Source organism: Alligator mississippiensis, chromosome 5 (assembly GCF_030867095.1).
Source record: "Alligator mississippiensis isolate rAllMis1 chromosome 5, rAllMis1, whole genome shotgun sequence".
In the NCBI taxonomy this organism is placed as follows: Eukaryota; Metazoa; Chordata; order Crocodylia; family Alligatoridae; genus Alligator; species Alligator mississippiensis.
In genome coordinates this window covers 29,884,387-30,015,000 of record NC_081828.1, presented here as the reverse complement: position 1 = coordinate 30,015,000, position 130,614 = coordinate 29,884,387, and the positions used below count along the sequence as shown (strand labels likewise).

General features: G+C 42.4%; 1 protein-coding gene and 1 long non-coding RNA gene across 3 annotated transcripts in view; both read right to left on the bottom strand.

Annotated features, from left to right (window-relative positions):
- Positions 1–5,559, bottom strand: part of LMO4 (LIM domain only 4) — a 14,227-nt gene extending 8,668 nt beyond the window's left edge. The window contains exons 1-2 of the mRNA XM_059728030.1: positions 5,477–5,559; positions 3,363–3,601 (exon numbers count right to left, since the gene is read on the bottom strand). Coding sequence (XP_059584013.1) covers positions 3,363–3,598 — 236 coding nt within the window. The 5' untranslated portion in view covers positions 3,599–3,601; positions 5,477–5,559. The remainder of the gene's footprint in view (positions 1–3,362; positions 3,602–5,476) is intronic.
- Positions 5,560–52,570: 47,011 nt separating this feature from the next.
- LOC132250760 (uncharacterized) lies at positions 52,571–117,475 on the bottom strand. 2 transcript variants are annotated; one of them, XR_009462369.1, is made up of 3 exons: positions 117,306–117,475; positions 54,711–54,843; positions 52,571–53,600 (listed from the first exon to the last, which is right to left on the bottom strand). It is a non-coding gene; the product is annotated as an uncharacterized LOC132250760 (long non-coding RNA). The 2 variants fall into 2 exon arrangements; XR_009462370.1 differs by lacking the exon at positions 117,306–117,475 and adding an exon at positions 107,570–107,688.
- Positions 117,476–130,614: the final 13,139 nt, after the last annotated feature.

Below are 130,614 nucleotides of genomic sequence, written 5' to 3'. Positions count from 1 at the left end.
GCCCACAAACACATATCCAAGCCATGAGTCAGAAATCCACATCCAAAGCTGCAGATTCAGAAGCAATTAGTTTTCCAGTAGATTCCCTTTAATTTAAATTCTGCAGCGTCTATATTAAATGTAACAAAGAAAGGCAACACAGAAATTATGCCCGAAGCCAAGTCCATTAAAGGTACTTCAGCATAACTAGAGACCAAGCACCTTAAAAGCACCAGAAGCTATTGATACTTAAAAAGGGGACTGTGCATAATGGCAAGTGCTGCATTAGAGAAGGGGAAGAGGGAAAAAAAAAAATCAGCCAAATTACGCTTGGTTAATTCAGAGTAACAGATCTGCCCCCAAGTGAATTGGAGGCCTTGAATTAATTCTGTTATGACAAATCAAGATAAACGTTCCCCCTAAATTGCATGCGATTTAATTAATTTTTGAGATCCTGGGTTTTTTTTTTCCTAGCTAATAGTTCACATGCTCCTGTGCTGTCATTGTGCTTGAGTGGGCAGACTTCAAAGTGATATTAAATAACCAACTATTAGATTTACCTAGCACGTCCTATTGGAAAAGTGCCATTTAATTACCTAGCCTGTTCAATTAAAGGGACAGCATTCCCTGCATATAGCAGCTTGCTGTTGATTACCAGGGAAATGAACTCGTTGCCTGGCGGCTCCCTCCCGCCCGCCCGCCTCTCCATTCCCCTCCCCTCCCCTCCCCGCCGCCACTGCGCGGCGCAGACTGCGGCTGCGGGCGGCCAAGTGAATGGCAATGAGGAGCGCTCGGCCCGGCCCGGCCCGGCCCGGCCCCGGGGAGCCGCTGCCTGCCCCTGCGTGTCGGAGCGCGGCGGGGCTGGTGGCAGCTTTCCTCCAACTCGCTTTTCATAACACGGCCCGGTTAACTTGTCTGAACCGATTAGCAACGACTGCTCGTGCAGGGGGGCTGCGAGCGCCCCGCTCAGGTGCCTCCTGTGCCGCGGGGCGGGGGAGCACCCCCCTCCGCCGAGCCCCAGGCCTGGGGGCGGGGGAGACTTGCAGACGCTGCCCCTTTAAGAGCTTAATCCCCCCCCCCTCCCCCCTTAGAGGCCAATTTTGTTAATTAAATGTTTTGTTTGCGGCGCGGCTCATTCATTTCGGACACGTCACTGCAGCGGATCTAAGCCAGGGAAGAGATCTCATTAGATAAACCCTATCGCAACTCCGAGAAAATGGAGGAGACACTAATTAAAGCTTTTAATTGCGCGCAGCCGCTGCCACGCGGCTGCTCTCCCTATCTGCCATCCCCGGGCTGGGAGGCCGCCCCCCGCCCCCCCAGCGGCTGCAGCGCGCACATCTGGAAGGGGCTGGGGGAGGGGGACCCACAGAGCGCTGCAGCGGCCCCAGCCCCTTCCCCCGGCCTCCCCGCATCGGCCCCGCGGGACCCGGCCTGCAGCAGGGGACTCCTTCCGCCGCCCCGGGCAGGCACCCAGGGCCCACGCAGCCGTGCCCGCGGGTGAGCGCAGGCCCACGCCGGGGCCAGGTGGAGCAGGACCCAGCCCCAGGCCGAGCGGTCCCAGCAGCGAAGGTCAGACTCTGGGCCTGCTCCAGGGGTGCAGGCTGGGTTTGTTTTCAAGTCAAATGAGCCAGATCCAGAGAGGAGTCAGTGATGGCACAAGAAGGCCAGTTCAAAACGCTCATCTGATAAACAGCCTATTCATGATCGCCTACACGCGAATAAATGAGTATTAATTTTTGGCAACACAGAACCAGATAAGCCTGCTTGAACTTGCCTTGGGGATCCGGTGGGCTCGCCCTCTCTTTTTAATTAGCCGTGATCAGAAAGGAAAGTTTGTTTGATGGCTTAGTGGAGCGCGGAATCTGCGCCATTCAGTGCATCTGAACAGTAGTGTCAAATGTTTCCACTTCAAATAAACCTCTTCCCCTTAACCCCGTTCTGCTCTATTTAATTAGAATTCTACGCAGCTTATGTCGTGCTTGGGATGGGGACCAGGAAACATCATTATAAGCCTCCATGTTGCTGATTTTCTAACATTTACTTCTAAAATCACTTAGTGAAATTAAATGTTGCAATCCCCTGCGATGTCTCTGGAGCTGCATTTCTTCTATTTAGCTGATTGAACATGCCTGCGCATAGCAGGACAGAGGTTGCATTATCAGAATAACTAAAAGTCCTTTTACTCCATCATTTTAAACTAATGATGTCTCCAAGATAAGTGTTCTACAAATTCAGGGCAGCAGTGCTCTTTCGCAATCTCCAGTACAAGACAAGCATTTCAACAGAAACCAACTTGCAAGATGGACAAACAAGTGATTTATGAGGGAGAAAGTAGAACTTTGCAACCATCCGCCAAAAAAACCTGGGGTAACTCTTGACGCTTACCGTAAATGAAAGAGAGTCAAGAGCCTTTCAAAGAAAAACACAACTGGTCTCAACTATGCATACCTTCTAGCCAGCAAGATAAGGATTTCTGGGTTTGGGTTTTTTTTTTTTCATTGCTGAATGTTGAAATAGAATACTTCCTTGAAGCATTCATTCACATGCATCAGCCTATCAAGCCATTTACTCAAATTAAATGTGTAATCCTTCAAACTGCCTCCTTTTAAATTAATGAGTTGAAGGAGCCTGAGCTCACCTGAAAAGATCCTACAGGCATCTGACCTCCCGAATCCCTTCTATTAATTGGGACCAAAGCTTGTTGGAAGCGATACTCCCGCCTTGGCTTACTGTACACCTCAATAGGGGAACTAAACCCTACTTAGTCTTGCATCTAATCTGAGGCATTTCAATGAACTGCTTAAGCAAAAGAGGAAAAAAAAAACAAAAAAAAAAACCAGTCTCTCTTCCTCCTTGGAGTCTCCCAGCTCTGTGTACTGGAAGCTGAAGCACTGCCGGGTTCAAAGCCTCCCCCTAACAATGTGAAGACAAACATGACCAGGGTTTTTGGCTACAAGTAGAATGGCTGGCCCTCCAACTGCCGGTTAATCAGCTCCTTTACAAGGGGAACAGAGAATGAGTCATTCTGTTTCCACTCAAAGGAGTTTAAAGGTGCTTATGTAAATATCATAATTAATCAGATACTAAAGGCAGGCATTTCATTATTTAGCACCTCCAGCACAGCCTTCGTTAAGCCTACCCTCGTTTACCATCTCAGAGGCGCACACTTCTCCAGCACTGCAACAAAGCAGATGCATTCAGCCTCCCTGATTGCCGTTTATTTTTAGTTGGGGCTTGTTTTCTGCTGCCGACCACTTCAAAGTCACAGGGGCCTGGATGGACTCCCTGGCCCCGGCCTGGCTCAGGGAGGGGCACCAGGCCGCACCCTGGCAGCCAAGGGGGGCGATCCTGCACCCCTGCCCCCGGCCGCCCGCCCTCACCTGATGTAGTCGTTTCTGCACAGGATCATGCCGCTCTTGGTGTAGCAGGACGTGCCGATGTCGCCCAGCTGCGCCTGGCAGCAGGAGCACTTCAGGCACCGGCTGTGCCAGTAGCTGTCCATGGCATAGAGCAAGAAGCGGTCGGCGATCTTCCCCCCGCAGCCTGCGCATCTCTTCCACGAGAGGGAGCCCGCGGTGACCGGGGGAGGCTGCGAGCTGCTGCCGGGGTTCACCATGGCCTGCGCAAGGAGAAGCAGAGGGAGGGAGGGAGAGGGGAGAGAAAGCTGTTCAAGTGCAGGCCCGGAGTCCCGGCCCAGCCCCGGTGCGGGGCGCGGACAACGCCGCTGTCAAACTCCGAGCGCGAGGTCCGCGGAGCCCGGGACCACCCCGCCCCGCCCCCGCCCGGGGAAGGGCAGCTGCGCCCGGGCTGGGGGCGGCGTCCCGGGACCCCGCAGGCCGCACCGCAGCCGCCCGCTCACTTCCTCCGCTCCGCCCTGCCCGCGAGTCTGCCCCGGCGGCGGCTCCAGCGCTCCCGCTTTGTTCCTCGGGGGTAAAAAAGTTTCCCGCTCGGGCTCGAGGCCCCGCCGCGGCCAAGCGCCTCTTCCCGCAGGCGGAGCAATCCGGTCGGAGCCTCCTCCGGCCCCAGCCGCCGGGGCCTTCGAGCCGGAGCCCGAGAAACTCCGAGTGCTGCTCGAGTCACTCGTGCTAGAGAGCAAGCAAGTTACTGCCTGCCAATTAAGCGGCACGTTTCGTCTTTGTCCTTTGGAAGCCGAACGTGCTCGTCCCGAGGCATCGGGCGGGCTCAGGCTCGTGCCTCCAGGGAGGAGAGGGCGAACTTTTTCCCTGCCACTGGCCCGAGCGGGGAACAAGAAGTTGAGAGTCCTGGAAGAGGCCGGGTTGCACTCACGCCCCGACCCCTGCACGTCTGTCCACTGACCGCGCAATAAAGCAGAACGGCACCAATTAAGCTGTAACAAAAACCCCGAGACTTTGCACAGAGAGCCACTCTAAAAGCCATTAGCCTCGCATTTCTCCCAACGCATCATATACCTTTATGTAAATTGATTTCTGATGCATTTGCTCAAGGAACTGCCTTTTGTTCCAGTTTCCAGCCAGACCCCCTAATGAAGCTGCATTTCCTGCTTCCCCTCTTTAAACCGTTCCCCAACGTTTTCAAATCACTTCGGGTTTCTTTCCAACAAGAAAGAAAACACGAGCCGCCTCCCTGCTGCCTTAGCCCAGGCTTTGTTGAACGGTAAATATATAGGTATAAAAAAGGAAACGTTACACTGAGAAAACCATCCAGTAACCCCATTAAGCTAAAGCTCTTAAGGACAAGCAATACCTTAATGCTGATTAAATCTAAAAGAGATGAATCAAGAAGACTGACCAGAAAGTGACTCCCCTGATAACTAAGGACGGGCCCTCATCAAGTTTCATTTAGAGTTGGGGGGAAAAAAAGCTTTTAAGTTAAATAGGCTCCCTCTAGTAATTACAGAGCCAAGCAATTTCGGTCCTGGGATAGGAGGCAGTGAAACAGAAAGCAGAGCTGGCAGCTAGAGGCAAAATAACCCCCCTTTTAACAACGTCTCTGGTGTTTTTTAATGGAGACCAAGGGAGGGACAAGCCTAGAGCTGGCAATTTGTAGCACAAAAATGGATGCTTAATTCATGTCTTGGTTTTAATTAGGTGATTCACCGGATTTCTCCTGGATTGAAACAAAAGAGCGTGCGGGGGGCAGGAAGGGAGCAGGGCAGGGGAGGAACAGGGCGCTCACTTTGATCTTTTCTGCCACTGTTTCCAAATAGTGTTTACTCCGGGCGAAGCGGGGGCCGGACCCCCACCCGCGCCTCCCCCGGCCCCTGCGTGCGCGATCCGAGCAGGCGAAGCCCTGGAGCGGCTGCAGGGAGGGAGAAGCAGCCCAGCGCCGCCGCCGCCGCCACCGCCAGCCTTTTGTACGCCGGGAGCGCTGCAACGCTCCGGCTCCCCGCACTTTTCCGCGCACCCTCCTAATGCAGGGCGCCCGATCGGGTCCGCTCGAGATCGGGACGATCGCGGGGGGCGGGCAGGAGAGCTGGGGCCGCGCAACCCCCCGGGAATCGCCCGAGCCTTACCTGCTTCCCCTCTATGGTGCAAGAGGCCGAGCAGCAGCGTCGCGCTGGATCGGAGGCTGTGGCGGGGGGGGTGGCGGGAGGTTTTCTTGCAAAGAAGCCAACACAATGCTCGCTCCCGCCCGGCTGTCGGCGGCCCCCGCCCCACGGAGCGGCGGCCCCGGCTGCAAAACCCGGGGTCTAGGCTGAGTCCTTCCTCCGGCGCCCGCTTCCCCGGCGGAGAGCTGCAGAGCTCAGCCCCTCCCGCCGCCGCCGCCGCAATCGCCGGGCAAGTTTGGCAATGGGGCTTCACTTTGTATCGCTTCCCCCCGCCCCCAGCCTCTCCACCCGCTTCTCGCGGGGCTCTGGCGGCTCCGGAGCCTCCTGCGGCCACGAGCCGGGCGGCGGCGGCCCCGAGCCCGGGGGAGCGGGGAGGGCCGGGGCTCCGGGCGGCGGCGCGGGCAGGACGCGCGAGGAGGCCCCTGTACCGCGTCCCTCTCGCTGCGCGGCGCTCGCACGTGTGTTACTGACAGAGCCGAATCCCAACTAGACTCCAGCGCTGCTCCGCGTCAGCGCCGCGCGCCCAATCCGCCCCCGGCTTGTTCAGGCGGAATAATAAAACCTGCCAATCCCGGGGAAGACAAAGGGACGAGGGAGCAGGGGGGGCCGGGGAAGGAGGCTGGGTCAGGTGGGAAGCAGCCGCCGCCTGGCTGCGGAGCAGGGGAGGCTGCTGCTGCTCCTCCAGCCCCGGGTCCCCCCAGGCGCGGATTTGCCAGGTCACGGCTCGTCCCTCGGGGCCGGGGCCAGCCCCTCGCCCCCGGGGACAGCGCCGCGCCGCGGGGGGACGAAAAGTTGCGAGCGGCGCCTCGCGAGGCGACCACGTCCCGCCCCTGCCTTTTTTTAAGTGCTCCCCACTGAAATCAATGGGGAGCTGTACTTAAACGCTAATGCGGTTCTATAATCTGGGATTATTAATACTCTATAAAGGTTTAAAGCGGGGGATACGATCTGCACTTGGCTGGCAGTTAACACGGCAGCTGCCGCTTGATCCGGGCTGCCGCACCTCTGGGAAGAAAGACGCTGTCTGAGGGCCAGTGAGAGGCACTAATGCCTCATTTGGGGGAGTGGGGGGGAAGCATAGCACCACGGAGGCAACTATAGAAGAAAGAAAAAGTCTCCCTCGAGGGGGGAAAACAATAATGAAAGAAGCTTTAAAAGTGCCACAACTCTGAGGCCTGTTGCCCTGAACAATTAGGCAGGGGCAGTAAGGTGTCTCCTATCTAGTCCTTTCTCACACAGCAGGTGCCAGAATGCTTCACAGAGTTCAGTGCAGGTAAAGAGTGGGGTGAACAACAGAAGATAGATGGAGGATTCATTTCTTTAGGGAAAACGATCGCGTCAGTCTCTTAATTTAGCATTTTTCCTGTAAATAATCCATCCAATTAGATGCCACCAGGTTTCTGCTCCTCAGAGTTGCATCCAACTCTGTAGTGAGGCGCAGTCTAACCCTGGGTGACGCACATACCCCAGACTATCCTAGCACTCTCATGAAATGAGCGGAGTCATAAATATACAGAGCTGGCTCCATCATACAGGTGGAGCAGTTAGTTGCTTTTGGCAGCAAAATGTTTAGTGGTTGCAGAGTGTTTGGCTAAAGAGGAGCTTGAGTGGTACACAGTTTCCATTGTGCTCAGAGCAATAAAATATTGTAGAGCTGTAAACGTCTAGTTAGAAGGGATATGTTCATTTTAACCATGAGCATTTGTTTAGTGATGGTGTGTTTGTATTAATATGAAGCGTACATTATCTCTTTGAAGGAGCAAAAAGTAAACCTTGTCACTGCAATCGCAATCCAGGTGTACTTTAACCACAGCGCCACCTGTGGGTGTCCTGTATTTTTGCATCCTTCCCTCAGTGGACCGAAGAGAAGTGCTGTTGATAACCCGCTGCAAGTCAGGTAGAAAAATATTTAGATGCAACAATACAGAGAGAAACATTTCTAGGTGCCATCAATGCATTTTTATATTCTGATTATATATGTACTAGTACAATGTCCTTTAAATGTCACAGAAGTACAATTTAAATGTAGGGGGAAAGGTCGTTTCTTCTTATGCATTAATCAGTCCTATGGAATATCATTGAATGGGATCTCACTGCAGGATTGGTACATTACTGGGCAGAAAACAAGAGATGTGGGTAAAAGAATGATGCATTTTTATTGCATGTTTTTGCAATTAATCACCTAAATATAATCTCCATAAATTTATTTACATATGTATTTCATTTGGGTGTATATACCAAATGAAATGCATATGTAAATAAATATCCACATACAGACTCTATACTTACAAGCTTGCCATTCAGATGCTGTGGCAATTTAAAATATACAAGTTATGCTACAAATATTAACAGTTGCTTTTAACCTATGTTCTCTGACTAGCAAAGAGCAGTACAAACAAGAGAACAACCCCTACATGAAACAAAAATCTGTTATCTAATTCTCTAACTCTGTGATGTCTGTAAATTACCAAATTCAGGGTTTGAATTCAGGAAATATCAGGAGTTTCCAACTGAGAGAGATTTCTTAACAAAAAAGCTGTGCCGTTGGCACAAAAGAGTTTACCTGTTTTACAGCTAGCTACTAGTGGTATATGATAGGAGAGATCCCTTTCCAAGAGGCAGGGTACCAGACCATTCTGGATTTTTAAAAAGCTTTCCAAATATTCACTACCATATATTGTACAAACGCATTACCGCATAATATTAATCTTTGCTTTTTCTAAACTATTATTTTCACTAATTTTGTGATTAGTGTGAAGTAGAAAATCTTAACTGAGATCATTTTGCAGAATGATATTTTTCTAATTTTTCTTTTGTGCAGCATCTGTTGTTGCTGTGCTGTCATCTTTGTTATGTTTTTCATTGTCTGTGTGCCATAATGTAATTAGTTAGTTCAACATCATCTGTGCTATTAGATGAGATGTTTCTATGGTAAGTTAACATAGTTCTGTGTAATTGGTAGATTTCAACAGTAGGCATAAATGTGTCCATCAACTTCAGGTGGGTTGAATCCACAAGATTTCAATTCGCTTGGCATATTTCTTCCTAGAAGAGACTGTTAATTGCAGCTGAATAAATAAAAACATAATACACAAGGAAAAGCTGATGGCTGGTAACACTGTAGGACTTAGAGAGAGAGAAGCTCATAAAATAGTTTATAAGGTTGAAAGCTGTTAGCTGAATGATTGAAAAGAGTTAAGTCTATCATCAAAATCATTTCACTCCTACAAATATCCATGAGACAGCATCTAGGGAGTACAGAACGCACTGTGGTTTTCCTCTCCATTCCATGAAAGGTTACCATTTTTGTCCCTAACCCCTGCAGACTCCTCTGGGCATGCAGCTGTCTCTTTCCTTCTTCCCTAGGTTCCTAAACTGCTGATGCTGCCATTTTGTGATGAGATTCCCCTTGTTATCCTCTGTCTCCCAATCTACACCTTTTGGGTAAAGGATCAGACTCTGAAAGGAAACCCTTTGATCTTGTAACTCCTTGTAGAGGCAGCAATGAAATAAAACTGCCATTTCCTATTTCAAAATAATATTACTTTCTTCTGTCCCAGGATCTCAAAGAATTTATAAATATTAGTGGATTAAGACATTATTGTCTACTGGTGGGAGAGAGTACAGATCCAAAAAAAGAAGTCTGTAACAAGCTGGGAAGAAAAGCCAGGTTTCCTGACTTTCAGCAGCCTCCTCTAATCATTAGACCACTCTATCTGCTCTGACTTATTTTTAGAAAGATACATACACATATACCTTACTCTTCAAATCCTTAGTCACATGAGTAACACTGCTTCCTACAGTTGTGCTCTGTGGAAGTCCATGAGTAAGGAACACTCACATAGATAAGGAGATAAAGGATGTGGTTCTTCCTTATCATCAAAGGATCCACACCTTAGTAAAAGCAATATAAATTGCATAATATGTAAGTAATGAATTCCCCTTAGCAAGAAGTAAAGCTAGATGTGCAATGATACTGCCATGGTTAAAATTATTGGTAGCTATTTTCCTGAGTGTATTTTTAGTTGAAAAACTGATATATCATCATTATTCTCTAGTCCTGTGAGTAGAATCTGTGGCAAAAGTCAATACAATCAAAGTCTGAAACTTTACTGTATTATACTTAAAACTGCAAACCTTTGGATGTTACCAGAATATGCATATTTATTAACAATAAGTTTGCTATATAATACAGTCCTACAACCAAAAATTTCAAACAGATCATGCTGAAGAATCTAATAAAACAAGTTAGTTTAGGTATTTTATGTAGTTTTTGTGTTCACTAATTATAATAGTGCAATTAATAAATATATTCATAAATATAAAAGCTGTTAAAAGATATTTCTACAATTCAAATGTTATCTTTAAAAAGCACGACTGAATTTTAAAAATATTTTGTAAATATACATGCCTTCTGAATTTACCTTTCTGTTGTTTTCCCCCACAGACTCCGAGGAAAATCTGGTGAAAACGTTGACTCTCCAGCAATTTCACATTATAATAAATGGTCATATTAGAGGGAAGGACAGTACAGTTCAGGGCCATCTAAAGATCTGAAAAATAACAGTAGTCTATAAAGTACTTTAAATTTACTGAACAAAAAAGAACAAACAGATATGGATTTTAAAAAATATCAACATTGGCTAACTCAATTGACTCAAATGTGTTCACTAAATGTAGAGGTACATGTTTTTAATGCCATCATTTAAGCTTCTGAACATAAATCACAGTTTATAATAAAATCATTTTTGATAAATCACTACCACTTCTTTTCAATCAGGCCTAACTTCAAAAAAATTCCAGCAGAGAAGGCAAACTTGTCGATTTCCTCACCTGTAAGATAGAAAATTACAGATAATATTTAAGATCCTCTGTTCCAATCTGACCATCTTTTTGCTGTAGTCATTTTTAAAATTACATTAGCCATGGAGCAAAGTTTTGTTTTCTGTAGTCTGTCAGTGAAATCTGGTTTGATTTAAGAAAACAGGCCCAGGGAGATGTTATTTAAAGAACAATGTCCTGGAAATGATTTGTAACAGAGGAAAAATGAATATTTAACTCAAGCTTTTATTAACATTTCTTCCAAATAAGCTTAAATGTTCGGAAGACGTTAGCACAACACAAATGAATACATACCATGTTTGCTACTTTTTTATTGTCTTTCTACAGAGAGAGTATTTAGGGCAGCTTTGAAATTCTAGTAAATCCTACAATATTATTAGAATATCTGCTTGTTATCAGTCTAGCCAAGGGATGAATTATTTACTATAACTCGTTGCTAGGGAAGAATTCATATGACACTTTAGTAAAGTTTTGATGATTTCTGGAAGACACTATAATTTATGAAGTGGTCTGTGACTGATTTTTCACTATTTTGCACTTATCCACATACAGGACACCTACTGATTGCCAGCTTAAAGTACATTAAACATATGGAGGATTTTTTTTTTCAACTGGGATTCAAGTGGTGTCCAACCCTAAAGTTCAAATGGATTTTTGTATGTTTTAATATTTGTGGGAGGGAGCAGTTCTACCTAATATATTCTCATGTTTCCAATGTCTTTCTGATGATCATTTCTGATAGAGACTTTGACTGACACTAGGCATTATTCTGAAGAGTTTAGACAAAGTCTGGTACTGAATATAAATGAAAGCATATGCAATGTGCTTTCCAGTTAAACTTAAAGTTGCTTTTTAATTTAAGGGACAGCAGCACTCATGGGAAAAGAAAGGGTTACAAAAATCAAGAGGGAAAGCAGCTTGACTGCTTGTCTGTGGGAGAAATGCCACTATCATATTTGATGTAAAATTTACATAGATCCCAGTAGTTATGACACAACTGTCACTCTAAGTTCACTTAACTGGACATGAAATAATAATGACCAACAATCAGAATGACAGTTCTCCTTTCATTCTGCAGCCATGTTCATCATATCTCAAGTTTGCAACGTTCTCCTTTTTCACTTTTTTATGGTGGATTCTATTAGACAAACATGTTTTCATTATTATGATTTCTCTATTTTATTTAGCGCAACATTGCTTTACAGAAAAATTGCACAAGTTCCTAGGCTCTCTTTCAGTCTTTAGATGTACTATATATCACAGCAGTGATTTGTTAGTAGCAAATTATGTCAAGTTAACTCTTTAATTGTTATTTTGGCAAATGTGGTTAATACGCGTCTTGTATCTGAATTTTTCTTGCATATGAATATTGCATTAATTTTATATTAAAATAGAACTCCCTATTTTCCTTAAGTTGTTTGTGAGAACTTGACTGAATACTTCATGCCGTGGCAATAACTCTTTCATATTATTATAATTCAGTCGCTTTTTTCTGTCTTATAAACAGTCTTACAATTAAGAGCTAATGTTAATGGAATAGAATGTTGTCATAGGATAATGGTTTCCTGCTGCTAGATAAATGCTGTGGCAATGCTAGGACATTTATTGAAAGTAATAGTGAAGACAAATCCAAGAGATTTATTTTTAAAGCAGGTGCCGTGGATCCTGTGACACCATTCTGTTACAATTGCTTTATTTCCATTTTATTAAATGAGCGATGAAGATGGAATCATTTTGCCTGATGTACGCTGGTGCAGTAAAGTGACAGTTGCTCATCTTATCATCACAGAATAGCACTATGCTGCTTGGCTTAAGGAACAGATTTATTTTTTTGGCCTGTCCAATTAGAAGGATGCTCGTTTAAGAACATTTAAAGTATTTTATATACATAGTATTTCTGTGAAGAAGATGAGGATTGATGTTTCTGCTCACCTAAGTAGGTAGACATAAGGGAAGAGGAGAAAACAGGACCAGTGCCTGGATTGCCCATTCCTCTCTTTCCTGCCTGTGATGCTCTGGAAGCCCACCCCTTCTGCTCTACAGAGACGGAGGATTAGGGAGCTCTCACTGCAGGGCACGTTCCCCTTCGACCCCTACAGACACCATCAGCGCTTCTTCACCTTCCAGCACGCATTCCTACTCTGCTCCTTGCTGTGCTTGAGGAGGGAGGTATTACATAAATGAGGAAAGACCAGTCAATGGCAGTGTTGCACCTAGGACAGTTGTGGTTCTGGGAAAGCAGAAAGTTCTCACCTGAGTTAGTGCTTATTTCCTCTTCGTAGTCACAGGATTTTGCAGGGTTTAGAAACCCTGGCTCCATCTCCTGTGGCAGTTGCAACATGGCTTACAGTTCAGGCTAACGGGCCTAGACTTGACAAAGTGCTTTGGATACTTGGACTTTTATTGCCTCCTCTGGAGCATGGAGTCCCATGAAGAAGGCTTCATGTGGACAAATAAGCTCTCGCAAGTGGAACCAAATGCATGACTGAGACCTTAAAATGCAATGTGTCTCTATGTTTTGAATACTAGAAAGCACCTATAATCTAACAACCATTTGACCATCTGACTACTCTGCTGCACTGTTTTAAAACACTGTAGTCAAATGGCACAATAATTGTGTATTAAAGAACTATACAGCCCTTGCTGGGATCTCCTTGACAAATGCCTTAATTCACATTCAGCATTAAGTCAAGGCAAGACTTGATATCAAACCAGCAACTCTGCTCCAAGGACCTGCTCTTAGGACAGCTCTGACTTCACTTCTAAGGGAAGAGCTCCCAGGCTGTAAACAACTTTCACCTTTACTTGACCCCAGAGCTTCCAGCAAAGAGGAGTGCAGCAAAGGCACAAATTCCACCTTAACCCATGTAAGAACTAATTAACTCTTCAGTTGCTGTGATTTTTTTTTAATCGCACAGTGCAATGCCCAAATCTTACAGTACCACTGTCAATGGCTTGGCGAAGAAGAATGATCATCTAATGAACCAGATCCAAAAGCAAATACCAAAGTTATATTCAAAGTGGAAGAAACTTTCAATCCAGACAAAACGAACATCTGCAGCTCTGAGGCCAGAGTCTCTGTGAAGGCCACTTTGGTAGCTGAGCTGTAGAAGTTACTATTCAAAGGAAATAGAAGTGGCAGCTGAATGCCAATTTAGACATCCCATTGCTAGTCCCTTCCTAAGGACAATATCCATGACTGCATTGGGGCCTATCACCCTACATGACATTAGGGATTCGCAGGGACAATATAAGTAAAATAGGTCTAGGTATAAGAGTTTGGTGCCTCAGTGCTGTCAAATGTGATTTTTATCCCATGTTGTACAGTATTTGATGTTTTATTTAAAGCCCTAGATTCTAAAGTCATGTGGTTATGTGAGGACCTCTGCTTTTTATTTCATTTATTTATTTATTATTTTATTTTTAATTAATGAACACTTTTAGACCTCATGGCTACAGAGGAAGACTTGAGAAGCTTAAACTGAAGGGTCCAAAGTCAAAAGACAAATATGGAAAACCCCACATTTATTCTTTTTGATAAAAGCAGGATTTTTTAAAAGATATTCTCACAAATATTTGGGACCTCACTTATGATTTCTGAATGCTTGGGACTGCCAGTGCAGTAACTTTATCTCCTTTATCGCTTTATTAAAATTGCCCTCACTGCAAAGAAGTATTAGATTTTTTTTGTGTGTCCAGGATGGGCCCTACCCACCTTAGCCCCAGAGTTGCCTAGCACTGTTCATGCCTTAGCAAGTACCTTTCAGTCCATATATTTCTCCCACAGAAGGCATATTTTCCCCTAAATTGGTCATCCTGCTTTCAAGTTAAAATATTTAGCTTTTTAGAGCTTGTTTGACTGGAAAGGCTATGGACAGCCTATGCTGGATCTGACCCAAATGCTTTATTTCTATTACACCAGATGATTAATGATGTGGTTTCTTATTGTTTGTCTGAGGGACATTGAGGTAGGAGAGTGATGGTTGCTCAGTGCATTATTAAAAAGCTAAATTTGATAGCCTTAAGTAGAGGCTTGTGTTACATGCTTCAACTAATCATAAAGTTGCTTACTTGGAAATGTAATGCTTTTTAATAGTATACCATACTTCTACAAGTAAACTGGTCTCTGATTGGCAGGAGTTTTACTTTAACTTTAATCAGTAATTAAGGGTCAGCCATCCAGTAAACTCATTAGTTTACACCAATTACATTTGGTATAGTAACTAATGATTCCAAGGATCAAGCCATTTATTTCTGAGCTTTCAAAGTATAATTATTGTGTAAATCAGATAGAGTGTAAATCTTTTCCATACGTTTTGGTTGGTAATTGAGAAATAAAATGGTTTCCAAATGTATTCTTTGTCCAGTTTTTGTTCTGCAGTAGATGTCTCATGGGACTCTTTAAAGTATATGGAAAAGGTGATGTCAATAGCAATGTATGCTGGGTGAACTGAGACAGGATTAATTAATGGAGATGAAAGGGAAAAGCTAGGCCCTTTCAAATTGTGGTCCAGGCCTTGACTTGGACATCACACCTTGGATGACAGTTCGCAGTCGAGAGCATGAAGAGATGTGGTTCAAAGACTGACAAGTATTTGGAGTATAAGAGAATTAAAAATCCTTTATGTTTTATGTATAAAGGCCTTTCCAATGTGCAGTATTTAAGATGGTGTAATCTCTGGAGCATTTTCCTTTGAAGTTTAATATGTAGTTCTTCACATCCACATAACATTTTCAACGCGTTAAACAAATTAGTCTCTGGTTACAAAAGTTTTTAGACATTTACAAGTTGCTGTTTAACTAAATTTAATATGTGCCAGTGAAGCTGATCATGCACTTGTTCATTTAGAAGAATGCACTTTTGGAATGATTAATAAACAAACCAGTCTCTCCTATTGCTTCAACTTTGGTGTTTATTTGAAAGCAATCTACTTTAAAAAGACATTAATATCCCTAGAATTATTATTAGAATAATTGCTTTTACTCCTCTCAGAACACACATTTTTTCTCATTTCCCTTCAGCACAGACAGCTTTCTACTCAGATATAAACTTCCTATTATTATTCCCCACCCTCCACCCCAAAAAATGAAGAATAGGAATTATACAGTTTTCACTAAGGAATAATTAATTTGTCTCAAGTATTAGAACAGAGAATTGTAGAGTGACTTTGAATGGTAGTCTCTGAGGAATAGCATTGTTTGTTCTCTTCAGTCTTTAATGAGCTTTAGTAAATGGCCAGGAAAAATTACCTTTTTCTGTAATATGAGAGAAGCAAAGAAGGAAGGAAGCTATAGAATCCGTAGGAGAAGAAGGGGAACAAGCAAACACATGCAAACCCACTCTACCACAGCACTTGCACTGGTTAGTGTTTTTCTTTAGAACTGAAGATTAGAGATCCAGTTTTTCCATTGCAATTAAAACACATAACACGCCTAATATTTTTACAAGAGAAAATGCGGCATGTCTCCTCATATACTGATGTATGTGTCTGGCTTATGCTGAGGAACAACTGCATGTGGCTGTACTCTGGAAGTCATCCTGGCACCCTTCTCAATGAAATTGTCTTTCTCTTAAAAGGCTCTTTAAAGTTTCTGGTTTTCATATTATTTCCAGCTTTAGCAGCAGCTTCCAGTATGCTTTCTCAAGCCACTGCCATTTCTCTGCAATGGACTTCTCTTTCCACTTTCACAGTCACTACCATCAAGAAAAGTGATTGAGGCCAGTCAAAGGCAGCAGTGTCAGGTATTCATTTCAGCTAGGGTCCAAGACCCACCATCAAGGGAACAAGGGCCTATACTTCTTGCTTTCTCTTTCTTCCTCCCCAGTCTCCACACCTTTCCTCACTACCTACCATTACTGCTTTCCAATGATGCTGGGACATCTGCTGCCCTAGAACAGTGGTTTTCAACCTGTGGTCTGCAGACTGTTTAAGGGGTCCATAAAAGATTACTATGATCAATCAAAAGTATGTGAATATCCACACTTATAATTCAAGGGGGTCCGCACATCCATTCAAAATTTCCAAAGGGTCTGCAAATAAAAAAAGGTTGAAAACCACTGCCCAAGAAGATGGCCTCCTTCTGCTGCATTAGCTATGGCAACTAACTCCTTACCTCAATGTAAGCTAAAGGGTATTATGGAGTAGGGCTGTCTTGATCCCTCCTGCTGAAGTCATTCTACCTTGCATTGGATAATCGAACATTCATTAGGCAGCAAGTGAGCATGACTTTAGAGCCTAGTTATTAAGACACAACTGGAAGGGGGAAACCTGGATTCTATTCTCTGCTCCAGTGAATATTTCAGCATGTTATATTAAATATTCACTGGAGCAAGGATTGGAAGCCATGTCTTTCCCTCCCACATGAGTGCCCTAACCACAGGACTAGAGATTTGCACTCACTCCCTCAACCAATGAATATTTAATTATTCAATGCAAAGTAATACAGCTTCAACCAGAAGGATGAAGAGAATTCCACCCCTGAACTCCATACAGTCTGCTGGTTGCAGCATTAACTGGGAAGATATTCAAATCCCTTCAAGCAGAGGAATTCATCTGAGTGCTTTAGCCACTAAGGTGCAGAGTGCCACCATGGGTTTTGTGAGAGAGGCTTGCATAGGTTTCTTATACAGGGTACTTGGCTTTGAGGATCCATTCTTAGGTTCATAGGCTTTCTCATGTGAAGGTCTTCCCATGTGTAGGAACCTATTGATTCCATTAGGCAGCAAAGCACCTAAGAGCTAGGCACACTAATGCATTGCAGTGCAGAACTTGCATCCTTTGTAGACACAGCCCATAGAACTAGTCCTCAGTAGAGATATTCAGTCGAGTAATCCCACAGATGAATCTACATGGAGAAGGATTATGAGGGGAAATATGCCTGGATCCATTCCTATACATTCAGGGTGAAAACAAAGGTAAAAAACTCGTGCTAGAAAAGACTTGTGCATCATTGATCTCTCTCATCCTCCACTGATGGGGAAGAGCAAATGCAGAAGAGAGTAACGAAAAAAGAGGAACCAGTGAAGAGCCTAATGGGCAGGGATGATTAGAGTCAAAACTGATGAGGAAATGTTAGAAAAGGAGACAGAAGACAGAGAGGATGAAACTCAAGAAAATGAAAAAGATTAGACAAGGGAGAAGAAAAAAACCTTGACTTTAAGCTAATCACTTCTCTGTGCCTCAGTTTCCCAAGTAAAAAGTGGAAAGAATACCATCTTACCTCAAAGGGATGCTGTGAAGATAAATCCATAAATACTTGGGAGATGGTTAGTAGCTATGTTGTTCAGGACCATGTGAGAGATGAGGTAGAATTTATTTTAGACAGTCGTGGAGGGGCTGATCTATTGCTGTCATAAAGAAAGAACGAGCCTTGAACATTGGCTAATTTCAGGTGGTGTAATTTACAAATCTAAGCATTAACCTGACTCAAACCTGCTTAAGCTTTTAAAATAGGTAGAGCTCGACCTTATTTCAAACCAATAAAAACACGTTTTAGTTCCTTAAGTAACTATCTACTGTGGCTTTTCTAATTTATTCTTCCCAAGATGCATTTGAAAATCTGCAGTATCATTATTTGAGGGTTTTTTATACTATTAGGTTTAAATTTTTAGAAGCCATGCAGTAGGATAGGTGACAAGTTGAAAAGTTAAGGGGGTTGGGGGGGGGGGCAGTAATTTAGAAGTTTTTAAGCAAAGCTATTTTTTACTTATACAAGTGCAAAAAAAATCTGATTCCAAACCTCCATGGTTACATTTGAATAACTCCAAAACTTCTGACAAGATTTTCTTCAAACTTTTCTCAAGACAAGTTCCTCTGGGCTAAGACCAAACAGGAGAATTCAATTCAAACGGTATTTTTTTTCTTGTTTGTTTGAGGGGCTTTTTGAGAAAACAAACAGCACTGAAAAACAGGGTCAAGACTGTAAGTGCTGCAGATCAACTTTACATAATTGCAAATGCTGTTTTTAAAACACATATGTATGAGACAGCTTCCTCCCTTTCATGTTTCCTTACCTCAGAAAGATCTGACTCTAAACAATCTAGCAGCCATTTTGTAATACTGTGACAGGGTGACTGATCCCGATAACGTATAAGGAAGTATTAAGCCATACTCTCCGCCTCCTCTGCAACTTTCTTGCATTGCCTCAGCAGTACAGAATAGCTACAATGCTGCCCCAAATGGGCAACTGAGAATACCTTTAAATAGGAAGCCTTCAGATAGCCTGGACTTGAGTGGTTAAGACTGAGGATGAAATGACAGTGGTCCATTCTCCTTCCTTCTCTTTCACTTTCAGCTCTCTTCCATGTTTTGTTTTTTACTAATTGGCCCAAAGCAAAGAGGTCCCTCCCTGCTCTTTCTGTCTAGACACTTCTGGAGCTCTCCTCATCCTGAGAGCTGGATGCCTCCCATAAGTTGTTCTGCAGTTTTTTCATTTACAATCTTTGTCCTCTTAGGACAGCTGGCTTGCCTGAGGAAAGTGCAGAAGCTTCCTTCATTGTAAAGTAATGAAGAAAGCATCTCTCCACCCTTTTACATTACTTAGAGGGTCAGCCCTGAGCCAGGAATCAACTCATAGTTTGAAGGTTGTGCAGTACTTTGTCCAACACGTTCTAGTCTGAGTGGTGCTCCTGAGGGCTATGGTAATACAAACAACATATATTTATGGATTCATATAGTAGGTGCACATGGTTTGCTCCAGAACTTACAAACCAAATACAAAGTCTGTGATGACTGCAGACATGGGGCAGAGGAGACTGCAACTAATGGAAAGGAGCATAGCTAGCAGCAACAGCTGTAGCTGTAGTGCTTGATACTCATTCATACTAAGGCACATTTCTGGCACTCTGGCAGTGCAGAGAGGCCTTAAATTGATTTTAAAATCCAGTAGCTTATAAAGGACCTGGAGCAACCTCTGCTGGGATACTCTGGAAGTAGGCAAAACTTGGCAAAAACTTGAGCAGGTGAATGGAGTGAAACTACAATTCTAATATTTAGGAAACCATAAGGCTTGTTGGAGGAAAAGCCTTTTTGCTCATAAATGTCCTGTCTGTCCAGCTTTTCCTGAATATCACTTTTCAGCCAATCCTTGCCACTCAGCACAATAGCATATGCAAGGAAGATATTGCTGTAGCCTTTTCATTACATGTCCATAATACCTGCTTTAAGATTTTTTTATGTCTTGTTAAAATTTAAACTACTAGCCTACTGGCAAGCTCAGCATCCAAAGCTATTTAAAGTTAATGTAAATATTACAGTTTTATGAAAGATGCTGTAGTGAAGTGTATCCATGAGGCTTTACAATCACTGTAAATAAAACAATTGCAAACAATTGCAGAGTTAAGTAATAAATGGTAGTAGGAAAAAAAGAGAAATTTACAGCTCGAGGCAATGGGCAGATTGTATTTCTTTTTCAGCTGAGGTTTTAAATGAAGGAAGAGAAGTATGAAGATTGTCCCCAACTGCAAGATCTGTAGCAAAGGCAGCTCTCATAGCAAAATGCTACAAAGGGACATAAAAGTACCAACTGTAAATATTGTAATGGGGATATTTACAAGGTGTGGAAAGAGGCATCAATCAGACCAGTTCAAGGATGTTTCCAAGCTATAATGAAGGCAAAAGGGAACAGACAGAGAAGAGAGAGAGAAGTTTAAGGAACCTGAGATGAAGATATAAGTTTAATTGATTTAGACAGGCAGAGAAAGAGCAAACATAGAGGACTCATTTATGGTATCAAAAGACATCTATAGCAACTGTCAGCACAAATGTGAGTGCTACATTACAAGTAAAGATAAAGCATATAAAATAACTTGAAACTTGTAAGGTACCCAAGATCATAGTCTGAACACAAAACTGAAGATGCCAACAAAGCGTGTAGAAGAGAAAAAAATGAGCCCCAGAGTATGGAATGATGCTCCATTCTAAGGGCTGAACAAAGGTCAAGGAAAAGTGTTCACCAACAAAAAGTATTTCAAAGGAGCATACTAAGGATTCTCCTCTTTACTCATCTCATTTTACTATGTCTAGGGACTGCACTTGAGTATTTAGCATCTATTGTCAATGGTGCAAGGATAGTCTTAGAAAAGAGTATACAAATGAGCTAGGTAGAAACACAGACAATGGATAGCAACTCTTAGGAGTCACTGCACAGGATGCAAGACTAAGAGTTAAGTTACATGTTACACTTAGACCATATTAAATCTGTGGACTATTAAGTGGTGTTAAAGTTGGAACATGCTGTAAGCAGTTGCACATTAAGGTTTAATACCATTCATTGCCTGCACAGCTCTGACTTGCTACTAGAAGGCTGGTGAGCAGGGGCATGGCTAGAGCCAGAACATTTGGGCTCTGTTTTGGGGAAGAGGAAGAGGTTGGGAGCATTGCATCCTGGGAGGCTGAAATACTGAAAATGACTTGTTTTAGCTCCACAGAGCAGTCTGAAGTTACCCTAACATGAGCTAGCTAGCACGGCTCAGGGATAACCGTCCCCTGAAGTGGCATAACTTTGAGACACTCAGAGAGCACTTAGCACAAGTTAGCAAGCTTTAACATGTGAACACTTGTGCTTTAAGTACCCTTAGTATGGTCTAAGTGTAATGTGTAACTTGACCCTAGCTTTCTCTTGTTGTCTGCAGAACTAGAAAACTGGAATCTGTCGTTTAAGCCCTTTATGCTCATCATTCATAAAGGCTAAGAAAGAGGGCACTTATCTTCAGAAATATAAACACTGGGTGAATTGAAGATAAGATGGGCATAAAGGGTCACTAGGAAGATGTATAGGGCCTTTTAATGCTAGGTGACAGCCAGGTAAGTAAGAATTACAAGTAACACCCCATGGTGATTTATGTCAAATGAAATTTCTAGCAAGAATGCCAAAGACTGAATTAGTATGGAAACTTAACTTATTTCTATCATGCTTAAGTAGTTACCCCTCCAGATCAGGGTTAAAGCACATTACAAGAAAATCTTTTTTACTGTTGCCACTGCTCTATCTGTTTGTGGGGGGAAACAGAATTTGGGGCTACATCTGGCACCTTTCACAGGTATTAAAGATGTACACAATTTAAAAGACATTGGGAAAAAAACACTTTGTAGCCCCTGCATTACCATTTTAAAGCCTTTAGCAAAGGGTCATAAATGCTTCAATAACCAGCAATAGATTTGGCAACCAGGACAAAATCCACCATAAGTTTGTATGTCTGCATTTTTGTGACTTACAGTTTAAAAATCTTTAAGGCCTTTTTTGTGTTTATTTTCTCTTCTTGCTTATAATTATAGAATCAGATTGACTAGCATTTGACATGCTGACTTCTAGATTATTCTTACACTCCAGTAATCTTTCCCTATCCTTTTGGTGCACTTTATTCATATCTCTTCAAAGTTCCCCTGAAATCAATACTGTCCAGTTTATGTTAATGGTACTTTGCAATTGCAAATATTAAGGAGTGAAATTGCAATCCAAGTCACTCACAGAATGCTCTAATATACTGCATAATTTGCCAACAAATAAATTAGTCTTGCTTCACAATGTTAGGCTGTATACAGTGCAGGCTGTTTTTGTTACAAAAAGCTTCAGTGAAATCAATGGCACAGACATAATATTAGCTCAGACTCAGCTTTTTAGGTACATGAAGCTTAGAGTCATGTGCATTCTGATTTGGAGAAACTAGAATGTAAAGCTCTCTGCTTTAAATAATTTTCCTTTGGAAAATTAGTCTTAGAAACAGAAAACAGGTAGCTGGCTTCCACTATGCCAGATCAGACTAAGAGAGTATCTGGCCATTTGCGTCTGTGGGAACCCAATAATCCTTTTCCCTTCATGTCTGGTTAACTTTGGACCTATCCTGGATAAAATCCTGAGTCTGGCACTGTATATAATGTAAGGAGGTGTTGTAGGGGGGAGGAAATAGGAAGGTGGTAGAAGGGGCTAAAGGGGGAGGGTCAAAAGAAGATTTTGTTTTCGAGGAAGGAATGGTAGTTTAGTCCACTCCAAAAATACCAAGGTTACTTCTAGGTCACTGCAATGTACTGCCCAATACCAAAATACAAAGCAAAAATGAAGCATGCCATTAAAGAAGCTGCCATGGTATGGCCATTATTAATACTGTCCACAAAATAATGCTTTTGGTTTTTTAGAAACCTTGTACCTATTCTGTATATTTACCCAAAATTATGGACTATGCTTCTGCAGAATGGTACATATGTGAGTCCTGATGGAGTCAATGCTTCTAGTGCTTTACTACACATATATTCAAAGTCAGACAATGCAGACATCAAACTGAAAAGAGCTAGCAATGTTTCCTGTAGCCCCAGCATCACTGGGTGCATCTACACATGCAATTAATTCAAAGCAATAAACTCTGGAGCAGTTTGAGCCAGAGTAAACTACTCCCGGGCACAGTGTCTATAAGTGTGTTTAATTGCAGTTAATTACCCCACCGTAAGATAGCACTGTCCCCAGTAGCACTATCTTATGGAAGTCTTAATTAGTTTACTGTGGCCTAATAGCATTGCACATGTAGATACTTGACTCTGCAGCTATTTAGTCTACTCTGCAGTTAAGCACACATGTAGATGCAGCCACTGGGATGAAATAGGGGCTCCTATTTATCAATATTTCAGGATTCACACAATTATTGACTTAATCTGTTCCCAGTACAGCTCACGTAAGCTGCTACCACTCTTCAGTGTCTTTTCCATGTGGATGCGGACGATAGTCGTTCTATGCACACCAAGGACCTGCATCATATGTTCAACTTCATGAAGCAGTGCAAACAAAAGGCTCCTCTTTGGTACAGATATTGTGGCAAGTGTGGTTTCAGACTGCTGGATTACTTTTGTTAGGCATTTCTGGACCTGTTGCAAAGGGGACTGCATGAGAGAAGGGTGAGAAACAGAGGAAAGACTGGGATGATCCAGAGGGAAAAAAGCCAAGGGAAAAGAAGCAAAAAACAGGAAATGGAGAAAATCCTGACAGAAACATCAACTCATCCCTCCCTGAAAGAACACATTGCCTTAGTACACACAATCCAAGTAGTGGTCCTGGATAGCATGATATCAGCAACCTCCTCCTTCATCAACAGAAAATGAACTCCAGGACAGACAGCTCAGGCAGCAGAGGGGAGAGGAAATGACATTCAGTGTCTCTGCAGATATGAACAACAGTGACTGATAATATTTACTGTAGGTTTGAAATTTATTTGAAAAGGGTGCTTTAGCTGGCTTCCCAGGCCATGCTCATTAAAAAGCCTGAGTGAAAATACAGCATTAAGCTTAAGGACAGTTTCCTGCAGATCAGTTTTGCTTCCACCATCTGTTTGTTGCATCCTTTAGTTCTCTTCTGTACACTGACTTTATAAGCTGTTTGAAGCACCAATCATCCTTTTGTTAAGTGTTTGTACAGAGCCTAGCACAACAAAGCCCTCGTTCCTGATTGCCATTACCATAATCCAAGCAAAAATAAAAACTGTTTATATATGTGCTTCTGTGTAACTGAGTTACCAGAGAACGCTGTAGAAAAGAGGGCCCAAATACAAGAGGACTAGCAGCCCCGTGGGACAGAGAGTAGGTTCGTCCATTAGCAAGCAAAGGAAACTGTGATGTGGTGGGGGGACATATATCATTTCCATTTTCTAAAACACACTTGAGAAGAATTCCCACAGCCCTAGACCTTGTTACAGTAATGTTTTCAAATATACCAGAGACAGGTCTCAAGAGTGAACACAACTATAGAGCCACATTTTCAGGTCCCACAAACGCATGAGAGAGTGGGTGGGCTGCACATGTTTGGGTGTGCCCCTCCCTGAACATGCCATGTTCACAGTGTAGTTCTTACCTTATCTGTGGTTCTAGTTTGTGAGAACTTTCATCCCAATCTATCAGAGGGCTACTCAGTAAAACTAACAGGCCCTCATTCTGCATTGAGATCTGTCAGTGAAGATACATGGAAGGCACAGTGAAAGAAAAAGAACTTTGCATAGATTCATAGATGTTAGGGTTGGAAGGGACCTCAACAGATCATCGAGTCCGACCCTCTGCATAGGCAGGAAAGAGTGCTGGGTCTAGATGACCCCAGCTAGATGCATAGCCAACCTCCTCTTGAAGACCCCCAGGGTAGGGGAAAGCACCACCTCCCTTGGGAGCCCGTTCCAGACCTTGGCCACTCGAACTGTGAAGAAGTTCTTCCTAATGTCCAGTCTAAATCTGCTCTCTGCTAGCTTGTGGCCATTATTTCTTGTAACCCCCGGGGGCACCTTGGTGAATAAATACTCACCAATTCCCTTCTGTGCCCCCGTGATGAACTTATAGGCAGCCACAAGGTCGCCTCTCAACCTTCTCTTGCGGAGGCTGAAAAGGTCCAGGTTCTCTATTCTCTCCTCGTAGGGCTTGGTCTGCAAGCCCTTAACCATACGAGTGGCCCTTCTCTGGACCCTCTCCAGGTTATCCGCATCCCTCTTGAAGTGCGGCGCCCAGAATTGCATGCAGTACTCCAACTGCGGTCTGACCAGCACCCGATAGAGGGGAAGTATCACCTCTTTGGATCTATTCGTCATGCATCTGCTGATGCACGATAAAGTGCCATTAGCTTTTCTGATGGCTTTGTCACACTGCTGACACATGTTCATCTTGGAGTCCACTAGGACTCCAAGATCCCTTTCCACTTCCGTGCCACCCAGCAGGTCATTCCCTAGGCTGTAGGTGTGCTGGACATTTTTCCTCCCTAGGTGCAGCACTTTGCATTTCTCCTTGTTGAACTGCATTCTGTTGTTTTTTGCCCACTTGTCCAACCTGTCCAGGTCTGCTTGCAGCTGTTCCCTGCCCTCTGGCGTGTCCACTTCTCCCCTCAGCTTTGTGTCATCCACAAACTTGGACAGAGTACACTTCACTCCCTCGTCCAAGTCGCTGATGAAGACATTAAAGAGTTTTGGTCCAAGGACCGAGCCCTGCGGGACCCCACTGCCCACACCCTTCCAGGTTGAAACTGACCCATCCACCACGACTCTCTGGGTGCGACCCTCTAGCCAATTCGCCACCCACCGGACTGTGCAGTCATCCAAGTCACAGCCTCTTAACTTGTTCACCAGTATGGGGTGGGATACCGTATCGAAGGCCTTCCTGAAGTCTAAGTATACGACATCCACCCCTCCTCCTGTGTCCAGGCGTTTCGTAACCTGGTCATAAAAAGAGACTAGATTGGTCAGGCATGATCTGCCTGCCACGAATCCGTGCTGGTTTCCCCTCAGCATAATTTGTCCTGCCAGGCTCTCACAAATGTGAGCCTTGAAAATTTTTTCAAAGATTTTGCCAAGGATGGAGGTGAGACTGACTGGCCTATAGTTGCCTGGGTCCTCCTTCCTCCCCTTGAAAATGGGGACCACACTGGCCCTTTTCCAGTCCTCTGGGACTTGGCCCGTGCGCCACGAGTGTTCAAATATTCCCGCCAGTGGCTCTGCAATGATGTCGGCCAGTGCCTTCAGCACCCTCAGATGGAGCTCATCCGGGCCTGCCGACTTAAAGGCATCCAGTTCCTCCAAGTGACTCTGCACCATCTCAGGGTCTACGCATGGAAGTCTGGCGCCTTGCTGCTGCCTCTCTACAACCCCAGTGAGAGACTTGTCGTGCCCCTCGCTTAGGAACACTGAGGCAAAGAACTCGTTGAGGAGTTCAGCCTTGTCCCCTCTGTCCGTCACCAATTGCTTCTGCCCATTTAGCAGGGGTCCTATTCCTCCCTGGGCCTTCCTTTTACTCCCTATATATCTAAAAAACAATTTCTTGTTATCCTTTACTTGGGATGCCATCCTCAGCTCCATGGTAGCTTTGACCCGTCTAACTGCCTCCCTACAAGCACAAGCAGAGGAGGTATACTCCTCTTTGGTGATCTCTTCCTGTTTCCAAATCCTTGCTAGTAGGTCTCAAAAGAGGATAAGGGCCATTTTGTATACAATAAAACTGATCTCCAAGAACTGCATGCAGAACAATGTTGTTCTAATATGCAAAAAGCCATAGGAGCAATTAGATTATATTGTTACCCTGTATTGCCGAAGGAAGGCAGTACACCATTGTGCAGTATTTTTGCATATTTTTCTTATACAAAGTCACACAGGAATCAATAGTACAAGTAACCCATTCATTTCAGTGGCATTTGGTTTCTTATTATAAATGCTATCAGAAGGTAAATACCATCAGTATGAAGGTATGCAGTGGAATAATGAGATTTTAATACTGTATGGTGTTGACAACTCAAAAATGTTTTAACAGGTTAAAACTTTTTCTGGTCATTAAAAAAAAAACTGAAAAGAAAAATGTTCCTTCAAGCTGACAGCTCAAGTTTCATACATAAAGTGCCAAGATATGAGACCATGAAAACTGCACAGACACACATTTTCAAGATGCAACCAAAACATAGAAACCTGCAGTAACATGATCACTTATTGAGCAGCCTGGTAAAAATTCTTACAGCAGAAAAATCAGATCAAAAAAGGAGAAATCAAAAAAGGTTTATTCTTGTAATAACACTCTTCCCAGGTTTCCACCAGAACACTTAGTGTATTTTCCAGATATCAGTGAATGTCTCTTTTGACTCCCCTCTATATAGAGAAATCAACACACAGAGAGATTACACAATGACTTGCCCAAGATCAAACAGCAAGTCGGTGGCAGAGTGAGACCTGATCTCCTGACTGCCAGTTCCATTCTCCAACTACAAGACATCCCGTCTACCCCTGCCTCATAAATTTTTGCAAGGCAGTTTTCTCCCTGTGAAAACATGTTTATAGAATGATCGTTATAGCTTATAGCTCCACTATTTATAGAGCAATAGAAATGACAGCATTTCTCTGCATCCACTGCAAATCCTGCTTACCTGACTAGGATCTTATTCTGTGCCCATCAGGGTGATATCCAAGTGCCTTAGAGATTTAAAAGACAAGAATGTCTCTCTAGTTTTTTCTCTCCTTCATTGCATTAGGAGTGTTTGGAAGTGTAATTTAGGGAGGCCTAGGTGAGCAAACAGGTACAGATCTAATGCAAAAGGTGCCAAGTTCATTCTGATCTCTTCCAGGAGTGAGCTCACAGCTGGAGGCCAGTTACTGAGGAAACTCCATTTCCTGAACACAGTTCCGTGGTCCCAGTGAAACAGCGGTGTCCTGGGAAATCACAGTCATACAGAAGGAGGTAGCTGGGTAAGCCCAGGAGGACACTGAAGATATGGCCTGAAACTTCCAATTAGACCCATTATTTAAGACTAAGCTTGTGCAGTGAGTGAACAGCATGCTGGGGTGAGGCAAGTTCAACAGCTCACACTGTAGAATAGATGGGCTTATGTGCTCTTAAACCCCTGCATGAACTTACAGGCAGTTCCAGTCCTATATACTGTAATGAAGTTAGGGAATGGGACATAAATGTATGAATCGCCCTCACTCTGCCCAAATTTGACAGTCTCCAGGTAGATCAGAAAGGATTTCATGGAAGCTGTTTGGGTGCCCAGAAGCAACACAGAGCCCAGGTAAATACAGAGGTGGCAGACTGCCTTAACAATCTGAAGGCAGAGCTGTCCATAGAGCTTCTGTTAGAGAGGTGGTAGGTTTTGAACAGTGATTCCCTCCCCTCACCAGAATCACTAACTAACTCCTATTGATTGAGCTGCTGATCTCAGCCAAACTTTTGGATGGCAGAGAGACAGTGCTGTTGGTATGCGATATGAAGGTGAATGATAGAGAATAGATTTTGTATATTTATGGCTGACAAAAGCTTATGCTTGCTCTGCCTCCCTCTATAAATATATTTACCCTGCCTTCTACTTTAGTCAGTGCAGGATCGGTCTCCCTAGCAGCTTCAAGTAGATATTTAACAGGCTAGATCAAGGGTAGGCAATCTCTGGCATGGGTGCCAGAGCCTGGTACACAAAAGCATTTAGCTTGGCATGTGTCCCTTGTGGCAGATGGCGGGGAAAGGGCCAGGGCTGAGCAGCTGCAACAAGGATCTGGCCCCTCATGGCTCCCCTGCTGTCCATCCCTGGCACACCAACATCTTACAAGTTGAGGTCGCAGGTGTTTTTGGCGCTTTGCCAAAAAAAGTTGCAGCTCCCTGGGCTAGATCTTTGTGGACTTCTACAGATAAAGTATCTGAAAGCTTGGGTCTGTGTTGACTCCCTCATTTCCATCTAACAGAAACAACTGAAGCCATCTCAACATGATCTTGTTAACCCTGCCACATCTCTGAGATGGAACAAGGGATGAGTTCATCAAATTCAAATACTGTGCAGTGGGCTAACAATAGGAATATAGGTAAAAGACCCTTGCTCCTATGTGCTTCAAATCAACCTATCATCATGGTCTCTGTCCCATATCCTGAGATGAAGTCTGACTCAGAGGGGTCCACACTAACAATAATATCAAGAAAGATTTGGAGATGACCCACTCAAAAATGGGAGGTTTGATATGGCACATTTTAAGATACTATGTTTGAGAGACAATAGTGTCCTGGTATCTATTCTCCCAGGAAGCAAAATCTCACCATTTAAAAAACTCCCACTGCTGGAGTTTGTGAAATTCCTTTCTGCAAGAAAACTGCAAATACAGCACTGTAACAAAAATTCCAAATTCATGCAAATGCTGGAAACTGACAACCAATGCTTTCATACAGCTGCAATTACTGTGCATTTTCAGTAAGTAATTTTAACACACATGATCAGTCCTTGGAATAGAAAGTGAAGCCTAAGTGAAATGGCTGTAAGTAAAAGCACTCAAATATCACAAGGCACGAGGAGTGGATGCAGCCCATTGGACTTCTGATATGAAAGGCTGGGGCCATGTACATTTGCATTGCCCTCAGACAAAAAGCAGGACATAACTGACATTTCCACTCCTCCTGCAGACCATTGCCATGTTTCATTAGTTAATAGCAGGTGTAAATGCTGTTGCATGATGCTGATGGGGGTTATTCAAATCCTAAAAAAACAGTGGGCCTGCAATGTTTTTTCCCGCTGGGTGGCAAAGCAACAACAAAGAACACCAACTTCTCTGGGGCCCTCTTCTCGCTGCTTGAGGAGCTCAGGATTTTGTTTAGTTACTATTGAGGCTTGTTCAAACCATCACCAAACTCACAATTAGTCCTCAAGCAATAAAGAGCATACCAGCATCCTGCACACACTCAGAAGAGAGTCTCCATGTTTAAAATACCCAGACCAAGTAGAAATAAAAGGAAATTACATGTGGACGTAGGCCTGGTGGCTTCACTTTAAGTTTGTGAATTCAGTACTTGTGAACAACACACAACTGACTGCTCTGGAGACTGAAGATCTCCATTTTTTTGCATAAAGTTACTACAGCATGGACAGGAAGAGGGCTATTTCCATATTCTGGCTCTATGTAAACCTGAAGAGACAGCTTCTAGGTTCCTGAAGAGAGGTTTTATGGCATATTCAGTCCTTCAGCAGACAGAGATAGTTATCTCTGTTAGTCTGAAGTCAGAAGGCAAGGTAGGTGAAGGCAGGTAGTTCACTTCATTAAATACTTTGGTTCATGAAAGCTTATGCTTTCTCTATATATCTTATCTAGTTAGTCTATAAAGGCACATATCTACTCTGCCTTCTAATATTCAGTCCTCGTCTTCAAAGAGTGACACCAGCTGTGGTGGTGGATAGCTGAGTGGATAGGGTCATCCAGTTCATTTCATGTACACTCCTGAAGCCTCGTACCACCAGCCTTGCAGGGAGTAGCTTAAAATTTGTTTTATTTTTACAGTTACTCAATGTTAGTCAATGCCATTCAGCCTGAAAAACCAAGCATTTCCTAAAGGACAGGTGAAGTGTCAAGACTCCAAGACAATGCCCATCCAGTGATAATAATTTTCACTGTAACCAACCTGACCTGGATTCAGAGCAGTAAGCTCCTCTATTTCTGTCCACAACTACAAATGAACAGGACAATACTCAAGTAAGCACAGAAATGTTAATAGGGTTTTATTAATACAAAGGGAAGCCAATGTAAACAGATATTAGTTTTGCTAATAAAATAATAGCCTTTTATTTGCTGATGTATTAAGCATTTCACACATACCACCAAGACTGATATTTAGCCAAAAGTATACTGTACATAGGCAAGAGGAGTGTCGGAAAACTCAGAATTATAAACACTGACAAAAGAAACAAAGCAGGGGTGGCCAACCTGTGGCACAGATGCCACAACTGGCCTGGAGAGCCTCTGCATGTGGTATGTGATAGAACAGGGAGGGCACAGGGAGCGCAGTAGCAGAGAGGGCAAGAAGCAAAAAGCAGAGCAGCAGCATGGTTAAGGAGTACCAGCCAGGGAGCAGAAAGCTGAGCACCAGATCAGATAAGGGAAAGGGCTTGGAGTGACACTCGAGGAGGGTGCAGGATAAATTTAAGGGAGGACCTGCCAGAAAGGTTGGCCCTGCCTGAAACAGGGAATGCTCAAATATGACCTTTAAGGAGTAGTATTTTCTTATTCTATACCATCACCCTGAGGTACCAAAACTATCCTGATAGGTGGATTATCAGGGATCAGTGTTGTACCAACTATGCCATTTGGGAAAACCTGAGCCATCTCCACACTGAAGGCACGTGGCTGCAAATTCAGGTGTTTCATAATAAAACACTTCCCCCCAGCTCTGATTTCCTCCCTCCCATGTCCTTGAGAATTCAGTCATGTTTGGATGGTGAGGCAGCTGCACTTTAGCACTGCCACAATCATGATGGTCAAGGCCTGTGTTCCTCACAAAGAAAGCACTCTTCTAACTGAACCTGAGTAATCCTTAACGAGTCTTTGTATCTCGTGATAAATTTCATAATTATTCAGCCCCTACTAACACCAAAATTCATCACTCAAAGCAAATTAGCCGAGATTCATTAGAATAAGACATCTAGTAGGCACATGTACTTTATTAGCCTCTTACACCAATAGTTTTAATTAGGTACATATTTCACAGCTCTAGAGCTACTCAAGTGAAGGGCTGCTTTTATCTCTTTTATTTACAGTAACAAGCTATCAAACAAATACCACCATAATTAAACTTGGATGCAAAAATTGTTTTTTATTAATAGCAATCTATTCAAATCTTGAGTTTTGCAAACCTGAGATGATTTTATTAATTAAATAAGACCCTTCAATTGACTAACAAGATGGGGTTGACTACACCTACCTTTGAGATACATGATTTTCCATTATTATTTTTTCCTCCCTGATGGTTTCCCTCTATCTCACCTTCAGGAAAAAAGAAGATCTCTCCATCAGATATTTTAGTGATGAGAAAAGTGATTAAAATCCAGAACATTTTTAAATTATTAATAAGGAATTTAAATGATGTTATAAAGAGGGAAATACAGGAGAAAATGTTACACATTCATGGAATTTTTACTCATGCATAATAATAAGTTGAAAACACTTTAGTTATAATACTTTCTAAATTAAAGAGGGGAAAAAAAATCTATTTCACAAGCTTTTTACACAGCTATTAAGTGTCAATAAATGATAAATGGCGCCATCTGCTGGATATTATGTTCAACTAGCTTTTTAGTTTTCAGTCGCAGCAGAAATCAGAGGTCACATAGGCTATCAGGTCAGACAGTGTGGGCCCTGCTTATATTATATGGGTTTTGTTTAGCATTGGTTACTCAGACAAATCATCCACTGAAGCCAATGGAAGATCTGTCCAAGTCTGGAGCACACAAACATGAATAAGATACACAGTGAGAGAAAAAGGAATATAGAAAGGCACCTATAAAAAGGCATTATGTTTGCTTATGTAGAAAGTGCCTGGTTTAGTCTCTGTTTATTGCACATTCTCTCTTGGCAGCATGTGTCATTAACATTGCTCAACAGATGTCTAGATCTATGTACATTTAAAAAAATACAAAGATTACTAATAAACTCCTTTTCCGATAGCAGAGAGAGAATGAATTGGTCTCGCACATTTGTCCCAGCTGGTTACTTCATTGATATCTAGTGTAATTCAAGACAGAGAATCAAAGAAAATAATATTACAGACAGTAATTATGTGAAAAATGGCACCGTTTTGCACAACAAGCCTTCTCCATGTACCTTCCTATTCAGAGTCAAATCTACTGCTTTGTGTAACAAAACCAAGCTCTTGCTCCTTTTTAGTTCTATTAACACTTCAGTATCCATATAGCTGTGTGGATTCCTTCCTGGCTCATGTCCAATTAAAACGTATTAAAATTCAACTAATCTCCTCCCCTAGCAGTAGGAACAAAAATCTGGTGGATGAACATATAAGGACAGAGACACTCATCCCTCCCTGCAATTTTCTCCCAGTCCCAGGCAATGTGGATTTGTGAGCTGAATCTGCTGTTTTTTCTGTAAGGTAGTAGACTTTGAGGGAAGAGTGCTGTGAAATCTCCAGAGAGGCCTGCCTGAATGTTGTGTTCTCTACTAGGACTTCCCAAAGATGGGACAACATGCTAATTCTAGGGCTAAGCTCTACCTTCACTAAGAAGTGTGCAACACTGCTGAAGATAACATGATTTCCCAGGTGCTGACAAAAACACCCTCTGAAAACATTGAACACTGGCATCCCTGAAGGCTCAAGGGGACCCGCAGCCCATGCTTCTAGCGAGGGCTTTCCCATCTTAGGTTGTGTCTGCAGAATCGATGTAATAGGCCTGCAACAACAACAAAAAAAGCAAGCACTGTGCTCATGGTAAGTGAAATATTTCTTTTCCATCTTTTGTACCTCAGATTACTTCTTTGCTGGGGTACAGAATACTGATAAGTCTCTTCAGGACTTTGAGATATATTAGAAACACAGGTAGATAGATGGATACATATACATAATTATATTTCTGAGGAAAATCTCTAAAAGGAAAAAAAATGAAAACTATGTATGTAACTAAAAAGCACGGCAGGTTTTAGTTATAATCTATCATTGGAAATATCAGCAAAAATCATTTAAAGATAACATTTCCAGGGTTGTCTCCAAGATTAGCACTTCTTACCACTCTTATGTTCTAGTACAACCTTTAATGATACATATATAATACATATATACATACAATTCCTTAGGGCTCTTCTCTGAGTGAATTTACCCTTCTCATTCTCTGTGAAAAGGTGTCTAAACCATCTGAAGGACATGTAAATTCCTTAAATTTGGAATCAGGAGATTGTCCTACAACCTCCTCCCCCTCCGCAACTTTACAATTGAGGCTTTGGAATATCAGGATCTGCAGTGTGCAGATCCTGCAACAAATTCTAGCCATCTTCTAACGCAAGGGGGCCTGCGGTCTTAATCCAACAAAACTAACAATGCCACTGGAAGACGGTCCTTCTAGCAGAACTTCTTGGTCCTTGTGCTGCTCTATGGCTGACTCCTTCAGCCCAGATCCCACCCCTTTGATCCCCTATTGGTTCCATATTCAAGATATACATAAGTTGATACTTTGATCTCAACTTATGTTGAGATATATTACTTTATCTGTATTATATCCCATAGCCTGCACCAAAGGTGACCACTTACATTTTTTGTTTCTTGTGCATAGAACTAAGATGTATCCTAGGTTATTTTGCTCCTTGCAAAGCAGAGCCTTTCCATCTGCAGACTGCTTGTCTTTGCTTACAAGTAGTAGAGACAGGAAGGGTGTGTCTACACATGCAATTAATGCACATGAATAAACTCTGGTACTTATTGCTCCAGAGTTTATTGCTACTGGGTGCCATGTCTTTACCTAAGCCCAGGACCACAACATGTTAAATAGGGTCGGAGCAGCCCTGTCTGGCCAGGGATCTGGGGGCTCGGCCTGCCAGCCTGGCTCAATGTGCTGTGGAGGGGCTGGCTGGAACACAAGGGTGCTTTAGTGTAGGGCTAGCCAGCAAGCAGCCCTTGCACTGAAGCACCCTTGTGCCCCAGCCAGCCAGGACAGCATCTACTTGTGCACTGCTGTGGAGTGAAAAAGTCCACAGAAGGATAATGCTTGTATTTGGATTCTGGATCATTCTTGGTTCAGCCTGCAGAGTAATTTCCAGCTAGTTTGCAGATACACAGAGATCCTAAACAGAAAGCAAGAAACCTTGTAGTCAGCCTCATGTTTCTTTCATTTTTTCCACCACTAATACAGAACTGGAAGCATATGGTTGACTCTTGCAGTTAGGAGTGCATTTTTTACTGCAAACACTGAACAAATTCAATAAGGACTAGCTGAGAAAGACCAAACATGGAGTTCTGCAGTGGTAGTTTTAGCAAGTTTCTTCACAGCAGAACTACACCTTAATTCTTCTAATCACTTAAAAAAGGTAAGACCAGCCACAGCTAAGCCAAAAGAATGGCAGAAAGCCAGGGGTAGATCCAGAGGAAATGTAGCAATGCAATCGCACCCCCGTCTGCCACTACTGCTGCTGTCCCTAGGTGACCTGGGTGCAGGGAACCCCAGAGCCATGGACTGGAGGGAGCAACTGTGCAGGGTGCCAGTGTTGACTGGGGACAGTGGTAGCAATAAGTGGGTTTCCTCTTCCTGCACCTGCTCCCTGCCTTGCACACCGATCCCACATGCCCCCCGCTGTGGTCCCTGCTGCTGGGAGCAGGCATTGGTAGGAAGAACCCAGCCTCCTCTCCCACCACAGTCCCTGACTGATGCAGGCACAGCGAGGAAGTCCTTGGTACTGCCCTGCTCCAGCTGTGAGCCTCAGGGAGCAGCTGTGCAGGGAGCCAAGTTCAGCCAGGAACAGTGGCAGCCCTTCACAGTTTCCTCCTTCCAGCACCTGCTCCCCTGCCCAGCAGGGAACACTGGGCAGGGGAGGGGAAGCAGGCAAGGAGCGGGCAGGTGCTGGAAGGAGGAACCTGCATGCTTCCATCACCTTCCTTCGCTGATCCTGGCATGCCACAGCCACTTCCCACAGCCCCAGATGGAGCAGGGCAGAATCAGATTTGGGGTTCCCCCCACATACAGGTCAGCCGAGGACAGCAGCGGCAGGTGGGTCACCTTGGTGTCCCCTGTTGGCCCAGGGGCTAAAGCCGTTTGGCTTGCCTCCATCCTGCTGTGGTCTGAGGGGATAGTGTCCCACACCCTCCTCTAGGAAATTCTAGATCTGCCTATGCAGAAAACTATGATATTGATGTGTTTGATTCTTAACCCCGCAGTACTAAAAATGCAGGAAATGACAGAATATCTACCTCTCAGTAGTGAAATGCATGTAAGAATCCCATACAATGGAAATAGGGAAATACCAGCTCTTTTGATGTGTAAAATGGATAATCATGACCTGATTTTGGAATGGCTCTTCTAGTTTTCAGCAAGTTGTTCAATATTTTTTCTGCTGTAAATTAAGGTATGCAAATGTGTTTTGATTTTTATTTCTTTTTTTTTCAGTTTGCAAGTCACGTAGCCGTAACTCTAGAAGCTGAACAAGAGATAAAATACAAATAAAATTCAAACTATATAAAATATAATATGATGGACCTGACCAACCAAGATCATACAAGCTGAAAACAACTGACCCCCACCAAACATAACATTAATCTCATTCCCTCACCCCTCACTACCAAACCTCAACTCACAACTGACTATATGTCTTAGATGAGATCTTCACCCCACAGGAGTTGATAGCAAAACTCCTACTGACTTTGAAATATGCCTGCAGGTTTTCTGACTCAGACAAGAAGCTCTCTTAGCAAACCATTCTCATGTACAGCAGATGGCCTCCATCTGATTGTAGCTGTGATGGTGGTCTCTTAGGGATCCAAGTCCCAAGCCACTAGGACTATATAGGCTAATTCTAACAACCTAAACTCCCCCTGAATGCTAGTGCTAATCGTGGAGCTATGGACTAATGGGCTGTCTCCATAGTCAACTGCTTAATAAGTTAGCAGTCATATTCTGCACTCAGTTCAGAGTCCTGATTGCCTCTGGCTGTGGCCCGAAGAAGGGTACATTGCAGTAGTTTAGTTTCAATGGGCATGTCTACACATGCCTATTAATGTGCAGCAATAAGTTCCAGAGCTTATTGCTGTTGGGCACACATCTGCATGCCCAGTCCTTCCAGCGTCTATACATGTCATTCACTACTGTGGAGTTTTTTACTCTGCAGCAGGATGTCCTATGGAGTAAAGTAATTTACTTCACCCTAATAGGGGTGTGTGTGTAGACACCGAGATGTTTACTGTACAGCCAATTAGTATACTGTACAGTAAATATCTTGTGTAGATGTGGCCAATGTGACAAAAGCCTGGATAATTATAGCAAAGCCATATCCAAGAGATATCACCACACTCCTCAACAGATGAAACAAAAGGCTTTGGAGCACAGGTGCTATGGGGGTTATCTGTGACCTGGCCAGAGTGTAATAATACATCTAAGTTTAATAATTCATCTTTAGAGAGCAGATCAAGTCCTTCAGTCCCAGGTGATGGTATCTCAATGAAAATCAGAAACAATAGCTACTATTATTTCATTTTTTCAATATCCTAACAAGCTCCACTCACATTCTCCCTTATCTTATCAACATGGCCTTGAAACTGTAGCTCAAACAGCTAGGCCTCAGTCCATATATCTTTATATATCCATCTCAAGTAAGCTCATTCTTTCTCCAGCAATCTGGTATGATGGAGCTGTAAACCACATGTTACTAGTATATTGAAAACACCCTTCCAAAAACCTTAGAGATGCATTGAACTGAGTCAAAAACACAAAAGTCTCCCACAAAACTTTGTATGAGGCAGAGAGGCAATTTTTTAAAATACCCTCAGAAACCTTTCACAAAGAAAGCAGTACAGTCTCTTAAAAACAACTCCCATCCATGCCTGTTGGGGAAATGGTTTCAATACCTTCATAATCAGGCTATCAAAGGGACCCGCAGCACCCAGAAAGAAACTCTCTCTCTTTTTTTGGAAAGGAGCTGATGCTATAGGCCTTATGAAAGCAGAAAACTTTCACAATCATGACTGTAGTCAGCTATTACACGCGAAGTTTTGTCCCAATTTATATCCTGTAACTGTTTTACATTTTTGACATTGGAAGGAGGACATGTGTAACCATATAGTTAAATGCCTTGCCATCAGGTTAATATTTAATGCAACCAGCTGCATGATTGCTATGCTATGACTGAGATTTTTCCATGCACACAAGTCAGAAAATTCAAAAGTTATGACATATTCTGCAACTGTTATTTGTCTCTACATATACATGTATGCAGTGTCTGACAACATTATAGATTATGTTTATTACGTTTACATTATAGGCATTACATTTGCTCCTAGGCAGAAGGCTCTTTCAAATTCTATGCACCATGTTAAGACCTAATTAGACTTAACATTGATGGTTTCAGTGGTACATGGACCTGTGCTGGTGCTCTGGATATTAATGAATTTCACCCATATGTTATATGTGTGTAAAAATATTCACATTATGATTGCTGTTCCAAACCCCCTTGCCATTTGTGTATATTCTTTTCCTAGTTATAGTTATTGGCACTGAATTTCCACTGGAGTTACTTTTAATTTTAGCAGGAGAGCTGGGGAAAGAGAACCTCCATAGACTGCACACAGTTCCCTGTGTGATCTGTACAATAAATAAAGGTGTGGAACGCCAGATGCAGTTCACGCAGAAGCATGTGCATATTCCCAGTGTCACACCTGCACATATTTAAATGATTGCACATTGACATAAATGCAGTGCGTGCATGTGTGCCTGTATCTGGAGAATTGCACCTGTACATATAATGAAATGTTCAAAGGAACTCACTAAGTTTTGTTGAAATATCACCAGGTAAAACTGGGCACCTTTACTTTTTGCCTCTTGACATCTGGCTGCCTTAAGAGAGTAACTGTTCTTCTCTGCCTTCTCTTTTCATGTTGTCTCATTCCATCTGTGACTACCTCTCTCCCACTATTTATTTATTAAAGATCTTAATGTGTAAATAGCCTCTCTCTACCTGGCTGGGTCTTGGTTTAAAAGTAGGAACCACTTCTATTCCTCCATCTTTTACCCACTCCTTGTCTGTTGCTTCCTATTTCTCCTTCCTTTTTTGGTATTATTCCCCTTAAGGACCAAATCATGAAAGTCCTCTGTATGTACTATTCCTATTGAAATCAAAGTCAATGGGAAACTGCAGAATTGCGCCCTTCAAGAATATCCTCTTCATATCTTAGTTTGTGCACATGCCTCTCTTATCAGTACCGTGTCTTCTTTTCCTGTAAGGCACATTGATTGCCTATTGGAGATGCCCACTGATGGAGGGAACACTGAGTCACAAAGCTCATATATAGTATAATATCCAGAACTTTCTGTATGTACTGCCATACATTTTTCAGAGCATTCTGCAAACCTCCACATGATTATCTCCAGTTTTTCAGGTGAGGAAATTGACCCATAGAATTTAAATAACTTGCCAACTAAGTGAAAAAAAACAAAAACAAAGCTGAGATTGGTACCTAGCCTGGTGCCCTGCTACCTACAACTGAAAGCTTTCACCCAGGAACCACCAACATATCTAATTGCTAGCAATTACTAACAGCACAGAGAACAGTGAAGAAAACTAAGTCAAGCCTGATTGCTACATAAACATTGGCTTAATAGAGGAGTGCAGAATAGCAGGGGTAGCAGCTCTGTTCTCATAGAGATCTTTGAAATTCTTTGATAAAAGGTGTTATACACCTAACATGTTATACCTATTACTGCTTAAAAACTTCCTTTGCTGTATTTACAAATTACACTGCAGAGGTGTCTTTGTAGCCAGGGATGTTATCTTAGGTACCATCTTCTCCTCACAGGGAAAGGTCTTTACAGTCCTCCCTCTCCCCTGGCAGGTTTTGTCTACCTCTTTTCTGGCAGGTTTTGTTCTACCTCTTTTCTTTAGATGGATGGCTTGGCTGAGGAGACACAAGGAGAGGCCTTATGAGATATGCTGGGGTTTATTGTTCTGTCACCATATAGTCAACAAGAACAAGTACTTATATTTCTATTGTGCCTTTCACTGAACCGAACAAGGTGTTCAACAGAACATTTTAATTATAATCCCACTTCTAACAGCGTGAGTAAAGGTGTTTAAAAACACAATCAAGCATGAAATAGAACAGTAAACATGCCATTTCAATTACAAAATTATGTGTAAGCACTTCCCTGCAATGTACGATGTTTGAGGGATGAGACACGTTTTAGAATCCTGTTTGAAATCCTAGAGATGCTGGGCATGTAGACTAATGCTGAGTACGTAGAAGGTGGGTTCAACTCTAGGATCTGTCCTTTCATGCTCTGGCCTAGAAGCTCTGAAACAGACAAGAAAATACATGGGGGTTGCATTTAAATAGCTATCCATCATCACTGCAAAATCCAGTTGGTCTTTTAGACTATGTACATGCCCAATAGCTCACCTGCTCTCTACCAGTGATGGTTAATTGCAATTGTGCAAATCTTCACTGCTTTAATAGATGCATATGGCCCAACATCTTTGGAACAGAAACAGCAGGGCACTCCCTGCACAGGACATAGATAACATAGATTCATAGACCGTAAGGTTGGAAGGGACCTCAGAAGATCATTGGGTCCAGCCTCCCTGCACCAGGCAAGAAAGACAAGTGGGTTCAGGTGACCCCAGCAAGGTGACTATCCAGGCTCCTCTTGAAGATTTCCAGGGTAGGTGATTGCACCACCTCTGGAGGGAGCTTATTCCAGTCTGGACAACCTGACTGTGAAGAAGTTTTTCCTAATGTTAAGCAGGGAAACAGCCTTCCAAGAGGTTGTGGCCATTACTCCTGGTTCTCCCTGGGGGTGCCCTGGTGAAGTTATTCACCGAGCCCCTAATATATTCCCCTGATGTAGTGGTAAACTGCTACCAAGTCCCCTCTTAGCTTCTTTTTCAGGCTGAAGAGTTCCAGGTTCCTCAGCCTTTCCTCATAAGGGTTGCCATGCAAGCCTCTAATCATATGGGTGGCCCTTCTCTGGACTCTTTCAAGCTGTACCATGTCCTTGTTAAAGTGCAGTGCCCAGGACTGGATGCAGTACTCCAGTTGAGGACTCACTAGTGCTGAGTAGAGTGGAAGAATCACCTCCTTGGTCTTGCTGGAGATGCATCGATTGATGCATGCCAAAGTATTATTTGCCCTCCTGGCAGCAGAGTCGCACTGCCAGTTCATATTCATGCTGTGGTCTATTATTACCCCCGGGTCCCTTTCATTCGTAGTGCTGGCCAAGTTGTTGTTGCCAAGCCTGTAGGTGTGCAGGGGATTGTTCATCCCCAGGTGGAGCACTTTACATTTCTCAATGTTGAACTTTATCAGGTTGACTCGCCTAACTTGCTAGCCTGTCTAGACCCGCCTGTATCTGTAGCCTATCTTCAAGCATAACTACGCTTCCCCATAACTTGGTGTCATCTATGAACTTGGTCAGTGAGCTCTTCGCCCCCTTCATCCAAATCATTGATGGAGATGTTGAAAAGTATGGGTCCAAGCACCAACCCCTGCAGGACACCGCTGCCCATTTCTTGCCAAGACAGCACAGATCCATTCATTAGGACTCTCTGGGTCCTACCCCGCAGACAGCTTCATACCCACCTAACCATCTTGCAGTTAAGCCCACTATCTTCCAATTTTCTCATGAGAACATTGTGGCATACCAGATCAAAGGCTTTTTGGAAGTCAAGGTATACAATATCCACCACTTCTCCCTTATCCAGGTGGTGAGTCACCTGATCATAAAAGGAGATGAGATTGGTGAGACAAGACCTGCCAGCAATGAAGCCATGCTGGCTGTCATTCAGAATCCTACCTTCTGCAACTCTATCACACATAGAATCCTTAATTAATTTTTCCAGGATTTCCCCAGGGATAGAAGTTAGGCTAATTGGCCTATAGTTACTCAGGTCCTCCTTCCTCCCCTTCTTGAAGATGGGCATAACATTGGCCCTCTTCCAGTCCTCAGGGACCTCTCCAGAGCACCATGAGTTTTGGAACAGTTTTTGCTAGGGGCTCCATGATGACGTCTGTAGTAATTCTTCTGTAATACAGCCAAAGCCAAGTTCTATCCACAGCAGTGCATGGATGTGTCAGGGCACGGCCCAAGCATCTACAGCTGACTAGAACCACTAACTCATTGGCGATGTGTAGAGGGTGCACACTGCTGCACGTGCACCCCCTGAGATTAGCAGTGCACTCCATGCAATTGGTCGCCACTGACACTGTTAGCAGCACCCATGAGCAGTCACCACTTGCCACCTCCCCACTGCTGGTGGTGTCTGTGGGTGGTCACCAATGGCTGCTGGCTGCTGCCAATGCTGCTGGCGGTGTCTGCGGGTGGTCACCAACCACTAGTCGGCACTCACCACACCCTCCCCCGCCACCACCGCCATGGCTGCCTGTGGGAGTTCCCCACTTGGCCCACACCCAATACTTCCAGTGCTGCCTGCAGGAGCTGCCCACTCGCTGCCACCACAGCCCCACCATCAACACCGCTGCCGCCGACTGCAGGAGGTCGCCGTGTCCCACCCAGCCTCTGGGGGCGTGCACCGTTCATGCACTAGCTGAAGCCATACTGCATAGAAACAATGCAAGAATCATGAAAACCTCTTCCATCTTAGTCCAGTGGTGTTCTTCAGTCTTAGTCCATGTGTTAGCAGGAGTATTTCATTTGTGAAAGAACACCTGTTAAGCCCATTACCCAGGGCTTAAAGCAAAGTGAGGAGTAGACTCTTGCTGTAGAAGATAGCTTTTCATGGACTTGGTTGACTCATTACAGTACACTTACTTGAAAATATCAAGGTTAAAAGGCTGCAATCGCGGGGCTCCCTTGTGTTACTGTACCATTTTGCTTCGGAAAAGTCCTGAGTGAACAAATGACTCCTAAAATTGTGTCCGAAAGTCTACAGACTGCTTTCAGTGAGGGGAACAAATTAGCCCCAACCTTCTGAGGCTACCCTGCTACCAACCAACATTGGGCTTGTGACTGAAGACAGAACGGTGGATCTTATGGCTGGGATAATGCTCACGACTAAAACTAGATAGGGCTTTACAGATCAAAATTACTTACTTAATAAAAATACACAAATTACTTCTATTGGAATGGACCTGAAAAGGCACAGGACTCTAAAGCAGCCTCTGGAAAACAGATGTCACATGACATCAGATGGCATGTTTCTCATGGCTGACACCACTCCGCAAGTCAGTAACTATGCTCCTCAAGGCTGAAGTAGAGTAGTTTACAAGGGTAGTCCCTGCAGAATGCATTGCTTGCAATATTGCCATTAGGTAGTCACAAAAGCCTGACAGCTGTGACAAGGCCCACAGCATTGTCTCACTAAACAAGATGAACTAATTTCTTCTTTAACATCTGATATAATATGGCAGTCCAGAAGCAACTGGGGAAGAAGCAGCAGCCCCATCCTCACGCTGTGAACAAGCTTGACAGAGAAAGGTCAAACAATACAACCCCACATCATTGCCCTCTGGGATCTCTGAGAGAGGAAAGAATGGAACCACTCAAGATTTCTGTCTGTAAGTTCTTACTAGAACCAGTACTGGATGCATTAAGCTCCCAATGACATTTGAAGATCATAATGTAATAGCTGGTGCTGTCTCATGATTTGGACTATTATTTTTTACACAAATGGGACTATCCAGTTTAATATACTATGCAATTGTCCGTGGCATTGAATCATCTTTTAGGAGATCTGATCTGGAAATTACTCTGATATTGAGATCTGAAATTTATAACTTATTCAAGTATTACATGATCACTCAAATGAACCTATAAATACAGCAGATACGGTAAAATATTTAAGAATCACCATTTAAAATTCTGCCAAACTTACATATGACAACATTTCATTAACAAGAGACTACTAGTGTCCATAGATATTTAATAACACAGACTGCACTAAAGATTTGATTTCTACCTCTCTTCTTGAAATACATTTCCTTGCTAGCAAGTCAGGCTCCCTAAATAAAGCTAAGAGAACTCAGCACAAACTTCCCCTTCTCTTAAAGAGTCTGTTTTTAAAGTGTCAGACCACCATATTAGTAGATTCCTTAGTTAGCTTATCTACTGCTGTCAGTGCTTTTCTTTATTGCTATGCAATGAAGTAGGAAGTTGGTCCTACTGAAATCAATGTCATAGCTCCCACTGACTTTAATGGGACCAGGATTTGGCTTTTAGTAACAAGCTTGTCATTTGACTCCATTCGTTTCCTGGCACAACGCTGAAATCTGTCTGTGAAGTAATTTAAGGGCATTCACTCAAAGATTCCAACAGCCAGTGATAAATCTGGTTAAGATACATTTGACTAACATCATGCACACATTGTTGGATATCATCACCATCAGAGAGTAGAGGGGAAGCCCAACATGGGAAAGTCAATAATGAAATTTGATTTTGGGGGAAATAAGTATGTTGCTGGAATCCAAAAATTCCAGTTAGGCTCAGATTTAACATCTCTTTCCCTTTAAGCAGCTTCAAAATGAGTTTAAATTCATGTTCTTGGAGTTCAGTCCGTCTGAGAAAAGAAATTGTATTAGTCCACAGATCTGGACATTGTATTGACTACAATACTTTAAAAAAGATTTTACCACACTTTACTTCTGTTAACACCCAAGAGTCAGTATAGCAAGATGGATGCAGTAGCTTTATACAAGCCATGGAACTGCTGGCACTAACTGAAGCCATCCTGAAGAGCCTTTGTGATGTGAAATAATATCTGCAAAGGAAAGAATCCATTTTGATGCATGGAACAGAACCCAACTTGAGTTTTCAGAATTGACTAATTAAAATTGTAAACTGAGCACTTTTGCTAAACAGTCACTGGGAAGCAAACATGGAGCCTAGACTGGTAGATTTAGTTTTTAAAGTGGAGCTGTTCTTTAAACATTCTTTGGCAATGAGTGAAGGAACAGATTTGCAGCTGCACCAGTCTAATGTGTGGTTCAAATGAAGGAAACTACCTTTCTTCTTCCTCAGTCCGGGGGACAGATGGGAGCCTGTTTGGTCACTAATGTAATTTAGACTGGCTTAAGGGCTGTTCTAATTGTGTCATACCACAAAAATTGTGTGTCCTTCCCCCAGCCCTGTTTGGGGCTAAAAGGAGCTTTAATGTAAGACTATTTATATTGACTGCAGAGTCTCCCAAGTAGCTGGCCAATCCAGCTTTGTTATTGTTATATGCAGTAATATTTTCTGTTACTAGTACTGTGATGCGTATGAGGCCTAGACGTAGATGAAAGCCTTGATATCCTAAGCATGGTACAAACACAGAATAGATAGATGGCCATTGCCCCAGAGATCTTACAATCTTAGTGCAAAACACAAGGCAACGGCTGGATGCAGACAGATGCAGGAGTCCATGCGACAATGCTGGTTGGCACCATAGGCTATGTTAACAGCTGATCAGCGGTGTAACCATTGCCAAGGTCTCTTGGAGGAATCAAAGCAAGAGTTTTAAGGAGGGTTTTGAAAAAGAATACAGATATTATACACAATGTAGCCATTTCAGGGGCCAGTAATCACTGACCAAGCAATACATCTTTCTGAAATTATTTCTGCTTTATTATGGAAAAAAACATAGTAACTATGACTTCATGTCTCACACTTTAAGAGGTGTACTCTCAGGCTTGTTTGTTTTGTTTTTTATTTTTGCATATCCAGACTTCAGTAAATCTGAGCTGTCCTTGTGCTTCAATTCTGACTTGGGGTTAATCTCCAGATACTAACAATGTAACATCTCCATCCATCAGATACTCTTTTCTACTCTTTCGGCTGTTTTAATTATTCTAATCTGCTATGACAATTTAAGCAAGATACAGCACAGTTTATGGCCCAATATGTAATGGTCCAGCTGCTATATATGCTGCAACGTATTTTCCTCAGACAGTATGCTACTGCTTTGGGGGTGGGGTGGGGGTGTTATTGCCCTTCTGTCATGAGAGATTTCAGTGCTCTGATCATTGTATATTTGACAGATTCTTTGTCAATGTCAAGTGTCTTTTGTGGTTAAGCCCAGTAACGCTAAAACAAAAGGTCTCATAGATATTAGATATATGGTGACATTATGGAATTCACTTGAAGGCAGTAATTTTTTGTCAGCCTATGAAAAGAAAAATGAAGCTAATGGTTAAACCAAAGGAAGATGCAGGATTGTCTTTTTTAGCTATTTTTGTTTATGTCAGAGATCCTGATTGACATCTGGCCAAGCACACCCCTTTATCCATTGATGCTGGTGGCAAGAAATGGAACAAAAAGGAATTACCAACCAAGAAAACACTGACGGGAAAGAAAGGTTTTGTTTTGGGGGTTATTTGTTTTGGTTTTTTGTTTGCTTATTTTCTTTTAAAGTCTCTACTTTCAACAAACAATATTACTCATAATCACTTTCTCTCCCCCTCTCTCTCTTGCAGGCATGCATGCACACACACCACCTACCATCTGAGATTTTAAGTTTTTGTACCTCTTACCCCCCACCTTTTTACTTCTTTGAATGGTGTGGTAGTGCTGGTTTGCTTGGATAACAATCTGTCCAAACAGTGATGTCTGAGGTTGGGGAAAAATTAAATGAAAAATACAATCTACTGCTCTTTAACTATTGGCAAACTGTATTTTTAAAGCTCTTTCACTGTTAAGTTTGTTAAAATGTGGGGTTTTTTTCTGTCAACCAGTTGCATCATAAAGAACACATGACAAAACCCTAGGGTGTCAGGATGCTCTCCAAGGTACATCCCAGGTTTGTATCAGCTTGTTGGTCCCCCACTCTGCTGAATGGGTATGCCCAAAAAAATAATTTCCCCAGGAATCACAATTTACCATGGGCACTTCAGTAAAGAAACAGAAAAACAAAAGGACTTTCTACAAGGAAAAACAAATGGTATATAAAAAAGTGATTGAACACTTTGACAATAGAATATGGTAAAACAAAACTGACAAAATCCCTACATTACATTCCAATTACTACCTAGGCCTCAAAAAATCCTATGAAAACCTCCTGGGGTCAACCTCCTCTCAATCACAGCTAGCTCCCTCAACTGGGGATCACCATTCCCACCCTCTCAACACCTCCAAATAGTCACTGCCTACCCCCCACCCCACCTACCTTCAGAGGAGCCAAAGAATCTTTTAGAGTGCTTCTGCCTGTGAATCCCCCTAAAAAGTGATGATGCAGAAGTTAGGCCTTATGGCTATTTCAGACTCATCTGAAATATGGATTTCCCATAGTGGAATAGGGCATCTGCTGCTACATTTTCCTTCCCCTTGATATGGACAGTAATTTCCATATCAAAGTCCTGAAGCATTACTCTCCATCTAAGCAACCTAGCATTGGTTCCTTTGTTTTATGGAACCAGGCCACTGGGGAATGGTCTGTCAGGACATTAAACCATAGACCACATAGATAGGGTTTCAATTTTTTTTATAGCCCATATGATGGCATAGCACTTTTTCTATCACTTAGTATCTCTGCTCACATGGATTTAGTTTTTTACTCAGGAAGGTGATGGGGTGTTTTTTACCTCCTTTCCCTGTTTGCAACAGTACAGCTCCTAAATCAGAGGCATCTGTACATAACTCAAGGGTCTTATCAATGTCTGGTCCAGCTAGGGCAGGATGCTTTGTAAATACTTCCTTGATGTGCTCCAAACCCCTCTTACAAGCTTCTGACCAAACCACCTTGTCAGGCTTGTGCTTTTTACACAGGTCAGTAATCAGAGCAACAAAACTACTGAATGCTCATATGAGCCCTCCAATCTGGTGGTCCAGATATTGCAGCTTGGCTGCACCTACCTTACATTGTTATATTTTGATAGTTAAACACACCTCAAGTCTCTCTATTACAGCCTCCACATATCATAAGTGTTCCTCCCAGCTACCACTGAAGATGGCAATGTCATCTATATAAGCACAAGCAAAGTCATTTAGTCCTGAAAACGCATAGTTAATAAGTCTCCAAAACATCACTCCTAAACTCATGAGTCCAAAAGGTAGTACTTTCAATTCACACAGTCCCATGTCTGTGATTAAAATAGACTTCTGAGTCTTCTCCAAACAGATCTGCCAGTACCCCTTGGTTGAGTCCAGGGTGCTGATGTGTTGCACTTTGCTTAAAGTGTCCAGCAAATAATCCATCCGGGGCATGGAGGTATACATCAGGTATGGCAATTGCATTCAACTTTTTGTGATCTACACAGAATCTTACACCACCATCCCTTTGGAGCAATAACAATGGGCGATACCCAGAGGCTCTTTGATTCTGTAATAGCTCCGAGCTCCAGCATGCCCTCTACTTCCTCATGGATTTACTTCTATAAGCTGCTTGAAGTTCAGTATGCCTGACTTTGCAGGAGTTGTCTCTCCTTTATGATGATCCAGTGAACTATTTTTGGTGTCAGTCCTGGCTTGTTTATAAATACATGTTGATGTCTGAGCTACACATTCATCAGCTGTGCCTTGGCATCTGACTAAGCTCATCAAATAGATCAATAATCTTCAGAGGCATTTCCCTTCAGCACTCAGTGAGCAAGTCAGGCAAGTGAGAGATGGGTGTGTCTCCCCTCCCACTGAAATCATCCCCACAACAGCCTTTCTCCTATGCTAAGTTTTCAGACTGCTGATATGTATAGTTTGTGGCCTGATCAGACTATGAGGTTTTCTCACCTTATATGCAACAGCATTAAGTTTTGATTTCAAAAGCTCTCTCCCATGAGTCCTGCATTTTGTGGTGTTTTTCTTGTGATAGGACTAAAGCCATGTGCCCTTTTTCAACACAGCTCACAAAGACACTCATGGACCCAGAGGGACAGACTTCCATCTTCAGCTCTCTCTGTGCAAAAATGAAGTTTATTTCCTACCTATGGGGACTTTTTACCATCTTGTACCATCTACACTTTTCCCAGAGCCTGATGAAGGGACTTTGATCCCTAAAGCTTGCAGAAAAGGACAATTTTCTTGCCATTTTCCAGTTGGTCTAATAAAAGGTAACATTTTGGAAACAAGAGTTCTAATTTTTTATGTCTTTTTCAAACAAGCACTTGTAGATGTTTTTATCATACTACATTTTTTATTCCCTTGGTTTTTAACTAGATTTTGATGCACCAGTTATGATTCATCAAAGCCATCATGGCTTTCAGATCATCTTAGAGTCTTTGGACATATTCAGTGACTGATTTACCTTAAAACTCTACACCACTCCGCCTGCATCTCAGACAAAGTCAAGAGGAGCTTTGACCTTTCAGACATATAATAGGTTGAATGGAGTCAACCCCATGAATTTCTGGGGTACTTTCTGGTAGGCATATAGTACATACAGCAACATCACATCCCAGTCACCAGTCCTCTTAGTTATATACATTTGTAACATAGACATGAAAGTCACATTAAATCTTTTAACTGAAGTGTTAGACTCTGGGTGGTAGTGTGAATGGCTCTTCAGTGATGGGGAGAGGACATGGGAGGGCTTTGTAGAAACCTATAGCCTTCTTTCACCTCTGTCATAAATCACAGGATCTGCAGTAATCTCCTTCATCTGTCAGAATACCTGGCCAGTGAAAGTTGCTTTTTTTCAGTCTGTCATATGTCCTTTTTGTGCTCGAGTGCCCAGCAAAAGGGGAATCATGGACTAGCCACAGGAGCTCTGTGCAGTACTTTGCTAGCACCACCAATTTTCTTTGGGTCTCTCCTAGGAGTTCTCTCTTCCTTACCAAGACATTCTTTTATAGCTTTCCATCCTCTCCTATCAAACTCTTAGTGCCCTTTCCTTCACTATTGGCACTCACAGCCAAGGCTCTCAGGCTCGCCGATGAGCGATCTGACTCTTGCTTTTGAACAAAACCTTTTTGGCCTGTGGCTGCATAGGCAGTGTTTTCTGTTATGTTTGTCCAAAGCATTCACAAATAAATGACCCCAGCCATAAGTGTGGGAAAGAGTGCTACCAGAATGGCAGGCACAGAAAACATTGCAAACAAAGTAAAAGTATATATGCATTGACATTAACAAATTCAACAGAGTAACTTTGGATTCACACATGCAGACTCAACACGTTCACCTATCTCATATCCAATCCCACACTTTTGAAATGATAGTGATATAACAGACAGACTACAATCCTCTCAGGTGGCTTGCATTGCCTTTCTGGGTAATGTTGATCACCTTGACTGCTTTCTAAGGCTGTGTCCAAATGAGTACTATGTCAGGTTCATGTCTACATTTTCTTCCCGCATAGTGGCTACCACTTCCTGAAACACAATCCTGAGGAGGTGGCCCTCCTTCAGACATCTCTTCACTGGAAGTAGGTAGCTCAACATTATCAGGTCCTGGCCAGTCAGCATGGCTACTGCCTGGTATGGTATTATTTGCCACTGATGTAGGTTGTAAAACTGATGGCCCAACTTGTGGGGCTCCAATTGTTGCTTCTGTGCTCTGCTCAGCAATCGTGCCTATAGCTTGTAAATGGTTGATGTATCAGTGTCGAACAATATTAAGTGCCACTTGCACTGGATAGGCATAAATAATCTGTTTGTGCATTCACAACCACAGGCTGCCATTTCTTAAATTCTCAGTAATCATACACCAATACCTTTTGGCCTACATGTAAGGGCACCTATTCCTCTTGTCAGCGCCTGACTTATTTGGCAATGTCTACCATGTTGTTGCAAGTCTGGCAGGGTGGTATGATGCATACGTGATATACTGGCATCCAGTGATATGCCAGCATATCACTTCTGCACCATACCACCCAGCCACAATGGACTGGCTGAACAATTTGTATGGTCTTTCAAAAATTCTTTTTTGGCATTTTATTTATATAATTTCCCACAAGAATATCTGTATGAAGTTCTTTGACTACTCCTACTTCTAAGGAGATCTCTGTGCCCTCCCATTTCAGCAAAATACAGGCTGCATGGAGCAGAATTTCTATTCCCCACTCTCTGCAAATAACTAGCTCCTTCTTGGGAATTAGATCTTCTCTTATCAACCCCTCACAGACCACTGATATCTGAGCTCCTGTATCCCTCCCCACCAGGCACACTTTGCCATTAACTTTGGCCTGCTCCAGGTCCCATGGTGGGAGTTCACACCATAGATACCACACAGACCCCCTCCAATAGCTACTGCTCCAACAGCCTGGGGTCAGGGTCTATCCTCTGTCTCCAACAGCATAGGGCACTGAGGTTTTAAGTGTTCAGTGGACCTACACTTGAAACATTTCTGAAAGCTTATCCTGCCCCCCCCCCCCGGTTTACTAGTGAGTTTGGAGATGTAATGGAAGCCTGCTTACCAATGGGTTTGCTCCTTCCATTTTTCCTCCCAGCCCCATGATGGACATCTCACTTATCCTGCACCCCTTGGTCCATGGATTTAGGTTCTAAGCCTGCTTTGCTTCAAGATATAGACCACCGTGCCTTGCAGCCTCCCCTGCATCCTTTGGGAGGCTGCAGGGAAGCCATTATTCCACATGTCTTTCTTTACTTTCTTACTAAATAAATTGTAAAGTTGTTCAAGGGCAATTAGATCTAACACTGCTTTCATGTCTCCTACCTCTTTGCTCTTGATCCATTTGTTCAAATAATCACTTGTTTTTTTCAGAGTTCCTATACAATTTACTCCTTCCTGCTTCAGAACATTGCTGATAAGTGGTGGAGTGGGCTGGAACTTGTGTAGCATGACTCTCTTAAAGCAAGTGTAATCTGAAGTTTCATCAGGGTATCAGGTAGGACATTATGGGTGCATCCAGATAAGCATGGATATTTGGTTCCCCAGGGGTGCACCTTGCACCACGGCTACTTGTTCCTGGGGAACACCTGTGCCATGTGTATTGGTGCACAGCAAGTTACCCCGGGTGGGGTAGGGGAGGCTGGCCAGCACTGGGCTGGCCCCCAGCAGCCTTACCTGGGGTCCTGGGGGCCCCCGGGGCTGCAGCAGCAGCGATTCTGCCACACGGAGCCCAGCCAGCAGCCGCAGTGCTGCTCCAGGTGGCCCAGCTGCACTTTTGAGCAGTGCATGCTGCCTGTGTGCACACTGCTCCACTTTTTATTTTCTGCGGGATATCTGGGGAGGGTGTCAAAAAAACCCACAGAAAAAAAAAGTGGAGCAGCACACACATGGGCAGTGCTCCCTTGCAGTGTGGAGAACATCTAAATGTGCAGTATGTGGTAACATAAACATGTGCATAGTGCCATATACTGCAGGGCCAAGCTCATCTGGAAGTGGCTTGTGTTTTTATCCTTGATGTGGTAGACATGGCACAATCTGTCAAAGGATGTGAGGTATTCTTCTATGACTGAGCCTTCCTTGTAGCAGGGGTGTATGTTCTTGAAGTCAGGCAGCGTAGATGGGGTACCCCGTGTTGGAGAACAACTGGAGTTTCACAGTTTCTGTAGTTGAATCTCCAACCACTTCTTTTCTATTACCAGCCATGCCAGCTGCAACTGTCTATAGCTATGCTGGCTTGGGCCAGACTTGTCTCAGGAACCCTGTCCTCCTCCAAGTCATATTGAGCTAGTTTGTCCTGAACACCTTCACAGACTTCCCAGCATGCCTAAACTTCTTTCTAGGCAGATTTTTTTCCCCACAGATCTGTTTTGCTGAGTTCCGTGTAAACTTGTTTAAATCATTCTTTTGCTTGTTGCTGTTCCACACACCAACAGCAACAGTTTCTCAGGGTAGCACTACCACCTAGCCCTCAAAAAAATTCCTGTGAAGATCTGGGGTCAACCTCCCCTCAGTCATAGCGAGGTCCCTCCCCTGGGGACCTCTCTGAAAGGGGGCCACCTCCTCCTGGTCACTGTCTCTAGAGCATTCCAGATAGCCTGTCCCCCCACAACGTCAGGGGATCCACAGGCAGAAGCAGAAACACCCAAGAGTGTTTCTGCCTGTGGATCCATGCCAGTACATTCCCCACTTCTACTGTCAAATGAAATACAGTATATTGCTTTTGAGGAGGGAGTTCTCATACTGAAGTCATGCACTGCCAGGGTTAAAGGAATGTAATGGCCATTTTTGGATGCAATGCCAAACTTGAACATTTGTGAAGACTGAGGTTCTGGAATATCTGAGTCCAGGCTGACTTCTGCAGATGCATCAAAGCAAGTGGTTATATGACATGAGCATACTTTAAGTGCAGTAGTCACAGAGACCTAGTCTAAATTGTGAATGAGTGGCAGGAAATCCTGCTTTCTGTATCTAACTTTAGCTTGAAATTATTATTTCCACTGTAATGATTATGAAAGAAGACACAAAACAAGAAAGAGGGACACTCCATCAGCGGCTGCCATATATACTGCATTTACAGACTGAAAACATCTCAGTATTTTATCTATTTTATTTTTACTTCTTAACACAACTTTAAGGAAGTTGGCGCTTTAATGCATTGAACATGTAGGAACTAAAAATGTCCAGATCCTTTTAATAAGGTACCTTTCAGTATTAAACGTTGGGGCATATTCTCCTCAAGAAGTACACACTTAACTCACATTAGTATTAATAGCAGCTATGTGCACACATTGAGTGGAGAATATATCTCTCTTTGTCTCTCTGTACAGTGCTCTAAGAAAAACTTTGAAGAAATTGAGAAAAGCAGAAAGAGCACTATATTAATTTTAAGGAGATGAAAGCAGTACATGTCATTCCTAAATTTCATGGAAAATGCACCGTTAGTAACAAAGATGAGTAGAAAATTTCAAAATCATTTTGAGCAACATTAAAATCAGTCTTCCCTGATTTTCTGTTTTCCCCTTCATTTCAAAGCACATACATTAAACTCATTTTATGCTTATAATGTATATAATGATTCTAGACAACATAAGAAGGATACCATGATTTTTCCTATTCCAATGTATAAACTGGCAGGCCAATTTATGCAGCTTAAACCATTGCTAAAGAAGATGCATCAAAAATTGTCTGTGATCATTACAAATAATAGCCTAAAATGTTCAGAAGAAGCTGTTTTCTTATCATATTTTCATTAAAACATCTTTTCACCTGCTTTGCTTTTCCCATGTCTGTAACCTGCATTGTAATCAGTCTTATTAACTGAGACCATAAATATGATTTATTATGGCCTGATAATGGAAGCTGCGTGGACCAAGAGAAGGGATATATTGTCCTTTGATAAAATGGCTCTTTTCTCTCAAATAGAGCTCTATCATGAGAGCATGCAGAATGTAGTGAGTGATTATTTCCTGAGGGTGAGTGATGGCAAAACCCTACAGAAAATCTTCTTGTTGGCCATGACAGCCTCTGAGTATCCCCAAATCTCACTGAGTTTGACAACCTGCAGACACTTTTGATGAACTGTATTCTTCTATCAGAGACAGCCTGTCTGGGAGGAGAAAAGGGAACCTTTATCGTCTGATCTGCTATTATTGTCTTGATCTTTTATAAGCAATCTCTAATGCACATGAATATAATATCCTTTCACACAAGTGCCAAACATAATAGAAATGTAGTTAAAGGGCCCCTTTCCCAGCTATGTAAATGTCCTAATACCATAATTAGAAAAGATGGTTTGTGAATGATAGCAGTAAGGAAAGGGTAATCAAAATGTTTTAACATTATCTTTCTGTTTTAAAGACCAAAATCCATGATAAATAGCATTTATGGCAGATACAGGGAACCAGCTTATTTTGAAGCCTTTGCCTAAAAGAAAATAGTTTTGAGCATGAAGCTGGTGTTATATTTTCATAAAACATGTAAATGGCAGCTGGTCCTAAGCCAAGAATGATTACTGTGCAGATATGGTTTAAAGAAAATGAGTATCCCACTCCAAATCCCTATTTGACTGTTAAAACAAGAACAAAGAGTTATTAAAAAGTACTGCACTGGGACAAATGGGTCCTCAAGCCCAAATAAAGTTGGCCAATAAATCTCTCTTTTATCTACTTCCAGAAGAATAAACATAACAAAATCTTTTTCAATTAAGAGATATATACACTAGCAAAACACCCCTATTCCTTAGCTCAAATAGACTGATTAATTTATCACAAAAAATGAAAGGGAAAGGTTTCCAAGTTTCCCCATAAAGCAAGATATTTAATTTTTCATTAACTTTTTGACAGCAGATGCTGGGATGTCCCAGTGTTAACTGCTAATGGTCTTTTATGTGATCAGTCTGTGCTGAGAGAAATCCCAATGGCCAAAGCCAAAAGGTTAATCAGTAATTTTACACTGGTGATGTGGTCGGAGTTTACACTTTAGTCCCTAAATGGAGGGGAGAAAAAAACAAAACCATTAGCACAAAAAATAGGCCCTCAAATAATTAAAATCTTCTCACTCTTTCTGGCAGAAATAGTTCATGGATATAGTTATAAAATGTCTGATCCTTTACAGAGTCATGAAAAACTTGTGTCAAAATGTCCAAGCCCAAACACACAAACATTTGTTTGTTTTTAGGATAATGATGATAATGAAAAATGATTGATATTTTACTTACCCATTAAAATTGTTAAATCAAGGCAGGGGGAAGGGAGAAATCTGCAGGTCCGTTATGAACATCAACTTCTAAATACATTTCCAGTAACAGCTGGGGAGTTTCCAGGATGTGAGCTCTGCTCCATGTGCTTCCACTGCAGAAGAGGTGCAAAATACTTGTATGCATGTACATTAAATGCACACTTGGTACAGTACCACTTGATGAAACAAGGCTCAAATACTATTGTCATGGATAATGTATATAAAGTTAAGTGGATCTATAGCAAAATTGGAGTAGGATGAACTATAGAGGAATGTCACTTTGAAATACTCCCAAAGAAAAAATATCCCTAAAAAATATGTACACGTTGGCATCTGTTGCTGCCAGGAATGTTATGACAATGATACCATTTTTATTTGCCCTGGTAACAGTTTATTAAAAATAAATTGCCAGCCACTGTATCTGTCATTTGGGGCTTGAAGTCTGTGAACAGCTCTTGTATGGATCAGATCCATAGTGAGTGCTACAATATTCTCTTTCCAGCTATGGCTAAAGCAGATAGACACAAAAGCAGTGTCCCCTCTCCTGGATTTGAGCACTTCTGTTTTTTCAGTTCCAACAAAAACTAGGGTTGAAATCCTCACTCTACTGAAGTCAATGGGAGTTTTCCTGCTGTTTTCAGCAGGGGTAGGATATCTCCCTAAAATCTTTTGTTAACATGACAACTCTTTTACAGCACCCCATTACCTAGTCCAACAGGAGTTTCTGTTGAATGCAGGGAGCCCTTATGCATCTTTTCATTTCTCACTTGTGTACTTGGCAGTATGTATTTATACAATCAAAAACAGGGAAAAACCTAATAAAATTAAGACAAAACCTAAGTGGTCTATAATTCTGCTTAATCTCCCAAACTAGATTTTTAAAGTTGGCTGAATTCCCCAAACCTCTCTCAGGTGCCAATGAGTGAGTCAACACACCACCATTTTCATGGTATGGCAGAAAGCAAATTGTTCTTCCAGGATCTCAAACATGCCCTCAAGTAATTCATCTAATTTATTTGCAAAGCCATACCAGAATAAAGAACTATTGCTTTAGGTTGCTCACAATATTCTTGGTGGCTAAGAGAATAGTCATGAATAGTAGGGCTGTGCAAAGCTTCAGTCCCTGGTTCGATTCGGTGGCAATTCGGCCTGATTTGGCGGCCAAATCTCTAAATCTGAATCGAATCAGAGGACCCTTTAATCTCTCCAAATCAATTTGGAACCCTCTGAAGCGATTCGGAGAGATTTGGAAAGATTCAGCGATTCGGACATAGAGACAGCTTCAAATGTTTTTTCTACATACCTCTAGGTAGCAGGCGACTTGCGAATGCTGTGATGCTGGGGTGCATGGAGTGTCCCACAGGACTGCGGGGGGCTCCCCAGTGTGCTCAGCAGCAGACCTGGAAGTGGACCAGAAGCACTTCCGGTCCACTTCTGGGTGCACTGGGGAGCGTGCTGCCTCACCCCCCATGCCCTCCCAGCTTAGCGACTGGTGCTTCCTGGGTCAGGGAGGCACCTGAGGTCCCCTTGCGGTTGACTGTCAAGCCGGGGGCTGCGGGGGGCCCCCGGCACGCTCCTCAGTGGACCAGAAGTACTCCCAGGTTCATCACTGAGCACATGGAGGGGCTCCCTGCAGTCCTGTGGGACACTCCATGCACCCCAGCAACACAGTGTTCACAAGCTGTGCTGGTACCTCAAAGTATATAGAAAACATTTAAAGCTGTGTCTATGTCCAAATTACTGATCTCCAAATCAACATCACATCTTCAGATTCAGATTCGTCTGAATCAACTCAGGGACAGTGATCTGAATCAACGAATCGAATCACTGTCCCTGATTCAGGCTGAATCCAAATTCGAATCGAATAGGGCCCGCTTTGCACACCCGTATAGGTGGAGTAGGAAAGGAATTCCATGATATTCTTCTGCAGGCACTGTGTGTGTCCTCTTCTAGAAGTAAGACAAGACCCGACTCCCCCTACCTGGAAAATGGAGCATCACTATGAATATCACATTTGATTTTCTTGAATTGTCATAGTAGGCACTGAAATACTTGCTTACACTTACACTTTACAGTTGAAAAGAATGAAAGGTACATTTGCCCCAATATTAAACTTGCAACCACTTAAAAAAAATTCTACTTTTTTATTGCAACAGTGAACAGAGTCTTATTTTATATGCAGGGATCCTCTAGACAGATCTCCAAGCATTTTTATAACTATATAAAGGGATCTCCCTTTGTCCACCATTAGATTGTATTTACTCCTGAATTCTAATCTAGTTGCTGTTTGATTTCAAACTATTTAAAAACAGTGCAGGATAGGCAGTGAAGAATGACTTCAGTTGAAATTTAGGGGAATTGTTAGAGGCAGGATGTAATCACCACATTTGAGTAGAGGCAAAGCAATTAACAATCCTACTTTTGGAAGAAGGTCTCTAAAGTTTCAGATGAAAAGTTATTAGAACTCTGGTTTTATATTTGATGCAAAATATGAGGTGTGCAGCAACACAATAAGACACTAGTTTAATTATAGCTCAGAGGGAAAAGTATCATTTACTGAATAACTACTGCCTCTTCTCTTCAGTATGTCTGTGTTCCTTGGAGATATCACATCCAAGTATCTTCCTAACTTAAAGGAACACAGCCAAAAAGGAGTTAGGTCCCCCAAAGAAAGCTCCTCCCCCCCCCATAATCAATAGACAGAGATCCAAAATCTCTCTCACTTATCAGAATGTTTGTTCATTGCCTGGTAAGACATTTGTATTTTAACTGTGACATTTTACAGCTGGACTGCAACTGGGGGATTCTCTCTTGCTGCTTATGCAAAAGAAGAATGCAAATAACCTTTTAGAAATAGACTGAAGTAATTAACAGGTGTACAATGGTACAGAGAGACACTGATGGATTTCTTATAGCTATATTAGCAGCGAAAATGCTTTTCCTACTGTTTTTTTCTCATTCATCAGTTTCTGGATGCATCTTCTCCCCTCCTCTGTTTTCCTTGCTCCATATTTCTTCTCAGTTTATTATTTCCTTTCTAGGTTTGTCTCTGCTTTCTTTCCCCCTTCCCAACTACCTCCACTTTTGTCTTTCTACATTCAGTCTTATATTTTCTCTCGTCTGTTTTGCTTCATTTTAACTCCCTGCTCTTTTAAGTTTGCAGTAGTGCTAAGAAAGCACACTTAAGGGAAGGGAGTCTTCTTCAGAAGTACAGAAAATCCCACCTCCACAGGCAGAGCAGAGTGTTTTGAAGGGCCATTTACATTGTAGAGAGATGTGGCTCTTTTTCCTCTTTGAGTCATATTTAATAAACAAGATACCTACCAGGTGCTAGAAGAAATCAGAGAGAGGTGCGAAACCTACAGAGTACAATTTGCCACTGGCATAGTTATTGATATCCACTCATGCCACCTCTCCAAAGGGTGGCCAAAATGCCACCTTTGCATCCATTCCACAACAAGCACTTTTCTTATACAATGGGAAATTATACAAATTCATTTAAATTGCAGCCTAAAAATTGTATTCTTGGGGTCCTATTGGCCACCACAGCTTTTCTAAGGCAGACAATGTGCTTTGAATATGCATGTAAGTATGTACTTTCTAAAAAAGAATTCAGAATTATACACAGTCATATTAATTGATATCTACTTCCTGCTGACTGCTCATATTCAAGATTACTTACGACACAGGTCTGGACTTACAGGTTCAAGAAGTCAGCAGATTAAGTGACATTGTCCCTAATTTACGCTTGTGAAAGAGTCCCATCAGTATGAGTTAAAGCTGGAGTGTCACCATTAACACTGAATTGTTTTACTTTTGTCCTTTTAAGTCAAACCCATTACATTATTTTAATGTATGTGTAATATGTAATTATGGTTGTCTCCAGGCAGCCCAGTCCCAATCCAACCCAGAAGGCTTGGGAGATGCACAGAGATGTGTAGATAAACCACAAGGCTCAATGCAGCTCAGATTAAACCTGTTTTTTAATAAGCAACTTTTTGGGCTTTTCCTTTTAATCATTTGAAACTGGGTGCTGCAAATGTATAGTATAGAAATAGTGTAAGATTTAACAAAAAACCTGACTGCATATAAAAGAATAGCAGGTAACTACAACTTAGGTAAATTTAAATTTGTATTTTTCCTAGGAGCAGCCTTCTTCCAACATACACATATTTTTTTCTTTGTGATTTTTAAGATAAAGTCCCATTTCTGCAATCAGACCCATGAGAGCAGACCTCCACACTCCTTTGATATAGCTCACTGACTTTGACTGGAACTATCTGAAACGTTTCAGTCCAAGGGTATGAGACTGAAACTACCGGAGTCAGATGGCAAAAGGAGGCTATTAGAATTAGTGATAAATGTCCATACAGCTTTTCCTGAGATTTTGGGTTTCCTGCCAACAGAATAAGCTCCTCCAATTTCTGTTCAGGAACACCAGACATCAGCCATTTGGCTGAGTAGACAGCTTGAGAGTGGCCCCTGGTGGACTTGAACTTCATAGTCCCTCCCATTTCCCACCCCTGAGCCTGGCGTGAGCCCAGCCTTGGGGTACTCAGAGCTGCTCCAAACCACCTCCTTTCCTCAGTGGCTAGCCTCTTGTGTGCCCAGCAGAAGCACGTTGTAAGCATGTTTTGCCAGCAGTAGGCCTGGGACTGGACACTATTGGGAAGGACACTATATAGACATGTCCAAAAATGCACATGAACAGGAAGTTTACAGTGTGTCTTGTCTGGTCATATGATTAAGTCACTAGACTTGGCCTTGTGAGGTCTGCATCTCTTACATTACCTTGGGCAAGTCACATCATGTCTGTGGACTTCAATCTTACATTTTTTCTCTCCCCTCTCCTCTCAAGTAGAGAAGAACTCCTTTGTCTTATCTTTTTTGACATTGGTTTTGGGGAGAGAAGCTGTCTCTACATATGTGGCAGTATCCATGCATGAGTTCTCAACTCAGTTGGGGCCTCTGGACACTACTGTAATATATCTAATAATAAAGCTTATACAATGAAGGCAAAAAAATAACAGTTGGTCTGCAGGAAACTTGCTCAGCACAAAATGGCAGCCTCGGTGGAGTAAAGTCAGAGCCATTAGCCATTGACTGCTATAGAAATATTGAAACTGCATCAGGGATTTCTTTTTTAATTGCTATTTAGGGATTTAAATGAGATTTTAAAAAAGAAAGAAAGAAAAAATGTTTGGTCTGCAATCACTCTTTGCTGCCAATACAGGCTATCATATAAATTACTTAGACACTTTTAAAAATGCATTATTTACTCAATAACCCATAATGGGTCCAGTGCTCCTTTTACACGCTATTATAGAAGTACATAATTGCAGAATTTTCAAATGGGTATTTCTTTTAGGCAATAGTCCGTAATGGCTCCTTCAAAGCTCTTAGGCTTTTATCATGTGAAGGCCTAAGTAGAAAATGTTTAGTTCGCTGATCATTGACCTAATAGAGGGCAACAGCTTCTTTGGAACTAGTAGCTATTGTCTACTAGTTCAGATAGTACATAAATGACATTTTTTAAAGTTCTTGCAAATATATGCTGAAGAAAAACTACTGTTCATTTGCAGTAACCTTTTTGGAAAGCAAATACTGCTGATGAGATTGATGCTAGCTTTGGGGGTAGGACGCTGTATGAAGGGGGGGGGGGTTGTTTGTTTGTTTGATTGTTTGCATGTGTGTTCTTGTGGCTTCTCCCCCCTCCTTCGACCCAGAAAAAGAAACCAGATCTGTTTTCTGAGTGGAATAATAGTTCAATCTGGTTCTCATTCAAGTCAACAGAGCCATTACACTTGTTTGAATTGGAACTGAATAAGGCCTTCATTGTCTTCAACATTCCTTCCTTACAAAAACCCCTCAGATCCAAATTGTGTACTTGGTACATTTTGGAATCCAAACAAGCAGTAGCATAACTGAGGAGGTGGCCACAAGGGCAGCAGCTCTGGACACCATCTTGGGGGGTGGGTGACGGTGGCACGAAAAAATAAGCTGCCACTTCAGCTAGGAGCTGGTGGCAGCACAACAGAGGCTGCCCCGTGTTCTGGCACTGCCCCGGGCTCTGGAGCTGCTCTGTTATGCCTCTGCAAACAAAGCTAAATTTGGGGAATGGGAAAGTGGGGGACACTACAAAAGGACAAAAAAGTTATCTTAACTTCACACTGACAACAAAAGAAGAATTAGGAAGGAAATTTCAACCATAATCCTATTCTGAGAATAACCTGTAAAGGGAGGTTAAATATTGTCAGCAGTATCATCATGATACTCATTATCATAGTACATGTTTTCTATGGTCATAGCTTATTTGCAGCCTGATACAGTACAAAAGAAAAATAAAAAAATACTACCCACGTGCTGGAAACATGAGAGTAGAGCCGAGGGAGAGACTCCACAATGCTTGGGTGCCCACAAACCAGATGTGACATTCTGAATCAGGTGCTGCACCCCTTGAGATATTATATCAAACATGATATGATTGTACCTAAAGAACTTTAGTGTGAACAGAGGCGTAGAGGGTTAGGTACTCTACCAAACACAGACACCAGACACAGACTCCATGGTTGCTTTTCAGTGAAAGACAGATCTAGTAGTAGGGTTGTCCTTGTACTTCTATCAGGGGGCAGGAGCCAGCCCAGCCCTATGACACGCAGCTCCTGCCTGCAGTGCTGGGAGCCCTGGGTGGTGGCAGTAGCTGGCCTGGTCTTGTATGAAGGCACATGGCAGCGGGCGAAGCCAGCTCATGTGCATGTATAGGCTCTGGGACTCGGGTAGCTCCGCACGCCTCCAGGTGTCTCTGCCTGCAGCAGGCCACGAGCATCCTAAGGGCCCACTGGTGGCTGCTGCTGCTGGCAGCAGGGGCTGTGTACCATTGGGGCGGGGGGAGGACCACAGAGGACCCATCTCTCCCACACATTTCCCCCATACCCACACAGCACACAGTCCCTGTACCCCGACATCCCTGCTTACCAGGGACAAAGTCTGGGTCTGAGCCACTACTGGCAGCCATACCCCACATCTGTTTCTATGGACATGCGGCAGGCATACAGATGCTCTGGCCAGGTGCTAGACCACCCACAGACGCTGCCAGCAGTGTCGGCGGGGGGGAGAGGGAGGGTGGTGCCTTTTCATACCATGCTCAGGGGGTGCATGTGCACCCACATGTACCTCCTATGCATTGCCCATGCCAAGGATAAAGAAAACAGAGCACTTAGGTTGCAACAGTCAGAGCTGGAATTTAATCATGCTGTTGGTATCCACTGCAGCAATGAACAAGCAAAGAAAAATCAAATCATCAGAAAGAATACAAGATATACACCATGCACAAATAAAAAAGTTGCAGATTAATTCAAGAAATCATACACTGCTCTGCAAAGTAGCTCAAGTTCCACAGCCTCCACAATTACCTCTCCTTTCCTTTCAGTGGAACAGAGTGGAAAGATTGGTGTTTCATAGATTTCATAGACATTAGGGCTGGAAGGGACCTCGGAAGATCATCGAGTCCAGCCCCCTGCCCAAAGGGCAGGAAGTCAGCTGGGGTCATAGGATCCCAGCAAGATAAGCATCCAGTTTCATCTTGAAGGTGTTCAGTGAAGGCGCCTGAACAACCTCCGGTGGCAGGCTGTTCCAGACCTTGGGGGCTCGGACAGAAAAGAAATTCTTCCTTATGTCCAGCCTGAAACGATCTTGTAGTAGTTTGTGACCATTCGACCCTGTCATCCCTTGGGGCGCTCTGGTGAACAAACGTTCCCCCAGATACTGGTGACCACCCCTGATAAACTTGTAGGTGGCCATCAGATCACTCCCTGAGCCTGCGCTTTTCCAGGCTAAAGAGCCCCAGGGCTCTCAGCCTGTCATCGTAGGGTCTGCTTCCCTGACCTCTGATCATGCGCGTGGCTCTTCTCTGGACTCTCTCAAGCTTCTCCACATCCTTTTTGAATTGTGGAGCCCAAAACTGGACGCAGTACTCCAGCTGCGGCCTCACTAAGGCCAAGTACAAGGGGAGAACGACGTCCCGGGATTTGCTTGAGAAGCATCTATGGATGCAAGCCAGCGTTTTGGTCACTTTACTAGCCGCAGCATCGCACTGCAGGCTCATGTTCATCTTGTGGTCAATGATGACCCCCAAGTCTCTTTCTTCCATAGTGCTAGCCAACATAGCACTGCCAAGCCTATAAGGATGCTGCGGGTTTTTCTTCCCAAGGTGGAGAACCTTGCATTTATCGGCGTTGAACATCATCAGATTCTCGTCCGCCCACTTGCTGAGCCTGTCCAGGTCAGCCTGGATCATCTGCCTGTCTTCTGGTGTGGATGCTTTGCCCCAAAGTTTGGTGTCATCGGCGAACTTGGCCAGTCCGCTTCTGACTCCAGTGTCCACATCATTAATGAAGATGTTGAACAGTATGGGTCCAAGGACAGAGCCCTGGGGGACCCCACTGGTCACAGGACACCACGATGAGTGACTTCCATCAATTACTACCCTCTGGGTCCGACCCCGGAGCCAATTTTCCAGCCAGTGGATCGTGGAGGACCCAAGGTGACAATTGGCCAGTTTCTCCAAGAGATGATCATGGGACACCAGATCGAAGGCTTTGTTAGCAAGTGGCAGATGATGTAATGATATGCAGTGTCATAGAGAATTCCAGCTATAGGACTCCAAGAAAGGAACAAGTGCTTAATCAATGTGGGGATTTTTTTTAAAGGTTTGGGGTGCTCTTCTGTGGAATATCACATGGGAATCAACCCTCAAGTGAAACTGCTACAGTGAGCATCACACTGAGCCCCTGTGGAGGTGGTAGGATCAAAAGTACCAGACTGGAACTGTAGTACAGTTGGTATTCAGAAACCAGGTAAACTTGACATCTGTATTGAGCCTTTACACCTCAGTAAAATTTGAACACACTCCTTTATTCTTTACCAACAATTGATACTCATAAAGGCAAAAGTCTGTTCTGTTTTAAATGATACAGGTAGTTTCTGGCAGGTAAGCCTTGAGGAAGAAAGCTTCTGGCAGACAGAGATGGCTGAAAATGCTAATTGGTGTTTCTCTGGTACTAGGGGAGTGTGGAAGTGTCAACACGGATGGCTTGAGGAATTCAAATGGATGACATAACCATGGGTAATCTTAAGTGTTTAATTATGGAGACTCTTTGAAGAGACCAATACTAACCATAGGGTGAGGGGCTAGCTGCATTAAAATTACTTGGATTTTTTGGCAGTATGGCATTGCCTCATTCCTTCAGGTACATCTGAGGTTACAACTGCCTACAGTTCTATAGGACTTTTCCTGCAAGAATTGCAAAGCTCTTCAGGTATAAGCTATATAAGCCACGCCACACCTCTGTGTAGTAAAGTATCAAACTCATTTGAGAGATGCATGGACCTTCCACCACAAATCAGGTAAATAACTCCCAAAGATCACAAAGAAATTCAGTGGCAAAGGCTAAAAAAGCACCAAATATCCTGATTCACTGTTCCTTTCTCTAACCAACAGACTATACCCACTCCATTTCACAACCCAATCATCATTGTCAAGTTCTCTCCTAGGCTTTGAAACAGCCTATACTTCAGAGGAGACTTCTCACCTTTACAAATGAGTAGAAGTTGGTAGTGAGTGAAGTGGAAACTCACAACAGTACAGAAATTTTGCTTTATACCAAAAACTTTTAATTGCATTAAAAATGTAATAAAGCAACATTAGATGCAATATTTAATCTATGAACTGTATACACTAATTAAAAAGAGGGTAATATTAATGCACTGGGGCAACTAACCCAAGTTGTTGACTGTTTATACAACGTGCTTTACTTCCATAGATTCTAATTCGGACTCATTTGGCAGTCTTGCAAATCTCCACTTATCCAGCAGGAACATTTTTTGTGACTGGCAAATAAATTATTATTATCATGATGATGATATTAATAAAAATGTAAAGGGAAGGCAAGTAGCTTTTTGCAAGGGCTGGTAAATTTTCATGACATTTTTGCAAAGCTGTCATATGGTTGGGTTAGATGAAACTGGAAGGTTTTATGTGCATAGCATTTAACTTTAAACATTCTTCATGGAAACTTACACGGCACATAATTTACATATTCAATACTAGTGACAATTTACTTCTCCCATCTGAGCAGGGCTTTCAACTATGCCACTTGAACTAAATTAATAAACAGTAATTACAGAATGTTGTGCGAGCTAGCTGTTGATGTTGAGCAGATTCTAATCAACACCTTCTTTTAAGGGCCAATTAAAGCTGAATGTATGCAATATAAACATCTTCTTGTATTTAGACATGAACTGTAGAACAAGGTAAAAAATAAAAATCAGAACAATTACAGTAGGTTAGAGATGAGCTAATGGAATGATGGATTTTCCCTGTACCTTAATCGCTAAAGCAAAAGCAATTCCCATAAATTGCTAGCCATCTTATAATGAACAGCACTGACACTGTGGGCAAGGGGTCACCTTGCAAACTCTTGTGTTGCCTAATACTTAATTTTAATTCTTAGGACAAACTGTTGCATTTGCACTGATGGACCCTTTCTTTAAAAACATACCTGTGTCAGTGTTTGGCTTCCATTAGGCAGATATGCAGGTGTTACGGACACCAATAGCCAGATACCCATTTTAAACTCTCAGAAAATTAAAAATAAATAGAAGTTCAGCCAAACTATAACTCGCTGCTGCATAAATATACATCTATAAAGGCATTATTTACAAATACACTGTTCCTTGATCTAGTACAATGAAACAAGTACAAGACTTGTCCTCCAAGCCAGGAGTTGCAGTAGGTCAGTAAAAGTAAAGGAAACATCTGTTTCAGTGCTGTACCAATATCATTTGGATAAAATAATTAAATCTCAAGTAGTCATTTGGTGTAATAGAAATCTTGTCATGGTAATAGAATTTTGTCACCTGGGGCACTATTGGAAGCTCTGAGAGTTTTACTTGCATAAGAACAATCGGATTGGGTCCAGGATCAATGCTATCTTCCTCTGAAAATAGACTGCTCAATTCAACAATTATATAGCAGTGTGAGATCATTATCCTGTGACAGCATTTGGTTCTACTGGCATTATCTCTTAATTAACTATTTTAAAATATATGGAAAAGGGTGGGGGTGGCAAGTGGGACTTGTGAGTATGACAGGCCAGATGTGTTCTTAGAAGCTCAGCTAATCTAAATGACTGAAAGCACCACTATTTGGTAGTTCTAAGATTTGCATAACCAAAGCTAAGATTTTGAAAAATAAAGAAGCAAAAATTAGCAGACATACAAATGAAATCAACTGAAAGATGGAGTCTCGAGCCCAAGAAATTCAACATCCAACACAGGAGCTGCACCTTTTCCAAGTCCTTAAAGAGGGTCCCCATGAAGAACAAGGTAGCTCTAACGAGGGTGGATGAAATAACAGGGAAGTGCCATAGATTAGGTGTAGACAGAAAATCCAGGAATCAGAACCCATCAACTTGAACCTGAACTGACTTCAGTAAGATTCATGGGGAATGTAAAAGACATTCAGGCTCTATAGACAGATTTGCTTGTTCTCTTTGCCAGAGGGATATCAAAATTTTGTTCTGTATCACATTTGAAAAATTAAGTCTTTACCAAATATAAAACTGCCTGTTTCTATTTGTTTATCTATTTCATAGGACTTATCGGAAGCAAATCGTTCAGTTTCTTTTTAAATATCCTTCAGAACCCTTCCAAATTTCACGTGTAGCTTGGAGAGCACGTGTTTGCACTGGGACACTTATATTAGCATATAGGATGATAGGAAAGTAATGCTGGAAAAGGGACTTCATGAGGTCACCTAGTCTAGCCCCTGCTCCAAGCAGGAACATCCCTGACTAAACCATCTCAGCCAAGTGTCTGTCTGTCCAACTTGCTCTTGAAAATTCCCAAGGATGGAGATTCCACAATTTCTCTAAGTAGCCTGTTCCAATGCTTGACCATCCACATAGTCAAAAAGTTCCTCCTAATCTCCAACCTAAATTTCCTCTGCTGTAATTTGAGGTCATTCTTCCTAGTTCTGTCTCCTGTAGCTAGAGAAATGCCCATCTTCACCTTCTCTATAATTGCCCTTCAGTTATTTGAAAACCTTTATCGAATCCTCCCCCAGTCTTCTCATCTCCACACTAAATAACCCTGGCTCTTCTAGCATTTTCTCATAAGTCTAATTTCCTAGGCCTGCAATCATTTTTGTTGCTCTCTGCTGGACTCTTTCCAAACCATCCACATCCTTCTTGAATTGTGGGTCCCAAAATAGTACTCCAAATGAAACCTTATCAGTGCTGAATAGAATAAAACAATCACTTCCCTTGGATTTTCAAGTGACACTCCTATTAATACAAAATAGTATACTGTTGGCCTTTTTTTTTTGCAACAAGAGCACAATGTTGGCTCATCTACAGATTATGGTCTATGCAATTCTCAGGTCCTTCTCTGCAGTACTGTAGTCATTCCCTAGCCTGCACTTGTACATACAATTATTCTGTACCAAGTGCAGGACTTTTCACTTGTTCTTGTCAAATCTGGTTAACTGTGGACCATTTTTCCAGTCTATCCAGGTCATTCTGGATCCTAGCCCTGGTCTCCATTGTGCATATAACCCTACCCAACTTGGTGCTATCTGCAAATTTGCTAAGCATGCCCTCAGTCCCATCATCCAAATCATTAATGAAGATATTGAACCACAGTGGACCCAGGGCAGATCCCTGGAGAACCCCACTTGATCCCTCCTCCCAATTAGACATTGAGTCATTGATGATTACTCACTGAGTATGATGATCCAACCTGTTATGTATCTTCTTTACAGTACTTTCCTCTAGTCTGTATTTCCTTAGCTCATTAATGAGAATGTCATGGGAAACTGTCATAAACTTTGAGGAAGTCAAGGTATATCACATTCACTACTCTCCCCCTATCCACAGAGCCTGCCACCTTATCAGAGAAGGAAATAAGGCTAGTTAAGCATGACTTGCTCTTAGCAAATCCACAATGACTGTTTCTGATCACCTTGTTCTCCTCTAGGTGCTTCACAACAGATTACCTGAAGACCTGCTCCATAATCTTTCCAGGTATTTAAGGTCAGGCTGGCTGATCTGTAGTTCCTGAGATCCTCTTCCTTCCATTTCTTAATGATAAATACTATATTTTCCTTTTCCCATCATTTGGGACCTTACCTGACCTCCAAGAGTTCTCAAAGAGGATAATAGCTTTTAAATTACGTCAGCCTATGATGTATCCCATCTAGCCCTGCCAACTTGAAAGCATCTAGCTTCTCTAAGTAATCCCTAACTTGTTCTTCTACTACACTATGCTGCTTGTCCACATTTCTATCTTTGCTGCCAACTCTGCTCATCATCTACTTGCTGTCCCTATTTGTGAAGGCTGAAGAAAAAAAAGGCATTTAAATAGTTCAGCTTTCTCTGCATCATTAATAACTAGATTGCCTTTTGCATTCTGTAGGGGACCTATGGTTTTTTAGTCTTCCTTTTACTTTTGACAAACTTGTAGAATCCCTTTTTATTGCCATTTATGTCCCTTGCCAGTTACATCTCAAATTGTGCCTTGGCCTTCCTAATTTTTCTCTCTGTATGTCTGTGCAATTATCTTACTCTTCCCTAGTTCTATGACGAAATTTCCACTTTGTATAGGATTCCTTTTTGAGTTTCAACTCATTGAAGAGATTTCTCTCTAGCCAGTTGCTCTTCTGTTGCACTTCCCATTCTTCCATCCCATCAGGATAGCTTACTGCTGCAACCTCAAGGGTCTTTCTAACAGAGCATAGGGTGCTCTGTTACTTGCAGGGTCCTCAGCAGCAGCAAGGCAGCCTGCAGCTGGCTGCAGTCCCAATTGGGAACAACTGCAATCCCAATTGGGGAACAAGGCCCAGCTGTGCCCTATAAAACAGGGGCTCTGAACTGCAAAGGCAGTAGCAGTATGCTGCCAGCAGCTAGAGAGATGCTACTGCTCAGAACATCTTAGAGGCAAGGAAGGAACTATGGGGATGACAGGAGGTTCCTTGTCCTGGGTGTGACAGAAAACTGCACCCTGCTGGGGAAGGATAGCCTGGTGGGGCTGCCTGTGGTGGGGTAGTCCCTGCAAATGCAAGGCCAGTCACCTCCCCAGTGAAAGGCGAGTATGGGGTGTGTTCTAACCCCAGCCCCACATCCCTGGTGGGTAGTAAGATTGAGCAGGGGCAGCCCAGACTCCCTGTGAGTACTAAGGCAGGGCCCAGATCAGGTGGAGGGACCTGAAGCAGCACCCAGACTCACAGATGAGTTCTGAGGCTACATATAGGAGCCAGAAGTGAGGCTCAGGGGTGGGGGCCTGACTCTGGGGATCTATTAGTGAATCTACCAGGCAAAGGGATAAGGGATTATAGTCCAGAAAGGGCAAGGGGATGGGGCTAGGAGCCCTGATTCTGGTACTATGGGCCTGGGGCCCAGAGTGGGCTTGGAACCCTGAGTAGAGAAGGGCTGGAGCACCAAGATTAGATAAGGCTTGGAGCCCAGTGTTGGTAGGGGCTGGGATCCTAAGTGAATGAGTGGCCAGGTGGTAAGCCAGATAAGTATGCTGGGTGTCAGACCATGGACTATCTGCAGGGCACAAGGGCTACGAGCTCCAGGGGGGAGTAGGAGTCCCGTGTGAGACTCTGGAGCTCGGGTCCCAGTGTGAAGCACTGGAGGAACATCTGCAAGGCATGAGACACAGTATAGGGATGGCTGGAGCTGTATACATAGGCTCTTGTCACCAGGGCAAATCAAGAGGCAGCCTCCCACCTGATTAATATTGTATATTCATTAGCAACAAGGGGTGGCAGACAAGGAAGGTGGGCGGTTAGCCCTAAGACAAGTGGATGAGCCAAAAATCAGACCGGCCCTGGGACGTCCACTTGTTACAGTCTCCTTGAAGAATAGCCAGCTCTCCTGGACTCTTTTTCCCCTCAAATCTGCCTCCCAGGGAACCCTACCCACCAGCTCCCTGAGTCTGCCAAAGTCTACTTTTCTGAAGTCCAAGGTCTTTATTCTACTGCTCTCCTTCCTTCCTCCCCTTAGGATCTTGAACTCTATCATTTCATGATCCCTGTCACCAAAGTTACCTTCCACCTTCACATTCTCAACAAATTCCTCCCCATCTGTGAGCAGCAACTTGAGAAGAGACCTTCTTCCCTTGTTGGCCTCTGTATCATTTGTATCAAAAAGTTCTCCCCAACACACTCCAGGAATTTGCTGGACTGCTTGCGCACTGCTGTGTTTCCCTCCCAGCAAATGCCCCAATAATTAAAGTCCCCCGTGAGAACCAAGTCCTGCAATTTGGAAGTTTTTTTCCCCCCCCAGCCTATCCTTCCTGAACAAGCTATACCCATCCATGATCATACTCCAGTCAGGTGAACTATCCCACCACATCTTCCTAATTCCAATTACATCCTAATTCTGTGCTTTTATTAATACCTCCAATTCTTCTATTTGTTTCCCATGCTTCTCACATTATTATATAAACATTTTGGTATTTAACTGAATGTCCTATCTTCTCCCTGAGAAAATTGCTAAAGCTTCTGCTATTGCTTCCCTTTATTAAGTTTTTGCCTTGGATCTCTGGCTCTTTACTTACCTCTTGCCTTTTGCCTCCATCTGGCAGTAAACCTAGTTTTAAAGCCCTCCTCACTAAGTTAGCAAGCCTATATGAAAAAACATTCTTCCCTCTTTGTCAGGGGGGTACCATCGCTTCCCAGCAGTCCATTTTCTTGGAACACCACTCTACGGCTGAAGAAGCTAAGCTCTGCTGGGAGCACCATATGTAGAGCCACATGTTGATCACCAAAATACATCTGCTCCTAGCCACTTCTTTATTTGTGAATGGAAGGATCAACAAGACCACCTGGTCCCCTATCCACTTCACCCTTGCTTCCAGAGCCACGTAGTCACTTTTGATCTGCTCATCATCACCCCTAGCAGTATCATACTATGCAGCATTGCATAGTAGTCAGAGGGCTGGAAGAGTTTCAGCAACCTGTCCATTATGTCTTAGATGCAGAATCCTGGCAGGTAGCAGACCTCCCAAGCCAACAAGTCAGATCAGCAGATGAATACCTCCATCCCTACAGGGGAGAGTCCCCAAACACCAGCACCTGTTGTTTTCTCTTGGTAACAGGGGTCTTGATCCTTCCCCTGCCCCCCAGGTGCATGGTTAGGTCTCTTGGTTTCTCCTGCCACTGGAGTGGGCTTCTTCTCATCTAATGCCAAGGCTCCATACCTGTTCTCCAACTGGACAGCTACAGATTCTAACTGTTGCCAGAGGTAACAAACTGCTAGCTTCCACCTTCTGGAGTACCTGTGTCTTTAGTGTCTTCCAATGTGTTTTCTGGCTGCCCCCTATCATAATGTTAGAGTTCTCTTGATGCATAAAGTCACAGGATCATAGACAACCAGGGTTGTAAGGGATCTCCAGATGTCATCTAGTCCAACCCCCTGCCTGAAGCAGGACCATCCCTATCCAAATTATGCTATACAAATTCATTGTTTACCCTATTAACAAAACTACACAGTCAACCCTAACACAAAAGACATAAGTCCCTAATCTGCCACAGATAAAGCAGGGGGACCACAGCAGCCAATATCCTTCTGCTGGAAAGGTTGCTAAAATACATTCAGGAGATGCAAAGAGAGCCATGCCCCCTACTACAGAGGAAGGCAAACCCCCCCCCCCCCCCGCCCCACACACACACACACAGTCCACACCAATCTGAACATGGCATAAAAATTCCTTCCTGACCCCAAATATGGCAATTGGTCTGAACCTGAGTGGGGGAGGGGCAAGACCCTCTAACTAGTCAATGAAGCCCTCTTGCTCATAGATGCTTATGAACCTAGCCATTAGGGGTGTGCGAAGTGGGCTGTATTCAATTAGGATTTGGATTCAGCCCAATTCGAGGGACAATGATTCGATTAATTGATTTGGATCACTGTCCTGATTCGATTCGGTTGAATCCGAATCTGAAGATTTGATTCTGATTCAGAGAATCAGTGATTCAGACATAGACACAGCTTTAAATGTTTTTTCTACATACCTCGAGGTACCAGGTGCAGCTCATGAACGCTGAGATGCTGGGGCAGATGGAGCTTACCACAGGTGCGTGGGGAGACCCCCGCCCGCTTGGCAGCAGACCCAGAAGTGGACCAGAAGTGCTTCTGTTCCACTTTTGGGTTCACCACCGAGCACGCTGGGGACCTCCCGCACTCCTGTGAGACGCTCCATCCACCCCAGCAGCTCAGCATTCACGAGCCACCTGGTGCCTTGAGGTATGTAGAAAAAACAGATAAAGCTGTGTCTATGTCCGAATCATCCAATCTCTCTGAATCGAATCAGAGGCTTCCGATTCAATTCAGAAAGATTAATGCGTCTCCTGATTCGATTCAAATTCAGGGACTGAGCCACTGAGTCAGGCCGAATCTCCACTGAATTGAATTGAATCAGTGACCAAAGCTTCTCGCAGCCCTACTAACCACTTCTCCTGCAGCTCACTTACGTGATTCCTGAGAGAACCCACCAGAAGTCACTTCTCACACCACAAGGACTCCCCTACTTGGCTGTCTTTGGCAGGGACATGCAAACCGCTGTCCCTCCAGAGCCAGATCAGAACCTGGGTGGAAGCTTCAGTAGTCAGTGCTGTGCCTGGACAGAGCTAGAAAGAGCTGGTAGTGTCTGGGGCTTTAGCATGGTGATGTTTTCTAGCCACCCTGTTTATTTTCTTGCTAGCTTTTATATCTACCAACCCATGATGATTGATAAATCCACATGGGAGAATGGTGTAGAGAGAGTTGCCCCATTACAGAGTTGGAGTAACTTGAACACCTGAAGCAGATGCCAGGTGAACAGCCTGGAGCTGCCTTTTTCTCTTATTCCCCCTTCACATACATCTGCTCTTTCCTTCTCTTTGCTTCAAGCAGTTGTCTTTTCTTTTGTCAGGCACTAGAAGCCCAGTTTTCACTTTTCATTTTATTCCAGTAATGTTTTCCTCATACTTCTTCAGTCTCTCATCTATCACTCTTTTTATATTTCAGGTTTTGTTTCAGTCGATTTCCAGAAAATGTTGGCTCCACCAGGCCACTTCCCCACCCTTCTGTCATGAGTGCCAGTAAATTGTACAGATCTGTGAGCCTTCCTCTCCTTTCTTATATGAAAAATAAAATAGTTAGCAATGTTGACATATAAATCATCATCCTTTTGGCATCTGAATTGAGATGAATGGGGCGGTTCACACCTCTCAGAACTATTGACCCACATTCTGCAGGTTCATCCTGTCATCATTGGTTCACTTAATTCACATTTTTAGGTATCCTTCACAGCCACAGCAGCTAGAGATTAAATATTCTTTTCAAATCAAAACTGACATTCTAGATAATAAGACAGCGTTAAGCCATGTTATGAGGTACTGACCCAATCCGAGCCCTGAATTCCAAGATTATCATCTGACACATGATTAAAAACATTTTTACAAGCATTAAAAAACAAGACAATGCTTTGTTTCTGCACTTATATTGAAGTGCCTCAATGATGTGGGTAATGATGAGTCAGAAAACTGCATGTGCCTGGGGTTTGAGGAGCCTCAGCATTTTGAGCTAGTGTTCAGCTCTCTTGCAGCTTCAAAACCTAATGCAAATGCTTGGCCAGGACTCCTCTCCAAAGGGTTTGCACGTAGGGCAAAATGAAGCCTATATTGGAAAAAAATGAGCTCCTTTGCCATTATAGATAAGCCTAAAATGCAATAGGCAAAGTATTTAGATGTTTACTTCTCAAAGATATATTTAGAAATGTACTGAAATAGTTGGGACTTTCATTCACTGGTGCCATGTTAAGAATTAGGAAGGTAGTGTTCTGGTACTTTTTTACCTAGGAATTGGGCTTACTTTATACCAAATTAACTTTTAGAAAAATAAAGTAGTCTGTATATATAAACTGATCAACTGAACATTTGAGTGGTCCCACATGACAGACTTTAAAATACCAGAGTTCCTGAAAACTTCAAGAAAGCCAAAAGACATCATACAAATTTCATGTGGTTGAGTTTTGAAATTCTCACTTCTGTAAACACATCAGGAACATGCTATGTGTTGTGAACAGTGGATAGCAACAAAATACATGTTTTGGAGAATATTGATGAAAGGATGGCAATTCTTCACTCCCATTTGTTACAATAACTGCTATTTAACTCAAAACAGAGCACGTGAAATGATTTTCCTCCAGCTAGAATAGATGGAATTTATAGGGCTTGGTTCTGTTCTCATTACACTGTTCAGCACAAGTAACTTCATGAAGAAAATTGGAGCCACACTGATGTGCAAAACTGAAGTAAGAAGGAAGAGAAATTAGTCTCATGTGTCAGGGATGTATTTGGTAGCCTTATGTATAACGTAGGCTTATGTATAACACTCTCCACACACTTGTTTTCTACCAAACTTTATCTTATTCCTGAAAACACTTATGCTTTTTATTTTCATACATATTAAGAACAGTATGACTTAACAAATGAAATTCCTTTCTGGTGATGTCTTATATTTGAACTCACTGCCTGTCTTTTTTACCTGTTTTTTTTTTTTTTCTTTTTGAACACCCACCCCTGATCCAGCTTCAGAGGCCAGTGCAACGGTCATACCGGCCCACTGTGTGCACCCCCCAGTTTCATGCACAGCTGCAATGAGCAATTAGACCAATTAAGTCCACAGCAATTTCAATGGTCTATGCAAGAGGGGGTAGTGCACAATGTGTCATTTCAGCTTTTCTGTGCGGGTTTTCAATCCTGCCATGAACTAAATAATTTTTTTCAGTTTCTCTCTTTCTCTCTTTTTTTAAATTTATCCCATTAAACTACAGAACTGGAACATATTCATGAATAGTTTCTTTCTGCTTTAACTCAAGGAGTTCCTGACATAACAAAAACTGGTAATTAACTGGCTCGAAGACTTTTACAATAGCCTCTTTAAATAAGTTCTAGCGTGCAGCTTTTGCAGCACTAAGTCTACATTGCTGATACCACTGCAATGCACCGTCTATTTAACAAGCTGTACAGCTCTGCATTAACTCAAGCTCACTGCTGTTTCTTCACTGCTCTTCTTCTTGGCAATACCATGCTTCTTCCAGATTTCTTTCCATTATAATGGCTAACCATTTCCTTCATGGGTAGGATCATGCTGTCTCCAGGTTCAGTCCCTGATGTGGGCTGTCACACTTAGGCTTTAGGCTGACACTGTACACAAGGGAATATTTCATTTTATTTCATGTACATATTGGACTTGCCCTCTATTTTCCACAATGTCACATGCCAGACTTGTTCCAGCAGCCTTCTAGGAGATTGTCCTGACAGCTGAATTAAATAACTCCTCTTACCTCTTCTGGTTATGACTGTGCTGATCCCCATTATCTCTAAGGGAGAACAGGTTCAGTGCTAGATTAATGACTTTTAATGGACTGGGAAAGCAAATATTTTCAAAGGCACAAATGGGAGTCATGGGTTCAACTCTCATTGACTTTGGCCCTTTGAAAATCTCTTCCTTAAATATAGACATGAGACCCAACTAGTCCTCACTGCTGTGGGATGAACCTGTATTACTTCTGAATTCTTGCTATTTCAAGAGTCAAATCACATAAAAAATTAGAACAGACTTGAGCCAAAACCCATAGTTCAAGTCTGAATCTGGATTTCCCTGGAGTGTGGTATTCTTTTAATGCAAATCACTGGCTCAGGACCCTCACTAACAAAAACACATTCTTTAAACTCTTTCATAACTGAACTCACAGTCTTCCCGGTCAGGCAAACATAAGTCAAATATGTTTCTCAACTCTCCCCTACCAGGAGAGTATGAAGTGTACAATTTATTATGTAGATTATTAAAATGATATTTTCTGATGGCCACTGGCTAAGGAAAGTGACAGTCATTTACTAAAAAGTTGCAAATTGTAATAAAGCAAAGCAAATGTTTATCCATCATTACCCCAGTAAGATACAGTTTCTAACAGGGGTGTTGGTTATAGCCTTGTTGGTCTAAGAAAATAGGCAGACAAGGTTCTTTGGACAAATCTGATATCTTTCATTAGACCAACCAAAATAATTGGTGACATTCTTCCTGGAAAGCTTTTGGGTACAATTACCCTTTCTTGGACAGAAGGAGCATGTGTAGTTGTTTTGTGCTCTCCTAGATGGGATGGAAGCCAGTATGCAAGAATGCAGGTCAGTGAAAATTCAAATACCTGGCAGTGAGGGTCAGAGAGGGTGAGAGACAATGGGTGAGAGAGGTGGGTGGGGGCAAGGGGAATGTTGATGGAATGTAGCTGGTAAATTGTAGAAAGGTTACCTGGGGTATTAAATGCTAGGCAGGTTATAACATGCCATAAATCCAATGTATATATTTAGTCCGTAATTTTTTGTATCCAGTAGATTGATGAAGTGAAGTTCGTAGGCTTGTCTGTGAAAGGTGTTTGTAAGTTCCTTTTGAGGATTAGAACTGGGAGACTGGAGAGAGAGTGGTCAGCTTGTGAGAAATGTGCACCCACCAGTAATTGGGTATTTCTGTCTTTGATAGATTTTCAGTGTGCATTTATTCTGGTATGCAGTTGTTATTTGGTTTCTCCTACATATTTTCCACTGGGGCAGTTAGTGCGCTAGATGAGATATATTACATTTCTACAGGTGCAGGTGTAAGATGCAGAAATGGTAATGGTTCTGTTTTGGGGTGTAGTTATTGTGGGAGTGGTGAAGATGTGTTGGCAGGTTTTACATTTCTTGTCATGACATGGTCTGGATCCATTAGGTGTATTTTGGGCCATAGGAAGTTGGTTTCTGGTGATCAGGTTGGAGAGGTTTGGTGCTTGTTTAAAGGCTAGGATGAGTGATTCTGGGAAGATCTCTTTAAGAACTGGGTCTTCATCCAATATGGGTTGCAATTGTTTGAAGATTTGCCGTATGGGTTCCAGGTTCCATATGTCATAACTAATGGTGTGCAATTCATGGGGATTTCCTTTTTGTACTGCAGTAATTCTTCATGTGGTATCCAGGTGGCTCTTTCAAAGGTGTTATCTATCTCTCTGGAGGAGTATACTTGCTGAACAGGAGCCCTTTTGAGATTTTTGTGGTGATGACCATGGGTGTCCTCCTCAGTGCTAATTTGGTGGTATCAGAGGGCTTGGCTGCATATTACAGCTTTCTTGGTGTATTCAGGGAGATTGCTGGTTCTGTGCAGATATGTATGTTTGTCCATGGGTTTCTTGTATAAGGTGGTTTTTATTTTACCATACTGGAAGAAGACCCAATTCTTAAAGAGATCTTCCCAGAACCATCCACCTTAGCCTTTAAACAAGCACCAAACCTCACCAACCTCACCACTAGAAGCGAACTTGCTATGGCCCAAACCACACCAGGCTGTTGTACATGTGACAATGTCACAACGTACGTGTGACAAAAATTTCCCTTTCTGTGGCTTAATGGCATCACACATTACACATCGGCTAGTTTTGAGGGATTTAAATGAGTTTGCATCATTGCAGACTAAACTACATCCCAATATAGTCCAGTTTGCAATGTTGCAACTTGGAACATTGCAGCCATTAGTCAGCTCGTCCCCCAGCTGCAAGAGAGGTAGGCAGGCTCCACAAAAAAAAAAGGTTTGGGCCCCTCACTGCTTCTGCCTTCAGTAGGCTCCTGAGGCCAGCAGGATGCCTAAGACCACCTGGGAACAGCGTTCCCTCTAAGCCACATGGCATGCGCAGCCATGCGGGTGCAGGTGGGAGAGTGGCATGAGCATGCCTGCATGGCCGCACATACCACACAGCTTGGAAGGAATGCTGCCTGGGAAGGGGCTGGCTTGCCCCTGGGGCAGCACAGGGAGGCAGCAGGAGGGCAGCTGGTTCCCTAGAGAAGTGCAGGGAAGCAGCAGGGATGGTGGCTTGGTATGCTGGCAGTGGGAATGGTGCATGGGGCACTGGAAGTCTGGGTGGGCTTGGGGAAGCTAGCAGCCCACCTGGGCATCCCCATGCACCATCCCTGCTGACTTCTTAGGCTGCCAGCAGGGATGGTGCACGGAGATGCCCAGGTGGGCTGCTAGCTTCCCCAAGCCCACCCAGACTTCCAGTGCCCCATGCACCATTCCCACTGCCAGCATACCAAGCCACCATCCCTGCTGCTTCCCTGCACTTCTCTAGGGGCAAGTCAGCCCATTTCCAGGTGGTCCCAAGGATTCTGCCGGCTGCAGAAGCCTGCAAGGCAGAAGTACTGAGGGGCCCAATCCTTTTTTTCTATGGAGACTGCCCACCTCTCCTGTGGCTGGGATGCAAACTGACAAATTAAAAGCACAGATTAATGTCCCTCCAGCTGTGGAAAAGGCAGGCAGGTTCAACCAAAAAACAGAAAAGAAAAATAAAAAATCTGGCCCCTCACCACTTTTGTCTTCAGCAGGCACCTGAAATCACCAGGACAACACCACAATAAAACCCACCATTTCAATTAAAACTCACTGTTTCAAATTAGGTGGCATAAAATGCAACCCTAAGGACTAAAACACCATCCTGTGTACAAGCACCCATCAAACTGATACAGACCATGCCATGAAAAGAAATGTAAAACCTGCCAACAAATCTCCACCACTCCCAGAGTACCTACATCCCACAACAGAATCATCACCATTCCTGGATCTTACACCTGCACCTCCAGAAATGTAATACATCTCATCCAGTGTACCAAATGCACTGATGGAAAATATGTAGGAGCACCAAACAACAACTGCGTCAAATGCCATGATGGAAAATATGTAGGAGAAACCAAACAATAACTGCATACCAGAATGAATGCACACCAAAAATCTATCAAAGACAGAAATACCCAATTATTGGTGGGTGCACATTTTTCACCAGATAACTACTCTCTCTCCAATCTCTCAGTTTTAATCCTCAAAAGGAATTTACAAAACACCTTTCATAGACTAGCCTATGAACTTCACTTCATCAATTTACTGGATACAAAAAATAATGGACTAAATACAGTAAAAGCTCCGTTAACCGGCACCTTACAAGCAGCATACTTTATTAACCAGCATGCCAGCTTGTAAGGTAAAGTGAAACCAGAAGTGCACACCGTGGCACATCCAGTTTTGCTGAGCCCCCATGGCCAGGGGCATAGCAGGCTGTATGGGGCCCGCCTCCCTGTCCCTTGGGAGGGGTGGCGATGCCACAGAAAGGGCACCGATGCCACAGAAAGGGCACCGATGCCCCAGACACAGCAGGAGAAGTAGCAGCCTGAACAGGCAAAGATGTCTGTTTGGGCCTCTCAATTAACTGGCATATTTTGTTATCCGGCACCCCCCATTCTTCATGAGCACCAGATAACAAAGCTTTTACTGTATATAGATTGGAGTTATAGCACGTTATAACCTGCCTACCATCTGATACCCAAGGTAACCTTTCTACAATTTACCAGCTACATTCCATCACCAGATCACCATTCCCCTTCCCCCCACCACCTCTCTTGCCCAATGTCTCTCACACTCTCTGACCCCCACTGCCAGGCATTTGAATTTTCACCGACCTGAATTCTTGCATACTGGCTTCCATCCCATCCAGAGGATGGAACTACACATGCTCCCTCTGTCTGAGAAAGGGTATTTGTACCCAAAAGCTTTCCGGGAAGAATTTCACCAACTATTTTGGTTGGTCTAATGAAAGATACCAGATTTGTCCAAAGAACCTTGTCTGTCTAGTTTCTAACATGCATTCATCTAGATAAATACTTGATGAGCAACTGAAATGTTGTTTGCTAATGGATTTCCTCAGCATTTGTTTGCCTGTTTTCCCCAAAGGCTGTCAAGTATAAAAAGTGAAGTCTGGAGTGAAATAAGGGTAATAATATTTATAAAACCAACTAATCTATGGGGTTCCCAGGGGTGGAGACACTCCAGCACCCCCCTTTTGAAGCTTTTCTAATTTTCATAAAAGAATTAAAGATTGATTGGCCCATAGAAAAAGAGTGAAAAGAAAAACAACAGGGAACAACAGAGCACTGGAGGCTAGGAGTTATGGCCCTCTCTCCCTGGGTGGGGCGAGATCTGGGCCACAGTTCCTGGACTATGGACAAGGTACTTTCATTTAAAGGTCATTGGGTAAAATGTCTTCCTCCTTGAATCTATTCATAAACATTTGAGTAGAAGACAGTCTTAAGCAAAGATATTGGAGCTAAACATGCAGGAAAATTCTTATTCTTCTGGTATTATTTTTCCCCCATATTTTGTTAAAGAAGTAAAATATACAGGGCCAGCATGTGTGAACTGAGTAGCTCCTTCCTCAATGCCATACTGTAGGCCTGATCCAAGCCCTGCTAATGTCAGTTCCTCCAATGGGCTTTGAATAGGTCTGACGTGAATAGGGGCATCACAAGCTGACCCATCATAGTGATAAGCCAACTATGAAATTCTTCTTGTACATGGGTCTTCGTATATATTAATTAAGGAAAAGATTTAGTTTCAAATAAACCTTATTTTAAAAACCCCAGCTTTTGTATAATAGAGGCAGCTATTTAAAGATCAGGTTACCCAAGACTATCTATTAAGACTATCTGGGTCTCGTCTCTTCAATTCACATTACTCATGTTTACGTTTATGTAATTTATGAAGGAGTAACATCAGCCTTTGTAATATCAGTTCAACACGATTATTTAAATCATTAACCCTTTTCAAGCATACCTGTTTTTATAAGCACCAAATGTTGCGCTCCCCCCTCCATTTTCTCTCCTGGAAGGGATGGAAATTTATCATTCCACTGGACCAAACTCTGTCAGAAAAGGAAGGAAAACGATCCTGATACCATCCCTCAACTTTATAGATAGGCTCCATGTAAATGAGACTCCCTTCTTAATAAGGATAAGGTAATAAGAACAACTTTCCACATGTCCCGTCCTGTGTACCAGCCAAAAGGATGCAATATTTTAAGATGCCAGTTACTAAGAGTCAGTGGGTGCATCTACACATTCATTAATGCACCATAGTTACTGCATATTAAGTTTGGTACTTGTATAACCAAGTGCTAAATCAATGCACAGTAACTGATGCTACTGCACAGAAGCACCAGTGCATGGCTTTTTAGTGATGTTAACTGTGCAGTAGTTTAATACTACTTTGCAATAGCATATTAGCACAGTTTTTGCCCTGACACACTACTGCACAGCAGTATTAGATGACCATGCAATTACCATCTCATGTAGATGTGCCCAATCTTACTTAAACAAATCTCTCTAATTATCATGTCAGAGCAAACCAGACTTGGTTTGGCAGCCTCAAGAAAGGTAGGAAGTCCAGCTTTCTTCCAACTTGCCACTGAAGCTGAAAAGCTAAGTGCCAGACACATGCAACCCTCTAAAATGTGACTGTCACATGATGGAATCAGAGGTCAATGAAGTTTCTCTGTGTATTGTTTCATAATTACTCAGCGCCTAGGAATCTGAGAGAGGTTTGCTTCAGCCAGGGACCGAGTTCTAACTGATGAACACTAAAGCATGAGCCTCTGAATTATGCAGTGGCAGGTTCCAATTGGTTCTTGGCTCTTGTGAGCCAAGGTGTATAAAGATACAGTTCCCCACATTTACCTGTCCTTGCCAAATATATAATAACAACAATTAGCAATCAATGCTAACAAGGCAGAATTCAGATATGCATAAGCCACCTATTAACCAACAACTATTTGCCTGTGGTGCCCTCCAGGTCTTCATAGACACATTTGTATGGACACATCCATACTACCATTGTCAGATGATGGTAAATCCATTATTTCTGATTGTATAATTTCTGGGATTTAACTGTGATTCCTGCTGGTCACTAGCTCCCTACAACTGCAAGACTGGCTCATTAGTCTTAGATCATTCATTAATCCATGTACGTTTTTACTAGGGGTCTGCAAAGCGGGCCCTATTCAATTCGGACTCAGATTTGGCCCAAATCGGGGACAGTGATTTGATTTGTTGATTCAAATCACTGTCCCTGATTCAATTCAGCCGAATCTGAATCTGAAGATTCGATGCTGATTTGAAGAATCCACGATTCGGACATAGACACAGCTTTAAAAGTTTTTTCTACATACCTCAAGGTACTAGCATGGCTTGTGAATGCTGTGATGCTGGGGTGGATGGAGTGGCCCACAGGAGTTTAGGGGGGCCCTCCACGTCTTTGGCGGTGAACCCAGAAGTGGACCGGAAGTCCTTCCAGATCCTCCGGCTTGGTGATCAGCCACGGGGGGACACTGGATGCACGCAGGAGGCACCACTCGCCGAGCCAGGAGGGTGTGGGGGGGCCCCCCTGCAAGCTCCCCGGTGGACCCAGAAGTGGAACGGAAGTGCTTCTGGGCCACTTCCGGGTCTGTTGCCAAGTGCGCTGGGAAGCCCCCCGTGCTTCTGTGGGATGCTCCATGTGCCCCAGCATTCACAAGCCACCTGGTAGCTAGAGGTATATGGAAAAAAGATTTAAAGCTGTGTCTATATCTGAATCGCTGAATCTTTCCAAATCAATTCGGAGGGTTCCAATTCGATTTGAAGAGATTAAAGGGTCTTCTGATTCGATTCAGTAACCAAATCTCTGAATCCGAATCGGTCCGAATCTCCACTGAATCGAATCAGGGCCCAAAGATTCGCACAGCCCTAGATTTTACCCTCTTTGGGTGCTCCATTTAATATGGCTCATCCACATTTTTATGTGGATTGCATTACTCATCATATTTGTACAGTATAGTTTCATGGCTAGCCTGCTCTACCCAAAAAATATTAAAACATCACACTCAACTTTTTCAGGCAGAATTAGGTCTTCTGCCCTATGAGATACAGAACCATTCTGAACAAGAACTTTGATCCTTTGTGCAGTGTTCCTTCTAAGCTGCGTGGCTTAGAGGGAATGATGCCTTTGTATGATATGGATAACGTTATTGGCACAGATGAATGCATCGGGCTCTCTCAGTTTTCTGTTTATTACTCTCTCTTGCAGATTTATCAATGGAAGGACTTCATCATGACTATTTTTGTTAAATTTCCAACTTCTAATTCAAGCAAAGTTTTTGGATCATTTCACACTTGCACCTAAATTAAGCCAGGGAATGAATACTTTCACTTCACCATCACAAGAATCATGATCAAGAGAATAACTTGTACTCTAGCCCAAGCAGAGCTAAAACTACTGAATAACAAGGAACAGTGGGAAAGGTACAAAAATAGAGTAGCCCTAAAGAGAGAACCTAACAATGCAATAAGAATGGAGATCATCTACTTAAGCACTGTTGTCACTAAACATGGCATGGATAATCAGATGTACTAGGACAGATAACAAACAAAGCATGGTCATTCATGAAATGTGAGATTTATTTCCACTCATTTGGAATGTGCACTTCGTACCCTTCCCATAATCAGAAGAGAAAACTTGGATAAACAACTAGGGAGGAGTATAATAGTACTGTTCCAGCATGCAGGGATGAAGTCAGGAAGGCCAAAGCACAATTGGAGTTGCAGCTAGCAAGGGATGTGAAAGGTAACAAGAAGAGTTTCTACAAGTATGTCAGTAACAAGAGGAAGGTCAGGGAAAGTGTGGGTCCCTTACTAATTGGGGGAGGCAACCTAGTGACAGAGGATGCAGAAAAGGCTGAAATACTCAGTGCTTTTTTCACTTCAGTCTTCACAGTCAAAGTCAGCTGCCAAACTACTCCACCTGGCAGCACAGTTTGGGGAGAAGCTGAGCAGCCAACAGAGGCAAAAGAAAAGGTAGGGACTATTTAGAAAAGCTGGACATATACAAGTCCATGTGGCTCGATGGGATTCACCCAAGGGTGCTGAGGGAGTTTGCTGGAGAGATTGTAAGGCCACTGGCCATCATCTTTGAAGACTCATGGTCATCAGGAGAGGTCCCAGATGATTAGAAAAGGGCCCATTTTTAAGAGAGGGAAAAGGAGGATCCAGGGAACTATAAACTGGTCAGTCTCACCTCAGTCCCTGGAAAAATCATGAAACAGATCCTCAAGGGATCCATTTTTAAGCACTTGGAGGAGAAGGTGGTGATTAGGAACAGTCAGCATGGATTCACCAAGGGCAAGTCATGCCTAACCACCCCGATTGCCTTCTATAATGAGGTGATTAGCTCTGTGGATGCAGGAATAGCAGTGGATGTGATTTACTTTGATTAGCAAGCTTTTAATACAGCCTCTCACAACATTCTCATAGGCAAGCTAAGGAAGTATGGAAGTATGGGCTGGATGAATGGGCTGTAAGGTGGATAGAAAACTGGCTGGAGCATTAGGCTCAGAGGGTAGTAATCAATGGCTCAATGTCTAGTTGGCAGCTGGTATAACGTGGAGTGGCCCAGGGATCGGTCCTGGGGCTGGTTTTGTTCAATATCTTCATCAAGACCTGGAAGATGGCACAGAGTGCACCCTCTACATGTTTTCAGGTGACACCAAGGTGGGGGGAGCAGTAGATATGAGAGAAGGTAGGGCTAAGATTCAGAGTGACCTAAACAAATTGAAGGATTGGGCCAAAAGAAATCTCATGAGGCTCAACAAAGTCCTGCATTTAGGATGGAAAAAGCCCATGCATGGGTACAGGCTAGGAGCTGATTGGTTGGGCAACAGCTCTGCAGAAAAGGACCTGTATAATAAGCTGAAGCTGAGCCAACAGTGTGCTCTTGTTGCCAAGAAGGCTAATGGCATACTGGGCTGCACTGGTAGGTGTGTTGCCAGTAGGTCCAGGGAAGTGATTATTCCCCTGCATTCATCACTGGTGAGGCCACATCTAGAATACTGTGTTCAGTTTTGCCCCCCTACAGAAAAGATGTGGACGTACTGGCTAGAGTCCAGCAGAGGGCAATGAATATGGTTCAGGGGCTGGGGGACATGACTTATGAAAAGAGGCAGAGGGAACTGGGCTTGTTTAGTTTAGAGAAGACAGAGGGGACTTGATAGCAGTCTTCAACTACCTGAAGAGGGGTTCAAAAGAGGATGGAGCTAGACTGTTCTCAATGGTGACAGATGACAGAACAAGGAGCGATCGTTTCAAGTTGCAGCAAGGGAAGTTTAGGTTAGATATTAGGAAGAATTTTCTCACTAGGAGGACAGTAAAATGCTGGAACAGGTTACCCAAGAGCTTGTAGATTCTCCATCCTTGGAGGTTTTTAGACCCAGCTAGACAAAGGCTTGGCTGGGATAATATAGTTGGAGATGGTCCTGCACTGAGCAGGGGGTTTGACTAGATGACCTTTTGAGGTCCGTTCCAATCCTAATTTTCTATGATTCTATGAATATAAGCAAACCACCATATATTCATGCACGAGGCAAGTAAGCAATTTGCAACAGAGTGAGAGGATATATGAGTATTTTTATTCCTTTTAAAATATATATATTTTTAAAGGGATAGGTTTCAAACAGTCTCAACAGTGCTTGCTTTTGCAAATTGTTTCTACCATGCATGGGTAAGGCAAAAGGAAAGCAGTAGAGAAGTATGAGGTAGAATAGGAAGGAAAGCCTGCTACATTAGGGTAGAACTCCTTATTTAGTTGTTCGTATTTGAATAAAGATATCATTGTTCAGTCAGAAGAATGCATATATTCACCAGATGAGGAAAAAATAGCTCAGTGTATCCAGACAAGTGGGAACTCCAGAAGCATCCAAATTACAGCCTAGGGGCCAAATCTGGCTTTGATTCTTTCTGAAGAGTGGCCTCTGCTTAATTGATCACTACTTCAGCTGTGAACATTCTTAGAGTACCTTTTTCAGTCCCTTATTTAGCTCTGCTTAATATGGAATAAACATTTAAATGTTCTTGGGCTGATTTTGATTTTTTTTCTTCTTTTTAAATTAATTTAATTTAATTTAATTTATAGTTGCTGCTTTCCTGTGGAAGCTTGCTGGAAAGGAAGACCAGCATCTAGATGCCACCAGCTCAGTTTGCCTTCGTATAATTTAATTCCAACAGGACAGTGACTATTTCCTTTCAAAGCCTAAGAAAAAAGAATGAGTCTTTGGGGCCCCAGAAATATTGCTTTTTCTTTTCTATACCAAGGGGTCAGTTACTTGGCAATACAATTGTATTAGTGATATAGCATCCCCTAATCCAAGCCCTGACTATTATAATTAGGCCCATTAACATGAACTCTTTCTTCCATTTTGACAACTTTTGTTAGAGGTGTTTCTTCTTCTTCTGGCTACCATTTTCAGCATCTCAGAGCTGAGGCATAGTGATGACAGATACAGTACAAAAGTTCTGACAATTGTTTTGTAAAATTCCATTCCAATTTGGGTTCCAACTCTGAAATTTGGTTTTTTTGTCTAGTTTTCTCAAAATGGCCACTTTCATATTTGAATATGTGCAAATTTGAATTTTCTAGTTGTTTTAATATGAAATCTGATTCTTTTTAAGTGGATTTGAAGTGGTGTAACAAAGCTTTAAAAAGTTGCCCACAGTAGAAAGAGTCTCACTTAACATTGGTCTTGCTACTGAAGAATAAAATATCCTTTTTTTTTCAAAGTTCAAACATATTTGCACATTTACAGTGACATATCAGAACTTCAAATGTAAAGGTTTTAAATATTACTGTGAATATTTTTCAAACCTCTAGAAATGATACTGTTCACTACTGAAGAAAACCTGGATTCAACTGCTTAATATGCCATACTATCCTATGATACATTCTATCATGCTAAGTAAAATTATATCACCAGATGGCCTAACTAAATTTAGTAGCCTGGTGAATTACCACTCCACTCAATTAAGTGAAATCATAATGGGAATTAAATATATGAACTCCACATTATAAAATCTATGCTGCTTTTCAGGATCAAAGAGGGAATATACAGTGTACTGTTTTAGGGTATTTAGGAAAAAGAAAATTTGAGGAAGAACAAGGTGGCGGGTTGGAAGCTGGCATACAAGGAACTCAGAAACTGGTCTGTCTTGATTCTGAGGGTCACATTCTCCTTTACACTAAGTCCTCCTTACACCAGCTTGGCAGTGAAAAGAGGTCTGAAGCAGATGCATATGTAACTCATACTCATTTTGTGCCAGAAGAGTGAAAAGACTTGTGAGTAGGGGTGCACCAATAAAGATTTTGGGAGCCAATACCAATAGTCAAAATTTAAGGAGGCATAATCAGCCGATACGGATCCAATTTCCAATACAACAGTCTCCAGGTGGTAAGTCCAGTGTGGTGAAAAGGGAGGGGGAGGGAAGGGGTATGGGGAGGCAGATCAACGTCGCCCCCCCCCGTGATGGGGGGGGGGGACAAGGGCAGGTGCTGTCCAGGGAGGGTGGGGGATGGAGCTGCAGCTCATTGGGTGGGGACAGCTCCCACTGCTGCTTGCATCCTGGGAGGGTGGGGTGGGGGGGGTGTGCCCCCAGATCTGCACAGGGCAGGGTGGGTGGCAACTGCAGGGTGGAGCCTGAGCCAGAGCTGGGGATATGTGTGGGGGTTTTCTTGCCAGGGGCTGAGCTTAGAGTGGGATCCGGGGGTGCTGGGAGGAGGCTGCAGCCACCCCAAATTTTGACACAGCTGCACTCCCAGCCCTGTGTGGCTGCCTGCCACAGCTGCAGCTTTTCTCAGTGCTTGTGTGGAGGCGGGGCATTCAGCCAGGGCTGTGCCAGGCAGCGGGTGCGGCTGGAAGCACAGCTGCAGCAAAATCTGGGGTGGCTGCAGCCTCCTCCCAGCACCGCTGGAGTCAACTCTGAGCCCATCCCCTGGGGAGAAGAGCCATGCAGTGCTGGCTCCAGCTCCACCCCGCAGCTGCCGCCCGCCTCATGCCATACAGACCTCTCGGGGTGTAAGCAGCAGCAAAAACCACCCCCACCCCATGAGTCACAGCTCCATCCTGCACCCCCCTGGCAGCACATGCCCCTGCCCCCTCCCTCACCACAGGGGTGTTGATCTGCCCCGCTATGCCCCTTCTCCTCCCCCCATGCCCCTTCTCCTCTCCTATCCCTTCTGACTTACCAGCTGGAGGCAGCTCTCCATGATGCTGGCTCTGCTCCATGCAGTGCTGTGGCTGTGTGCAGCACAGGCATTTTTCAGCCAAATTATCGGCCCCATTAGGCCAATATCCTATATAGACAATTTTCTTTATATCGGTACTGATCCAATATCGGACTGGTGTATCAGTGCAACTCTACTTGTAAGGGGAAATAAAAATCAGACCCTAAGAGCCTCCACATTCACATGGATTGCCTGAGGACTATGCTTTTAGGTTCCATTCATGCTATTCCTTTAATACTCTTCATTTTGCAATTTGTAATCTTGATGCTAAATAGGGCAACTCATTTCTGTCTGAGTTTCCATACATTTGTGAGACAGCTTTACAGATATTAATCTGTTGGGTCACTTCTTCAAAGCAGCCTTCAAGGTGTTACTCACACAGTTCCTGGTGTTTGTTAAGGGGATTTGTGCTTCTAAGCCTGTGTGCGCCGTGACCCCATTATTGGTGTGAAAATGTGTAGGAAATGGTTTTTAAATGGAATCCAGCAGAAAAATGGGGCAAAAGCTTCTTTGCTAGCTAACATCATAATATTTGTTGAGAATAATAGAAAATAGGTATGAGATGCTATCACATTACATCTCTTTCTTCAGAAATACTCCCCGACACTTGCAAACTTGGTATCATCTTCAAGTACAGATAATATTTTGTTTATGAGCTCACATCTGATCAGAAATAAAGATGTTACCCAAGCCCAAACTTACCACTGACTTCTGTTTGCATTTGCTAGTGATTTTTCCAGACTTTCATACCATAACTTAGAAGTCCTTAGCTATTTTCCGTTGTTGCTTTTCCCTTTACTACACTGCTTGATCATGCTTTATGTTTAAGTAAGCCTTATATACTTACAACTGGAATTTTAACTATATTTTTTGTTTTCAGATTACTTTCTATTTCTACTCTTCCAGTCATTTTCAGCACACATGACACTACTTATATTAAAGTCAATATCAACTTTTTCCAAGTATAGTTTTCATAGGACATTTTATTGAGTGGTTAGCTGAAATCCAGATATTACAGACCACATCCATGGCTGATGTACAGACAAAGCTGTGGTTGAGGATCTGGCCCCTTACCTATTGAATTTCTCATCCCTTAATTTTGTAATTCTATTTAAATAAAAAAGGAAATCTAATATATGTAATAGAGTTTATTCTTTATAAGCACATAGTGTTTATTGCTCCTGGACTCATTATCATATACTGCACACAGATTTTATTTCCTTTCAATGTTATTTCTCCATTTCATTATAGATTTACACTTGCTGGGCAGTAAGCACTAGGCATTACTTTTTCAAGGATCATTTGCAGGGTTTTTTGCTTTTTTGGTTTGTTTGTTTTTTTAATCACTGCTATGGTGTCTCCCCATTCCCCTTGATTTTACCAAATTCACCATAAATAGCTGGATAAATTCATTAGATCATCATCACTCTTAAGACCCAAGACATGTATCATCTAGACTTTTTCATTTGCATATATTCATGTTTTCCAAGTTTTCTCCCACTTGCTTTCTAATCAAACACCTGTTTTTACAAGGTCTTCATTGCTCCCTAATTGTCAGTCCTTATTATTTTTGTGAAAGACTGATTTTTCTTTAAAAAAGCAGTTCTATTGCTCATCCATTTTAAAATCATAATTAACTTCATCTCCTTCCTCATTTGCTAATGGGTCTATTTTCTCTCCAGTATTTCTTTTTCCCTTGATAGACTTATAAAAGTCTCTCTTGTTTCTCTTGCACCCTTTGGCTAACTTTAACTCATTCAGGTGTTGGGGAGCCGGGGAAGAGGGAGGGGATGGCAGAACGGATTAAGACAGAATACTTGTACAGCATTTCAGAGACAGTAACTAATTAACTCTCACAACATGCCAGTGAGGTCGACGTTATCATAAGTTCCATTTTGCAATTGGGAAAACTGAAACAGAGGGTCTGAATGATCTTCTCAGGACCACAGAGGGAGTTATCCTTAGCGTCAAAAACTTGACAAATTCCTAGCCCCCAGTTCTGCACTCACACCATCAGGCAATTCCTTCTCCGCTACAAAAGTTATTGTTTCCATTATAACATGTCATCTAACAAATCAGAAAGGCGAGTTTAAGAGTGGAAGGCAAAATGTGTAGTTTTTTAAATGAAATCCTTTCTCTAGCTACAAGCTTGTAGGGCTTTTAGGTGCTCTGCTACCAATGTAAAGGAATTCTCCCCTCTTGGTGCCTGCAAATCTGGCGAAAAATGTATGTGGCAGGCAAAAGCAAAGAACGTCTTTGGTTTACGAATCTTTTGATTTGCCTCTCTTAAAGACTGGCATTAGTAAGGACATGAGCATTCATTTGACACCCATCATAGTTGTAAGCAAGATGTAGAAGGCCTTTATTCTTTGAAATATGATTTCAAAACCATAAGATCAAGCCATTTGACCTTAGATATAACTAGTTCCATGTGACAATATGGGAAATGCTGATGTACTGTCCAATTCAAGGATGCCAGTCTAGGTTTTCTTGTACTTTATAGTACCTTGTTGTACATAACTTCCATTTAATGGCATGTAGTTGCAAAGAATATATTGTTGAACGTATAACACGCATACATGCACAAAAGTGCATATGCATGCACATACGCACATATTCAACAAGGTATGTTCTGCTCTTTTTAACTGTGCGCCATCAATTAGAAGTTTATATTAGTCTTACCTTTGTATTCACTTTAGTTGACCCTTTACCCTCCCAAACTTTTGTCCAAAGCATCTCCATTATCCTTGCTAGAAGCCTGAAGATAATGTATTTCCTCCCACTTTTCCTCTCAGGATATCACAAAAACTTCCTGCCCAGGAAGTCTAAGCAAGACTCTTTAAAGTAAAGCCCATGTTGTTATTGGCTTAAAATGATATATTTTATTGACCAAAGTGGTCACTGAGTTATATAAAGAACAAGTACCCAGACACATACCAGTCCACTGGTGTAGACTATGGTGCAGACTAGTGTATACCCCATGTGCCTATGGATCCTGATTTTCCTTGCATCCATAATGGCATATATCAATATAATTCCATTGCCACCAATGGAGTTACACTATTGTGAATGAGAAAAGACTCTATGGGTGCCTATACACATGCAAGTTCATTCAGCGGCTTTAGTTAAAGCACCCTTGCTGCCATTTTTGAGCACAGAGATGCTGATGCATGTGATGCTGGAGTCCACTGGAGCAAGGGAATTATACTGTAAATACAGCATGTCTGAGCAGCCTTGTTCCACATGCATAGGTACCCATGGAGCGGTTCTAATTAAATCACACCCCACCTCCCCACCCCACACACACAAGCTCCCAGAGCATATCTATAAATGCCCTATGGGCTCAAGGCAGTAAGAACTAGGCCCTGATTTTCTCTCTCTTGTGATCCCTAGACTGAGAAGGAAGCGTGGTTTTGGTGGTAAGGTTCCTCCACCTCACATGAGTTACAGAATGTTTGAGAAGGTTTGTTCATCCCCCACCAGCCACTTGATTAGGTTATGCTAAGCAAGAGAGGCTGAGTACATAGTCTGTTTAGTGCTTCCAAGCTTTGCTGGCCAAGTACCCAGTTCAGATGTTTATGGAACTTACTTTCCAAGGGATGAAAGCTTGCATCTGTGCTTCTAGTTCAAGCTCTCACAAATTTGGACGAAAAGCTTGTAAACTTCAATATCTTCTAAATTGCCCCATATAAGTCACTATTGAAACCATATCCAAATGGCTCTACACATACACACCCCCATACCTTCCACATAAAGTGACCTAAACTTTGTCAGGTTCACATGTCCCTAGAGATGATCTCATTTCACTGCTTCAAAAGAGCTTTGGTCTGCACAGCCTGTAGCAGCAAATTTACACTTCAAAAAGCAGACAGCTTTTTCCACATCTTATTCACTTAATGGGTGAGAATGTAAAATTAGTTCCGTTGCTGATGAGGACCTTGAGCCAAATGAAAAGTGTTCATTTGTCAGCACAGACTTACAGCCTGAAACATGATTATATAGCTAATCCAATAATGGGTTTTGATGCTGAGCATTTATTTATATACAGTATGTCTTGTTATCTGTTGATAATCAGGCTCTACAATTTACTCTTTTTTATATCATTAGAAATAGCAACATCTTCCAGACATATTATAGTTGCATATCAACATACAAACACACATAAAACCTGTGACCAAAATACTGCATTTGCTTATTTGCTTTGATTTTAATGAATTGGTGTTTGATTTTGAGCTTTTTATACTTTAAAATATTAATGGGGAATAACTCATTTGAGACTGAGACCTTCTCCATGTCTTAAAAGTGTTGACAGATTAAAATTTCAAATACAAATTTTGTTTCTATAACTATACTGTTTTATGAACTGATTTTTTCCTTTTTTTTTTACCTCCTTTGAATACCAATATTTAATTATCTTAGGTATAGCTTATAGAAATGTAATAACCTCAACTTAATATATTATGAATGTTAACAACAGAGAGTATCTTAGACTTGCCTAACTTCACAAATAATATTGATGGCTCAAAGAATTTTAGTTTTGCAGTATAGCAAATAGCTCTCTCTTGTTAATGTTATTTCTAAGCAAAGCTGTTACATCCAGTACATTAAAATCAAATCTAAAAATAGAAAAATGCTTTTTCAAACTTTTATGAATATTTTCCACTGGAACATTATATTTCTCCAGCCCCACGAATGAACATAAATGACTATCACTGAAATATAGGGCCAGTTCACTTCTAATCTAAACATAGAATACATAAAATCCAACATTTAAAACAGGGAGGCAGTTTAATAGCTATCATATAGTATGATACATTATAACATATTCCAGATATAACAAGAAAGTCTATGGGAAAGAAAAATCATCACAGTATTAAACAGGGATGTAATTGCAAATGTGAGGCACACTTGCAGACCCTGTGAAAAATCCCATGACACTATTAGAAACTTTGTCAGTTCTAAAGGATAGGTCTGCCATCAGAAAAGCCCAGGAACACCTTCATGGTGCTGGTGAAGTCCCATCAACATTTACCAGTCAGAAACATATTAAAAAATTAAGCTATTAACTAAAAACAAACCATAAAGGATGCACATATCAGACAAGAGATGTCGGAGCCTTATCCTGCACCACTAAAACCAGTGAAGCTTTGCCACCGACTTTGCTGTGAGCAGCATCTGGTCCCTCCCTGTATTTTTCTTTAGCTGAAATTTATTCAACAATAAATACGTATATATTATTTCAACATAAGGTTTTATTGGGCTGCACCAGTTTACTCCAAACAGCAGGCTGGTAATAGCAAAGCTTGTAGTTTTGCCTGTAATTCATTTGTGTATGGTAATATGTTGGAAAAGATACAATGCTAGATAATGAGGCAAATTAAAAAAGACTAAATTCTATACCTGCAAATATCTTGTATATTAAGGCCATGTTCAGACAAGCAGATTTTCTGGGTGTTTTTATTTTTTGTTTTACCTTGCCTAGGTAATTCATTAGATATTCACTAGGGTAAAGAATAAATGAATATATCATACATTACATTCTCACTTTAGTTGCAGAAACAAATCTTTCTTGTACCAGCCAATGTAATCTTCAGAGTTTTCGTTATATAAAACACCTCAAGAAAAATGCACCTCACTAAGATTTACACTTTATTACTCTAATGATTCTACAAACACTGCCACAATGTGATGAAAGGCAAAGCAGTCCTGATCTGATTGAGAGCTAATAAAAATCAGTACTGAAAACTGAAAATAGCACCCTTATCATCTTTCTTTCATTTAGACCTGATTACTAGGGGATTATAATGCAATCACAGCTATGTGTGAGAGGTAGCTATGGGAACCAGTTTTAACTGTTTATCTAGCCAAAGATCTTAATTTAAGTTTGAACACTCTGATTCATTTATATGTAAGACACCAAGGAGACAAAATGCAGAAGAAACAGATGCTCACTTGTTCTTTCCATTTAACTTCATAAGCTACCAGCCAATTTGTCTTTCAGGGACAAAATTAATTTCTGATGACAATGTGAGCAAGTAATAAACTAGGAGTTCCTGTCCTGGGAAACTTGTTAAGGCTGCGTAATGTTCTGGAGTTATTTAGAAAAAACAATTTGCTCATAGACTTGCAGGGACATCTGTAACAGAGTTTTCTTTGTCCCTGTGCTGTTACTCATTTCTGGGGGGTTTATGACACCTTTTCCAGAGGTTGATTTGAAAAAGTTCAAAAGGAAACATATTGCCCATTATTTCTTTCCTGTAGGGTATTTTTTAAACTGCTCCTTTTTCCCTTCATATTCACAAATCATTCAAACCTCAGCCCAGTTTCTTTCCTACCTTCACTTAGACAGGCATCTATTGGGAATCAGTAGAAAATTAATCAGAAATTATCTAAGGAAAACATTTTGTCAAACTTAAAAGCAAGTACACACCTGAAAAATGGATAACACTCCTTTGTGTCGCTGTTTACAATGCAGTTTAACCATTAATGCAGTGACTGTTACTCCACTACCATTAATAAGAGAAAAGGTGTGTGTGTGTGCATGTACATATGCACACACACATGTGCATGCAAGCACATGTGTAAGAGAGAGAGGAGATGGGGGGAGAGAGATAGTCCTAGGATTGTTCATTATTATGTCCAGAATTGCAATAGCAATATAGATGTTCATGCCCCATGACTTAAGTGGAACATTTCCTAGTCTCCTTTACCCCTTCATTGGTCCTATTTATTCCTATGTACAACACTACAGCCTGGTAAGGATTTTCTACCACTTGGCATGGCTAGATCCATTAACCATTGGCTTTTGCTTCTGTCCCTCTGCAGCCTATGCTTGTGTCTCATGTAATTTTTTAGAGTATAACATCCATACATTACGAAGTTTAAAAACACTGCTTTCTGCTATGCTTAACATTCATTTATTATTTTGTATGCTTCCCATAAATGTTCCTTTTTCAGCAGTCTTTTTGAAGAAAGTTTAAAGTAAGTTGTAAAGTGTTTCATTTTCATCTAAACAGGGAAATGAATTTAAGAAAGAAATAGAAGAGCCTGAAGGTTTAGCGACTTCAAATTTTAAACAGAATTGAAAATGCTGTTGGAACTCATCTATCACAGAAAGCAACAGAGCACCTGCATTTAAACACTGAATTTATTCCCTTCCTCCTTGATAATGGCTTACATTAATAGCACCTTTAATCCAGATCAATCCCAAAATGTTTTACCTCTATACAATAATTATTTCACTTAAAACTGAAATGCAACCGCCTCTGGAGTAAAACTTGGCAACTCTTTAACAGTACTCTGCACAACAGCTTAGAACAAGGAGCAATTAAAGTGTTATTCAACTGAACCTACAAGGGAGGAGGATTGTAAGTAGAATATAACTACCCAGATTGGAATTTGGCCAGAGTACGGGGTTTAACAAGCTTGACTCTTGGGAAACATACCATGAGGTTTTAAATGTAAGAGAAAGGAGTAGATAATAGGGAGGACCCCCCCCTCCCAATCCCACCAAATCAATTCAATACTATGTAAACTTCATCAATGGTTCTGGTAAACGGTACATCGGGGTGGTACCTTACGGTCTAATTTATTCAGAAAGACAAGCTTTTGTAGGCAACAAGAGGCCAGTAGTCCCAGTGCTCTACAGCAATCAATTATAAATGGTCTCACAGAATACAGTCATTTTACTTCTGCTGCAAATGAAGCAAACATGAGCTCTGTCAACACTGCACTAGTTATGATAGCAACAGAATGTGAAACCACTTCTCTTCATGCTGCTAATCAAAATCTTCTCCATATTCCAAGTAACATCTAATATTGAAGCCAATGTGAATGAAAGTGGGGTACATCAATACAGGTTTCAATTAGCAAGAACAGAATTCCAGACAGTAGGATTTCTCATCTTCTGGATGGTAGGCCTCTGCTAGACCAGGAATGCCAAGATACCAGGACAACAAATATTATCCCTTTCTGTGGTCCTCAGTAAAAATCCCACCATTCTCAGGAAAAGTAAATTCTTTTGTGAAATGCAATCTATAGACTGAATCATAGAAATCTCAATGGCTAAGAAATAAATCCATTCCTGTGAAGATGGATTTCATAGGAAATACAGAGAATCAGACTGAATACAAGAGAAGGGGGATATGGCCCTCTATCCAAAATTCACATAATAGTCAATACTGTAAAGCAGGGCTGTCCAACTGGTGGCCCAGGGGCCACATATAGTCCCCAGGGGGTTAAGCTGCAGCCCAGGCTCCCAGTCCAGGGCACTGCTCCCCTACCACCGTTCCAGTTGGTGTGGCCACCGCTAGAATCTCTGGGCTCCCCCTCCCTGGCCCTGCCCTTGGGCAGTGCAGCAGGGCATAGGGCAGCAGGGCATGGAGAATTTAAGGGAGTCTACACAGCCAGGAGACTCAGAGGACATGGGAACTCTGCAAGGCACAGGAGCAGGACACCTGCCATAGGGCAGGGGCCCTGTGGCACAGTGTACAGAGGCAGGGGCACAGGCCTCTGGCCACTCAGAAGTTGGACAGCCCTGCTGTAATGCAAATTCTTGTTAAATCTATTCAGTTAGTTTTTCCTAGATTTTGGATTTTAGCGATGAGCATATTAGTCCATCTCGTCTAGGGGCTATCAGATTTCCAGCAAAAGTAACAGAGACTACCTGATCAGCTTCCTGCAGGTTTCACTTGGTAGACCTCCAAGTAGAACAGCAATTGTAACTATACAGATATAACCCAAAAAGAACATTTTTTTCCCCATGAGCTCACAGAGATGCAGTAAATACACAAAATGCAGACTCTGTCTTTGAGAAATTGAGTTAAAATAGATCTTCTGATCCCAATTTTCATATAGAAGAAGCTGAGACAGTAAAAAAAAAAAAATGTTTATTCAACCACCTGGCCAACATAGCTTGAAACTCAATATACATTGTGAGAAGGGCTCTGAAATTTGATTGGTCAACACCAAGACTGTCACTTAAGGTAATCATTTTGTGATATGGCTATTTATTCACTAGGAATGTGATTGAGATAATTCAACTTACCCAAAGTGCAAAAAAATTAGATGCAAGCACTTAAAATCTCTACCCTTGTGGGCCTGATTCTGATCATACTCACACAACTGAAAATCAAGAGTACCCTCTCTTGAAGAAAGTGGAGTAACTGCTATAAAACAAATACCTAAGATCAATATCAGATCTTAGGTATGGGATCCCACCAATACTTCCTACTCTAGCCATCTTTCCGCGCTCCTGGTATCTTCCCCCTAATAAACAGGTGGCAAATGTAAACAAATGCAAAACACTGGCTATGGACATGGCTTTCTAAACCAGAGTTACTCACTAGCTTTGTAGCAGGCATTAGCTTCAAAGCATCTGTAATTCAAATAGAAGAGAACTGCCTAGGTAAAATAGCATATGTCAATGAGCCAGTACTATAATACAGTCCAATCTGGATGACAGATCTGAAACATCAGAAAGCTTCGGAAGGTTACCATCAGCAATGTCTCCAGAAAATCCTCTGTGTCAATTGGAAAGACAAAAGAACAAATACCAGCATTCTGTCTCAAGAAAACCCCATTAACATTGAAGCCATGTTTATACAGCACTAACTTCTTTGGACAGAACACATCAGCAGGATGCCTGACAACTGGCTTCCAAAACAGGTCCTATAGATGGCAGGACCATCATAGATGGTCACTGCTCTAGAGGTGAGCAAAAGAAAAGATTCAATGACAACTTGAAGGGCAATCTGAAAAAATGGGATATTAAAATTAATACCTAAGAGATTCAAGTGCTGAATTGACCACCAGCATGACAGACAAGGCATTGATCATTTAGAGCAAACCTGCCTCACTATGGAGGTAGATAGACAAAGCGTCAAAGGGAAAGAGTTGTGATCTAACATCACCAGAATATACTCCTTGGGGCCAGCGGGGCCCAGAGCGGGGGGGGGGGGGGGCAGGAGTGTGGGGCTGGGCTGCCTGGGGCTCTATGGAGCTGGGCTGCACTGCTCAAGCAGGGAGAGAAGGGAGCCAGCCTGGCTCCATAGCTGCCCCTGCCCTGTGCTCTTCCTGCCCCACTCTGGGCCCCGCCGGCGCTTGCCCTGGTGTACCAGGGCAGGCCCCATGCTCCCACTCAGCTGTCGCTGTGCTCCCACCCATGCCCACTTGCTGCCCCTTCCCCTCACCTGCCACAGCCATTTCCCCCCCTCCCCCATCAGCCGCTCGGCACCACGGGGTTCCCAGGTGCAGTGCCAGGACCGCAGGAGCAGCTGGGACAGAGCAGGAGAAGGGCAGCAGTGACAGACAGGGGGCAGTGACAATGAGCAGCAACATGGGGCCCACACCAGTGCCCTGGAGCCAGGAGCAACAGGAGCACAGAGACCAGGCTTGCAGGAGCACTGGCAGGGGCTCTGCCTGCTGTAGGGGGCAGGGAGCAGGCTGTGAGCAAACCCTCCCCCTCCACAAGCCTCCCCAGCCACCCTCCCCCATACACTCCCAGCCACCCCACAAAATCCATACCTGCCCACACATCCACACCTATCCATCCCCCAACAAATCACACCCCCCCCATACCCACCTTCCCACCATATACAAGAGTAAGACTTCATTTTATGCTATTATACTATCGCCTCTATGTACACTACACAAACACATGTAAATCAGGACAAAAATATTTTTTGAAATGAAACTAATGAATGTTATAGTACGTGTTTGATTTTTTTAGAATATAGTTTGGTATTTTTCTGATTCAGAGATGGCAAAACCCCTTGCTGAAAGAACTAATTCTGGGAGGGAAGGGGAGGCAAAAGGTCAGGGGGTGGGACTTCTGGTCCCAAGATGGTGACCAGGGTGCAGGGCACCTGTCAAGGGGTGGGGCTACCCATGCAGCCCTCAATGACTTGCCAAAACTTGGTGAGCAGCCCTCCACTCGAAATAATTGCCCGCCCCTGTTCTAGGGTCCTGGTGAAGATGAGGGTTTGCAAACCACCCAGGATTATACACAGCCACAGTAAACAGCTATATGGGACCACTGAGATGAACCACCTGATTGCTGCAGCCTTTATTTCAAAGGGCTGTGCAAGCCTGCTGATGTGCTCCATCGAGTGGAGACGCAGCAGCAAAAAGCTGAACGGCTGGTCCTTCATTTGACAACTCGCTGAGAGTTAAGTAGGTTACAAACATGGGCGACTGGTGCCTCCTGAGTCAGTCGGCAACCGGGGGGTGTGCCCCCACGACCGATCCTGCCAACCTGCAAGTGGCAGCAGCCCACCACTGGCACTTCCAGGTGAGCACGATCAGCCACAGGGGGGACCACCTCTCCTGGCAGCCCCACTCCCTGGCCAGAGCTCTCGGGGGGGGGGGGGGGGGAGGGGGCACTAGCACTCTCACCTGCCCCCCCACCCGAGAACGCTGGCTGTGAGGGGATACACCAGCGCTCTCAGGAGGTGCACGTGCACCCCTGTGCACCCCCTATGTGTCACCATTGGTTACAAAATACCTGGATATGAAAAATCCAGATTCTACTGTAGTATCATGTCACAGATGTTACATAACTAATAATGGTTATGCATAATAATGGGTTCTTCTGTTCATTGAAGGATTATTTTTATCAACTAGGCAAAACCTAACAAACATACAGGGCACGTCCAGAGGAGCATTCACTGCAAACCTGTCCACAAAACTGCAAACTGCATGCACCACACGTGCATGCATTCACCATGCTGCTAATTTGCAGCACAACAGGTTTTTTGGCACCAGAAAATCCTAGCATCAAAAAAGATGTGCCAGAAAAAAGTGGGGCAGCACACATGATGGCAGCACATGCCACCCAAAACTAAAGCCTGGCTGGTCAGAGCTACGCTCTGCTGCTGTTTGTGTAGCATAAAAATCCCATACTTCAACCAATATTTTAAAAATCTGAACAATTAAGTAAAGGATGAAGCAAGTCAAAGGATAGCTTTTGCCTATTATCTCAGAATCCTAATTAATGATAAAAATGTTGGCTTCTGGGCATGCTTCATAACATTCAATATATGAAAATATTCTGAATATCCATAAGAGCATTCGGGTATTCTATTAACCAACTTCTATTTCTACTCATGTGATGAAAACTACTTTTCATTCTCAAGCGGTGACTTGCTGTCTTTGTTAGCTTCTTTCTTCTCTGCCTTGTAATAGGCATTTCTTTAGTACAAATATGCTATAATAACTCTGTTATTCACACTGGGCATTCAGAACTCACATGTTCTCTTTCTTTGACATGTGGATGTTAGGGTCTAAATTTTCAAAAGACTCTGAAAAGTATTTTTTCCCAGGACTTTCAGAACTCAAGAAAGCTAAATCTTTCTAATATAACACAAACCACACAGACACCACCAGTGCACACAAATATACTTTATCTGGTAGTTATTCTCTCCTACACTGTGCCATTAGGAAAAAAGGCAGCCTTATGATATTGCTTTTGTGTATACAGTTGGAACAGAGTGACAGACTGGTTCAGGAAATGCTAAAGGTAATTCATTAATCCATCTTTATTTCTCCTGAATGATAGGTAGTAGTAATAGTAGTAGTAGGCAACCATCAACCCTTCTGGATCATGACGTATGCATTAGAGGTCACCCAGACCTTCAACACATATGCCTAGGCAAGAACATAGAGGAGTGTAGGCTGCCAAGCCCTTCCATCCCCCCCTTAGAACATTGAGACAGAATCCAAAGGTCAGACTGGGTCCAGGTGTTCAGTGCCTCAATGGCTGTACTTATATGTACATCTAGGAACTGAACCCCAGGTCACCTGCATGGCAGAAAAAGATTCTACCACTGGACCACAACAGCAGGACTGAATGATAGGTGGGGTTCATGTAAACACAAGCCCCATCATTCAGTAAATCATGCAACATTTCACAATTACTAGAGCAGTGCAAAATCAGATGAGTATAAATTTATGAATTTCTTTTTGCAAGAACAATCAGTGGGCCCTTTGGATGGTTTCTATGGCCCCTTTTCTGCCATTTGTGAGCACTCAAGTTTTTAGTCACAAGACTATGGAAACGCAGAAGCTGTTCCAGGGAACAGGGAGTCCTGACAGTCCCTTGGAAGGCTTTGGGAAAGATTTTCAATTCATTCCAGAGCTTCACTGACAGATTTTTTTCAGTATTCGGATATGGCTGGAAGGTGGCCGGCTTTCCACAGTGTCTGCGTCTGTTCCCAACCAACTTTTTTTGGAGAGTCAAGACAATATTCTGAGGTGGGTCTGGTCTAGGCAAGATTTTTTATGCTTACAGTACTCGAGGACCCCAACCATAAGAGCCAACTGGGGAAAATCTAATCATAGAGTCAAGTCCCATGGACTTTCAGCTGTGACCACAGTGACATAACATCTGATAAAGTGATCTCATGGTCACAGAAGCATATGCTATCTATATACTTGTTTAGTCTATAAGGTGCATGTCTACCCTACCTCCTGCCTTGAGTGACACTAGACAATGGCTATAGATATCTCCCTTGCCACAAGGCTCTGCTGCAACAATCAGTGAGCAGAAACCTGAGGCAGGGGTGTCCCACAGCCTGAGAACAAGGGATAGCTATATCTAGGCACTTCCTTAGGAACCAGAAGCCAGTCTGAGTATCTCTTACATATTCCATATCTGCCTCCCAGCCCAGGACAAGGAGCAGACAGCAGGGGGTGCCAGCCTTCCAACTAGGGCAGGAGCAGGCAATTATTTCGGGCAGAGGGCCACTTACCCTGTTTTGGCAAGCTGTTGAGGGCCGCATGGGTAGCCCCACCCCTTGACAGGTGACCCGCCCTCTGGTCACCATCTTAGGACCAATGTCCCAGGGCCAGCATCAGTGGGGCCCAAAGTGGGGCACATGCTGGCAGGGGTCTGTGGAGCTGGGCTGGGTTGCGCCAGCAGGGGGAGGGGGGAGCTGGCCTGACTCCATAGAGCCCCTGCTGGCCGGGACCCCACACTCCTGCCACCCTGCTCTGGGCCCCACCGGCACTGGCCCCGGGACACCGGTGCAGGCCCATGTTCCCGCTGGCTCCCCACCCACTCACTCCCAGTGCCCCAGCCCCGCGGCACAGGTGGGGGACAGTGTACAGCCTCAACCCCCTGCTAACCAGCAGGGAAGAAGCTGGTGCTGAGCACAAGGAAATGCGGCCCCTCGCCCACCCTGTGACTGGTGCTCCCTGCTGCAGGCACTCTCAGCCCTCGTGGGGCTGTCTGGAGTAGGCACAGGCAGCCCCACATGGGCTGCAAGCAGCTGCAGCATGGGGCGCCGGCCATGGGGCTGGCAAGGGGCCACTTTTCCCCATGCTCAGCACCAGCTTGTAACCTGGCCCTGCTGCCAGCCTGGGCCCCACTGGCTCTGGGCTCACTCATCGGGGTTGTGCACAGTGGTAGCAGCTGCAGCCCCCCTGCTTGCTGTGCTGGGCAGTGTTAGCTGCTGCTGCCCACCCGAAGCTGGAATGCTGGGCAGCCCACAGGCAGCCATGGCAAACACTGCCCAGCATGGCAAACAGGAGGGCTGCAGCTGTTGTCACCACGCACAGCCCCAGTGGGTGAGCCCAGAGCCAGCGCGGGGCCCAGGCTAGCAGTGGGGCCAGGTTACAAGGTGGTGTTGAGTGCCGGGAAAAGCGGCCCCTCCCCACCCCATGCCCAGCGCCCCACACTGCAGCTGCTCACAATCCGCCTGGGGCTGCCTGCGCCTGTTCTGGACAGCCCTGCGTGGGCTGTGAGCGGCTGCAGCAGGGAGCGCCGGCCATGAGGCAGGGGAGGAGCCACTTTCCTCCACACTGGGAAAGATCAGGGAAGGAGCCTGCGGAAAAGCTGAGTGTGGGGGGGGAGAAAAGCGACTCCTCCCCTGCCCTGTGGCGGGTGCCCTGCACTGCAGCTGCTCACAGCCCATGTGGGGCTGTCCTGAGCAGGCACAGGCAGCCCCAGGTGGGCTGTGAGCAGCTGCAGCACAGGGTGCCAGGCACTGGGTGGGCAAGGAGCCACTTTCTCCCGCCCCCGCCCCTTACTCAACTTTTCCCCGGGCTCCTTCCCTGCCCAGGGTCCTCCCCCGCCCTTTCCCCCTGCCTTACCTGAGTTTTCAGCACTGGGCAGCCATGTGGTCCCAGACCATAAGCCCCTGCTGGGGCTTCCAGCTGGGGGAGCAGAGCCAGGTGGGCCCTGCTGTTGTGGGAGCCTGCCGGACTTCCCCTGGGTCCTACTGCCCTTGGTTCCTGTCATTTTTGTCAGGAACCAAGGGCAGATAAATATTAATTTTCTAATTTTTTTAGGGGCCCCACAGGCCAGATAGAATGGCCTCATGGGCCAGATGCAGCCCGTGGGCCGTATTTTGCCCACCCCTGAACTAGGGACTGAAACCTCATCAAGAACAAAAATCAAAGCCGAGATCTTCAGAAGCCATCAGAGTTGATGGCACAACATCCTTGGCAGATGCAAGTCAGCCAAGAACACACCAGTTCCTTTGTCCCGGTAAAAAGAACATTTGTGGTCATGTATGTATTTAAGGTGATACCTATTCATGAAGCATGCAAATCGAGGTGTTCTATTATTTGTGTTCAATTTCCAGATTTCTTTGGCTATGTTAATTATGTTTTCTAAATAATATAACTAATAATACAAATTGAATCTGGCTGGGGGTAATTCCATTAACCAGGACTCTCTTTCTCTGCAGTAAGCTTACGTTTTTTTACAACACCATTACAGCTAAGTGACCAATCATAACAGAAATAAAACTACAGCTTATGACCAAAAATAGGCTGCAATTTGTGTGCACAAATTATTCATCAAACAATTGAAAATAACTAAATGTTCATAAAATTCATATCTTACATGCAAAAACTGAAAAAGTAAACAGAAAAAGTGGTATATTTATTGGCTAAAAAGGAGGGGAGGGGTTCTGTTTATAATTTTAGTAGCTCTAAAGATAATCCTTCTGGTTTTACACATAGGAAGACTATGTACAACTACAAAAGTTACAGGAAGAAGGTGTTAATAAAAGGAATAGGTTGAAAATGGCATCACAGACCACCATAGTGATATTTTGTACTACTGATTCCATGTACATAATATTAAAGGGCATAGTTCAGCACATGTGTTTGTATGGTTATATTTAAGAACAGAAATAGTTCAAATGAAGCTAACAGACTTCATATGCTTGAGTTTTGTGTGCGAGTGCTTCCACAATCAGGATCCTACTCATCCGAACATCAGTTTGTTCTGTATGGAATATGCAGAAAAGTAAGATATTGCACATACAAAAAATGGAATAAATCAGAATAATGAAAAAGTGAAGACTTTAGGGTAGGATTTATAGCAATGAAATCAAAATGTGCTTTGCACAGGACACTGCAAACCAAAGAAAATGGGCGTGCTGCTAAAGAAATCTGCAATTGTTTTTGTGTATGGAGACTTTAAACTAGCCAGCTAGTGACTGCTGTATTCCACTCTGAAACTGATGCTCCCATTCAGGGTGTGTGTGTGTGTGTGTGTGTGTGTGTGTGTGTGTGTGTGTGTGTGTGTGTGTGTGTCTAACATAGCTTTGTATGGCTAGCATATTTCACAATGCAAAAAGGATGTTATCAAAACAGCAGGAGATTAAGAAAAGGGAGCAAACCTGGTCAGTGGCCAGATATGAATCAGGGTCTGCAGATGTGTGTTAAGATGGGCAAGTTCACTTTTTCAGAGAGATTAAAAACAGTCAGCTGCTGCAGAATGAAAGATGATGCCAAACTACAAGTTGCACATCATTCAGGGCAAGCACAAGGCTTTGTATAGAGCTGCCCAACAGTAGCCCAGGAAGAGTAACTTTCACAATTTGGCAGGTGGATGGTGAGATAATCATGTGGATATGGGCACTGACCTGCCTGCTAGAATAGATATTAGAACAAAAAAGAGGAAGATACTGAGAAGATATTGGATTTCTTTTGGTAATTGTGACTTGCAGTTTATTATCATGTTAAAATTGGCCATCAACGGGTTTCGTTTTGTTTTGTTCTAAATTTTGAAGGAAAATTGATAATATCAGCACTTAGCTATCTCCTGTCACCACTATCTTGTCTTCTGACACAGCAGCATCTCATAACTTAGACCTGATGGAATCCTACTGATCTCTTTTGGGTCAAGGGCTGTGGTTATAGAAAATGACTGTAACAAAAAAGAATGACTGAGGGGGGTGGGGAGGTGCTGTATGCCAGAGGGCTAATGCTTTGTGCAACTGACAGCATTACAAATATGGTATTGCCCTTTTCACCGCCTCTCTTGTTCTAAACCATAACTGGCCTGGCTATAAGGATAGTTCTTGGAATACAGGAATGTTCCTAACGTGGGTCATTATTACTCTCTCTTCAGCATGTGGGAGACTTCCCCCCCTCTTAAAGAGTGAAGTGGCTTCATCATTAAGAGGCCTTGATTGTCCTCAAGCAATTTTTAGATTTCCACTCTATTACCAATCTGACTTTTTTAGCAGGGGCCATGGAATGGGCAGCGGCTGTTTTATCTTCGTTATAATGCAGCGTTTGAAACATTTCAATTAGGCTTCAGATCAGGCCACAGCACTGAGACCGCCTTAACGAGGGTGAGTAATGACCTTGTGTTGCAGGTGGTTTTTGGCACACCATCAATTTTAATTCTTCTTGATCTTACTGTAACCCTTTGATACGCTGGATCAAGGGTTCTCTTGAAATGCTTCAAGCACATCTTAGGACTTTCAGGAACCATTTTGACATGGTTTCATTCCTACTTGTGTCAGCAGAGCCAGACTGTCACCTGCAAGTTCTCCATGTAAATTCAAATTACCAAAGATTAAAAGACCTCTGAAAACCTGGCCTATATGCAGATCAGTGCATACCTGCCCTGGTCTTTAAAAGAAGAGAACCTAAGGAAAATTCGGCAATAAGAATGCAGTAACCCCTTTGATGTTTGACGCCCAAATGGACTGAGTGGTGATTAGAGGCAGCAAGCAAGAGAGTACTTGAGTGAATTTAAAAAGACACAAGAAGAGATGGACTTTCAGAGACATGCTTCATGTTTGGTCCCCATCCACGTTGATTGGCCTAGATTAAAGCCAATCATACTTGCTATAAATTAAAGATAAACATACTTGCAATAAATTCCTGGGCCTATTGACTTCAATAGGATAAGGATATATCACCTGAACTTAGGGCATATTTGCATTTAGATCCAGTGCTCAGTCTTGCAGGTTGAACTGATCTCTAGATGTGCTGGGTATATAAGAAGTGGATATGCTAACATTTTCAGACTGTTTCCCCAGTACTATGAGTTGAAGAGTTCTGATTTTCCTCCAGGATAATGAAACAGTAATTTAAGGAAAGGGACTAAAGCTTCCACCCCACAAACATCTTAGAATGGATTTTCCAGAACCTCCAAAACCTCAGCCTGTTTTATGTTATTCAATTTTCCAAGGGGAGAAAACAAGGATCTTGCATACATAAGCTTCCTACCATGGTACCGATATCCTGGGAACAGGAAAAAGACAGTGAAATAGATATACAATCTGACACAAAACTCCCCAAACCCTTTGAATAGTACCTAGGCATGAACACTCCAGAATAATTCAGTATGCATGTCTTCAGTATAAAAGGATACACAGGGCCTGAAGCTATTTCAGCTACTGCTTGAGTAGACCTGGACACCTAGGCAAGTAGGATGGAACAGGAACATGAGTCCCTCCAAAACAGTTAGTGTATACAGAAGTGCTCCAGGCACATTTTACATCACTGTAATTTAGAGCACTTTTTATAACACTATCAAGTTACACTGCTTTTTAACATGACAGAACTGCATGTTTGGAAGGAGGGGAGAGTGCTTCAAGCCTCCCTGTACTTTCCAGGTTAGGAGGCAGGGGGGACTCCACAGCCTCCTGGGGCTTCTCCACTGGTCAAAATTTTGACCAGCAACAGAAGTTATTTTAAACACTGTAGGTTGCTTAAGTGCTGTAAAATATAGCCCATCAAATTTAATACCTCATTTAACAAGGGTTAATTTAAATTATGGTACCCATTTTAAAGTGCTGTAAAGTCATGCACTTCTGTTAAGTCCCAGCAATAAAGTGCTTTAAACAGGAAAAAAAAGCAACTTTTGTATACACCTATCAGAGGTGGATGGATCTTCCTTCTGCTTGTGACTTGGTCTTAGGAGTAAGATGATAGTGTGTTACAAAAGCAAGTGTGTTACCATTTTTTTAGGGACTTGAGCAGGGTAGAATAGAATTGGACTCAGAGGTCCAATAGGTGGAACAGGATCTGCCTCTTGGGTCTTCTCCAAGAGAAGCATGTAATTCTTATCATTTTCAGTACACTGACCTCAGTTAGGGCTTGAGTGTGGCTGTCTGCAAATACATACCCAAGGAGAGAGGATGCAATAACCTCTCTTTATGCCAAGCCCAGTGTCTAGGTAAGAATGTGGTGCTTGTCCTGCTGTACAAGAATCAGCAGGCTCTAGCAACACCAGCTGGGCTTCATTAACGTGGGACAAGGACAGGACAAAGACTCTGCGCTGCCTTTTTCCTTAACAAGGCAGGAATATATCCTGTGTTGTCCTCAAGGATGTGGGAAGTAATCATTGTTTCAAGCAATTCAAAGGTTTTCCCAGAGAGGCCATGGCTAGTGCAGTTACAGTTGCATGTGAGCACTGCCTTGCCTAATTACCAGCTAAGCATTAAACCACAGTGTCATCCCGTTTTCCCAAAATGCCCTTTTCTTATTCACAGTGCATGCATTGGGACTGTATCACTGAGCATGGTGATTTACCGCGCTTCGCTGACATACTTACAAACAGAGCAAGCCACAATGTGCTCAGCAGTTCTGCTACTACTATCATTGAAAGCAATGGGCAAGCCATTTACAAGTAATAGCTTCCTGTGCTGTTTCATTCCTGAAGCTCTTCTTACCTACAACAACAAAGATAGCCTTTCAGATGAACCAGAGAAAGCCATGGGTTTTGCTGTAGATACATGGCACTGGCAGAGAACTGCTAAAAAGGCTTAAAACTTGCTATCAGTCATTTGATTTATTCAGGTAATGGATCTAACAACATATTGATATGGCTCCAGTCACCATCTCAAATGGTTTGTCTGTCATTTTACTTTTTATTCTCAGTTTATTACAGTGCACTCCCCTTATACCAGACGTAGCTATTAAGGACAATCATTTATAGTGGTCAAAACTGATTTCCCAAACCAAACATATTAGATACAATATATTTTTCATGGGAAGTACAAGGCAGAAAACTTGCACTCCACTGATATTTTCATGTGGAAAAAGGGTAGCAAGCTATAGGTATTTCTACTGCAATCTAAGCTGGCAGGTACAGAAATGACATGAGGGATCTCTGCAGGTTTTGCTTCAAACAAAACTGCTGCCTAAAAGGAGGAAAAACTCCTGTTAAAGTTATAGATGCCATAACCTTTGACATACAAAAGGAGAAGGTCATTTAGCACTGCCCTATTTACAGTATAATGGATACATGCCTTACATCTGTTGCAATTCTTAATAATGCTGGAAAAAGTCATAGTAATGTGTATTATTCCCAATTCAGAACCTCCAGCAACAATTATATTGCAACCAGTTGTATAATCATTATATTTCAATGTCATAGCATGGCCAAAGTGATGAATGGTTCTAAACCCCAAAGAGTTTGATCTGTTAAACACATATAAGGCGCTGTCAAAAAAATATTCTGATTTAATCACATGACTGAAACTGCATACTCCTAAATTGTAAACCCAGCTTTCTCTAGTTCCTGTTGCTCTGTAACTTTGACCAATCTACTTTAGAACAGCTCTAAATTTCACCAACTAAAAATAATACATACATACATACATGCCTTGCAGAGGGGTTAACTGGTTAATTAGTCTGTGTCTAAAAACACAACTTGCTATGAAAATGCTTGATATAGTTAAACAAATGAAAGCCCATTTTACATATTCTAGTAGAATCCAGAGAACTTCGGCAAAATTTATTCGTGTGATTTAGACATGTACTTCAGCTGAAAACACTGCACTAACTTCAACCGGTAGAGAAAATTAACTTTCTTATTATGTGCTGTGACCGCAAAGGAATTTACAATGATTTAGGATAAAAACCCTAGTTCACTAGGCAAAATGATAAAGATTCTCTTATGTAGGAAATAAATAAGCAGTGCTAACATGCTAACACTTGCATGTCTCCTTATGATACCTGATCTAACATTTGTAAAATTCAAACTGAAGAACCAAGAGGCTTAGTGACTTGTCGGAGAGCACTTCAAGCTGCCTACTTCTGGATTTCTTATTACCATCTTGCATGGGAATACAAAGTAAAATAATTTGTGATCTGCAGGTAAAATTGGGGTTTTCAGGTCTGAAAAAAGATCAGTCCCAGTGATGACACAATTCAGGGTTCAGGAAAACATCTTTCTTCTTGGCAACAGTCTCTGTGGTACAGCTTGGCCGCAAAACCACATTTCTTCCCTATCACCTTCTCCCTCACTCAGAGAAAACAAAGCAGCTTTTCAGGAGTGGAGGTGTCTGCCTGCAGGATTTCTGGAGTGGACATTTAATATAATCTAATAGAGAGGGAACCAACCAGAAACTCAAAAAACCTTAGGGTTGAGGTCCTTCTCTGCTGCTGGCTTGTTGCAAGTCACTTTCTGCTTCCATGCCCCCGTGTGCTCTGTGGTCTTTTTGTCTTGTCAGTTTACCCATAAATTCTTTGGGCAGAAACTGTTTGTTCCAACTATTGGTACAGCACCTGATACAACAGGAACCTGATCTCCACTGGGATATCTAGTGGCTACTATAATGTAAATAATAATAATAGGTTTCTCTCTATCATGCTAGCTTTAGCCAACCAACATGAGACAAATACACATTTGCCTCCCTCTCAGTTATCTTTCCCCTGCATCCAATAATCACTTCTCTAGCAGTACATGAAAAAGAGAGCAGCCATAGAAAACAAAGGAACAGAGCTACCATAAACCTTAAATGACATGCTAACTGCCTTTGAGTGATGAAAGAAGCAGACATTATTTCCTGACATAATTTGTAGCAGAACCCCCTTCACTGGGGAGTGTTTCAGACCAGTGCTATACTATGTATTGTGAATCACAGGAAATATAAGCTAGGAAAAGTGGCTAAAATAGATGTTCCCATGCTTACCAAAAACTCAAGACCTTTAACAGAGGAGTCATGGCTGAAGCAGGCAGCCTTAACAGCTCTCCTGGCTCAGCTGCAATCAAGATACCATCTACTTAAATAAGCATTTATACTCCCAGTGATCTTAGAAGATGAATAACTGATCTCATTACCATGGTAAATACCCTTGAGGCAATGCACAGGCCAATACAATGTTACTTTCCGCTGATAGAGTACCCGTTTCCAGGAGAATCTGAGGAATTTCTTGCCGTGTGGTAGCAATAAAAGCTTTGCTTAGTCTACATCTGCCATAAAGTTCCCTTTGCAAACAGTGACTTTGAAATCTTTGACGCTGTTCATGGGAAACAGCTTGTTAGTCGGTGGGATTTTTCTGAACCAGTTCCCATATTTCAGCATTACTAGTGGGTGGAGTAGATCTGCAGGTGACAGCTCAAAAAGATTAAATGGGGAAATTGCTCAACTACTACAGTGATAGGTAGAATATGAAAATCTAGCAAAAGTCACTAGTTAGGAAGAAAGAACTCATCTCTCTATGTTTCCTAATTAATCTTCAGGAGCGAAGCCCCTGTATCAGGCCAAAAAAGCCTCCCTTTGAGGAGAAGTGTTGCTCCCTTTTCCTATAAGGAAATGATCTTCACTCACTTCCAGAGCTGGGAGTCACAACTGGCAGAAAGGTCAGGATGCAAATACTTGACAGAATAGAGGTAGCCTTTACTTCAGACATCTTCCCACCTTCATTGATCTATCCCTGACACATTAACTAAGTGGCAGAAGTTGTAGGGAAAATACCAGCTTCTGGCAGGCTCCACTCGCCTCAGGAATATTGAAGAGGAGGGTGAAACTCATGAAGCCTACTCACTGCAGAGGATGCCTTATTCCAGCATAGGAGCAACTATCCATGCAGAGAGTGTCGCCTGCCATCATAGGTAAGAAAAATGGTCAAGAAACTGAACTAAGCCCTAAAAAACTGTGATGAACTAAATTCAGGAATAAATAAAGGAAGCAGATCATAAAAGCTTATGCATGAGGACAGACTGCCATACGTTTACACCCTATTATGAATAATTGAAATCACCAGCATTATAATAATGAAGGTAACATCATAAATACCTTATGTCTAAAGTAACCAACTTTTGGGTACCAAAATCCAGGTCACCATGAGAGGCCCACTTCAGACCTCCAGAACCAAACATAGTCCATGCCATTTCTGGTTAGCATAGCCATCTTAATGCAGCATTACTTTTTCTGAAAACTCTACTAATTAGTTGTAAGCTCCCTCTGAACTGGAAGCAACAGAGTCACTTTCACAAGGCACTGCACCCTGGTTAATTAGCTCTGTTTCTTACTAGATGCTGCATGGTCTGTTGGGAACGTTCTGGGGGTAGGGGTAGGGGTTAGCCAATTTTAGACATATATTCTAAATTCAGGACAAATTTCAGGGATTCTCAGGTGACATTAGAACACAACTTGGACATTTGAGACCAGCCTGAAAAATCTGGGACAGCTGATCACTTTTACTTCTGCCCCCAGGAACTGTGCGATTATCCCAAAGCTGGCCCTCTCCACGCAGTTTATGACAGGAATTTATTCAAAAGCATTGGGCTAAATTCTTTACTCGGTTGCTACTGTGCAGATTTCCTGGTCCGCCAAGTTGCACAGTTGCACCTGAAGTCAGGTTCTGGTCCACATGAACCAAACCATTAAATAAGCAAATATTACTCAGCCACGTGAAGTACTATCCCATTTTATATGCATCGACGATGTAGTCGTTGAACCAGCTGTTGGCCCAGAAACATTCTATCTCCCCTTTTTTTCTTTCCTTTAATTCTTTAAGTGATTTTATGTATACATGTTAAATGAATATTCCAATTACGTTAAAGGAAAGAACAGAGAGATTACCTTTGTCCAACTTTATCTGTTCCCCTGATGGTAAAGGAATGAAAGACTGCAGAACAATAGCATAACTACCTTGGTAAAGTGGAGTGGGAGCTGAGTGAGATAGTAAGTTTATTCATCAGTTTTTTCTCTCAAGAAACCTGCATTCAAAGAATAAGAGCGAGTGACTTAGATGGTCTCAGACTAGACCCTAGTGGATGTTTGGGCACATCACAAAATAATCACTGCAGATTGACACGGGGCAGATTTTCCACTCCAGAGGCCTAGGATTGGGACAGAGCACTGTTGTAAGAAGAAAGGGGTAGACGACGGCACAGTACATCCCTGCCCTGCTCTGTACTGGGCAGAGCACAGCACACGGCACTACCCTGTGACTTTTGTCCCCCACCCACTTGAGCAATACATTCCCCAGTATTTAGAAATAATAAAATGAGAGGCAAAACTTAAACATCCACTCAGTTACTGTGCAGGAAAAAGGTTTTATTCACTGAAGCTCATGACTTTTCTATGTACAGTTGGCCTGATTATCCGTTTCATTACACCAGGTTTAAAAGCCACCATAATGCCAGTGACTTGGGATCTCATTACCAGATAGGGAAATGAGGCCCAGCAGCGTCTCCCACAGCTTCTCTAGTCCCACCCATTTCATAGTGCCTATCCTAGAAAAGTAGCTTGCTTTTTCTGATTTCTATTTAAAAATCAGTACCATAAATTGTACCCTTATAATAGTCCAGGGAAAAGATGTGACCTGAACGCCTAAGAATTTTTTCAATGAATAGGACCCTTAATATTTCGTTTTGCCTAATGAAGTAAGGCGTCGATGCAGAAGGATTATTATTCCCGGAATGTTCCGGTAGCCACAAAAGTGTAATTCATGGAATCTGGCTCGAATTTTTTTCATATACATAATTAATGCTGCATTTAAAACACGTTAAAATGTTTTATTCCTTAATCAGCTAATTTGACTGTGAAACAAAGATGCCTTTATTTGCCTTTTCCCTGACTAGAGTTACTGTAGTAAAACTTCCCCTCTAGCTTTGGCTTTCTCTTACGAGTTTGCTGCTGCCAATTAGTTTTCTAAAGTTGCTATTTTACAAAATGTTTCTCACTTTTAAAAAAAATGTAATCCACTGTCTGTACATCACAGAGTTCCTTGTGTTCAGACACAGGGCGTTAAACATTCCTTGGGTTGACTTGGGTCAGCTTTGAAAAGTCTCAGGCACTGTAACTTGAGAAGCAGTCGTGCGCTATAGTGTTTTCTCCACATCCTGTTAAGTATTAAGTGGTTATTTAAAATGGAGTTGTTATACTCAGCAAGTGACTTAAAGTGCTCTATATAGTTTACAAGACGATTAATTAAATGAGAACATTGCATGTGATGCGCATGTATTTCCATAATCATTCACATTGGCCTATAGTTGCCCTTTAATTTTCATACTAATTAAAGTAACACATTGAACTGCAAATCGTAAATGGCTGCATTTCTCAGTAGATGTTAACACTGATGTAAGCTGAATGGTGAATAAAAAGCCCAAGAATTTAAGCAGAGTGGTTTTTTACTCAAATCCATTCAAGTTTTCTTTTTCATTCCATTACTGGACAAAGTCCATATTTTAACAAGACTGCATTTTGCTGAGGTTTTTGGCCCCATGATTTACTGGGGTACAATGTGCTTTTTGTTGCTATCTCTAATTAGTTGGTTTCTCTTTTAAAATAAGACAAGAGTTGTATGGATCTAGGGTTTGGAGTTTTTTGCTTTGTTTTGCTAGAACTGGTGGGACTAGGATTTTGTAATCTGATGGACAGGATAAGATAAAATTGTAACATGCAGCTATTTTGCCAATAGTATTTATTACTGGTTACTTGCATCTGACCTAGTATCCTCTTTAATTCCAGTTCAAATTCCAACATGGTTGACTTGGGTATTGAAATGTATACTGAAGGGGCTATATTTTTAGGTCACATCATAGTGACCTAAAAATATAGGAAGTTATACCTTTAGAATTGTCACTGAGATTTTAAAAAGAAAAAAACCCAGATATGAATAATCATGCCATGGTTCATGTAGCCACTTGCATCTGGACTTGGCAACAGCCCTGACAGAAACCACTACATTTATCTCAGTCTTGAGCATATCATGTAATCACTACTGAATGAGAAGTAACTGTGAACTATAGATGTGAAAAAGGCACCTGAAAAAGAATGCTGTCAGGGTCAACAGACTCAAAAATTAACAACTTATCACTCTTTACACTGAATCTTCCATTTAATTGCTTCCATGATAAAGGTTTTCTTCTTTTCAGAAATGAGCATTATACAAGATTTCTGTTTAATTTAAAAAGAAAAATTCCTCCACTCCCAGGTGACCCATCTAAGAGAAATAATAATAAGCAGTCGATTGCTCAGAGAGCATCAGCTCTCGCACATATTACAAGGGGGAGTGTTTGCACTCCAGTACAACCCCTCCCCCACTCCCTTCCTGCACTGTGTCCTATCTCCAGACCTAACTTGGCTTGATCCAAAATCTTATTTGTTAAAATTAACTTTTACATCAGCTGGAGATAGCGTTCTTGGCAAGTGGGAGAGGAATGAGAACTGAAAGGGAGGGAATAGCTGTTGGAGGCCAAGAAGGGAAAGGGAAGAAGGAGTTTGGACGAGGATTTCTAGCAGCTAGAAGAAAGTGATCAGGCCACAGCTGTTACATGTTTCTGGGTAAAGACAGAAGCAGTAAGTAGGCTAAGGGGAATGAAAGAAGGGTGCTGTATCTTGGTATATCCCAGCAACCGCAAGTGGAAGTACAAAGTCCAGCCAAGACACCCAAAGCTTGGCATAGTCTCTTTCATGAACATCTCTTGCCAGGGGCACCATTTCCCAGTGGTCATCTACTACCCCTAGCCTATGGACTAGGAGAAAAAAGCCGCAGTTTGGAGCCAGTCCTCAGAAGCAACAGGTATTTCCTCAGCAACAGCCAGTGGGACAGGTCCCAACTGAGATTCTCCCTCCTCTTCCACCCCCAAGACCTCCAACGTTTCTGGATGCCAGCAGTGTCACAGGCTGCTTGAGCATTATTTCTGCCAGATTTGTGGGACTGCTGGTAACAAGCTAATGCTTAGAAAGTCCATGAATGTGAAGGGAAAAGAAAATAGAGTTTCTGCTTTTCCGCTCAAAAGGAAAACAACAACAAATCCATACACGCTCAAGGAACAGCCAGAGACAAAAACCATCCTCCTTCCAGCAATCTCTATAAAGCAGTATGTTGCCCTGCCGTTGCCTCTTCCTGGCTAGGGAAAGGACTTTCTCTTCCACTTCTATTAGGGCTGTGCATAATTTTGACGGGCGTTTCATTTCAAAGCTGTTTCAATGCTTGAGCTCGAAACAGCAAAATCAAAATGAAACAAAGACTTTGAAACAGCTTCAAAATGAAATGACAGCACTCAAAATGTTTCTAAAGTTTTGAAATATTTCAAGTTTCGAAGCTGGGATTGTTTGCTAGATTGACATCTAGCTTCCTGTTCGATTCCCCCAGCTCTCTGATCATTTCCCCAGCTCTTCCCAGGTGGTGTGGGCCCCTGATCAGTGCATGGGGTTTCAGCAGGCTGCTGCTGCAGGCTGGGGCCAGAGGCACCACCAGTCTTACTGATGCTTGGTGTGGGCTGCGCCAAGCTCAGCTGGCAGCGGCAGCCTGCTGTCATCCCATGTGCAGCTCCAGGGGCCTGTGCCCCCCAGGAAGAGTCTGGCACAGCCCCCCAGCCCTCCTGGGGAGCACAGGCCCCCAGATCTGCACGCGGGATGACAGCAGGCTGCCAGCAAGTGATATGAGTTTTGCTTTGAACAGTTTGAGGTGCAGTTTCCTAAAAACTCCTGCACCTATCTCCTTGAAACTTGACATGCTTCAGACCCCTCAGGAGGGGCTACCATCCCTGCAATTTTCATCAGAATGAGGCAGGAAATTACAAAGTTATAGGCATTTTCATGATTCCACATTATAGCCTATGGGCGAAACGTTGAAATGCATTGAAACAGCGAAACAGTTTCAGTGGAAGAAAATGGAACTGTGCTTTGAAACAGTGAAACAAAACACTGTCCCTTTGAAACAGCGAAACAAAACGGTGTTGTTTCACACAGCCCTAATTTCTACCCAGAGCCCCTCCCTCAGCATGTCTGAGTTGCCTTTTTATAAACCCTCTGAGATGAGCCTCTAGCTCATCCCCTCCCTGCCTGCCTTAGTATAGGGCACCACACATTGTGTGCAAGGATTGTGTTAACTAGCTGTCATTTCCCAGCTTACTCTTATGTATTATTAATGTTACTGTAATACCCCCAGTGCATTTAGTGCATCACACACACATACAGAGATGATGCTTACTCGCTCTCTAAAAATGTAGGCAGCAAGCAAAAGATGGAGGAGAGGGATAAATGTAATCAATCAATTAAAAATAAATAAATAAAAGAAAACTCACCACTTCATCCCAAACATATTAAAAGGCACTTCTCACCCCACAAAATAAACATTCATGGACTTTCTAAGCATTAGCCTTTTATGAGTCCCACAAAGAAAGCGGAAACCTTTTCAGACCTACCACCATAACGTTCTGGTTTTATTCCACTAAAAATACACTTGAATTTAGTTTTGCCTACTCCAGACAGTTGAGTGTAATGGAGACTGATACAATGTGGTAGAGAAGTAAAACTGTGTGTCCTGATATACTGACTCCCCCTCCCCCCCCCCAAAAAAGAAAAATGATGCAGAACATTTCAACTCTGCAATGAGATACAGCATTCAAAACTTCAAGACTGGTTTCTTTTGGGGGAGGTTTGGGGTTAGAAATAAGGCTTCTAACATGAGGCCAGTTTTCATCTTTACCATGTGGCTGCAACCGCTGCTCCATTATTTGTATACATCAGCATACCTCTGTATTGGCTTACTTACTATAAGGATCCTTCATCAGAGTTTCTTGATAGTGTTTTAATTGCAAGTGTAGTATTTCCAAAGGATACACAATACAGTTGTCAACAAGTGACTGATTAATCAAATATCTGACCCAAAGAAACACATAGCCACCTATTCTTGGCCAGGGAGCATGTGTAAGCAAGAGGGCAAACATGCAGTCACACACACACACAGAGGAAAATAGTATCTTGGTTTTGTTGAGATTTTTTTTCCCTTCAGGCTGGTCACTACGTAGCATAATTGGGGGTTAGTCTCATTACTGCTCTAATTAATCTTGATCTGCTTTGTTAGAACCAGTTACAAAGAAAACATTACTGAAAAGAAAACCCTCAAGGCTTCTAAAGCTTGTGTAACAGATGAAGTCAATGCTTGATCTAAGTCTGAGCAAGAAGTCCAGCCTGTTTCATGTTTCCACATGAAGTACTCTGTCCCACCCCTTGATCCTCCCTCCCCTAACCTTCCTTTGCATTCCCCTACTAAATATAGAGTGTTCTTTTTTCCTCTTTGTTGTACCTTGTAAGAATTACCTCAAACAGGATGCAGCTTGTTAGAGCAAAGTCAGGTTATTTCACACACAGGCAAGGCAAAGCAGAGTTCACATTGTAAATTGTCTTGACTTCTAATGGAAACAAGGTGAGAAATGGAATACAACTGTAGAGGCCAGCTTGAAATGGAAACCAGGATTAAAAGGAGCTGTTTAGGGGCTCGCAGGTGCTAAGCATCAGGGAAAGACAACTACAATTAAAAAAAGAAAGAAAGAAAAAGGTGAAGGGGATTTTTGACTATCAGTTCTTTCAGTTGTTTCAAAATCAGAACTGTTTCACATACACATATGGCAGCTGATTATGATGTACTGATAGACATTAATTTTAAAGTTACTCTTGGGCACAATATAGGACTTTGATTCTGTAATGCATCTGAACATGCCTAACTGCATCAGGTGTATAAATTCCATTGAATCCAGTGAAATGAATACACCTGTTTGAGTGTTTGCTTCAAACCCATCCCTCCCTAGCATATTCTTAAGTACTCTCCCAAATCAGGCCTAAACCAGGTGCTTCAGTTCACAAACATGTATTTCAGAAAGGGTGATGCTAGCCTTTGGGTTTCTGCGAGACCTGATAGATCCAGAATCTATCTGCATGGTTTGCTGCATTCCTGGTTTAATTACCAATGTGTCCAGTCAGTAGGGGAATCAGAATGACTCCAGCTACAATTTTATTTAAGTACCATTTCCCCAATGAATGCTGGCAAAGATACTTTTCCAAGCACATGCTACAGAACCATACGGTACTACAGATAATCCTGCCAGAGAGTCTGGAGCAATATAAACTGTAGTATGAGAGTTTTATAATGAGATTCACCATCCAAAATTGCTGTTTCACATAGTAAAGTTCTTCCACTAAATTATGAACAGGGCATAAGAAGCCTGGTCTCTTTAGTCAGCAGAGAGGAATGGTTTCCTTTCAACTCAATCTTGTGTTTTTGAACTCCTTTTTGTATTTATAGTATCTCCTTTATCTGCTTAGTTGTTGGTGCTCAGGGTACATATAATAGATTAGAATTTACTACATATTGGGAACAGGGGAACATAGGACCTGATCTAGCAGAGCACACCCATGATGTTCCAAGCTGTTTAACACACAGGGGATCCTGGTTCTAAGGCAAGTAAAAAATTTATCATGTTATGGAAAATTCTGGCATCTGAGGAAAGAAGAAACAGCATCCAAAGAAACACTCCCTGCTACCATTCTGCTAATGATGATCCTCCATCCTTTGAAATTTCCACATATATAGAGGACTGAACTGGGTCACTATAGCTCTAAGGTTTCTGCAATTATTGATAGTGGGATGGAGAAACCCATCTCATGGGCATCTCTTTCTCTGGATAAACTATGCAAGAACCACTCTGTAAAGAGGATTTGGGGCCATTCTATTCTCTCCAATAGCCACTGGTGTAGGAAGATGTGAAATATTCTGGAACTCCGAAACCCCAAGGAGAGGGGTCACCTACACCCACATACATTTTGGGAGAAGGTTCAGACCAAATGGTTCTTTTCCTAGTCCTCTTGACTGACATCAAAGTGGCAACATGGTCACTATACACTGCAACATCATGCAAAAGTGAAGCTAAGATGCTGGAGGAAACACCTTTCTAGGAGGAACTTCAGTGCTAAACTTCAAGCATGCAATAAGCAATCAGAAGGGCTAAATTAAGACAGTCAAAAAGCCCAAGACTGAATTGATTCAGTCTTTGCAAGTTAGTCAAAACTGCACAGATTAAACTGAAATAGAAGTGATCAGATATTTATCTTTGATTCAGAAAATGCAGCCACATGCCAGCAGTGGCTCAGGCCAGAAGCCAAGAGGTGCTAGAGCACAGCTCTCTGGCCATGTGTTCACCTCCTCTTCCTGCTGCCCCCAAGGTCTCTGGGATTTGCAGTCTAGAATTACAGCAGCAGGACTCTGCAGGGTTGATCATCACTTCCTCTTCCTGCTTCCAGGTCCCTCTGGGATTTGTAGTCCACAGTTGCAGCCAGCAGTAAGATTGAGTGGAGGAAGAGGTGTTTAGCCTCACTCCCTGGCCCCAGATAGGGTTTGCCTGGGGGGGGTAGTCCCCCCTCTTCCTGCAGACTGGGCTGCATCCTCAGCCAGGCTTGCACACCCCATCTCCCCCCACTCCCTTGTCAGCTAGCCCAGGCCAGCCCAGGGCTGCAAAGTATGCGGGGGGGGATTGTAATTTAACTTGAACCAGGAAGGGGTCTTGGACAAAAGTTTCATAAACTGGTTTGACCTAAATCAGTTAAGTCTGATATTACATTCAACCCGATTTGTCTTAAACCAGTTTTGGACATTTTGAAAACAGTTTATGTGCACTGAACTTCTGTTCTGTTACAGGTTTAAACCAGTTTCTGATCTCTTCAACTGGTTGATGCATTACTTCTGTCCCTAGCCAAAGAGTGTAGCTAAGAGAAAGCTTAACAATGAGGGCCTCTAGATCGGAGGCAGAGAAGGAGATAGGAGAGCTAAATAATAATTATTGTTGTTGTTAGCAACTGATTAAGCACTAACAATGTCCTGCGTAAGACACAACAATAGTTAATAGCATCTGGTAAAAAAAAAGTAAATAGTTTCCAGGAAAAAAATTCCAACAAAAAGAATTTTCACTGAAATTTTTTAGTTTTACACTGAAATAGAACAGTTTCAGTTTCTCTCCTTTCTCATTTTCTCCCCCTGGCCGGAAAAGAAAGGGAAAGGGATAAAAGTGACATAAAAGAAATAAAACTAGCAAACTGGTTTGGGTTTTTATTAATTTTTTTTGGACCAAAACAATATTTTTTGCACCAAAACATACACTATGGCTAAAATTGTTTCCATTGTAGAAAAGTTTCAGTCTGATCTCTGTGAAGACAATCTCAAACTCCAAGACTTTTCAACCCAAAGGGCATACCATACACATTTGCAAAATGCACAGGCAGTTCTAATAAACCAATTAGAATTGGGGTTTGGGGTTTTATTTAAACAACCCCTTTGCAGTCCTGTCTTTACTAGCCCTTAATTAAATTGATGGCCTAAACAGAAAATTCAGAGTGGGAGAGAAAGAAGCATTCAATTATGGACCATAATCAAGTCTCATAAATAGTCATGTTGCTGGCCTAACATTTAACATTAGTTGTACATCTTTAAACAATATCATGGCTTGGGTTTGTTTGTTGTTGTTTTGCTTTGGGTTTTGTTTTGTTTTTTTGGGGGGAGGGAGCTGGGGGGGGGGCAGGGAGGAACCAGGGGAAGAGGTTGTCTGAACACATTTGCTTTCACTGAAAAATGAAATATCCCCCAATTGGGGATAGTTGTATAATCCCATCAGACTTTGAACCCTAGATAAAGTCAAGTGAAAAAAAGTCAGATATTTATGTCAGATTCTTATAAAACAACTGCTAGTGTATTGGCAAAGTCACTCTTAGACAAGTTGTGAATTTTAGCAAAAGCCTGAAGTATTGAAGCTATGCTGACTGGTATACAATGGGAAAGCACCGCTCATTCTCTGTCCCCTTCCCATGCATTTGTTCAAAAAGAAGGGAGCACTGAATGTTCTCTCCTTGCTCTTCACCCAGCGCACAGACCCCAAATCCAAGAAGGTCCCATAGAGGCATGCAAGGAGATAAGTAATTACTCTCTTGACCTGCAAAGGATCATGGAACAATCCTGTTCTAAGGCTGAAGGATGTAATTTTGGCTCAAGCACATACCTACTATCATGTTTTCTTTTTGTAAAAGTTACATGGCAACATAGTCATCAACAATGAACAAAATTAGGACTCCAGTGAGTAGCAGGTAAGTTCCCCAAAACATCCTAAGTAAGTTTTTTTGTGCTTTTAAATTTGCTGGTTATAGTACTGTTGGGCCTGATTCACTTCTTCACTGATCCCATAATATTGTTAAATGATGTACTGCATCTCTTCCACAAAGAATTGCAGGAAAATTACATTTAGGTCCCTGGCAAACATTAAAACAATAGTCTGATGGGATGAGTGGAGTTTTATGCCCTAACCCAAACATGGTGCCTCTTGCCATGTCAGACACTCATGTAACGTATGCCTGGGGCCTTAGAGAGAGAGTTTGATGGTGTCTCAGATGTTTTGACAAAGGAAAGTAATAAACCCTCAAAACACTCTAAATGGTTCTGCATAGTTTTCATGTTAGGGTTTTCCATGGAAATAAATAGTACTGATTTGTCCCATAATGCCTTCTATTATTATTGTTATTATTATTATTAATATTATTATTAATAATAACAATAATAATAATATTTGTGTACTGCTTAAACCACTGTTGCATATGAAAGTTAATATTTTCAAAGCATTGGGTGAGATAACTTTCTCTGAAAACAGGTTCTCAATAGGAAACCCAAACAGTGCTAAAGCGTTATCTTAAGTAGATTTAAATAATTAAATTCAAAATTCTCAAACCACTCACTGGTTCAAATTTATTTCTTTAATAACAACCTTGTTTCAGCAACACACTGGATTAGGATTCCATTTATTTGAAATTTAAGGTCTGTCCCACTCTGAATGTTATTTTAAGTATTTAGGGGAATTTTTGTGCTGGTGAAAATGAAGAGATTGTTGCATTATAAATTCATTTCCTCTGTTATTGCACAGACCATGCACACTGCAGCTGTGAAAGCTCTGTAAGAGCCCCAGCCGTGTCCTCAAGTCAAACCCAGAAGGGATAGCTGTTGTTTTTCTACAAAAAGTTGCCCTTTTCTGACATCCCCTGCTAAAAGTACTTCCTAAACAGAGATGTCAACAGGGTTCAATCACAATGAATAATAAGGAGGCATTAAAGGATGCTGATGTCTCTCCACCAGGAACATAGCTCAAACTCCAATAGACATTTTCATCCAGAATCTCCAAAAATGGACGCCAACTATGTGTCTAGAGGTCAAAGGCCACTGCTATATGAATCATGCTACCCAGCCCCACCAATAACATGCTATATTAAATTCAGTAAGTAGAGCTGTTGGGCTAACAGGTGTTACATTGTAAGTAATAGCTCAGTGGTAGTTACTATTCACACTAACAATTTTACAAACAAGTGAGTTTCTTATACATTCTTCATCACCTCCAGGCATTCATATTCTTTTTAAGTACAGGAACATTAATTAGATTTTGACCACAGACCCCGGATTTGACTTACCCTGACAGGGTTTCCATTAGTGTAATCTGTAGGGGAATTCACTGTTTTAACATCTGTGCGCCTGAGGCCTATCTCACATTTACTGCCGTAGTCTGAAAAGCCTCCCTTGTATGGTTGTATGTTTCTTCATGCTCCCAATTTCACAGAAGTCATTTCAGCACCAAACGGTAATTAGCAAAGGGATGGGCCTCGGCTGACATGAATGCAATTTATTGTTTTCCACAAGGCCCTGAACCGAGCAAACAAAGAACACAGTCTTGCTGTCTAGCATTTTATTAACTTGTATTGTGCTATGTACCTTACTGAAGGGAGAGCTTCAAGTAAATTCATCTGCTAATAAGCAGTAACATGCGTGCTTTTGAAGAATATTAATTTCAGTTCAATTAGGCAAGTTTGTGGGACCTCAGCCTCTAATATAGGACAGCCACTTTTATAATTATCTTCTGTATTAACTTTATCATCACCAGACTTTTTACATAAATGCAACCTTTCATCTTTAAAATGCCAACACTTCTTCAATTTTGGCAACCGTACAGCATTGCTAATTATTTGCTCATTATGTGTGGTTAACTGATGAATCATTAATAAATGAATGAATGGCTAATATATTTTTATGGTAATTGGAGATATAACTGATTGCAGACTTCCTTAGCTTCTCAAAACCGCACTGGAATGATCAGTAGCTGCTTAATTGTTTACAGATGATATTTATGCGACTGACAAGCTTTTCTCGGTTTATCACTGGTGAACTAACACACCAGGACATATTCTGTGCCACTAAACACAAGTGCAAAGGGCATTCGGCAGAAGAATGACCAGTCATATTGTTGTATGTTTCTATTACCTCATTCATTTTACGGCTGACAAATATTCACATATGTGCTTTAGATGACTTTCCTAACAATTCCAAGCATTCAAGTGAAATCTGTGTGTACTGGCATTGGCAAATGTATTTATTGCTAGCATTTGGGCCTTGTAAAATAAAATGATACCATCTTTCGGATTGTTCTTCATCAGCTCAGGTCTCAATTACTGCAATCAATAATACACAGAGAGCAGAAAAATCAGGCTTTAGTAACATTTTAGTTTAACTCCACATAGTGTATTATAGTAACTGGCTTATATAACCTCTCTCTGCCAGTGCACAGTTAATGAATTCAGAGATAATTGCTGGGTTGATTTTTTTTTTTTTTTTTTAATAATCTATCCTTCCATAAATCATTCGTAGCATATATAGTTTCAAAACACAGCATTTAAATCTGCTTGACAATTCAAATCAAAATAAAAAGGTGGCATGATGGCCAAACAAGGCTTGTTTAGTTCCACACACACATCCTGAAGATCAAGTTAAAAATGCAAAGGAGATTACCCGTTCTTAATTATAATTATTTAACCAGGTGGGTAGTTTCTCTAATGAACATTTCTATGAAAACAGAATAACTAATGATGGTCTTAAAGAAGTCTTTGTCTTCCCATGTACTAATGATCACATTTATAAATATGCAGGAAAGCCCCCATGTACACTGCTAATGATAAGTAATTAAGCACCAGGCATGGAAAGCTATAGAAAAGGGTCACGTTAATGCATGAGAAAATTAAAAATGCAATAAAATAAGTTGTCTAGAAAGATTAAACTTCTGGCTTCTACAGCTTTTAGTATGAAAGAAATTATTCCTCCTTCCCTCCCACCAACCTCCGGTGAAAACCAGAGCTTCTAGTAGGTATCAGAACAGAACTCACAGTGTCTTCTTACTTGATTTCATACTTGCACTCAATTTAAAAATAGGTAAAACACCAGCCATTTAAAACACACACCTTCTTCAGGTCAGATTATCTCTCTGTTTGCAAAAGAGCTCTATAGCCGATCTTGAAATTATAACTAATCTCATTCCCAGAAGCCTTTTGGAGCTTCTGGCCAAAATAAGAGAGAGAGATAGTAAGATTAAAATCTTACTTTTTATCTCTAGGTCTGCCATGAAGAAGCTGTGATTCTATGCTCAGTGGAATCACCACTGAAGAGGACTCTTCAATTTGAGATGAGCAAAAATGCTAACCTGAGGTTAAGTCTTTGGTTTAGCAGTTGAATTGAAACCACAGCTTGCTATCAAACATTAAAGGCATCTTAAAAGTAAAAAAGTGGATCTTCCTGGGTAGCAAAGAATAACTTGTATTTGTCTCTCTAAAGCCTTTAACTGAGGGTAATTTTGAGACACTTTTTAAGAGTCTTAGCAGAAATTTGTGACAATGAAGATTTTGCCAGACATCTCAGAGCCATTGATCTAAAGTCTCTTAGACCTCCACATTTGAAAACTCTTCCTTGCAGTTAATCCCTATATGCAGAAATCTAATTTTCTGCTGCAGTAGTTCAGGGTTCAACAAGGCAACAATCTTGGTCTGAAGGAAATAATTTACTATTATTATTTTCTCAATGAAAGCAAAATTAGATCTTTTTTTTTTAATCATGTTGGGAAAATAGTGAGCTTCCAATGAAGGGAGATATAGAGCAATAGAAATTTAAATGAACTCCTTCCCTTCTCCCAGTAACCCACAAAAGGCCACATTTCTTTTGTTGTTGAAGTACTGTCATCACTAAGCTTTCTTGACTGTTTTTAAAGGCAACTTAATGCAGAGTTATTTCAGCTGAGTGCAAGGCTTAAATTTGCATCAGAAATAATGACAGGCAATTGAACCCTAAGACAGGACAGGCATTAAGTACCTGGCAATACCTGAAGGTGAAACTCCCATCAATAATTCAGGCCGTTCGATTTATTTAGTATAGCACTGTTTATAATGGCCTTTCTTTGTTGTAAAAGTTCAGGAAGGTGGTACGCAGCATTTTAACATGGTTATCCTGACCCCCAGTGGCTGCATGCATCATTCTGCTCTACAGATTCTTCTCTACAATGTACAGGTGATCATAGTTGCCGTTTTACTTTTGTTTTAAATTGCAATCCCAAATGACAATGTAACCTATTTCTTTATTTAAAATGCAACCAGGCCTCATGTTGTGAGCTTGGGGAAACGTTGGTAAGAATTATAAATAATATCCAGATATTTTGTTAGGTTGAAACCAATGACCCCCCCCCCCCCCACCACCACTTTTTTTTAGCCTGAGCCTCAAGACTTTTTTTTTTAAACCATGTTAATTCAATTTCCAAACTGATCCTTAATTACTTTACTGGATATTTCTAACACTGCTGGTAGATTGGTTCCGTACCAGAATCTAATATGAAGCACCACAAACAGAATATTATGTAAGCTTTCACAGGGCAATGCAGCTCACCCTGACAAGTCAGTTCAGTTTTAGTTTTTATGGGTTATGTAGCCCAGCCTGCCTGTTCAAGCTGTTTCATTTTGTCTGTAACCAAAAATCAAATAACCTGAAATAAAGCTTTGATGGCTAGCCACGACAGTGCAAACAAATAAACTTGGCCCTGGGAGAAAGTAATGCAGGCTGTTGAGACGGGCAGTCTACTGCCAAACTCCATGGTGGGTTGGGGACTTAAATCCCCGCTTCAGGATTTAAGTATTTAAATATTCCATGAAGAATGATGAATATTGATACCTTGATACTTAAATATTTCATATCCCTGGTACTTCCCCTACTTTCCCCCAGACCCCCCCCCCCCCCCCCCAGGTATCCGGTTTGTTTCCGTCTAGTCAGTTTATACAGCACAGCACAAGATGATGTGCAAACCAACTACTGGTCAGGCTATTACTTCTGAAGTGAGATTTCGAATCCAGGTTTGCCATGGCCATTCCACAAACAGATGGCGAAAAGAAAGCCAGAGCCAGGGTGACAGTTATTTTGAGGGAAATAATGAATCCAATTGCACTGGTGTTTAAAAGAGACAGAAGACTCATTTTTGCACTGCTGAAATTTTGTAACCACTAAAATATAAGATAGGTCAGAAGAGCATTATTGAATTACAGAGATCTTCAATTTTAAATTATTTTTATCCTTGAGAATACATATCTGTTACAGACAAGCTCTGAAATCCGCCACTGCAAGCTCGTCAGGAAAACCAAATGTTAAATGGAAAATATTTGCCAGGATTTAAAATTAGACCTATACATTACTTACAGATGTTTCAATGAAAAACACTTGAAACTCAACCACCCTGAGTAATAAACCCCACAATGGTGTATTTTTTTATACTTCGAGTTAATTTTTATGATATAAGTAGCCATACGAAGAAACCATTGCATACTGCTTAAATTAAATGTGGAGGAATGAAATCAGCAGTATCCCTTTACAGCATATGGTCCAGCAAATCAAATTACAAAGCTTTCCACATCTCATTAACTGCAATGAGTACAGTGAGTTTTCTAATAAGTCACTTTTTTTTCATGTGAGTGGTGAGCAGTGACTTATTGTAAGTATTCTCACAGGATGACCCTTGTGCTGAAATTAAGAACTAATCTAAAATGGGAAAGGTCATTTGGTCAAGTCTGATCATAACATTTCCTCATTATTGTTTTAGTTGGCATTGAAGCATATGCTTTCCCCGTGCACCAGCTGAAAAATGCCTTTGATAATTTCACTGACAGCAAGTAACCCACACACTGCCATTTAATGAGTTTGGGCAGGATTAGCTGACAATAAAGAATACAATATAAATGTTTTTATAGAATGAATTTTTCAGCAGTAAAATTTCACACAGACATACTCAGCTAATTTATTTTCATTTACTATTGAGATGTCAGTCCAAATACCTCTCAAGGTGAAAACGTAAAGTCCCCATTAGACAACCTAATCTACCGAATGTCAGAATCACAAACATAAGGACCAACCAACCCACACTAACCCACCTGGCAAAACAGCTTCAGTCAGGATGTGTGTGCAAAAGGAAGGCCATGTCTGATTGTCTGCTTCCTTCCCTGCACAAAAGAAACAATTGCTCATCATTGTAGCTTTCACTTTATACGGACTCCTGATTGAGTGGCAAAGCTGGGAGTGGAACTCAAAGTTTCTGGCTCTCGGCTTCTGTTCTCAAATCGCCATCTTGAACCCACTCTCTCTCTCTCACTTAAAACCGTCCACTCAAAACTACATTGACCATAAAAATACAGCAGAGTGCACAATGGGGGAAACATATCAAGACACTGGATAAAAGAGAAAAGCTAAGTCTGGCCAGCAGAAATAGTTGGGAGGAAAGTCAACAGGCTGTTTTTAAGCAATTACAAACTTGTTGGCTGATCTGATGTAGCTGGGCAGGAAATTCCATAGTTTTTGGAAACCATTGACAAAAATGTTCTGGCACTTGCTTTCTTCAGTCCATACTTCAAGAAGAGTTAATATCCTGTACCCAAGAAATCCAAGAGGCAAAGTAAAATGCAAGAAGAAAGTTTAACCAATAAACAGCAAGATGTAACATACCCCATGTTGGGGGGGTGGGGTGAGGGGAGTGTGGTTTGATGTATTCAGAACATCCTGAGATGCCACTACAGCAACTATAGAATATGATCGTTCAAGTCAGGAAATTTACACTGGTTATTATCCTTGTGGTAAAATCCTGGGTTATTTTAAATAGTTTCTCCAGAGGTAAATTTATTATTGGGTTTAAAAGCACTACCTCACTATTGTACATCCACTACTTAGAAGCTTGAAATCCAGTTATTGCTCAAATGAATTTCATTTCCCCCAATAACATGTAATAAACTCAAAGGCTTAAGCTGAATTACTAGCATTTATTTTAAGAAAATTTAACAATGAAGATGTGTGTAACAAATATACAAGTAAAAAGGTGATCCAGACCCTACCAAGAAGAAGAGGTAGACTGAATTTTGAGGGTATTCCTTGGGCTTCCCAATGCTCGCGTTCCAGCTTTCTTCAAGCACACCAGTCAGTCAGGGCCCCAAACTGGCATATGTTCCATAACAAAGTTAGCTAAGTGGCTAATAGGAAACTAACAACTAGGGACTGGTTAGGACAAAAGTTTCCAAAGGCCAGACTCTGGGCTGGCTTCAGCTTGCTTGAGATCTGGTCCCACTGACAAATTCAGATTCTGCAAAATCCATCCTTTGGTTTGTTTTCTTTTTAAAAGCTACATTTTTAGCCCACAGTTGGAAACTTTCTAAAGATGAATAACATGTATAATGTAGCAATGACATTCAAAGCCTGCAGAAAGCCTGAAACAACAGCTTTATGACAAACGTTAACAGCCCCCATTCATCTCAAAAGGGAATTCACTGTTGAGCTCAATGAGAGCTCTGTAAAAGCCCGATTATCAGAAAATGAAGATTTATGAACTTTGTACTTAAGTTGTGCAATTACAACAATTATGCCTATAGATTTGGTAACTGCACGTGCAAAAAATAAACAAATGCACTTAAAATTAAGAGTGCACTTAAAATGTCATGCCAATTTTCTCCCTTTTGAGAGAATCTAAATGCGGTAATAAATTTACTAAACAAATAGTCACTATGTAAAGGCCCTATAATTCTACATAATGCCTTACAATATCCTTAATCATTGTAAAAAGTTCCATGATTATCAGTCAAAGATGTACTTTGGACCAAGGGTAGTTTATGAAAATTGACATAATTTTAAAAGAAGTTATTTGGCTGTCTGTATGGAGCCTGTTTGACTACCAGGGAAAGGATCTAGATGGACACAAATATCCAACCAAGCCGAAGAGATAATGTAGTACCAAAATCTGAAATACTCCCACACCACTGTCCCATAAATTTGCTCCTATGGTCAAGTCAGGGCTTGAGTCTGAGGTTGGCCAGTCTGGTCTATGCAGTTCCCTTTTGACTCAGGGTTTTGCTAGGAGTCAAAGGTCACAATTCTGGGGCTTATAAGAGGCACGTCTAAGCAGAGCTATCAATTCCAAACTCAGAACCTCAGCAATTTCCATTAGCATTTCCATCCATGTTTTACCTTAAATAGGATTCTAGTCACTCAGCCTCACTGTAGCAGAAAATTATCTATATATCTATATGCACATACTAGTTATGCATCTGCATATATTTATTTAAAAATATCTCATGCATATGCAATACAAACACATACAAAAGTTTTCTGACAGTTGTTCCTTTAGGAGTAACAACAAAAAATATTTCAGATAATTCAACAGTGGACCACTCATCACATGTATTCATCATGGTGCGAGCCATTTATAACTGCTGAGTCACCATGTGAGTTAGTTTTTGTTTGGCTTATGTTTCCACCATCTCAGCAGCAATTTAGAATTTTGTAAATTTTCTCTCATCAGGAATAAACAAGCAAAAATCCCAGAGAACCCAGCAAAGATTTTGCATTAATTTCCCTGAGTGCATCCCATCCATATCACCCACATTTCAGTTCCTAAATACAGGCACACACACATTTCAGGCAGTTTCAAGTCAGCTATTGCTCCTCTCTTTGAGACAGGAGACAAAGCTATACTTTTCTAAACGTGTATCTCCAGATATTTAACAAAAACATGAAGTTTGAAAGGTAACTTGCTTCTCATGAACCAGAGTAAAAATGGTCAGTTATCTAGACCTGATGATCTTGTAAGGTCCCGTCCAGCCCTTAACGTCTACGAATCTATGAATTAGTGAATGCATGAGCTTATTTTGGTTGAGCTTTTTTGTTGAAAATGTTGCCAGATGCAATAAAATAAGCCCCAGTGAAACTGACTGAGAACATGTATCATATTCTGATTGGTAATTCCCAGATTATTTCAGGTAAAAGAAAGGAAAGTTACTAAAAACCCAATTTACATGAGTATATCGTAAAGGAACTAAAATAATATTCCATTCCAAGGGTGAACTGGATATGAAAACATACCTTCTGCCATGGCACAGAACTTCAAAATTAAACAAGAGGAAGTCACCTACTATAACTTCTGCCTATGGCTGATCGCAAAAAATACTCTGGCCCTAGTGAGACTTCTGGAAAAAGATGAAAAGATTATGTCTGAATCAAGACAAAATCCAAGAAGAGATCTACACTGTGGCTATTACCCTTTGGGTATGAATGCAAGTTCCCTGTACCCTTTACAGAGGAGGGGAAGGACTTCAACCTATCAAATCCTTAGAACAGTTTAGTCCTTGTGTGCCTGACTTGGAGAGTGACACTGAATTCAGCTGACTTGAACATGGTAGGGGTTTAATCCTTCATCCCATCAAACAAAAAGCTTCATGC